At 32.8% G+C, this 139532-nt stretch overlaps 19 protein-coding genes and 1 long non-coding RNA gene across 39 annotated transcripts in view; 10 read left to right on the top strand and 10 right to left on the bottom strand.

Annotated features, from left to right (window-relative positions):
* The first annotated feature begins 2168 nt into the window (after nt 1–2168).
* On the top strand, nt 2169–2753 carry LOC123904662 (putative B3 domain-containing protein At1g78640). Its single transcript, XM_045954297.1, has one exon. The coding sequence runs from the start codon at nt 2169–2171 to the stop codon at nt 2751–2753; it is 585 nt and encodes a 194-aa protein (XP_045810253.1).
* Nucleotides 2754–15887: 13134 nt separating this feature from the next.
* Nucleotides 15888–27087, bottom strand: LOC123909683. 3 transcript variants are annotated; one of them, XM_045960555.1, is made up of 16 exons: nt 26796–27087; nt 25608–25672; nt 24325–24757; nt 23963–24239; nt 23087–23388; nt 22573–22755; nt 21605–22351; nt 21432–21526; nt 21279–21338; nt 21104–21192; nt 19079–19669; nt 18824–18898; nt 18532–18602; nt 18389–18446; nt 17174–17438; nt 15888–16974 (listed from the first exon to the last, which is right to left on the bottom strand). In XM_045960555.1, the coding sequence occupies exons 3-16, from the start codon at nt 24735–24737 to the stop codon at nt 16259–16261; spliced, it is 3942 nt and encodes a 1313-aa protein (XP_045816511.1). In that variant the 5' UTR covers nt 24738–24757; nt 25608–25672; nt 26796–27087; the 3' UTR covers nt 15888–16258. The 3 variants fall into 3 exon arrangements, with proteins under 3 accessions (XP_045816511.1, XP_045816512.1, XP_045816513.1); XM_045960556.1 differs by having other exon boundaries at nt 24325–24741; nt 26796–26999; XM_045960557.1 differs by having other exon boundaries at nt 24325–25672; nt 26796–26996.
* A 2330-nt stretch (nt 27088–29417) lies between these two features.
* Nucleotides 29418–31258, bottom strand: LOC123908801 (protein ANTAGONIST OF LIKE HETEROCHROMATIN PROTEIN 1-like). Its single transcript, XM_045959527.1, has one exon. It carries the CDS (start codon nt 31013–31015, stop codon nt 29555–29557), a length of 1461 nt encoding a protein of 486 aa, XP_045815483.1. The 5' UTR covers nt 31016–31258; the 3' UTR covers nt 29418–29554.
* A 1766-nt stretch (nt 31259–33024) lies between these two features.
* LOC123908802 (glyoxylase I 4) lies at nt 33025–35430 on the top strand. The gene is made up of 5 exons (XM_045959528.1): nt 33025–33203; nt 33321–33489; nt 34188–34271; nt 34347–34550; nt 34948–35430. Exons 1-5 carry the CDS (start codon nt 33153–33155, stop codon nt 35040–35042), a joined length of 603 nt encoding a protein of 200 aa, XP_045815484.1. The 5' UTR covers nt 33025–33152; the 3' UTR covers nt 35043–35430.
* A 734-nt stretch (nt 35431–36164) lies between these two features.
* On the bottom strand, nt 36165–42069 carry LOC123908799 (U-box domain-containing protein 34-like). The gene is made up of 9 exons (XM_045959526.1): nt 41754–42069; nt 40309–40430; nt 40077–40192; nt 39606–39733; nt 39143–39438; nt 38937–39035; nt 38030–38458; nt 36773–37522; nt 36165–36650 (listed from the first exon to the last, which is right to left on the bottom strand). The coding sequence occupies exons 1-9, from the start codon at nt 41914–41916 to the stop codon at nt 36459–36461; spliced, it is 2295 nt and encodes a 764-aa protein (XP_045815482.1). The 5' UTR covers nt 41917–42069; the 3' UTR covers nt 36165–36458.
* Nucleotides 42070–47317: 5248 nt separating this feature from the next.
* LOC123911107 (peroxidase N-like) lies at nt 47318–49519 on the top strand. 2 transcript variants are annotated; one of them, XM_045962455.1, is made up of 5 exons: nt 47327–47409; nt 47502–47650; nt 47915–48100; nt 48277–48442; nt 48896–49519. In XM_045962455.1, the coding sequence occupies exons 2-5, from the start codon at nt 47588–47590 to the stop codon at nt 49315–49317; spliced, it is 837 nt and encodes a 278-aa protein (XP_045818411.1). In that variant the 5' UTR covers nt 47327–47409; nt 47502–47587; the 3' UTR covers nt 49318–49519. The 2 variants fall into 2 exon arrangements, with proteins under 2 accessions (XP_045818412.1, XP_045818411.1); XM_045962456.1 differs by having other exon boundaries at nt 47318–47650.
* A 2258-nt stretch (nt 49520–51777) lies between these two features.
* On the top strand, nt 51778–57950 carry LOC123906104 (THO complex subunit 6). Its single transcript, XM_045955957.1, has 13 exons — nt 51778–52183; nt 52273–52304; nt 52844–52939; nt 53382–53458; nt 54529–54574; nt 54953–55013; nt 55102–55155; nt 55263–55343; nt 55553–55592; nt 55735–55847; nt 56405–56515; nt 57366–57482; nt 57591–57950. Exons 1-13 carry the CDS (start codon nt 51971–51973, stop codon nt 57678–57680), a joined length of 1131 nt encoding a protein of 376 aa, XP_045811913.1. The 5' UTR covers nt 51778–51970; the 3' UTR covers nt 57681–57950.
* A 10436-nt stretch (nt 57951–68386) lies between these two features.
* Nucleotides 68387–72440, top strand: LOC123906103 (eukaryotic initiation factor 4A-6-like). Its single transcript, XM_045955956.1, has 5 exons — nt 68387–68626; nt 68871–68940; nt 69169–69272; nt 70374–70804; nt 71548–72440. The coding sequence occupies exons 2-5, from the start codon at nt 68873–68875 to the stop codon at nt 72181–72183; spliced, it is 1239 nt and encodes a 412-aa protein (XP_045811912.1). The 5' UTR covers nt 68387–68626; nt 68871–68872; the 3' UTR covers nt 72184–72440.
* Nucleotides 72441–74812: 2372 nt separating this feature from the next.
* On the top strand, nt 74813–82641 carry LOC123906101 (diacylglycerol O-acyltransferase 1A). 2 transcript variants are annotated; one of them, XM_045955954.1, is made up of 16 exons: nt 74813–75589; nt 76303–76389; nt 76496–76569; nt 76681–76756; nt 76921–76988; nt 78109–78232; nt 78588–78680; nt 79688–79789; nt 79918–80054; nt 80442–80523; nt 80643–80663; nt 80938–81000; nt 81305–81352; nt 81607–81669; nt 82070–82123; nt 82207–82641. In XM_045955954.1, the coding sequence occupies exons 1-16, from the start codon at nt 75266–75268 to the stop codon at nt 82315–82317; spliced, it is 1527 nt and encodes a 508-aa protein (XP_045811910.1). In that variant the 5' UTR covers nt 74813–75265; the 3' UTR covers nt 82318–82641. The 2 variants fall into 2 exon arrangements, with proteins under 2 accessions (XP_045811910.1, XP_045811911.1); XM_045955955.1 differs by having other exon boundaries at nt 74815–75589; nt 76309–76389.
* A 3019-nt stretch (nt 82642–85660) lies between these two features.
* Nucleotides 85661–86358, top strand: LOC123906100. The gene has a single exon (XM_045955953.1). The coding sequence runs from the start codon at nt 85829–85831 to the stop codon at nt 86189–86191; it is 363 nt and encodes a 120-aa protein (XP_045811909.1). The 5' UTR covers nt 85661–85828; the 3' UTR covers nt 86192–86358.
* A 2673-nt stretch (nt 86359–89031) lies between these two features.
* LOC123906099 (casein kinase 1-like protein 1) lies at nt 89032–95385 on the bottom strand. 2 transcript variants are annotated; one of them, XM_045955951.1, is made up of 14 exons: nt 94757–95385; nt 94623–94663; nt 93535–93604; nt 93246–93394; nt 93066–93161; nt 92901–92971; nt 91458–91519; nt 91295–91358; nt 91133–91217; nt 90921–91047; nt 90693–90775; nt 90555–90606; nt 89977–90056; nt 89032–89767 (listed from the first exon to the last, which is right to left on the bottom strand). In XM_045955951.1, the coding sequence occupies exons 1-14, from the start codon at nt 94830–94832 to the stop codon at nt 89474–89476; spliced, it is 1350 nt and encodes a 449-aa protein (XP_045811907.1). In that variant the 5' UTR covers nt 94833–95385; the 3' UTR covers nt 89032–89473. The 2 variants fall into 2 exon arrangements, with proteins under 2 accessions (XP_045811907.1, XP_045811908.1); XM_045955952.1 differs by having other exon boundaries at nt 89977–90050; nt 94757–95301.
* A 1509-nt stretch (nt 95386–96894) lies between these two features.
* Nucleotides 96895–100478, bottom strand: LOC123906098 (IQ domain-containing protein IQM1-like). The gene is made up of 8 exons (XM_045955950.1): nt 99923–100478; nt 99220–99677; nt 99042–99107; nt 98835–98923; nt 98630–98720; nt 98283–98513; nt 97916–98017; nt 96895–97636 (listed from the first exon to the last, which is right to left on the bottom strand). The coding sequence occupies exons 2-8, from the start codon at nt 99655–99657 to the stop codon at nt 97220–97222; spliced, it is 1434 nt and encodes a 477-aa protein (XP_045811906.1). The 5' UTR covers nt 99658–99677; nt 99923–100478; the 3' UTR covers nt 96895–97219.
* A 3824-nt stretch (nt 100479–104302) lies between these two features.
* LOC123906097 (IQ domain-containing protein IQM4-like) lies at nt 104303–104957 on the bottom strand. The gene has a single exon (XM_045955949.1). It carries the CDS (start codon nt 104895–104897, stop codon nt 104523–104525), a length of 375 nt encoding a protein of 124 aa, XP_045811905.1. The 5' UTR covers nt 104898–104957; the 3' UTR covers nt 104303–104522.
* Nucleotides 104958–107140: 2183 nt separating this feature from the next.
* Nucleotides 107141–108507, bottom strand: LOC123906096 (IQ domain-containing protein IQM1-like). Its single transcript, XM_045955948.1, has 3 exons — nt 108106–108507; nt 107604–107692; nt 107141–107505 (listed from the first exon to the last, which is right to left on the bottom strand). The coding sequence occupies exons 1-3, from the start codon at nt 108316–108318 to the stop codon at nt 107406–107408; spliced, it is 402 nt and encodes a 133-aa protein (XP_045811904.1). The 5' UTR covers nt 108319–108507; the 3' UTR covers nt 107141–107405.
* Nucleotides 108508–108825: 318 nt separating this feature from the next.
* Nucleotides 108826–111359, bottom strand: LOC123906094 (heat shock factor protein HSF30-like). The gene is made up of 2 exons (XM_045955945.1): nt 110789–111359; nt 108826–109970 (listed from the first exon to the last, which is right to left on the bottom strand). Exons 1-2 carry the CDS (start codon nt 111254–111256, stop codon nt 109173–109175), a joined length of 1266 nt encoding a protein of 421 aa, XP_045811901.1. The 5' UTR covers nt 111257–111359; the 3' UTR covers nt 108826–109172.
* Nucleotides 111360–115182: 3823 nt separating this feature from the next.
* LOC123906095 (DNA repair protein recA homolog 3, mitochondrial) lies at nt 115183–120199 on the top strand. Its single transcript, XM_045955946.1, has 7 exons — nt 115183–115497; nt 115695–115749; nt 116659–116964; nt 117352–117524; nt 118017–118163; nt 118762–118896; nt 119534–120199. Exons 1-7 carry the CDS (start codon nt 115441–115443, stop codon nt 119909–119911), a joined length of 1251 nt encoding a protein of 416 aa, XP_045811902.1. The 5' UTR covers nt 115183–115440; the 3' UTR covers nt 119912–120199.
* Nucleotides 120200–120700: 501 nt separating this feature from the next.
* On the top strand, nt 120701–123476 carry LOC123906092 (palmitoyl-protein thioesterase ABHD10, mitochondrial-like). Of its 2 annotated transcripts, XM_045955942.1 has the most exons (8): nt 120701–120829; nt 120960–121056; nt 121145–121263; nt 121362–121444; nt 121844–121965; nt 122302–122463; nt 122929–123022; nt 123105–123476. In XM_045955942.1, the coding sequence occupies exons 2-8, from the start codon at nt 121032–121034 to the stop codon at nt 123316–123318; spliced, it is 819 nt and encodes a 272-aa protein (XP_045811898.1). In that variant the 5' UTR covers nt 120701–120829; nt 120960–121031; the 3' UTR covers nt 123319–123476. The 2 variants fall into 2 exon arrangements, with proteins under 2 accessions (XP_045811898.1, XP_045811897.1); XM_045955941.1 differs by having other exon boundaries at nt 120760–121056.
* Nucleotides 123477–123593: 117 nt separating this feature from the next.
* LOC123906091 (probable xyloglucan galactosyltransferase GT14) lies at nt 123594–125568 on the bottom strand. The gene has a single exon (XM_045955940.1). It carries the CDS (start codon nt 125555–125557, stop codon nt 123920–123922), a length of 1638 nt encoding a protein of 545 aa, XP_045811896.1. The 5' UTR covers nt 125558–125568; the 3' UTR covers nt 123594–123919.
* A 487-nt stretch (nt 125569–126055) lies between these two features.
* Nucleotides 126056–131725, top strand: LOC123906093. The gene is made up of 8 exons (XM_045955944.1): nt 126056–126207; nt 126568–126686; nt 126782–126864; nt 129451–129572; nt 130039–130203; nt 130712–130805; nt 131240–131442; nt 131584–131725. Exons 1-7 carry the CDS (start codon nt 126183–126185, stop codon nt 131430–131432), a joined length of 801 nt encoding a protein of 266 aa, XP_045811900.1. The 5' UTR covers nt 126056–126182; the 3' UTR covers nt 131433–131442; nt 131584–131725.
* A 3699-nt stretch (nt 131726–135424) lies between these two features.
* LOC123906089 overlaps nt 135425–139532 on the bottom strand; it is a 4477-nt gene continuing 369 nt past the window's right edge. The window contains exons 1-8 of one of the 14 annotated variants that reach the window (XR_006808706.1): nt 139100–139532; nt 138956–139008; nt 138441–138527; nt 137806–138088; nt 137387–137503; nt 136020–137287; nt 135799–135940; nt 135425–135691 (exon numbers count right to left, since the gene is read on the bottom strand). The exon at nt 139100–139532 is cut by the window's right edge and continues 362 nt beyond it. This is a non-coding gene — a long non-coding RNA (uncharacterized LOC123906089). Of the gene's footprint in view, nt 135692–135798; nt 138089–138440; nt 138528–138955; nt 139009–139099 lie in introns of all 14 variants that reach the window. The other 13 variants (XR_006808707.1, XR_006808709.1, XR_006808710.1 and 10 more) reach the window with 13 other exon arrangements.

Genomic DNA, 139532 nt, shown 5'->3' with positions numbered 1-139532 from the left:
GCATTATGATGAATCATTTGAATTTGATCGTTTTGGAGACACTTCTTAATGAGCTGTAACAAATCCTCTTTGATAATATTTATGAGGCTTGCATGCCTAGAAATATGAGATTAAGGGCTATTTGAAACAATTTTGATTTTTAGTTTTTAAAACATGTCTTATAAAAGTGTTTTAGAAAATTGTTTTTAAGAAGAGAAAAACAAAACTTCTTAAACCTGTTTTACATTTTTATTTTTAAAAATTGATAAACAAAATATAATTTGTGAAAACACTTTTGTAAAATTGGATTACCAATCAAGTTTTTTAATTTTTAAAAACCAAAAAACTGTTTTTAGAAGGAATCAAACAAGCCATAATTCTGTAGTTTTTTTTTTCTTCCTTTTTTTTTTCTTGGGTTTTGCCCTCAATTGTACCAAAAAAAATATTAAAAGTTCAATATTAACGAAATGATTCATTTGTCTCAAATATAAAAAAGTCTGAAATTAATTTGAGTCATGCATGATGTTAAACTCTTTATTTTTTTAGCTTTCATGTTAAAACTCATTTTACTTTGCCACAAAAAAAAAATCATTTTCTATAGTTTTTTAAAAAATTAATTATAAATTTGATAGTTAGATCCACCAAATATTACATTCTTACGTTTATATTTTCAAAACATTACTAGTTTGCGGAGTGTTGGAAGGTTTGATGCTTGTAAAACGGTTGGGGTTCTCAAGTGTGGAGGTAAGCATTAACTCAAAGGCTATTGTCCAAGTTCTTTTAACGAGGAGAGCTAAAGGTGTGAATGATTATACTATATTTAAGAAGATTTGTCGGCTTTTGATAATTGATTGAAATGTAAAAATTTGACATGAGTATCGAGAAGCTAACAAATGTGCGGATGCATTAGCAAATATTAGATGTAACTTAAATCATGAAATGATTTTTTACGAGGCTTATCCCAGATTAAGGATATATTGTTAGCTGATGAACTAGGAATTAATCGATTGTTATTTAGTTTTGTGTTTGTTGGGCATTAGCCCTCTTTCCTATAAAAAAAATGAAATGAAGAACATAAAAATAAAAAGGATCTTAACTTTAAGTCCAAAAAAAAAAAATCTTAACTTTGCAAGGATGATGCAAGGTTTTGACACATGGCCTTTTGTTTTCACAGAAAATAATATTTTATTGTGGGGTTGAGTTTAGTTACATCGTTTCCTTTCCTAAGGAACTCTTTTATAAACTACCAATACAAGATTAAGACGTGTAAGTAAGTCATTCTAATCTCTCTCTCTCTCATCCATTATGGACTATGGACTTTTGCAAATGTGCTCTTACCTTTAGTCAAAAAATAATACTGTAATTATTCAATTTTCAAAAAAAAAAATACTGTAATTATTCAGCCTCCTTTTCTAACACATAATTTTATTGTTTATTTACGATAATACTAGTAAACTTTTAATTTTATTAAATATTTATTTATTAATTGAAAGATTCATAATAATTTTGTATTTTTTGTGTAAAAAAAAGAATAATTTTGTATTTTTTATACTAAATAAATAGTAATATTATGATAAGAAATAACTTAATTTTCTCTTAAAATAAAGATATATTTTTAAATAAAATAAATATTAAAAAAATAATATCAAAACGATATAAGTTATAAAATACAGTAAGTATTAAAAAATAATATCAACTAATGATAAATTATTTGACTTTTTTTTATTAATAGATAAAATGACAAAGCCATTGAAAACTCACATACACAAAGTGGAGTGATCGGAGTTCAAACTCTGGTCCTAACGTTCGACACTACCAATTTTGATATTTTTATTAGTTGAACTAGAATTTGTGGACAATTATCTGACTGTTTTAATGCTCACAATTTTGTTAATCAAATCTTTTTTTCTATACTATTAATCAAATCTCAACATCATAGTTAATATGTTTATCTATTCGGTTTTTTTTTTTTTTTGCGCTTGTTTGATTTTTGATATATTTGGAATATATGTTTGTCTTTATCTTATTATAGTATCTTTGTTTACTATTTTTAGTTTTTGTTGTATATATCTTTTTAAAATATGTTTTGCATTGCAATTTACATATATATATATAGAGCGTTATAGTTGAGAATAACTTTTCCGCAAATACAAACACAAAAAAACTCTCTAGCTCCGGTCACTCTATTCATGGCTCACAACAACAACAACAACAATGTTTGTTTGTGTTCGATTTGCACTGACATTCCCAATCCCAAGGTTTGTCTCCATTTATCACTCGCTCCTTGTTGTCCATGGTCATGTACAACAATAAACGACGATGATAATAATGAACCATGTACAGCAGCAATAATGGGTTTAAAGAGAAAGCATGTGCAGCAGCAAAAAACCAACGTTGTTTCAAGAAAAAAGACAAAGACATACAATGATGAAGATTGGGAGATAAAAAAGGTGTTGACAGAAAGTGATTCTTTTGGAGTTACATGTAGACTTTTAATAGGAAAAAAATTGGCTGAAGAATTGGTGGTTCCTGTGTTGGTTGGTGATGTTGCAAAGGGAATTGAAGTGAAAATATGGGATTGTGACACTAACACTATGTACTTTCTCACTTTTAAGAAATTTATTTCAGGAAGCTATGGTTTCAATGGTAATTGGACCAAAGATTTTGTAGCTAGAAGGGGTTTAAAGACAGGAGATTTGATTGGTCTTCATTGGGATCAATACAACAAGTGCTTTGATTTCTCCATTCTAGAGGTCAATCACCATTATAGTTAGTTTGTGTTAGAATACAAAAATATTACTAGTATTTATACTTAGATTAGATTAGAGTAGATTAGAGATGTGTCCCTTAGGATTAAATTTTATATTACGCATTATTATTGTTACGTTATATTATGATGATTGAGTCAATGTATCGGTTTCTCTATATATTTATTTAAGGATCCATATTAATCTTTGTTTTACTCATTTATTCATGTAGTATATTCAAACTCTAACCTCTTTATCCTTCCCATGCAATTCATGTACTAGAACAATCCTAGCTTGCCTCTTTAATCTGTAGGATTTTTTTGTTATTCTTGTTGTAAATATTTTCAGACGATTTTACAGTGTACCCAATGAACAAAATTCAATTTCATGTTATTTTTTTATATTAAGTTATATTAAAATAAATTCAAAATTTGAATTAATTTTGCCTATGGGTACCAATATCCAGGGCGGATTTAGGATCAATTTTAGTGTTTTATGCCGATTATATATTTTCGGCCGATTTTAAGGTTTATGTTGGATTTAGGGTCAATTTTTGGATATTTAGCTAATTTTTGATTTTCGCCCGATTTCAGAGTTCAGGGAGGGATTAGGGTTGAATTTAGATTTTTGTCGATTTTAGGGTTCGGGTCGGGTTCGGAATTTTGCCGATTTTAGGGTTCGGGTCGGGTTCGGAATTTTTGCCGATTTAAGGGTTCATGTCGGGTTTAGTGTCGATTTAGAGGTTTTCGGCCAATTTTAGGGTTTACGATGGATTTATGGTTGGTTTTAGATTTTTTGACTGGTACGTTTTAGGGTTTAGGTAGGTCGATTTTAGGATTTTAGGTCGATTTTAGATATTTCTATCGATTTTTGGGTTCTGGTCTAGTTTAGGGTCGATTTTAGAGTTTTCGGCTGATATTAGGGTTTATAGCATATAGGGTTTTTGGTCGGTTGTAGGTATTTTGGCCGGTTTTAGGGTTTAGGGTTTATACTTTTAGGTTTTTCGGTTGATTTTATAGGTCAGGTCTGATGTAGGGTTTGCAGCCTATTTTAGGGTCCGAGTCAGGTTTAGTATCAATTTTAGACTTTTTGACTGGTTTTAGGTTTGTCGATCAATTAGCAAATTTTAAAAGTTTATAGAGAGGATGAAATTTCTAATTTTATATGTGTCAATTTGAAATTCCTTAAATTTAGCTTAGAGTATACTCCACAAATTTTCTCAAAAAATTACACTACCTCAAAACATTCCCTCAACTCTAAAGGTATATCGAAGAATTTACCTTTTCTTTTTGTCATCAATGAATTTACCTAATTTCTAATCAACTCATTTAATATAAGATATCATCAGAAAATAATTTATATTAACATTTGTTTAGAATTCGTTATTTATTTAAGGATATGATTTAAAAATATGTTTTATATTATTATTATGAGATTTTTTATGCACAATGAAAAATATTATTTAAATATCTAGAAATTGACACCCTATAAAAATATATCACTTATGACTATTTTTTGTGACCCATTCTTTTATTATTACCATTATTAATATATTCATTCTCTAATAGAAAAAATTAACAATTTGCGAGGGTTTGGTCTCAATTTATTATTGTCGTCCACTTTTTGAATACACCAATTCCCTAAATTTGTTATTCATAACTCATAGCATAGCACACGTTATTGTCATCCAAAAAATGTTAACAATTGTTCCATGAGTTTAATTTAATTGGGAGAATATTGTATTTCACTTATTTATTTTATGGGTATAATTTTTAGCCACTATAGGCTATTTGATAAAAAAAAAAAGAGTCTATTGTATTATTGTCATCCAAAGAATGTTAACAATTATCTTATGAGTTTAGCTCGATTGTCAGGACATTACATTCTCATTATATATTCTCATTTAAGGATGTAAATTTTAGCCACTAAACTACTTGAAAAAAAGGTTAACAATAATCTGGTCCCAATTTCCAAATACCAGACATGTGATTAACAAACATGAAATATTAATACAAAGGTAACCAAAAAAAAAAAGTTAATACAAACATCTATTACCGCACATGAGAAAACATTAATAGACAATTTTATTATCTTTTATATTATAAGCTTGTATACACAAGCAAACCTTAAACCCTAATTTGTTTTTTCTGTTTTCCCTCCATTTTATCTTGCAATTTTTATTAAAAAATATTACAATTTTGTCTTGACTAGGATTCGAACCCACAACCATTTAATGCAAGGCAATATTTCCAACCACTATGACAAGTATACCAATTGTGATTAAAATTATGTGCAATAATTGATAAGCACCATCAATTTTAAAAGTATATCATATCAAAATTATTGTTGACTATATTATTCATCACGAAATATTTTTATTTCTTTCATGATCCATGATTTTTTTTCTACCGGATCATAAATTTAGAGAATAATTATCATGTGAGATTTGGAAAGTTATTATCACGTGTAATTTGGAAAGTTATTATCAAACTCAATTATGCTAAATCAATTTTTTTTGCAATACAACCAAACACAACCATAGTCATGTCACTAATCACATTCATTATTTTGATTTTAACATTGCAGATTTAATATTAACCGATGATCAATTGATACAATATGCACTAGCAGACCAATTGTGATTTAAATTATGTCCACAAAGTGTTAAGCTCCATCAACTTTCATAGGAAATATTTCATACGACAATTAAGCACCATTAATTTTTATTGCACAATTTAAACAATTAAAAACCGATAATCTCTTATCTCTTATATTTTTTTTTGAACAAGCCAAAATGAGATCTTTATATAAACAAAAGTCTACTCAGCACAAGACGTACCAAGGAAGACTAAGTAAGGTTACAAAAAAGTCAAAATACAAGGACCAAAAGAAACTATACAAAGCCCAAACAAAGCATAGGACTAGACCACCAACTATGACAGTTTAAAGCTAAAGTACTACTCGTCGCTTTCAACCACCTAAAAGAAAAAGTCTTGATCTTGTCCAACATATGATGCACTGTGTTTGCTGAGCCTCTGAATAAACTGTAATTTCTTTCGGTCCACATAACCCACACACAAGCCAGCCATATAAGCTGCATGAAAGAACGTCGTGCTCGAAGACCACCTGCTGAGTATGTAAACTGAACAAAATGATCGGGAATAGTCTGAGCTGTCACCAAAGAAGAGCCAATCCAAGAGCTAACAAGAGACCAACTCTTATCTCTTATATTATAAGCTTGCTAACATAAGCTAACCCTAAACCAAATTTTCCCCCTCTCATTTTCTCTTTCTTTTTATTGCAGTTTTATATTCAAAAAAATACAGATTTGTCTACGATCGGAATCAAACCTGCATCCCTTACTTACAATAAAACATTTCAACCGTTAAAACACATGTGCTTCAATTTTGAAAGAATTTAGGAATCCTAATATGTTAACCCTGTTTTTAATAAATTTGAACGGTGGAATTAATCACAATTTTTATTTATTTATAGATGTCTACTTAAGTTTATGTTCTTGATTGTGTCTTTAATTTTTTTTTAACCTTTAATTATCATCAATTTTTTAACCTTTAGTTATCATCAATTTTTTTTAATAAGTAAACAAAACGATGGAGTTCCAAAATTATTTAAAAAATATATAAAATATAAAATAAGCACATAAACAAATATAGAATAATTAGTCCATGAAATTTCCTATACTACTCTGATTGAAAATGCTCTTAGAATTTTTGTATTTTATTTTTTATTGTTACATATTACAGTTAATTAGACCCATGCACCGCATGGGTCAAAGTTCTAGTTTCAGAAATATACAGTTGCTTGTGACCGATAAAATTTGGTGGGAAAAAAAATCATGAAAAATATAAAATAAGGAGTTAAAATTCATTTTTTTTAAAAAAAAAATAGAGATTAAAATTCAGATTCAATAGCAACAGGAAGCAATAGTAATAGACTACAGCGTATTATTTGGTTGGCGACAACTTTGAGCATTTGGCGATCGCGTAATAATATATTATTTAGAGGGACTTGTATATATATATTTCTTATTTAACCGAACAAATTATTTATATTTCATGGTACTGGTTTATTGGTCATATAGAGTACAATTCAAACTTGGTGTTCTCTAACTAGTGTAACAATTATAAAACTTTTTGTGTCAAAAAAAATTATAAAACTTTTTAAAAAAATCTTGTTCCTAAATATATAATCTTCTACCAATTTCAATGTGCATTTGTTACTATAAGATTATTTTTTTAAAAAAAAATTAGCGACGCAACTTGTTTCCATTTGTCTTTTATTCAAGTGCGTGTAATTATCTTGAATATATATATATATATATATATATATATATATATATATATATATATATATATATATATATACTATAGACTATTTTTTTGTCAAAAAAATTATTAATGTTTTCCTAAATATAATTAATGTTGTATGATAAAGAAATATAATTATGAATTATCGTAGTTTATAAGATTGTTCTTCATTAATGGTATAAGAGAGTTCAGAGTAATAAATAGTTAAGAGTATAATAAAAAAATAGTACAATTGGTTTACATGTCAAAGTGGTTGAAATGTCATATTGTAATAAAGTGGTGCGGGTTCGAATCCTAGTCAATACTAACTTGTATTTCTCAACAAAAAAAATCAAAAAATAGTATTAAATGTTTCAATAGTATACAAGCGACATATAATTTAGAACGATTTTTTTCCTTAAAACCACTTATGATTTTTTTTTTTAAAGAAAAACCACTTATCATTTAGAACAGATGAAGTATTTTTTTTTTTGTTAACTCTCTAGTTCCTAATGAAAGGGTGTTCGATAATCTATAGTTGGATCGCGAGGTAAGTAAAGTTTGACCAAGAATTATGTATCATGAATCACCCAAACAATTCGTCATAGAGAAATTCATTAACCACTTTAGTGAAGTAAAATTAACACAAATATGTTTCTAGGCATTCCTCGTGCCTATCTTTTTTAATATATTTTCTTGGCTTCTCAAAAAAAATATTAACACACATATTTATTACTCCAATAATTTTTTTCCCTCCGACCACAATATAAGTTATTTTGGCCAAATTACACAAATTAAGAAATGTAATTAATGTTGTATGGAAAAGAGAAATTATGAGTTTGTTTACAAAATTGTCCTACATTATAATGGTATATATGAAAAATAAATTGAAGAATTGAAAGAAGAGGGAATAATAAATAATTAAGGGTATAATAGGAAAAATAATATTAAATGTTTCATTGGTAATATAAAGTGACTTATATAATTTGCTACGGAGTGAGTAATACCTATAATTTTTATTAGGGTTTTTCTAATTATTTTGAAACAAGAGGTAATAGAACAAAATTATATTTTTGGGTTTTGATTTGGTTATTTAGATTTTGTTTTTGGGGGGTGTTTAAAAATGGTAAATAAGTGTTTAGAAGAGATTTGAGGTTGATTTGGGTGTTTTTGTGGTTTTTTGTTTTGGGTTTCAGTCGGTTTGTTTTGGGCGGCAACCGTCAGGCTGCATGTTTGTGAGGCCGCCGGAATCTAGTCCAGGTGGTGGTCCGCCGCCGATGTTCTTGCTATTCACGATGAACACATGAATGTGTTCTTGAGAGAAAGAGGAGAAAAGAGCGTGAGATTAGAGAGAGAGAGAGAGGGGGAGTGAGTGAGTGAAGAGATAGGAAGAAAAAAAAAACATTAGTTGCTACTTAATAAATTTGGAAAAAAAAAAATAAGAGAAAAAGAGAGAGCAAATAAGGCATTAATTACTCGTTTCTTGTCCTGTGCAACATTACACAGGTTAGAAAAACTCATATTATTAAAGACTTATATAATGAAAGAGGGAAGAAGTATTATTGTATGATATTTACACTATCAAATATCAATTGATAATTTATGGGTATTTATTCAATAATTAATAAGTACAAACCACCATATACTAACTCCGTCTCTCTAAATATAGGATCCTCTTTATATTTTTCTTTCTTCCGTTTTATAAAAACCCTTTCATATTTTCAACAGCATCAATTAATAAGAACAAACCACCATATACTACCTCCATCCCTAAATATAAGATCATCTTTATATTTTATTTTTCTTTGTCCCTTTTTATAAGAACTCTTTCATATTTTCAAGAGCATTAATTATTTTTTTACCAACATACCCATAATTAAAGTGTATATTTTTCTACATTAAAATTGAAAGATAAAATTGTAAAAACAATACAGATTATATTATCAACAAATTTAATGTCAGAACTCACTTTATTAATCTCTGCAATTTTCTCAATTAGTCTTATAATTAGGGACGGAGGTAGCACATATGAAATAAAAGTTTATTAAAAATTTAGTGTTAAAACTCTTAAGAATAATTTACCGCCAATTTATGTCCTATAAAATTCAAGGAATTAATCTCATTTACGTTACGTGCATAGAATATTCAATTTATATATAAAAATAGTTAATTAAAAAACTTAATTATGAATATTACATGCAAATATGGATTATTGTCATTTATCACTCAAATCATCAAAGGGGATTTAAGGGATGGATAGTGTAGGTTTGGTTTGGCATTGTTTGTTGTATTGATTGTCCAATCGGAAAAAGCAATAAAACAAATGTAAAGGGCCAGTACGAGGAAGCCACGTGGGCGCAAGAATCAAGAAGATGGTCATCATTCGAAAAGTACACAAACAAGCCAAGGGAGATGTATGCACTAAAGTACTAACAACAGAATAGAAATGGAACATTCAATTCATACACGGATACACCACACATAACATTTGTTTGTTGCTTTATATTGAAAGAAATTGTTTGTTTCTGATACAAACAAAGATGCATGAACTGATTCATTGCTCAATTTAATACAATTCATACAGACACATACCAGACACAACAGTTGATGCGTGCAACATGATGAGGATGCTTTTGCCACCTTTTCCTTTTTTTTTTTTTTTTTTTTTTAACTTACTTAAAAGACATTATTTCTGATTTTTTATTTTTTACAAGAGATTATTTCAGATTCTGTCTTTCTAATACCTTTTATTTATTATATATTTCCTTTGCTTTTTTATTATAAAAATTATTTCTTAAAATTTATCGAGTAACAATTCTAGGAGTATTTGATAAATTCTAAAAGTTAATTTTTTAATAATGGAGACTTCTACGGTACATTAGAGCGATAAATTGATAAATTAGTAATTATTTTTATGAATTAAAAAATTATTTACCGATTATTGTATTTTAGAGATAATAATATCACAAGAAAAAACACAATTTCATTGTTTATAAGTATTACATTAATTTTTTAATATCATTGTTTATAAGCATTACATTAATTTTTTAATATTTTTTCATTAAAAAAATTCAATATTGACAATTATTAGGAATAGAATTAAAAAAATGTTAAATTTTATATTTTTGACAGTTTTGACAATAATATTCGGTTATCATAATGTTGTTAATGATAGAAAAATGATTTCTTATAAAAAAAATATTCATTTATCTATCGATTTAAATACATGATCTACCGGTACATTAGAAATTATCAATCATACTCCCAGAATTTTTCTAATTATTTACTCAGCATATCTATACCTATGTATAAAGAGGATATTTGATCAAAAAAGAGAATACAAAAAATTTTGATGTGTACTTTTCATCATAACATAAAACATGTTTTTTTACAGCAAAAATCTTTTATTAAAAAATTCACCATAATATAAAACATACTTTTTTTTAAATAAATTTACATAATAGACACAGATACGGGTGGAATACCCCTCTCTAGCCACTAGTATTTTATAAAATTTATATTATTTTATGCTGAAAGCCATGACATGAGAGAGAACACCTTGATTGAACATCTTCTCTTTGTCTCCACGTGTTCTCCATCATACGTGCTGACCAACCGACCATATCATATTCATCCATTTCTATCTTTTCTTTCTCTTTCTCTACCCGTATCTCTTATTTTCTACGTATTTCAAAAGGTTGAGATAAGAAAAAGAATTATTGCTAATACAGTTATTAATATTTCAAAAATAGTACTCTATGTAATATTTTATAAACAAATTTCATCTTTTTAAATTCATCTATAATGAATGTATCTAAGTTGTCGGGGCTAGGTTGATCCCAATGACTGAATTATATGGTAGAGAAATGAGAATGTTGCTTTAATAAGAATTTGGCCATGTACACGAAAGTGACGACGTTGCTTTGACTACGGAACCATGTTTGTCGGTTAGTGAATTGGATGATCGGGCCTAAGGCTGCCCCCTCTTCCCCTCACTCTCCTCTCCTTAAGATTAACCTTGAGTCATCAAAGCCTTTCTGACTCGGCCTAGCCCAGTTGCCCTACGCTCCTGACACTTCAAAAGATAGTTTACTTGCTTACTCGTTAGAGTATGGATCGCGAGAGAGCAGGGCATACCGCCCTGGCAATTGCGAGTCTGTTTATAATCGCGACTATTGTCATAGTGAGTTCGGTTGCATTAATTGTACCATGAATCTAGAATAGTAAAATTTAGTTATTTTTTACAAAAAATAACTCATAACATATCATTAATTAAAATATATTATATATACAATAAAGTATATTTGTCGGTATTTAGACACTAGAGTTTGTAGTATTATTGATGAGCACCAGTAGTCTTATTTCATTATTAATACGTTGGTATCTATTAAACTTTGATTACATGACACCAAAATTGCTTACGGTAGTGTGTATATATATATATATATATATATAGGGGTTTTCTAACTTAGACCCTAGTTAGGTCTAAGTTAGCAAGGTGCACCTTTTTAATTGGACCAAAATACCCATTCTTTTTAACTAATTAACCAAAATACCCATTAATAGACGCGGATCCAGTGTCGCGCGCGTACCGAAGGACCATGGTTACAGACCGTTGATTCCCATCAGACAGCCAAGATCTGATCTCATCAAGACTGTCTGATCAATCCGACAGCCCAGATCATCCTGATCCATCAGATTCCAGCGCGTGCGCCACACTGGATTACACCCTGGAGAGAGAAAAATTTGCTTTTTAAAAGTAGGACACGTGTCACACAATGGTTGGCTGGACGTGATTTTTGTTCATTTAATACTTTGAACTCAATTATTTCGTTGTAAATTAATTTTTTATTTTTTTATTTTTATACCAAAATTCATAATTTTTTTTTGCCTACAAATAGAGACTTGGTTCGTTTGATTTGGACACCGAAAAAAAAATGCAATTTTTCACTACCTTAATCTCATTTTTTGTCTACTAAATACGTTACTTGTGTGTTGTAATTTAACACGCACCACTCAACCAACTCACTGAAACCATTATACCAAGAAAATAGTAGATAATATTCTGGAACTTTTGGTATATTTTATGAAATTTTTGGAGACCTGAAACTATTTTTAGTTAATTAAATGAGATAAAACGGTAATTAAAAACTAATGTTTGCTTCTGAAACCATTTTACTGGTAGAATCGTTGCACATAGTTGTATTCTGAAACCATTTTACTGGTAGAATGGTTTCAATGAGTAATTTATTAATTGTGTTTGCTTCTGAAACCATTTATCTGGTACAATGGTTTCAGAGAGTTGTAATCTGAAACCATTTTGCTGGTAGAATGGTTTCAGTAAGTTGATTATTAGTTATTTGCTTCTGAAACCATTTAGCTTGTAGAATGGTTGCACATAGTTGTATTCTGAAACCATTTTACTGGTAGAATGGTTTCAGTGAGTAATTTATTAATTGTGTTTGCTTCTGAAACCATTTATCTGGTACAATGGTTTCAGAGAGTTGTAATCTGAAACCATTTTGCTGGTAGAATGGTTTCAGTAAGTTGATTATTAGTTATTTGCTTCTGAAACCATTTAGCTTGTAGAATGGTTGCACATAGTTGTATTCTGAAACCATTTTACTGGTAGAATGATTTCAGTGAGTAATTTATTAATTGTGTTTGCTTCTGAAACCATTTATCTGGTACAATGGTTTCAGAGAGTTGTAATCTGAAACCATTTTCCTGGTAGAATGGTTTCAGTGAGTTGATGTAAGGTAGTGAAAAATGAGATTAAGGTAGTGAAAAATTGGGTTTTTTTTTCTGTGTCCAAATCAAACGAACCAAGTCTCTATTTGTAGAGAAAAAAAAATTATGAATTTTGGTATAAAAATAAAAAATAAAAAATTAATTTACAACGAAATAATTGAGTTCAAAGTATTAAATGGAAAAAAATCACGCCCAGCCAATCAGACAGCGACACGTGTCCTGCTTTTAAAAAGTAGATTCTTCTCTCTCCAGGGTGTAATCCAGTGTGGTGCACGCGCTGGAATCTGATGGATTCGGATGATCTGGGCTGTGTGATTGATCAGACAGTCTTGATGAGATCAGATCTTGGCTGTCTGATGGAAATCAACGGCCTGTAACCATGGTCCTGCGGTACGCGCGCGACACTGTATCCGCGTCCATTGATGGTAATTTGGTTAATTAATTAAAAAGAATGGGTATTTTGGTCCAACTGAAAAGGTGCACTTTGCTAATTTAGACCCAACTGGGTCTAAGTTAGCAGCCCCCATATATATATATATATATATTTTAAAAAAAAATAAACTAACTAACATATAGGACACATGACAGCATATTTCTTAACTGAATGGGCTGAAAAACAAAAACATAAACGCTTGGTACCCAATACCTTTTTCTTCTTCCTCTTTTAATACTACAAATTAATTATCTCTAATAAGGAGATTTGCATAATTAGGAAGTTTAGGGATTCTAATAAATCACAATACAAATTAGACGATTTATATTTGTTGGAGACTTGGAGTATAATATGCTCAAATATCATTTTAAATTTAAATATATTTTTTATTTATATTTAAAACAAGATATTTTTAGAATTTAAAATTTCTATTTTTGTTTACAATGTTTTAGGATTTGCTTTTAATTTAGATATATGATCCAATTTTTTTTTTTGACAATATCCAAAAATATATTTTGTATATTTATATATATGATTTAGAAATATATTTTGTATTATTATAAAAAAGAAAGAAATATATTTTGCATTACAATTGAGCTTTATATATAGAGCTATAAAAAAAAAAGAATAAGAGTATTATCCATGCATGAAATTGTACCAAAAAAAAAGCCATGCATGAATAAAAATAAAAGAATAAGAGTATTATCCATTTACGTCAAAAAAATAAATTATTATCCATATGAAAATAAATATTTTTTAAGGAGAGTTTTCGACATATAAAAATATATCTCATATTACTTCCGCTATACAAATACCAAGCTGGTGCGTATGGAGAAGTATTTGTTGGGAGAGATCAACCGCTTAAATGAATCTCAATTACCTCGAGGGGATTAGTCTCTGCAGTTGCACGCAGATGATACTTTTGGTTTACAAAATTAAATAAATTAATATTTACATTGACTTTAAATCAGATTAATTAATAATCAAGATTTATTGTTGTATGAAGATTTCCATCACTCATGTAGATTGGGGTACAATCTATAAAATATAAGTTGTTCAAAGTTCATCCAATAGTCAAGATCTGCCCATGCATGAATTATGAGTCTATACAAAAAAAAGCTAACAGTAAAGAGGCTTGTGACCAAGAATGTGTTTTCTTTTATTGGTTGGACGGAAAAATATAACTGGTGACACTCCAAAACGGTTTAAAAGTCAAGATCAGATTACATGAACTATAATCTTTTACGCTTTGGATCGATGGAATGCGATGAAATGTAACGGAATGGAGTATAATAATGTTCTATTATTTGGATTTGTAAAATAATAACGGAATGAAATGGAATAGGATGGAATTGATTCCATCTAATACCATCACTTACCTTCAATTTTGTTCCTCTCCTTTTTAAAATATCCAAACAATGAAACAGAAGATTTATTCCATTCCGCTCAATCTCATTCCACCCCACTCTATTCTGCTCCGCTCCATTCCATTATATTCCATCAATCCAAACATTAGTAATTAGTAAAATTGTATTTTAGAATAATTTTTTTTTTGTGCAAAAAAAGTAAGTTTGTTTTTTCTTCTTTCTAAAACCATATCAACCCTTGTGAGATTCAAATGAGCAGTAGATTCTCCATGAGTTTTAAGTCGTTGTATGACCAAACTCGAGATTGAACTCAAGATTTAAATTAAACTAGAAGAGATTCATTACATCACATCTCATCTAAGTTCTCTTAAAACAATTTACATTTTTATGTAAAAAATACGAGTAGTATTTACAATTTTACTGTGCATTGTGTACATGAAATTTATTTAGGTTTCATTGATCGTCAAGTTTAATTCAATTTACCTTTAATAAGATTAATAACTTCACACTCAAGTTTAATTCAAGATTAATTTACCTTTGAGTATGTCTTATACTTAAAAGAAGAGTGTATCAATATATTTGCTGATTAAGAAAAAAGGTAACAACATACTAGTAATAGTCACATGCACACAAAACGAATTATAAATTCACATCAAGTCCCAATATATAGGAAAATCCTGATTACAACATAAAATATGCAACTACAGAGACAAAGTCATGCTAAAGGAAGCTAATCCATGTGAGCCACATGCTATTAATTATCCATGGATAATAGTCTCTTTCACGACAGATATATCAGAATTTAAATAGAACAATGAAAATTGGGAAGGTTTACTTTGAAGTACTTACATCAATAAGATGACCCTTCAACCTTCAAATATTGTAATTCCCTCAACTAAGAATCTCTTCTAAGCATAAATTATTACAAAAATCAGGTCAAATGTGTTGTCTACCCAGAATCTTACAAAAAAAAAAAAAAACAGAAAGAAAAGAGCCAGAACAATGATATAGATACCCAGAATCTGCTTCATACATCCAAATTCCAAAGTAACAAAAGCAGGCAACAACGTATTATCTGATGAAATCATGAAACACAGGCAATAATCAGTTGGCCACACTTACATCAGTCATCAGAATTTTCCCCGAATACCTCTAAGAATAATGTGGATAACACCTTGATGAAGCCACTGCAGCAAACCACTTGCACCACATCACATTGAGGTATGTATCTGCAAAATGCAAAACCCAAAAGACCCAAGGAAGAAGAGGGAAGGAGATCAACAGAGTAGCAAACTCGATGGCATTTCGGCATACAAAAATGCTGATTTTATTATAAAAATTAAATGTATGTACATAAGGCCTTGTTCTCTGATTTGAAAGAGCTACAACCAGAATAATGTTTTCTAACATATAATCACTAGGAATACTAACTTCTACCTCGAACAAAAAGATCTTTACAGCGGAAATCACAAACTTGAACACGAGCAAAATCCGAACAGCTGAAAACATCACTCGACAACAACTTAGGAGAGAATAATTTACCAAAGAATCTATATAACCTAATTGTAGACAGAATTAGCCATAAAACCATCCTATGTAACTGGTTATTTCTTCAGAGTACTTTGTTTCCTTTGTTATTGGTATAATAATGAACTCTATACAAAGAAAGCAGCTTCAAACCATCATATTCAAGTCTGAAAGGTCATCCATGGGAATTTCAAGGCCCATGAAGTCATCATGATCTTGTAATACATCATCATCAATATTCAACCATGAACCAATATCTTGACCTTGGTCAGCAAGGTCACCAGGATCGCCGAGCACATCCATCCCAGGCAGCTGCAGGTTGGACAAATCAATTGGCTCATCAAATCCACCCAAAAACTCATCCTTTTCCTTGGCATTTCTATTACTAGGCTTTTCGACAGGTTTTGAAACAGAAGGCAATGCCGGTTTTGGTTGCTCTGACAACTTGCCAAGGAGGCCATTTACAGAAACAGAATGCTGAGTTGCTTTCTGCTTAGGCTTTGTTTTGGCTTTTCTTTCTCCTTTCGCACTGGATGATGCTTGCCTACCAGCTTTCGTAGTTCCATTTCTGGATAGTACCTCTCTGCCATTCCCCTTTCCATCTCTGTCCCTCTCGCTCCTCTTTCCTTTTGCACTGCTTGTTAAAGAACTTCCTATGCCCGGAGCACTTGAATTACCTTGAGTACCCCCGACATCATCGAGGAACAATTCTCTCTTCTTCACCCTGTTTGACCACAAATCTTCCTTGCCAGTGGTTTGTTCAGATGAATGATTTAAAGCAGGAAGCATATCTGATGAAGTGAGATCAAGATTATCCATATTCTGACAAAATTGTGACGGGCTCTGCTGTGAACCCATGGAAGCTGCAGAAAGAGAAACAAAAATATCAAAATCTAGCTTCTGCTGAAAGGAGCAAATGGAAAAATAAAAAGATTATAGATCAGACAAAAAAGATAGCATGTACAATTATTGTTATCTAAGTATGCAAGTGAGCAAGCTGAGACAGCAGATATATAGAATAAAAACAAAATAAGTTATTTATGCCAGAATGTAATGAAGAACCTGTTGTTGCTTTCAGAGACAGGGAAGAGGTATATGGTTTTCTGGAATCAGCCTCCAATCCATCTGAATGCCGAACAATACTATGCTGGGAAGAAGCAGTAAGGAACATATCCTTGAATAAAGGCTCACTGAAACAGCTCTTGCCTGTATCTTCAAATTGGTGGTATTGTTCCAACGTCCATTTAACAAATGCCGATGCAGCTTGCTTGACCATTTTGTTGTTGCTTGAATTTTTCCCACCCGAGGCACTAGAACCCCGACAAGCCTGTCATTCAGTCAATCATTTATTAAGCCACTGCAATATGACATAATAATTATGAAATACAAGGCATTTTTTAGGGTGAGCCTCGCTACAACTGCAACAGAAATACAAGGTTGCTTGTGACCCGGTTCTCTCAAGTTTAGACTTTAGTAACCGAAACAACCTCCCTCCCTAGACCATAATTGTGGAACTTCGTCAACACACACGGGCCACCCTTTTATTGACTATAATAGAAAATAGAATGTTGGACGGTTTTTCTAAGGTCAATTTTAATCATTTTGAGCAGATAATAGGTCAAAGCATGGACTTTGGTTTTTTGCTTACAAAAACCAAGAATAGGCAAAAAATGTTGCATACAAATTTAAAGAGCAGAAAAAGAACACTTTGAGTTATAACAATTCCGGATGTAAATGGTAGGATTTCATACTTCATAATGTGGTAGGAGGAGCACTATGATGATAACTGACGGTTATATTTTACACTTTACAATACTGCTATGGTCCGTGGTCATGGTTGCTTCCATATCAAATACCTTGCAGCTAATGTAGCAGTAGCATGAATACATTGCACAACATATGGTCCTTTTACACTTTGATATGTCTCTTTATTGGGAAAAAAACCCAAGTCCCACAGAATAAAAATAGAGCCTGATAAAACTTCATAAAGTAGGCTCAATATCAAAACCCAATACTCTTCTTCTACCCCCCCACCCCCACTCAAAGAAAAATACCTGAACAATGACAGAGTCCAAACCAGGTCCTCACTCTGAATCCACTACCCATTATTGTAATATAGAGATCCCCAACCTTTTAGCAACTATTGTAATATAGCTCTAGCTAAATCTTCAGCCCAGAACTTCGAGCCAAAACTAAATTAGCATGCAAAAAACTTGTTCTAAAGCTGACAACCAGATTATACAAACAAACAGTAATATCGAAAGTCAAGAAGATTACCGTGTATTTCTCATAAGCTGTCACAACAAGTTGATCTAGAGCACGTTGATCAAAATCCCTGTTAAACAAGTTTATATTTAGAACAATAAAAACACAGCAAATTAAAATTAGCACATAACGGGTACAAATGGCAGTGCAATTACTTCTCCTGAAGTTCTTTTGCTGCTGACACAGATTTCAACAATCCATCTAGCAAGTTTTTCTTCTTGGAAACCTGTGATACACAAGAAAATAAAAAATCAATAACTAAATCACACAAGATAAAAGATCGACTTCATTAAATATTGAAGAAATTTTGTTAATCAAATCTCTCCAGCTCTACAACCGATCTAAACAATTATACTGTGTGAAATGTTATATAACAAGTATAGTTACAGTGGGGAAAAGATTTTGACAGTTAGCACAGTATAACTTGACTTCAGCATCAATCCATACCTGTTCATGGTGAAGCTCATCTAACCTAGTAATATCCTCCAATATGGCTTCATCATCTTCTTGCACCATTTCAGGCTTTAACAAAAAAAAAAAAAACAGTTATGATCATATTCTAACATACTAAATACTAAACAAAAGTCATAACATTTGTAAGTAATACATTAGTTAAATTAAAGAGATTTCTGGAATAATAAAAATACAGAACAAGCTAGAACAATATAGTTTAAAGTCACTGGACTAGGCGAGTAAGCTTACCACTGGTTCTAGGTCAAGTCCAATACTTTGAAGCTCCAATAGAAGCTTATCATTTATACCCATGCTATTGTATTGCAACTCTGAACAAGCCAAGCCAGACATTAATGCTTTATCATGAAGAAAACCATTTACCGAGTTGCCAAAGCTTGGATTCAACCCAAAATTAGGAATATCAATCATATCACTTTCAGTTTCATCATGTGCCGGCATCCCAATAACCCCATAACCATTATAAGCAGAATGACGAGCAAACTGAAAATTAGTTAGTGAGCGGCAATCTAAATCACTCAATTCTAATTCTCCATCAGGCTCAGATTCAGTATCATATGCATCAAACTTGAAATCTTCATTTCCACCACTACGATCTTCCTCTGATATCAAAGCAGCTATAAGCCGTTGACAGAGAGGTACCATGTTATGACTTCCCTTGGGCAGTGGTAACTTTTCTGAATTAGTACCAGCACTACGTTGAACATCAGACCTGACATTTCTTTCGCAGTCAATCAATCCATATCTATTAACAATGGTTTCACAACCATCTATATTTGAAGGAACTGGAGTTGGCGTCAGAGTGCTTGATTCAAGAGTTACCTAAAAGGGCAAGTGAAGTATTAAAGAAGTTTGGTTCCTATTATATATTTGTCTCAGAAATTCCATTTTTTCAAACCAATTTAATCATACCTTAATCATGGATAAAAAAATTTTTGAAGGTTTTCACATCAAACTAATACTGAACAGATATGGAAAACATGACCACAAAATAAAATCCAATGGCCACTGTTCCATATTGGTTCAGAACATAACAAACAATAGTAGTAAATAATTATAACAAGAATTTACCTCTAAAATAATCAATAACAAGTCATATTATGATTATTATGAAGAAAATTTGCCGGTAGAACTAATAACAGCCAAAAACTTAAAACACCACCACTACTTTACAATTTTCATTAGCTTTTTAAGATTTGGCTTGCCGTGGATGCAGCACAACATTATGCCATCTAGTCAATATAGTTACCAAATGACCTCAGATACTCAGATACATAGAAACTGATGTGTCAATGGCATATCCTACTACAACAGTCAATGGATGGGCAACATTATTCCAAAACAAAAGGCGCCATTGCAAAGTCATATCTTTAACATCAAATATATGACTAAAACAAAAGGCACCATTGCACTATCTTCTACTACCTCTGGTCCTAAATATAAGAAAAAGTTGGGTCAACAAAAGTTAATGTATCTGGTCCAAATTTTAAACCATATTCATCAAATTTTATTGACACAGCTTCTTCTTATGTTTAGGATCGGAGATAGTAATTGACACTCAACAATTCTCAGTAGTCAGTAGTAATACTAGTAAACCCATAGTAACTAAGGTGTATGTCAGGTGAAATAGGAGTGAACAAAGGAGAATAATCCCAGCCAGTTTCTGCTAGTGACAGTTTAGTAGTAAGGGACATCTAACAGATGTAGTTGGGGGCAAGAGGCAAAATTACAGAATAAAAAATTGAGAAGAGTGCAGAGTATGGAAGATTTAAAAAAAGTAGGGAGTGGGACCACGGCTCTACAATCGTGGAATTGAGACTTTAATTGTAATCCTCATCAAAACTATCTCCAGAATTCAGATTTGGATCCTTGAACAATAGAGGACCTGAATAAATGTTTCATCACTTTATTGATCCAATTCATATTGCAGTGCAGCCCCAGAAACATTTTATTGCATCCAACAGAACTGATAAAAGATCTAATAGGACAAAACAGAACCTTCGAGTATCCACATACAATAACACAGACAATGTCCTCTTCATCAACAATTATTTGCACATGATATAGTTAATCTGTTGCTTTATGGGCAATTAAGATATTATGGACAAAATATAAAAAATCTAAAGCATCGCTGCAATGTACTGTTTTCCATCATATCATATGGAACACTGACTAAGTGTCAAATACACAGCATGACTACCGTCACAAACTTAAAAAAAAAGTGACAACTATCATTGGAAAAACAAATATTAGTACCTTCTGCTTCCAGTAAGTAATATCTTCCTCAGATATCAAACTGAAGAAAGGTTCCATCTGCTTCCAAAAGGGGCTGGAGAAGGAATAGGCTGCAGTAATAACATCATTTAAATTACTCCATCAGGGGGAAATTATTTAGGAAGCAAAGATATATAGTATTTAATAAGATTTATACCAGAGTTGATAACACCCTTTACAGCAGCCAATAGCTCTCCGTGTCCATCTTCTGACCCAACTAAACCAACAACACAAAAACTGAATGAACAACGATACTTACACTACACATACATAAGTGTTCATTTGATTTTTCTAAAGTTTTAACTAGTACCAAAATAATCTGCTGCTGCACTGATGGAAGTAGGCTTTTGACGAGCATAGGCCTTACGATCAGAAAGTTTCCTTGTTGGTGGACGACCCACCTTGCTGCAAGGATTCCATAAAACCTTAAGACTTCAATTTATATGCCGAAAAAAATTAAACAGGAGGTAGAAGCATTTTAACCTTTCATTCTTATCACACCCTAGTCTTGCACTTCTTAATTGTTTCGCAGTTCCTATATTTCCAAGCTTTTCAGATGTCATTGGTGTCAGTGACCTTGTGGCATTGAAACTGCGCCCCGTCCTGCCTTGCCTCCGAACACCATCACCAAGTTCTTCCCCAGAAACAAGCTTACTCTTTCTAGTGACAAAGTTAGAGACCTTTGGAACATTTTGTCCAGGTTTCAGATCTATCTCTTCTGGTTTCCTACCCTTTTCTTTAGGTTTAACCTCAGCCAGCCCAGACTCTTCACTTTCAGATAAACCTGCTGAAGGAGACGGTTCACCTTTTAATTTGATTTGCTGAGGAGAACTGCCAGCTGAGCGTCTCACAAATCCTATCCCAATATCATTACCAGCAACATCAGAAACAGCATCCAAGGCAGGGGCCTCATCATTACTCGAAACAACAGGCACGAAACTTGTTCTTCTCGCAGTCCGAGAGCTCTTTTGTGGCCTCTGCCATGGAACAACAGGCGGGGAAGATGACCGTGCCGATGCCGCACGTTTGCGATTGTTAGTACTGTTAACACCAGCTGGGGGCTTTGTGGCGCAATGAGAAAGCTCCCAATCATTAGGAACAGCTGTTCTATGGACAACTGGTGACATCTTGGGGGCAACTCCTGAACTTGACCGTGGAGCCCGAATAGCAGTACTCATTTTAGTACTTGAGGTAGGGCTAGATGAATTGAACTCATCACGAACTGTTGCCCTGGGCATAAAACATAATATAGAAATTTAATCAACTCCAGAATTCTAATCATAAACATGAAGAGAGATTTTGATCACTAATCACAAGGCTCCAAAAGCACATGGAAATAGAACAAGAATACAAGAAAGCAACATGTAAAAAAATGTAGCCAAGGAAATAGCTTTTCCTCAAAGTGAAAAATCAATAAAGGAGAAAATGGGAGCCACAGTTTGTGTGCTTACTTGTTAACAGCTCTGAAGGTCACCCTCTCCTTGTCTGAACTAACAGAACGACCCCGCTTATCGCTGACAAGGGAATTATTATCTTGTCCGTTTCTTTGGATAGGGGTACGTATACCCAACCCAGTCTGTTGAGAGATTCCATCTGATTTGCCAGCTGCAACAGTTCCATTAGAAACTCCCAGCCTATACAAAGATACATGAAAATATTATATCTATAATCTAAACAAAACAATAAATAAGAATTTGATGATAAAAATATTATTAATAATAATAATAATAAATAAAAACTTGTTACATGATATCTTCCATCAGAGTTTAAAGCCATGATCCTAAAAATCAGAAAGAATCTAGCAAAATCCCTCACAATATAATTTTTCTATGAAATAAATCCTTTCACCATTTACTAACATGTTTTAATATCCACAAAAAATTATTAAACTGAAAAACATGATAAAAAGATATCACTAATTACTATATTCATACAACAACAACAATCTACCCAATACTTCCATACCTAAAAGAATTAGAATCGTTACTCAATTTCGACCGAGAATCAGAAGTAAGTCGTTGTTGCATTCCTTGTTTTGTTTCCTGGAAACCATTAACAGGTTTATTCAATGCAGTACTTGGAGAAACGTCTAGTTTGATGCATGAACGCTTCTTCTTCTTCATTTTTGACGTTTCCCAACCATCACCTACAATAGGTAAGCTTCGTTCTTCGCTCTGAACTACACCATTATTGGCAATCCGTAGCTTTTCCTTATCTCTATCAACAGTCCCAGGTGGTCTGACAAGAGAATTGGTACGTACATCCATCTGGAATTTATCAAAAACACTATCAGTTCTGCACACACCATGTTAATCTGAAAGCTGACTCAACATATAAAAGAAATAACACAAGTTTAAAGCCACCGATGCACACCCGTGCCGTGCCTCATTAGAACAAGAAAAAAAATCTACATTTCGGCAATTCGCCACTTTCAGAAAAGAAACAAGAAAAGCATAAACCAACTATAAAGGTAATGAAACAGCTACATACGTAAGGATAGAGTGCAAATTGTATACAACAAGTATAACATAATTTTTTAGGTATAAAATGTTTTATATATGTCCACTAGAACACAAGTAGGGAAATGTTACTAGCATGTATCTTTTGAGAATACAGAATAAAACCAAAGCCAATTCTCGTGTCAGTTGGAGATATGGAGAAGAAATGTTTCAGTTTCAAAATATACTACAAGGTATATATAGTATACTATATATAAATGCAGTATTTACTTAAAAACAGTAAAAATTTAATAAACAACAATAAAAGGAATTAAAAGAAAGAATGAAATTGTGTCAAGGTAACACTAGCAAACAATTATGTGGTAAAATTTCAGACACGTACCTTTAAATCAGCCATAGAAGTTCGAGGGCGCTTGTTTGGACCAAGATTTTTGGTCCTTTCTTCCAATTTTTGCTGATCTAGTTCAAAACCACCAGTGACAGGATGACCTTGAACGCCAACCTTACCCATGCTTGGCCCCGAGACCGAGCGGTCATTTAACAAGACACTAGAACGATCACTGGAAAACCCTTCAACTCGAGATCTCTTCTTCACATTTACAGTTGGGAAAACTTCATTGAATACAGATAAGGCCTCATTGAACATTTTCACACGTTCCCTGTTGAAATGCATAATCATGCAATGTTATTCCTTAATTACACAAATCTATCTTAAATGCAAGTAAAAAACCTACAAAGAATTACCTCGCCTTCACAGTGCTTGAATACAAATTTTCCCTCATACGCTTTACATCTTCTGGTACTGGGGATGGCAGTAGCTTTCCTTTTGCGGAACTAGATGGAGATTCATCAGGTGAAATTCCAAGAGCAGCATTAACATGTCGCTTATAATCCATGTGACGATTAGACTTTTGATCTAGTACTAGCAACTTTTGATCAAAATGCACATAATTGAAGAAGCTCTCCACATCCCCGTGTGTTGCTGGAGAACTACTTCTCAACATGTTGGGCAGAGAAGACAGAATTGGATTTTCCACGCATTCTCGAAAACTACCTGACCTATCTAATGAAGCAGCTATGTTGGATCCACGCTGTGCAGTGTACAGTGGTCTATCTGGGCTACTGGAAGATGGATCAAACTTACTAGATGTCGCCATTGCACTAGTTCCAAAACATCCTTCAATTAAAAAATACAGACCAGAGATTGGTGCATGACAAAATTGCAGAACAGAAGCACATAAAGGATAGATCTAAATAACAAGAGAACAATTGGAAAAAGTATCTGAATGGTCAAAGTAATAATAGAAAAGTCAAACTCAATTAACACACTAAATATATTCGCCATATATACTATTTCCAAAGATTAGAAGACCACATAAATGTCAAAATTTGTATAAGTATCTAACAGTATCAGCACCACTATTCTCGTACAAAGCTACTTAAAATGGACACCTTAAAAAATTATAAATCCTTAACTTCCATCAACATGATAAATCTCAAAAAAGCTGGATTAAATTACATGATATGTATATCTGCTTTATACAGGACTAGATCCTCATTCTTATATCACTAATATATCATTGCTCCATATAGTATAGCACCTCAAACAAAAACAAAAAATATCCACAAAACAAAATCTCATTTTAATAACATACACACAAGACTAATGACAAAAAGTCCAAGCAGCAGACGAACGTTCTCCTAAATGACTTTAACTATCTCAATTTCAACTGAATGAACTATACTAAAGTAAAGTTGGTGCTTGGTACACAAGATACGCCAATATGAAATGAAAAATGTGGGTTCCAGTCTATATCTGGTACATTTTATTATTTTAGAACTAAAACAGGATTCAACATTGGGTGCAAAGTATAAAAAAAATAACTGGACATTTTGATTCAATTAAGAAGGTACAACCAAGGAGAACAGAAGAAATAAACTGTTCCATTCCTTCCTATCCGCATACCAAATATATTCTGAGGGGAAGAATCAGGAATGAAATTATTAAGCTGTAATATACTTCTTACCTCAAGTCTTTATAGCATATGTCTTCCTTTCGCAACACTTTTATAAATGTAAGTATCTTTTGAAGCTGCAAATTATTGAACAGGGAAAACTTAATGTAAGAAGGTGAATTACATAAATGGCAAAAGGTGAATTACATAACCATGTAAAAACTTTTCCAATTCCATATCAGTCAACATTTTGCTCACATTTTAAGCAAGTCACAGTGCAAACTCATGTACATGCAAGTTAGATCAATTGTACATAAATGTGATTTCATAGAAATAAATACTCAATTGACATCAGAGTGAAATCTTTGTCATTTCGAAATTTATATGAAAATTAGCTAACAGTATAAATGTCAAATTTTGTTTCCTACACACAGATCACACCCACCTTCGTTTGCTCGTAAACTTACTTCCTCACCTCAATACATTGGGCCTGTTTGTTTAAGCTTTAAAAAAAATGATTTTTTTGTAGAGATTTTGAAGAAAATCTAAAGCTATTTTCCGTTTGTTTACAATCATAAAAATCTATTTTTTTAGAAAATGATTTACAAAAAAATAGATTTTGAAGAAAGCTATTGAAAATAGCTTTTCATTTTGAAGAAAAAAATGATTTTTTTACTAAAATGAATTTTGAAAAAATCTGAAACAAACACAAGTAAAATAAAAAAAGTGATTTTTTTAAAAAAAAAAATAGATTTTTTTGCTGAAAAATCTGAAACAAACATGGCCATTATCTACTACCACATTAAGCAATGACAACGCATTAGAAACTAATGCACAAACTGAACTCAAATAATTTGCTTTATTCAATTCATAATACACAATATGATAACTTGATAGTAAATAAATATAATTGTGATATACTAAATCTAATATATCATCATTCACAGTATCAACAATATAAATAACTTGTAGTTCCTATGCTGTAGAAAGTTGATGCAGGTACATAAATCTTCTACCCTATTGCTTTCAAGTTCCATTTCAATTTACTCAAAAGGATGATTTTTTAAAAAATAAAATAAAAAAATTAGAGCAAAGAGTAAGAAGAAGAAACCCTAGGGGGAAGAATCAACAGAAAAGGAAAAGAAAGAAATAACAAAGTACCTTAATGAGAGAGTAAAAGCATTACAAATTGGCAAAAACAAAACCCTAGAAATTTAATTTGAAAAGGAAAAAAATAGAGCGAAATTCAAAATTGAAAACCTTGAATGTTGAAATGATGAGAGGGTTTTATCGTGGATTGAGAAAATCGAAGAAACGTTGGAATTGAACGTTATCGTTGAGTTGGCTGACGCAGAGTTTTATAGCTTCAAATTCGTACGAAGAAAAACCATGGACGTCAAGGAGGAGTACGGTGTTTTTGATCAATGATCGGCAGAATTTGGGCTGTCTTTATATTACTATTTTACCCATCTCCTTTCTATTCTTTTGAATCTTAGGATAATATTTCATTGAGGACTTTTTAGTAATAACGTTGTTGGACACCGTATATCTGGCATTGTGTTACATACATGTGCTATGATTTATCATCATATACTGTCTAAATTAATTGGAAAATGTATTCCCAAATTTTTAGATAAATGTTAAATACTAGTGTGCAATAATTAAGGAAATAAAAACGGTACTAATATCATATACTAAAATTTAATGTCTTAAAATTTTTTAAAAATAATTTTTTTTGTAGTAGATATCTAACATAATTACACGTGGATGAAAAGTAAGCGAACAACAAACTGGTCATTGAACCTTTTTGAATAGTATTCTTTTCTCCTTAAAATTTTTGCTTCCATTTTTATTTTCTTAATCATTGTTTTGGGCAGTGTTTAGCATTCTTTTATAGTTAAAACTTTTGTTTTTTTTCGTAACAATTACCTTTGACACTATTTAGCATGATCCCGAAAATAAAAATAAAAATTTAGTTGATATGTTATAGTTATCGTGAATATAGATGGAGGGGTTGGATTTAAATCTTAGATTCTTCATTTTTTTAAAATATGTAAGTTTAAACATTAACATGGTGACAAAAATAGTTGATAGCTTAATATATACATTCTATCGTCTTATTTTCTTAATAAGAATTTTTAGATTCGAATTAGGTTCGAATAATACAACATTGTTAAATCTTTTATAAATATTGGTTATTACTTTTTTATGTTTAAATATGTAGCATTTTTATTATAAGATTAAAATATATATATATATATATATATATATATATATATATATATATATATATATATATATATATATATATATATATATATATATATATATATCTCATCAATTGGACAAGATCAAACTTTTTTCTTATAGGTGGTTGAAGACGACGAGTGTTACTTTAACTTCAAATTACCATAGCTGGTGGTCTAGTCATTTGCTTTGTTTGGACCTTGTATGATTTGTTTATGGTTTTTCTCTGACACTGTGTAATGATGCCTGGATAGACAAAGACCTCTGTAAAAGATGCTGAAGTTGCTGCATTAGTTGATGAGGTTGGGCTATGGAATATGGAGCTGTTAGTTGGATGGTTGCCAGTTGCCACAATACATTATTAATAAAATCACAGCTTTGCCTCCACCTAGTAACAATGTTGGTGTTGATTTGAGATGATGTTTGGAAAATGCAGAAAGAAAAATAGTAGTAGCTGAAATGTATAATAACTTGTGTGGTTTTGCTTATGATGATGACCATGATTTGGAGTGGAAAAGGACCTGGAATTTACAAGTGCCAGAGAGAGTAAGATTTTTAACTTGGTTGATGAACACATGGGAGGCATCTAACAAATTCTCATAAGAGCACGATGGGATTGGGTTCAGCAATGTGTGGTTATTGCGGAGATGTACCGAAAACTATTTTACATGTAATGCGAGACTGTCCGTTAGTGATGCCCTTGTGGTTAAACGTGGTACACGATAAGGCTAGAAGCTGGTTTTTTCCTTGTAATATGCAGCAATGGATAACAATGAATCTATGTACAGATGTGGGATGGAATAGAAGTAGATTGGAAAAATTATTGGGCTATGGCTTGTCACTATATTGTGGAGATATACCAGCTAGTGTGGTGATGAAAAGTATCAAAGCTTACAACTTGGCTGTGCGTGAAACATCACAACATGTTGAACCGTGACAACGGGTGGTGTTTGTGAGTTGAAAGCCACCACCGGTGGGGTGGGTGAGGTTAAATACGGACGGATCTTGTCGAGACAGTGGTCATATCGGTTGCGATGGAATTATAAAAGGAAGCAATGGAGAGACGGTGGGTTATTCTGTTGTAAAATAAAAAGGGTAAAAGTTGACTAAGGTTGCGAATGTAAAAGAAACATATTTGTTCCAACAACTTTACTGTTATTTAACTTTCACCGTCAAGACTCAAGACTATTCCAACCATGTAATTTAACTCATCTTATCTTAAATTAACCACCGATATCATTTAATGTATATAAGTGATTGCTTCTCCTACTATGGTAAATTGCGATCTATCTAACAATGTTGTTTTAATATAACTTCCAAATGCACATACATAACACAAATCTTTGGAACCAAACTCATTGACCACTTTCAAAGAAATGCCCCCTAACTCTTTGCCTTGTCCCAACAAGACTAAGTAGACAAAAGTCAAACATACACGAGTACTAATCTTGATGTGGAGACAGATTGCTAGAGTTTCAACTTTCAAGGGTCAAATACTATGCAACAGAACAAAACATGGATTAATTTTATGTTTGTTATCTCCTACTTCAAACCAAACATACCCTGAGCCATGTCAGCCCCAATACAAGATTAAAAGTCAATTTTACTACTCGTAACAACACATAGAACACAAAATTGTAACAAAATTCAACTGTTTCATTCATTTTATGTTTGAATAAAAAATCTGTCTCACTAATAACACAATCTTGTTCTTCTTCTCAATATATGCCTACTACAATAATTAACAAGACATAATTAACCAAAATAAAAGATTACAAAAAAGTATTGCCAGCACGGCCACGATGTAACAAATCATGAGCAATATTATCTCTAGCTTGAACAGCAGTAACAGATCTAACACTATTTTCAGCCACCATTTCATCATCAAAAAGTTCAAAATTCCATTCAGGATCCATCTTCTCATTCCTCATCTCACAAATATTATGCAAAACACAACAAGCACCAAGAACACCAGGCAAATCTTCAATCTTCACCTCTGTTCTCTTCTGCAAACAAGACCATCTTCCTTTCACTTTTGCAAATGCATCCTTACAAAGCTTCTGAATATCGCCAACTTTCTCGTTAAATGCGTGTTGCGTCCAAGTAAGATTCTGATGATTATAAGGTACCAAAACTCCATCCATTAAAGGAAATCCAGAATTACCAACAACCCAAACATCGTTCAAATTTCCTGTGGTAACTCTCTGATACATAACCGATTTCTCGAAAACTTGATCGTCGGGATAAGAACCAGGCCAGCCAATAGAAACATCAGTGAAAATTCCTTTAGTATCAACCACGCCTTGAACTGTAACAGAGTAAGAAGTTTTCTGATTCCTCTGAGTATGTCTCTTGTTGAAATAAGAATTCACATTGGACTTAGGTGCAATTATTGGAATATGAGTAGTATACATTGAACCACCAACATTTGGAATTCCAGAAACACCCTCAAACTCTTGTTTAATTAAATTCAATTTATTCTCATCAGGCCAAGAAATAAATTTGGGCATAAGAACTTTTTTAATTGCAGAACAAACCTCAAGAACGAGCTTATGACACGTGGATATACCCAAACCAAATCTTTTGGAAACAATTCTAAGAGCATCCCCGGTGGCAAGTCTCCAGATACAAACCGCCACACGCTGCCGTACCGGAATTGCGTCACGGAGCATAGTGTTTTTCTTCATAACAGCTGAATCAAGTTCGTTACAAATAAACTCAAACGTTGCTTTGCTCATACGAAAGAATCTTCTAAACTCTTCTTCCGGACATTCCGGACTGTTACACCATTGCCACCAGTCTTTTGAACGGTCTTTAACCCATAACCGTCTGGATGGACCAGAAGTGGCTGTTGCAGTTGCTGCTGCATCAGTTAGACGCGGTTTCTTCGCCGGTGATGATGAGTCTTCGAGTTCGAAATCGAATTGAAATTCGTTAGAATTTGGATTGGAATTCATAGGTGTTGGTTGTTGTGATTGTATTTCTTGTTTTGGAGTTAGTTGTTGTTTATCGAAATGAATGAGAGAGGTGAGAATATCGTTTAATGCAGAAGTATCGTTGAAGCTGTTGTTATTGTTGTTGTTACTATACCAATGAGTTTGTTGTGAAATTTCTTCAGGGTAATTTCTCTTCTTTGTTGTGTTTATATTTGGTTGTTGTTGTTGTTGTTGTTGATGTTCCATTTCAGGGAATAAGAAGGAATAATCTTCTAAACTGATGGAGCTGATATCCATAAGTGGGAAATTGAAAAAGTGATTATATAGTAAGTAGAAGTGCTTTTTGTTTGTGTGAACGGTGAAGAATTTGGTGAGTTGAGAAAAGTGGAAGAGGAATTTGGTTTATATTTGTGAGGGGAAAGCTGCGGAAGCGTGTGTGTGAACGCGGTAGGTTTGACTAATAATAAATGAAGATACGAGTAAGGGAATAGTGTTATTAGTGAGTGTTTAGGGAAAGAAAAACGTGTTAATTTTCTGGTTTTTGGTTCTCAACGAACGCGTTTTTTGTTTGGAAACGAAAACCGATGGAAATAGAGAGAGGGAAATGTGTCAGAAGCTTCGGTCAACATGGAGAATCAACAATGTGTAGTTTGGATTTCCAAAGGATAAATCCAAAAAGTACTTGCAAACCGAGTGGGCGAACAAGCTTCGATAAATAGTCAATAAATAATGATATGTTTTGTAATAATTTTTTTCCGAAGAAACTTAATGCATTTCATTACTCATATAATTATCAATATAACAATGAATCGACTTAAAAACACAGCAATTAGATATGGAGTAAGCTGCCATTGCTAAAGAATGAGCAACCATATTTGCTTGCCGCTTTACAAACTTGACCTCAAAGTTATTATTCAACAATAGTAAAGACTTAGGATCTGTTTGACAAGTTAAAAAAGCCAACTTTTAGCTTTTGTCTTATAGCTTATAAGCTAAAAGACCTGTTTGGTAACATTCTTTTTAGAAAGAGCTTATAACTTATTTTACTGATTTATAGCTTCCTTTTCATAGCCTATTTTAAGTAGCTTCTGAGCTTATAGCTTCTAGCTTTTCATTTTATCTTCCTCTTTTACCCTTATTATTTTAACTAAAATCCACATTTACCCTTTATAATTTATTATCATTAGAATTTAAAATAAAATAAGTAAATACATGTTTTAACGCTGCTTCTTTTAAAAATCACGTGTATATAGTATGTTTTAACGTTGCCTTATTATCTATTTTCAAATATGAAGACTAAAGCGTATTATTTTTTTTTATCAATTCACAGGTACGTACCTTACTATAGTTTATTTTTTTTGAAACATCGTATCTTACTATAATTAACCATTATACTATATCAACTGAAATGAAAATAATTTTTTTTAAAAAAATTAGCATATAAAAATTGGTAAAAATTAGTTTAATAATAATATTTGAAATATTTATTGAATTAATAAACTTAAAATATTGTAAAAAAATAAAATAAACTTAAAATATTAAATTTTAAGTATCATAAATAATATTAATTTGATAAAAAAAAATATTGAATTAAAGATGTCATTTTATGTCAGTTTACATTTATTAGTCAAGTGAACCGCTAATTTTACCAAACATTTTAATCAGCTTATCAGCTAGAAGCCATCAGCCATAAGCTATCAGCCATAAACTATTTTTGCCAAACAGAGCTTTAATATGAGAAATCAAAATACTAAATTCGGATAATCCATCTTGCCCAGAATGAATAGCATCAACAACTACTTTTGAAAATTTAAGAAATGTCTTATAAAAAAAGTTTTTAATGGGAATTTTTTTTGTCAAATTTTACTTATCTTTTGGTCAAATTTTTGATTACCGAAGTCACTTCCCGAAGAAACAGAAGACTAATATCAGAAAAAATAAATTTTTGGTTGCATAGTTATTTTATGTTGATATTAATGGATTAATAATTTAATTTTTTTTAGACATTATAAATTTATACGTTTTCCTATCATGCGCAACTTTGCACGTGTTAAGAAATTCAAAATAGTAAGTTTGCATTGAAACTTGTGAATTTTATATTAAATATATAACTTTTAATAAATAATTATTATTTTTTAATACTTATTATAAATATTTAGTACTATTTTTGGTTACTTTAATGTGTTAGACAAAACTAATATTAAAGTTAGAACTTAGAAATATACCCTTTACTCTATCGTATTTACACATGAACCTCTATTGTTTTATTTCATTTTATAATATTGCCCCATTCCCAACTGTGTGGTCACTGGTTATTGCTTGTTTACACCCTCAAATTTGCTAGCCAATCAACACTGAGCTTAAGCTTAAGCTAATGCTAATGGTATATCACAAACCCAAATAGATTAATGAATTGTTGCTTGCTTGGTGTGCCATGGCTTCTCTTCTCAAAGTATCTTCCTTTATCTATCCTCTGCACCAAAAGGTAATTTTGTAATTCACCATCTTCCATTATTACTATCCTTCTGGTGTTTTGAGTAATCATCACAAGTTGCTAAATTGTTGATCAATCTATTGTTTTATCATACTTCTTTTGTGGCAGTTGAATTATGTTAGCTTTTCACCCATATCCACAAATGTGCAATCCAAAGTTTATCATGTTAGTGTAAAAAATGGGAGATGGAATGCTCCCAGCATCACAATAAAAGCTCAGACTGCTGTTGAAGGGGATGTAATTAACACTGAATCAGTCTCCTCCGATGAACAAAGCGGTATTAACTGGTTTTTGTTCATTGAGAATTTTAGGATTTGTTTAGATAAACATTTAGTATTTAGGGTCTGTTTGGATTGACTTATGTGAGTTGTTTGAGAAAACTCATGGTCATAATATCTTATCAGCTTATTTTCATAAGTTTTTCAAGATAGTTTATGAAAACGGCTTATAGCTTATGCGGAAATAATTTAGCTTTATTTTATATTTTGCTATAGAAATAGCTTATACATAAGTGTTTATCATGATAAGGGCTTATGCTATAAGCTGCAAATAAGTTGTTTATTTAAATAGGGTCAAAGTGCATCAGCTTTTATCATATAAGTGTTTATGTATAAGCAATTTCTACAAAAATACTAAAAGATAAAATAAAGTCAACTATTTCCATCTAAGTTGTTTTCATAAGTGCTTATAAAACATATCATAAGTTATTTCCATAAGCCCTCCTAAACAGTCTCACAAATAGTTATACGAGTAAGTAAGCTCAAATAAACCAGTTCACAAAGGCCTTATAGTATAAAAATTATTTATAAGCTATCTGAAGAGTAAATATTGCATAAACTAAAAATAGCTTATAAAATTAAGTTAGCTGAGAACCTATGAAAATATTTGAAGGCTCTTATTCACTGTATGAGAGTTGCTCCTTATTTGCCTTATATTTCCAATGCCATTAGTATAATTTTTTGTGGTATATTTCAGATTATGGGGTTGTTAGTGTTCACCATGTTGGAATTTTATGTGAAAATCTAGAAAGATCGCTCGACTTCTATCAAAACGTTCTAGGTATGCCCGCAGCTCTTTGAAACTATATTTTAATGTGTTCTAGCTAGAAGTACTAATCAATTAAATGAAATATAGGTCTGAAGATAAATGAAGCAAGGCCACATGATAAGCTTCCATACAGGGGTGCTTGGTTGTGGGTAGGATCCGAGATGGTCCACTTGATGGAACTTCCCAATCCCGACCCTTTAACCGGACGACCTCAACATGGTGGTCGAGATCGTCACACTTGTATTGCAATCCGAGATGTTTCTAAGCTCAAAGCAATCCTTGATAAAGCTGGTATTCCTTCTTCTTTCTTTTCTTTAAAATAAAATAAATAGTTAGGCTATGTATGAGAAGGCCAAACCACTAGTTACGTTTATAGCGGATAATTTATAGTGTGAAAGTTCATAAGAAAAAAGTAGAGCAATTTTGAATATTAAATCAAAGATATATTTTTTGTGTATTTACACTTATCAATTAGATCAACGTGTAATTTTACTAAATATTTCAGATTCAATCGGATAGTTTATTCGTTATTAGCCAACAGCTAACTTATCTATTGTTATTTGATATTAGTTCATCTACTATCAATTTTACACATGATTTGCAGCATTTTAGTTTTTGGTTTTGTTTTTCCGAAGGAGATTGTCCGTTTTATGTAATTTTATCTGTCCTTTTTCTATTGTGTTTTTAGGAATTTCCTACACACTTAGCCGTTCTGGAAGACCAGCGATTTTTACTCGTGATCCCGATGCCAATGCCCTAGAGTTCACACAAATAGATGACTAGTGTTTTGGAAATTATTACTATACAGATGATTGTATGTATATATGTTAAGGCTGAACAAGGTTGTTGAGATCCTTTATGACAGATAGGAGCCATGGTGATACAACCCCTATCGTAGCAAATGCCCTCGAGGCAATATTGGAACGCCCAGTGAGAATGTTGAAATAGTTAATGTCAGATCAATAACACTGAAAGAAGAATATAGATCCTTGCTGTTGTGGCTGAAGCCTGAATTGCACACCATAGTGCGAGGTTTCATTCCTTCTGTACTTTGCACAAGTTTGCTATACTCCTAGCTTGATGCTTTCTTTGATGTATTTGCATTATATAAGCTCTATTTAAGAACCAATGATTATGATGAATATTAAGAAGGTTATTTTCATCCTTTAAATATCTTCTTTCCATACTAAATAAATTTGTTAAGAAGTCTACAGACTACAGTCACTTGAAGAGTGCGATTACGGAACATCCTGAGCTCAAGGTGTATCATTCATTCATGCTTTCATCATGAACAACCCTGACATTATGAATGCCCTTACATTGGATGCTCAATGTACTGCCCTCAGCGAAATGCTCCATTCATCCTTAGATTTTGCATTATGATTCCATCCATAACACCTTACGCAAGCACCCGCTCACCATAGATATGAAGGTTACCCACCTTTGCGCCAACAGATGCTCACTGTCTTTTGGTTCATAAAGCCCAACGACATGCTCCTTGAACACTGTAGATGACTTCGATTCCTTTCATTGGTTATTTCAGATCGAAGTTTTCATCTATGCCTCCATATCCCGAAATATCTATGCCTCTAGCCAAAATCTTATGTCCACAAAGGAAAGTTTGGTAGTCCTTTTTTAGCCCCTGCACACTTCAACATGTGAACGCGAAAAATTATGGAATTGGGCAAATATACTGTGTAAAAGGAAATGTCAACGCTGTATTTTGACTCTTAACAACAAAAAAAAACGCCGTACTTTGACTGTCATTATGACTAATAATCATTAAGCATAACAATAGTCTCTAATTTCACGGAAAAACTCAAATTAACCAAGTTTCGATTTGGGTTTATCCTTTTTCTGATTTCAGAAAATAGGGGCAGGGTGGGTAACAAGGACAATGATACCTACTCCGAATTTGTTGTATCAAAATTATATTTTTTATCTCATTCATCTGTTTATTTTTATTTTTACACAAATATTGTAACATTATTTCACCTATAATAAGCTCCCATTCTTATCCAACAAATTTCAGTAATTTGAGCTAAATACAATGTCTCAAGATTTTCTTTATACATTAAAACAATTTCAAAAATTATTTACAATCCTTTTGTACACTCCAAATTCTGACAATATTTATGCTGCAAGTGAAAGAGGGTTGAGAATTGGGATGAGAGGTAGAGAATTCGCAGCATGCTATTGTTAATCAAGTAAGGTCATTTCTGACTTCCACTCCTGAATGGCAGAACGTAAAGTATGGTTTGGAATCAACTCTGAATGGTGGAGTTTATGCTTTGTTACTGGTGACACATTGTGCTTGCTGAGCCATGCTTTGATTGCTCTGTACTCGTAAGTGAAACCATCAGCGGCGATATATGGCTCATCCATGATTTCCTGCGGTACTCACACCAGTCAAACAAGAATGAAAAAGTACATCTTAAAGAAAAACATATATGCATCACAAAGATATAAAAACACAATAACCACATTTTCATTAGATAAGTGCAGGTTTATACCTGAAGGATTGGACAATAATACTGGCTTGGGGTGGATATACTATTTCTTCCTTTCTTGACACTAGCATTTGCCACATCGGAAAGTCTTTTGAGCAGTGGAAGAACTTCAGTATCAAGTTCTGGTCTATCTCTGCATCTAAGGGCAGTGCATTTAAGACCAATTTCAGCCAATTCAATTGTCTCATTCAGTGGCCAATCTCCAGCTGATTTATCTAAAATATCACGAAAGGATCCATTTGTAATTGCATCTTCAATAGTCATAATAAGTCCGCGTGCATGGCGAGCAGTTATCAACTGAAGAATTATTACTCCAAAAGCATATACATCTGATTTTGGTCGAACAGTGCCAGTTCTTTGATACTCTGGGTCCATGTAATGAAGTGTACCAGCAAGTACTGATTCTCTGTACTCTGTGATATTGTCAGGTACAGCGTCGGAAATGAGTTTAGCTAATCCAACATCTGAAATTTTGCTAACATAATTTCTGTCTAACAAGATGTTGCCGGGTTTTATATCTCGATGAACAATAGGCTCTGGCTTTGAATTATGCAAGAAAGAGAGACCACAAGCCATTTCAAAAATTATACGAAATCGAAAAAACCAAGGAAGTGGTGGTTTTCCACTTCTGTTGAGAAGATAGTCTTCTAGGCTTCCGTTTTCCAGGTATTCATAAACAAGGCAACCATTCTCAGGACAGGCTCCAAGTAACAAAACCATATTTGGATGGTGTAATTGACTAAGAATCTCGACCTGCAATAAATGGGAGACAACAGGAGGAAAGTTTTCTCAGTTTCTCTTATTATTGCAGCATTCAAATATTATGGTCATTTAAAATATTAGAAAAGTGCATGTCATTAGAAAGCAATGAAAAATGTGACCTAAGGGAGTGCGAGACAAAAACATCATTTAACTTTTAAATCAGCAAGATTTAAAATGAGGGTTATTGCATCACACTAGAGAACAAAGAACAAATTCTAATGAAGCTAGATGAGTCAAGGATTTTCTGATCAGTAACTTAATATCAGTCAACTTCTCCAGTTGGATTAGTGGGGTAATCACTTTTAAAAGTTTCCAAAGTGACTTGGATACTTGAGCTTGCTTTGTAAGTTTTATAAATCAAATCATGCTTTAGAAGTTAGAACTTTAAAATATGTTCTGAAGAACTCCAACGGTGACACAAGAGTTCTGTAAGTTTCAAAAACTCACTCCATACAAACAATTTCAAATGGAAAAAAAAGACCAAAGCTCAAGGAAAACCTCTTTCAGAAACTCTGATTTCTTGTTGATTGTGTCATGATGCAAAACCTTTACAGCTACTGGTGTGTGATCAAGATTGCACTTATAAACTTTCCCATATCCTCCTTCACCAATTACCAAGGCCTCAGATAAGTTGTTTGTCGCGATCTTGATTTCATCCATGGTATACTTTCTGTATCTCCTGTCATTTGAGAGTAACGTGTCGACAATTCTCTGTTTTTCGATGGATTCTCTAAGGACATTAAGTTCGGCCATTTGCCTTTCATATGATTCTTTGGCAAATATACTTTTCGACTCCTCAAGTTCCTTCATGACTTTTAAATACTTTGCTTTCTCTTCTGCAGCAATCTTTCTCAAAGTCTCCTCTCTTTTCAAGGAAGCATTTATTATTTTGGCTTCTTCAAGAGATTCAGAAGAAAGTAAAAGGGCCTGAAAGAGAAGAAGCTATACATGTAAACAGAGCTATGTTGTATCGTTAAACCATAAATTGCTCTGAATGAGCACAAACAAATAATGTGGAGTGCCGAGCTCTAAATTATAGTGCTCCAATTTAGCAACACAGTGAAGTAGAGATGACCGTGTCTTTCAATGAACTAATTTTGAATTAAAAATATATTGAAAATCAAAGAGGACACATATGTTATGTTTGAATATGACTGAACCAATTTTTCTTTTTATTTGTTAAATTTTGATGCCAATGCGAAGGCTCTGGATCAAGTTTTAGTTATTCAAAATCTAAACATGAAATACTTAATAAGCAGTATTATATGTTATTACCGACAAACATTTCCATTTTTGAACAAATTATTTGATGTGATTCAGGGGGGATAGTTTAGCTGAATTAGAGACCCGCACATGTATTTCCTTCAACAAACAAAAGAGAAACCAAATATTATCAAACTCTCACCTTGCTTTGAGCATGAACCAGTTCTTCACAAACTTGTCTGTACATGGCAATCGTACTCTGCAACTCCAGTTGCAACCGTTCTACTTCTTGCACGACTAACTGCATAAGTAAACGTCGTATGAAAACCATGCCATGTTGAAGAATCACATAATATATAGCACTGTGACTGCAAGCTATTACGATCTAACCAAGAAAAGTAAAGTTACCGGTTCATGATGTGCAGAAGCAATAGAATCAAATGAGTGGAGACTGATGGAATCAACATAGTCTCCATAGTTTTCTGGATTTGCTTCTTCACTTATAGTAGAATTTTCAAAAGAATTCCTACGACTAGAGGTTTGAAGACCAATGTAACTACGCTCTGATATTGATAGAAATCTGAAATTTTTTAGCATTTTAAGTTCTGCTGAGGATGCACTGATTCCAGATATTTGTCCACCAACGCCAGCACCATTGTCTGATTTATTTACGTGATTAGACACGATGTACCTTGGGCCTTCCTCTGTTGGAGGAAAAATAAGAAAATAAGAAATTCAACAACTTATTCCAAAAAGATTTTATTCAAGACCCTAGTTTGATAAAAAGGATTATCTAAACTATATATAAGATGGCAATACCATTAGGTGATGCAGGAACTAAGATCTTATAATGCAAGAAATTAAATCATACCATGAGAATGTGAAGATGAAGAATCAGCTAACTTTGATACAATTCTATCTCTATCTACAACATATATGTCACAGCTTTCAGGAGCACATCTTAGAATGGTAGTCGGTATGCCAGGTCCTTTTAGCTTCCTAGAGGAAGAAAACCAGAACTTTAGAAGAACTTCGTAAAAGGGTTAATATATTGGATTGATTATGATCCATCCTATTTTTTTAATGAAACTGTTTCTGAAAATCAATTCCACTATACTTCCAACAGAAGTTTTTTGTTGCAGTAACAGACTTAGCATGCAAGTTCACAATCCCTGATTGCAAAAATCTAATTAGGTAGTAGATACCTGCAGGGAGTGAAAGTCAAGTCAATTTATTACATAAAAGCTCCTAGACATTTATAATTTCAGGCAGGGACTAAAAACAAAAAACTTCAAAAAAGAATATGCTTGCTTTAATGTTTTGAATATTTGGAAACACGTACCTTGTAATAAAATTTGAGTCATCGGAACCCAGCACTAATATTTGAACCCCAGACTCCGAGATAAAGCTAAGAAGTGCATTTGCCGGATTGTCATCTTCTAGCAGAAAGGTTTCTATCTACAAAATTTTCAGATAAATTTTATTAAAGAGACCATAATTTTTTTAAAGTCGAAGTATTTTGCATAGCATACCAATTACTTATATGTATCTGTACATTGTAGAAAGAAACACACCGTGTTTGATTCACATAATTTTTTGAATGAAACAAAGATTTCTTCAGACTTCTGTTTCACATCCTGCACATAAGCTGCAAAGGCATGGGCATCTGCTTCCGAAATGGGAATATACCCTCCAGCTGTGTAGAAATCCCAAAACACCATCAGTTCATTTCAGTCATCAAAACCAGTTTCTAATCATATAAAAGTAACAAAACACTTGCACCAAAAGGGTGCTTGTATTTACAACCATGCGATTGCCTAATATCAGTCTCCAACCCAGTCAATTCTCAAGGTTCATTGCCCTTCAATGAAACAAAAACTTAACAAAAGAGGACAATTAGGCAATCGCATGGTTGTAAATACGAGGGTTATTGATGGCTTACTTATATATATGAGACAAAAGACGAGGAAAAATGATTTCTTGACTCAAGATGTAGCAATCACATCACATAGTGTGGAAGAAAATAAAACTAAGATTTTGATGCAAATTTTAGAGTTTTTTGCCAAGTTGAGCAACTAGTAAATGGAACATTATAAAACAATATAGGAGTATTATATGTAGTGGAGCTGAAGAACAAACTGTTGAGCATTGGCAAATTACAGGAATAAGAGCTTTCGGTTTTGTTTCAATATGAAAAATGCAAGGTGTTCTGTCCTGATAGAGGTTTCAGTATGGAAACTAAGATGTCTTCACATAGAATGTTAGCATTGCACGAAACATTAACCAAGTTGCATATGTGTTTTACCACGACTAAAGAAACTGTGCAGCTTAGCAATACATATATGAGCATTTGAGTTTTAAAGGCTTGAAGACACTTTGTCAAAAGCAAAAAGATTAGTGGCTTATTATCACAGATTTAGTCCCCTTGAAGCTGTGTGAAGATTGTTTGGTTACATATATCAATTGCAAAGAATAGAACTTGGATAGCTAAACAAGCACTTCGGTTAGTACTTCCATTTTTTATATTTTGAAGGGATAAGTATATCTTTTGGAGCTCTGCAGTAATAGATATAATTTTTTTTTGTCAAGTAGTCTAGTGACCAAAATTTAACTTTTAAGGTGAATAAGTGGGTTGTCCAGAGTTCGAATTTGAACCCCGTTCCTGCATGTTACATGTAATTTCCCTAACAACCGAGTTATGCTCACGGGAATGGCCAAGTATATATTTTGGTCTATATTTGAGATATTAAAAAAATTGAAATAATAATAATGATAGATGATTGTATAACATTTTGATAAAGCTTAATTCATTTTTAGAAACATTTCATAATCTAGCTAGAATAGAAAAATAAGTCCTCCCATCCAAACGTACCCTAAATGAATTCAAGCTTAACGAGTTCAAGAGCAAATAAAAAAACCAGCAGTTAACCTATCTATAACAGATGCAGAATTCATAGCTGCAGCTTGTTGTGCATATGATTTGTGAAAGTGATATAAAAAGTAAGATTGAGATACATACCTGGGGATGGAATTGAAGTGATTCTAGGGATGACGTGAACTAAGATGAGTCTATCTGCTTGAGGAACAACATTCTCCATCGCCCATTGTAAAGCTCTTCGGCTACCTTTGGCGGCACCGGAGCCACCACTGACGGCAACTGCAACCGATCTCGGTGTAGACATTTTGTATCTGATTGAGAAGAAGACAAAGATAAAGATAAAAGTGGTTGTTAGTATTTGTTTATGAATGAATGTTCGGTCAACGCGGTGAGTTACTTGTTTGGACTCATCCTTCGCCTGCTACTTGCTATTTCTATCTGAAATTTTTACCGTTTTCTGTTATCTTCACACGGATTGCATTTCCTCTACTAAATTAGGAAAAAACATCAATTTAGTTTTTTTATTTTTAAAACCAATAGTATTATTCGCGCGCAACTGTAGAGACTAGAGATTAATTCCCTCGAGATCCATTTAAGGGGTTGAATTCTCCTAACAAATGTTTCTTTATACGCACCGGCCGAGGATCAAACTCAGGATCAAATGGTTAAGAGACTCAAGTATCTACCACTGTGTCACACTATGTTGGTATCAATTTTAGTTTTTAAAATGAATCGATAAAAACATAGCAATAAATTAAATGGTGAACTTTTAATCACTAGTCTATTTGATTAAAAAAATAGTAGTTTTAAAATAAATTAAATGCAAATTTAGTACCTTATTTTGGTAAAATTGTATTTTTGATCTCCAGTGGTAAAAATACAGATCTTAAATTTGGAATGTCCCGAGTTTGAGCTTAGTTAATATTTTTTTTTTTTGAAGAATAGCCCCGCTAATACTTTTAAAAGAAGATAAATATAATTAGTGAGGTGAGGGAAGGAAAGTGAGATAATATGAACTCAATTTTATCAACGTTCTAGTGTGTGTTTGGTTTCACGTTTGGAAGTCTAGACGCGCGTTTGATTTGCCTCCACCGTGAAAAGTGAAAAAAAATTATGTTTGGCTTTGTCATTCAGAATCAATTCAAGGGATCCAAAATCAATTCTCATGGAAGCAACAATTCGTAGCTTCTACGTTGAAGAGAATCGATTTTGGAATTTAATGGCGTGTGGGGCATATTTATTTTTCTTCATCTTCCTCTTTTACCCTCCACTGGTTTTTTCATCTACCTCTCTGTGTTATGTTGCGGCCGCTACAGTGCAAGTCGTTTTCGTTCTAGGTTGAAGAAGGAAACCAAGCGGTAGTGGCCCATTTTGCTTTTTATCTTAGGTTTTTTTTTTATATTTATTGCTGGTCAAAAAAGCAAAGAAGAGATGGGCTACACAACCCGTTTGTTTTCTTATTATTTTTATAAAAAAACTAAAAAAAAATAGTTTTATAAAAAAAATTAAAAAAGATGATAGTTTTATTAAAATATTTTAATTTTAATTTTTTAAACTAAAAAAAATGTATCATGTTAATTTTTTTTTTTTTTTTGAAACAAACTATGTTAGTTCCGGTAAATAAAGTACACATATTAAAACTCATTTTGGTAATTATACATCTAAAAGTCATTTCGATTCAATTTATCCAAACAACATCAAATGTTAAAAATCACTTTAACTTAATGTATCCAAACATAAATCAATTCACACCCAATACACTTTTAACCAAAATCAATTCTATCAAACTCAATTCTATCAGAATCAATTTTTTTTGACGCCAAACCAAACACACACCTAACCTATAGGATGTGAAACATGTTTTAGCCATATATGGGAGATGTGATTTTTGTTTTGTTGCAAATTCTGCACAGGGCAATATATTGGAGGCACATTGTCAGACAACTATGTTTTTTTTTTTGAAAAAGCTAAAATGAGATATATTACCACAACAGTCTTCCCAGCACAAGACGTACCAGGATAGACTACAAGAGTTTACAAAGAGTCAAATAAGCAAAAACATATACAAATCATACAAAGCCCAAACAAATCAAAGGACTAGACCACCAGCTATGGTAGTTATAAGCTAACGTAACACTCGTCGCCTTCAACCACCTAAAAGAATATAGCTTGATCTTGTCCAACAACATATGGGGCGTAGCTGCTGATCCTGTGAACAATCGATGGTTTTGCTCCGTCCATACAACCCATACACAAGCAAGCCAAATGAGCTGTAAAAAAGATCGACGCGCACGAGAGCCACCTGCTAAAGATGCCAGACAACTATGTACATAGATAGATTCAAGCTTTGACTCACCCAACCTTGAATAGACTTGTTCCGGGCTGGACTAAAGCTCAAGACATATTAAAAGTTCATTTAAATCATGAAGCTCATCAATCCCAATACATGTTACCAAGCATGGGATCACTTCCCTCAATATAGACACTTACGTTCTCTATGGCACATGACCTCAACCAATAGGAATCCATTACGGATTTGGATCCTCTCAGTAATATTTTTAGCCTCATTAACGTAGTGGAATTGTCGCTCTCCATGCATATTCATACAAGGTTGGACCTATAAATACACATGTATCTCAAACACCTAAGATACGCATTATTCACCCAATTTCCTTAGCATTTCCCTTCGGAGTTAGAGTGCTAACGTTTCAGCCACTTACCTTGCCATTGGAGCTACCCCGTTCTGCCCGTTCAGAGCAGGTCTCACCCTATATTATTTGTATATTTTGTTTTTCTGGTATATAGACAAAATGACAAAGTCATAAACTCACACACACAATTGCAGGAGTCGGGGTTCAAACTCCGGTCATGGCGTCTGGCCTAACAATTTCGTTATTTTTTTTTTTGCATTAGGACTTGTGGACAAAAATTTGTATTTCTTTCTGATGTATACTTCCCACGTCATATTGAAATGTGTAAAATTCTTCATTTTAAAAATTGTAGTCAAGCCACCATCCACGTGGATATGGCAATGGCATTGCAAATTAGTGCTGGCGGCTGTAATATTTGTATTTCAGACTAAAACTTTATCTCAAAAAAGTACGATTGATTAATATTGCAGAACTAGTCTAATTCTGAGAAAATTAATGTGATGAACTACTTATTTGCTAATAACAAAATATATGTAGTGGGAAGCGGTGCACACCAATAAGTTAGTACACACGATTCATGTACAATGGATTGGATAAATTTCAATTTGGCAGACGAAGTAAAATTAAAATATACTATATTATATGTAGCCTTTGAAAAGAATTAAAGCCAAAAATAGTGGATCTTGTATTCCAATATGAATCCGGGCTTGTAGTGTGGTCTGGCTCGGGACTGGATCCTCTCCAGTGAAGTGAGAGGTCCAGTCGAATCATGACCTTCCAAATTAAAACAATTAATATTAAAGTTAAAAAGATAAAGATTGAAGGGTGTGGATTAAAAACTTGAGAAAACTTCACCGGAGGTAATCCACTCCCGGTCTGGCTCAGATCATACTCTGACAGTATAGCATCTTAAACAGTCTAGTGGTCCAGTAATAAAAATATTCTGTTGCACTTGTATGAGGTGAAAATATTATGGAAATCCTATATCAGCCAACAGGTCTAGAGTACTCTTATTTAAAGGAAAATATCAATGAACCCTTTAATTTGCTAAGTCAATGTCTATTACTAATGACTAATGAGTAATGTCTATTACTGAATTTATTTTGAAGTACCTAGTAGAAGATAAAATATTAGGCTATAAATAAGGTTGGAGAATGTGTTGGTTCATGAGGGGAGTTTAAATGTGCAAGATCGCTACATTAAACTTTAAACAACCACATTTTCACCTAAAATTAGAAGACATTATATGAATCATCTCATTTGGCTCAACATCCATTTTTCATCTACATATATATACACTTGATTGCCAGACAACATCAAGAGGACACAGACACGCCGTCTAACCACTATTGTCAGGAATAGGAGCCAATTACCTTTAGTAAAACAATTGACTATCATACCACATGTTGGAGAGTTCGAGTAGTGGCGGAAGCAACAACAATTAATGATTCATACCTCGTATTTCCATCCGAAATCTTAAGACATTGAAAATGAGTTACCACTATTATATATATAATATTTAATTAATTCATAATCGATATGAGACTAATCACTCAGGCTTAAAACTATCAGAATGCCACTCAATGGGAATGGATTCTCTCAAGTGTGATTTACACTTGAGAGAATAAAGTGTAATCTAACACCATCTAAATTCATTTTCTCTAAATTTTTATATATTTCTCTCTCTTGATCAATGGTAACAAACCACACTTTATTCTCTCAAGTGTAAATTACACTTGAGAGAATCCATTCCCGCCACTCAATGGTTGGCATATATCCCTAAAGATGAACTCTACAAGTATTTCCTTCACTTTTTGCAATTTTAATGGATTTCCTACCTGTCTTCAATCTGTAATAAATTAACTTCAATTGCTGGAAGAGGTAGTCGTAGAAAACTGATATTCTGTAAGTGGATCAGCCATACAGGGAGGGAATGTCCAACATGAACAAAATTTTCATTGAATATTGATAGTAAAGACAAAATTCCAGCATAATGCACTATGATGTATTGAGGAGTGCATCAAATTAGCCATCCACTTTAGGCCAACATGGAATAACTCTGATTGGACTAAGACATAGTTATAATCGTAAACTAATTAAAGGAAGAAGCTAACATGCATCAGTACATATATTATAAGCAAACTTGGGGTGAATTTAATATACAAGATTATTTAATTATGGATTTTAATTGAGGCGTGCGCAAATTGAAAAGTTATATTATATGCTTAGTGTGTTGATTCATGAACTTGAAGAGCAAATTAAGTTGTTCATTACATAGCATTTGGTAACTAAATAATGGCAATCAAATTTGAAGTAATTTTTATCGTGGAGAAAACTCTGATACCATCTTAGAATTGAGAGTTTGACCTAACTCAACCATACAAAACCGGATTGGAAGGAGATGATATCTCTACTTTATAAACACATATTGACATCTCACAAGTGATGTGAGACTTCTTAACATTAGTAAAATGAGATAATCAAATGTTGATATTTTGATATGATTTGCTGTACATTTTTGGTAATAAGGAGAGCACAAAACATCTTAGAGCAACCATAAAAGTGAATTGAGTATTACATCCTAACCAATATTTTTAACACATTAGGTATATGAGCCTTCCCACTTATATGGTATCCAATGTCAACAGACTTGATATATCAACAATCACCCCTTCAATCGTTAAGTCTTTTTCGCCTGATCACCATTGTTAGCAAGACTTTCGATACTACAATTTAGTCACATTTAGTCAAACTATTTTAGTTAATCTATCAACTCTAATACCACTATTCAGCCATTTAAGATTATTTATATAATAAGGTACTGAATTCAGTCGTCCCGTGACTTTAGTTGAGTTGGCAGGGACATTGCATTATGTATGCAGCCTGCAAGGAACCGGGTTCCAACCCCGGTCATCCCACTTATCCACCTTAAGGGTGAAATTTCTAACCACTAAGCTACTTGACAAAAAAAAATGTACTGATAAGCACCGAGATGAAGCAAATTAAGTCAAGTGGTAATTTTATAAATGTGATACTCTAATATAGGATCAAAATGTGGTCTATAAATTAAGCCTTGGCCCTTGAGGTTTCCACATTCATCGTGGCCTACCCTCTTGAATAATCTGCATCCCTTCCTTTTATCTTAGGCTAGTAATTAAGTAATTAACAATGAATAAGTCATTTAGATGGAGCTGTTATTACTTCTTGCTACTAAATATGTTTTTGTTGCATTTGACAGTAAGGTCCCAACTGACAACAGATTTCTATAAGTCATCATGTCCTAACCTTACCAAAATTGTAAGGAAAGAGGTTATAAAAGCTATAATGAATGAACAGCGAATGGCTGCTTCTTTGATTCGTCTTCACTTTCATGACTGTTTTGTCAATGTAAGTTTAATACATGCATGCATGAATTTTGATCTATTATATGCATACATATAAGTATATTGCTATTTGTCACGAAATTATTACTCACGAACATCATGCATAACCATACATCAAAATGCGTGAGTTGAAAAGTCAAACCAATCACGTTAAGACATATGGTTTTCATGAGTTTCGTGATAACAATCTTTTGTGACATTTAGCACGTTAATTAAAACATTATTTTTCTAACATGGATTCACATTCAAATTGTTCTTTGATGAGCAGGGTTGTGATGGATCAATATTATTAGATGGTGGTGATGATTTTGAAAAATCTGCTTTTCCTAATATAAACTCTGTTAGAGGATTTGATGTTATTGATACAATCAAAAGTTCAGTGGAAAGTGCCTGTAGTGGAGTTGTCTCATGTGCTGATTTAGTAGCCATAGCTGCCAGAGATTCTGTTCTCCTTGTAATCACTTTCTTAATTCTTTACTTATAGATTTAATCAATGAACATGCATATATAAGAACTAATATGAAATCTAATTTCATTTAGTTACTTATAGACTATAAATTAATAACTTTCTTTTATACTTTTTTTTGTGTATGAAATATCTATATGACCCTTATATATAATAATTGGCAGAGTGGTGGTCCTTCATGGAGTGTTCTGCTAGGAAGAAGAGATGGAACAATCTCAAATGGATCACTGGCAAATGTGGCACTTCCTTCTCCATTTGATCCACTAGATACTATTGTTTCAAAGTTTACTAATGCAGGCCTCAATCTCACAGATGTTGTTTCTTTATCAGGTACTAATAGTGAACTTCATTCTTTCTTTGAGATCCATACTGATATATAGGCCTAAATTAATTATTATAAGTGGGGGACAATCTTCACATCTAAAGGTCGTATCAAAGTCTATCTTAGATATATTATACAATATTTGTGCTCTAGATGTCGCTAGCTTTTGAGATTGAGTAAAATTATAACTCAAATTTTAAGAGTCGGAATCTCTTCCAAAATGCAATCTTTACACACGTTAAATTTTGATCTTTAACGTTTTTGGCCGTAAGCCTCTAATTCTTGGTGCAAAATGAAAATGAATCATATAAATGTGAAACTTGATCGTTAAGTAAAGTAAAATCTAGTTAAGGGATCAAATTTGCCACTTCCGATCAATATTTTTTGTTTTTAAAATAACTTCTTATCGATTTGACCTTATCTGAAGCTCATTAACTAGTAGTTAGTTTGATCTTTTGAAGGTGCGCATACGATCGGGAGAGCAAGGTGTGCACTATTTAGCAACAGATTGTTCAATTTTTCTGGAACAGGTTCACCAGACAGTACACTAGACACGACCATGCTGACCGACCTACAAAATTTATGTCCTCAAACTGCAGATGGAAACACAACTGCTGTTCTTGATAGAAACTCATCTGATTTATTTGACAATCATTACTATAAGAACTTGCTCAATGGAAAGGGTCTTCTTAGTTCTGATCAGATTCTGTTTTCTACTGATGAAGCCAATTCTACTTCTAAACCTATAGTCCAAAGCTATATTGATAATAGTACACTTTTCTTTGGTGATTTTGTCAAGTCTATGATCAAGATGGGGAATATAAATCCAAAGACTGGATCTGATGGTGAGATTAGGAAGAGCTGCAGAGTGATAAATTCTTAGTAATATGTATTAGGATTTGTAAAATATGAAATAAGTGGAAGCTTAGGAGTGTGTCTTCCTTGTGATAGTGCAGTTATGATGGTGTTGCTAACTTGTAATGTTGTTGTTTGTAAGAAAATTTGTATGTGGGGGGTGTGCTTATGAAACAAAATAGAATCATATATAAAATAAATAAAAAATCTAAAGAGAATATTGTTGTTGACTTGGTTCTACTTTCTAGCTAGTTTTCTTGTTTAGGTTTATAAAATGTAAGAAATTTTCTCCCCAGCTAAAATTGGGATTTATTTTTCTAGTTTCATAGTTTTTTCATCACTAATCTGACTTATGTGTTTTTTATGTGGTTCATCCGGTTATATGCGGTTCAAATTATACTGTCAATAAATTAATTATAAATATTAAAAGCCACTGATTTTGAAACCAAATGATCTAAATTTTGTAACCAAAAAAAAAAATGATCCAAATTTATAGCTGTGTCTTATATGCAAAGAATCTAAATCAATTTTTTTTGTTGGTGAGCCAAATAAGATTTTACTCTAAAATATATGAATTTTGTCTGCTCTAAAGTAAACTATTCACTTTACACTTTAGATAATAAAGTAAATAATATTAACCATTATTTAGTAAATTAAACATAAATGGTGTAGGTACATGTACTAAATTATGAATTTTTTTTTTGGGTTTTTACCGCCAGTTTAATCTGGTTCGGGGTCAATTCTGACATTAAGTAGTTTTAGCCTCTCCTAATCGCAGTTGTGACACACTTTGAATTTGTTAACGGTGAAAATTGTTTCTTCTATAAAAATAAGATGAAACAATTTTCAACATAGATATGGCTACAAAACGACTTATAGTCGATTATATCTACTTTGCACGTTCTTTAAAATACGAGTGTTTCTCATTAAGTCTAAGTCTAATAAAAATAGAATTATATTAAATAAATAATTTAAGAGTTTAAATTAGTTTAGAAATTCCACCACTAGAGTTTAAACTCCGGCCTCATATATATATAATGTAATATTCTATCAATTGAACTAAACTCATGAGATAATTTAGTTAGACTTTTTAATTATTTGGTTCCCGTAGATTATTATCCATTACAAGTATTATATATGCAAATGGTCGGGGTTCGAACCTCGGTCATCCCACTTATCCATTTTATGAGTGAAATATATAGTCACTAGGCCACTTGGCAAAAAAAAATAGTACTCCATCCGTCCCAATATATAAGAGCTACTTTGACTAAATGTATTATTCATTCATCTTGTTTTGACCGTATTTTTTCTAATAACATATAAATGTAAATATTAGCATATAAGATCTTGTTTGATTTGTTTTGATGAGTATTTTCAAAATATCAAGTTTTTATAATTTTTACAAAGAATAATGCTAGCAACACACTCTTTAACAAATACACTCCAACACACTCTCTTTTATTGGTTGAAATTCACATGGGTCCCATAAAAAAATGTGCACCCATATAACTTTTATGGGACCCATATAAATTTTAACCAATAGAAGAGAGTGTGTTAGAATATGTTTGTTAAAGAGTGTGTTGCTAGCACTCCTCTTTTTACAAATAGACAATTAAATATATTAGTGATCAAAGTTGTGCATTGGCATACGTGTTGTGGTCAACTATGTCTTATATTTTGGGACGGAGGGAGTATTATATAATGTCTTTGAGACACTTTGTAAGGCATCCAAATGAATGGAAATGTTTTTATTTCTTTATGATCTGTTTGGATGGAAAGAATGAAGGAAAATACCGAAATTGATTAATGAATTTAAATTAAGGGACCGATTCTTATAGATTTTTTTAAAATTGATTCTTGTAGTGTTACATAATTTTGTATAAAAAAAATTACAAAGAAACTTTTTAAAATAGTTTTTTTTTTATGCATATAAAAAAAAACAAAGAATTTTTTTAGAAAAGCTTCAAATGAAAATTTGGTTTGAATAGTTATTCTTAAAATGTGATTTTAGGTATTTGATCATTTTATTGAACCTTTTTATGGATATCAAAATTTCGAAAAATCACTTAATTTCGAAAAATCACTTAATTTCGAAGCTATTTCAAATAGATTTTCATAAAAATCATTTTTGAAATGCAACTTTTTGAAAAATTGTGATTTTGACTATGTTTTGATCTTCAACAATGTGTGTTTATATTATATTGTGTCAAAATTAGTGTTTCAATTTAGAAAAAACGAATATATAAAAACTTGTAATATTTTAAAAATCAATTTTAGAAAATTTATTTTCAAAAATACAAAAAAAATCTATTTTTTAAAGCTGAAACAAACGGAACTTAAATCTTGGTCTAAACTCTAGACCAAAAGGACTCTTAGTTGAACGTCTTTCATAAAGTGTCCATTTATTATAAATTAAATTAAAAGTAATTTTTATATAAATTAGTTTTGAGATTATTTATTACATGATTTTTAAGAAAATATAGAAGTCATTTTGTGTTTGATTATGATTACTATTATAAAAAGCGATTATCATCCCAAAAAAAAAACAAAAAAAAATCATAAAAAGTGTATGATTTAATCACGCTATATGAAACGTCATCGTTAAATGCATAGCTTGAACCAAAAAACACAAAGGTTGAAGAAAGAAAAGAAACTTTTTATACGAGTGAGAGTGAGGTACAATGTTGGGTGACGCCACAAACTGGGACGAAGATGCATACAGAGAAACCCTATTGAAGGAAAGAGAGATTCAAACACAAACCGTTTTCAGAACAGCTTGGGCTCCATCTCAATCTCAAACCCCTAATCTCAACTCTCTCATCGTTGCTTCCAGTGACGGTTCCATCGCCTCTTACTCCATCCCTTCTACCATCTCTGCTTCCAAGCTCAAAAATGTATGCACACTGCTATTTTTTTGTTTATGATTTGTTTTTTTAAGCTGAAACTATAATTTCTTATTTCATTGTATTTGTATTTGTTGCAGCCATTTGGTTTTATCAATACTGATGAGGATAAGTAAGTTTGCATTTAGAATTTTTTTTTTCTTCTTGATTTATTGTTATTTATCGGTCAAACCACCGTTTTGGTCCTCGAAAGGGTAACTGACCGTCACATTAGCTATGAAACACAGACACTCCTTGGAATAGGTGTGTCCTGTGTCGGACACTGACACTTGTGATTACATTGAATTAATTCATTTTCTCAAATTATTGTCGGTGTCGACGTGTCTGGTGCCGTGCTTCATAGCACATTAGTCTTTAATGTATCGAAATTGCAAACACATCCATAAATGTCTCTTTTATTAGTCATTGAATTTGTTTCTAGGTAGCCAATTTAATCCCCAAATGTGTTTTTTTGTTGGTTAATTTAGTCCATATTATTACTATCGCAAAAGACACTAGGGATGTATTTGCAATTTCGATACATTTTCTGGGGACCAAACTGGTGGTTTGCCCATATCTATTAGTAGTTTAGTTTCTGAGTATTATTGTATTATTATTATCATTAGGGTTTAACTGTGTTTTCACTTTTCACTTGGAATGTGATTGGTGTAGTTTATTGGCTGAGCCAGATTGCTTCTTTCAAGGGCATCATGGACCTGCATATGATGTCAAATTCTATGGTGATGATGAAAATGCATTGTTGCTGAGGTTCAAACTAGTACTATATTACTCATCCCTATGTTTTTCTCCTTGTGCGTTCTTATGATGAACTAGTTCTACAATAGGATACCTGTCCACATTCATATAGTTTTTACATTTTATTGGAGTGGTTATATGTGTTTGCGTGATTGCTTCTATCATTTCCTATGATTAACTAGTTCTACACTAGGCTACCTATCTACATTCATATAGTTTTTATATGTAGATGCAGACTAAAATAATGGAACATGGTATTTGTGTTTTCGCATTACCATTCTGATTTTAGAAATTTGAAGTTAGTATATTTGAAGTTCTTTTTTTTGTTCATCATGCTCTTCAGTGTTTTGCGTTTAGTATTATGGTTTTGAAGGAATTATTTGCGTGATGGACTAGTTTGTGAGTGTTTAGTTTACCATTTGGCATAACATCTGACAGTAGTTTCACTTCACAGTTGTGGTGATGATGGGCGGATTCGAGGATGGAGATGGAACGAACTTACAAGCTCAAAATATAATATTTCTTCAGAAGGTCATAATATGTTACATTTGTGGTTGAAATCCAAATTAGCTAGCTCATCCAATTTAATCTCTTTTATATCTCTGAAGCAACTTACATCTATTCTTTTTTCTCTCCTTAATTGTTGCATGAAGAGTATATGTTTATGCTACACCTAAAATTTTTAGCTCAAGACAAATCAGTATTTTATTTTAACTTGCAAGCTTTTCTTTTTTATATCGAGACTGGCCTTGGGTTTATTCATTTTCATAGTCCGACTAAATCTGGTAATTGCATATTTAAATATTCAACATCAAATTGCAAAGGGTTAATAAGAATTGATATATGATGTTCCTTTAGAATTTAGAGTAAAGATGGAAAAGGTGGAAGAGAGAAATTCAGCTCGAGTAATATCATGAAAAAGCAATCATGTGAGATAAAGCACCAACCTGTTACTCCTATTTATACCAATATTTCAGGTCAACTACTTATGTAATACAACACGTACAGATTACAAACCAATAACACCGTACATTATGGCTTTGTTTTTAGAGGAATGTTTCAGCTTGTTTGAAAGGGGGATATTAAAGAGGAGGGGGGGGGGGGGGGGGGGGGAGAATATTTATGATTGGTATTTTTATTTTTGTTGAGAGTATTATAAATAGAGTAGAATGATTCGGAGAGCTTTCCAAAATCCTCCCGCAATACATTTTTTGAGGTCCTCCATATAGGATAGTTTTAGTTTTGTGTAGAAAAAGCCACCCGTGCAAGGTGGGGCATGGGGGCTATCAACCCAACCACTTCCTCTATCCTTCCCTTTCCCTCCCATCTCCCAGAAAAAGGCTATAAGTCTCATAAAAGGATAAGTCAATAAGAATCCCATCATCTTACAGTTTAATTACATCTCATTTTCTTAAAGAATTTATAAGTATAAGTTGATATCAACATAATTAATGTGACACAGCAGGGGTTTTAACTTGTGCATTTGATTTGATTAAGGAGTTGTGGTGTTCACCTTCGCTTTTTCAATGTCCATACATGTTTCTTATTTTTACTTTTGGATTGGTGATTTGTTCAACATATGCTATCCCTTCATATTTCAGGAAATGATATCAAGCCTATCCTTGATGTGGTAAATCCTCAACATAAGTGAGTGTTTAGAGAATTAATGCATACTTTTAGCTTTATTGGGTAGTTATTTTCTTTAACTACTACAGAAGTAGGGGATGACGTTTCCTTCTTGACTTTTCAGTTATTTGTTCACTTTTCCTGTATATTATCTGATCTGAGTATACTCCTCTATTTATCTGATCATAGTATACTCCTCTATTGCATCCAACAAAATAATTATTATTTATTGCATCCAACAAAATAATTTATTGATTTGCTGATAAACTTGGATGTTGGAAATTTATTGTTTATCTTATATGATGTTACACTTTGTTATATAGTATCTGCATTTCCTTTGATTCTCTATTTTGGGTTTTCTGATTATCCTCAATATGCCCACATAATGTTGTCTTTCAGAGGTCCTTGGGGTTCACTTTCACCTCTCCCTGAGAATAATGCTATTGCCATTAATACTCAGGTTTGTCACATTTTGGCTTTGTCACAATGTTTTTTTTCCTCGTTATTTTGTGATTGAGTTGGTGCCTTTATTTTTTATTTAACTGTAGGTGGGATCTGTTTTTGCTGCGTCTGGCGATTCTTGTGCATATTGCTGGGATGTGGTATGTATTTAGGGTGAATTTAATTTAAGTGTGTTAAGTTTCCCATGATAACTTGATTTATAATTAAATCTCTGTTGATGCTGGTTTAACAAGTTTAATGTTTCTAGGAAACTGGTAAATTAAAAATGGTATTCAAGGGTCATTCTGATTACTTGCATTGTATTGATGCCCGCAACTCATCCAATCAGGTCTTGATTCTTAACCTTATACTTTCTGTCCTTTTGACTTCATGGTGGTTATTGTTAAGAGATATATGGGATGAAATTTTTAAACCCTGACTTCTAAAGCATCTTTACTGTTTCTATTTCTCTTTTTCATGGTAATCATACTTCTTATCTTCCCACACACAATGTGTTGACCTGAGATTTTAACTTGGTTCCTTTTGAACGATGTTCAGATCATAACAGGTTCGGAGGACGGGACAACACGAATTTGGGGTATTATTACTAACTTTTTTGCACCAGTTATTAGACAAGAACAAACTACATAAAGCATATTATTATTTTTAAGTAAATAAATTGGTTACATATATTATTGTGTTATATATATTATTGTGACTTATTTTATTATATTTACTAGATTGCAAAAGTGGAAAGTGTGTCCAAGTGATTGATCCAGCAAAACATTTGAAGTTAAAAGGACCTGTTTCATGGGTTGGCTCTGTTGCTTTAGATGCAAGTGAGAGCTGGTTGGTAAGGGATATCTATTATTATTTTGTAATCCTTACCCCTTCCCTAATATTTATGATTTACTTGTGCCACTCTAGTAAAAGGAACATGAATGTTCAGACAATATGTTGATCACTACTGGGTGTACCTACGGATGCAGATCATATGAAGTTATGAGAATGGATATCAGATAATGATTGTGCTTTTAATTTATTTTCCTTTTGGAATCTACTATCTCAAATAGTTATGCTACGCTATACTGCTATAATGCTGTTATAACTGCCATTTGACAACACTAATAAGTAAGACTGGGAAAACACTTTGGTAGTTATGATACAAATTTCTTTGGTCTATGCAGTTACTATTGTTATTATATGCACAAGCTAGTTTTGCTATTGTTTTTTCTTTCTATTCCATCAATAATAATCACATATTTCTGGTCAGAATAATCTTCACGTGTTAAGACTGTTCTTTATCTATATCCAATCTAGTGAAATGCATACAATGGTTGGGAATATAGTGTGTTTGTTATTCTTCCTAGTTCTGTGATTAGTTATGGCACCATTGTCACCATTCTACAGGCATGCAGTAGTGGACGTAATATATCACTTTGGAACCTTCCTGCTTCAGAGTGCACATTAAATTTCTCCACACAAGCCTCTGTACAAGACATGTTATTTGACAATAATCAGGTTAGTTGGCTATAGCTCTTGTTTCAGTTGTTTTGAACATTGTCATAGTCTCTGATCATGGTAGCCTTAGGACTCGGGAGAAAGACATAAAGATAAGTTGCCAAAATCAGATGCATAAAAAAGTTATCAATATCCTCTCACAAAGATCTGCACTATCATTAACCTTAAAATAAGGCCTTTTATATACATTAGCGGGGCAGCTCTTTCTCCCTCCTTTTATCTCTTCTTTTTCTAGGTTCATAATGTAATGTCTCTATAGACTAGTAATTCTTTGAATTTCAGAAAATCTTCAACGATTTGATTGAGTGTCTTCTCCCAGATTGATTAAAATTGACTATATTTTGTGCATATAAGGTGTCAATTTGTTGCATGCTCTTTTTGTTTTTGTTTTTTGTGGGGAAGGGAGGCTGTGAGGGGAGTGAATTTGCATTTCGTTCTTATTTGTAATATTAATTTAATACATCTGTGATGGACTGGTATGCTTGATAATGGTGTCAATTTATTGGGTCAAAATTTAATATTAACTTCAAAAAGCAAGGATAGGGGATCTAGAAAAAGACCAAGTTTTGGATGATGGTTATGTAGATTCATGTTTCAGCACCCTTGATCTATCTCTTTATATCTTTTTATCGTTGGCTTTTATGTTTTTCTGATGCAATTGGCTCGTGCATTTTCCTCCTCTGTCTACCATAAATATTTTAAAATTTCATTTATCATCCCTGTCTGTCATGTAAGAATTGTTGGCCTCTTTTGAATATTGACACATTAGATGTTCTTATAATGTCCATGGTGTGTGTGTGTCACTGTTATTGTAGCTATCTCATTATCGTTGTTAATTTTTGCATTTCAGATTCTGACAGTTGGTGCAGATCCTATACTCAATCGCTTTGACATGAACGGTGTGATCCTTTCACAAATACCATGTGCTCCTCCGTCAGCTTTTTCTATCTCCTTACATCCAGCAGGGGTATTTTTAGAACCTTTGTTTAGAATACCAACTATTCAGCTCAAGCTTACTGCATGGCTCCTACTGCCTGATTTATTTTAATTATTTGGTCGATGCTGTTTGTTTCAGGTTATTGCTGTTGGAGGTTACGGATGTCTTGTGGATGTTATCTCGCAATTTGGCAGCCACATGTGTACATTTCATTGCCAATGTCTTTAGCATAGTTCGCAATATAGTCTGAAAATTCTGACGTGCGGAGTCAAGAGCCAAAAGCCCAAGTTTTCCCACTCAATGTATAACAAGATCATATGGATTTATAATGATTTTGTGGGTTGCTGGTAGATAGTATATAGTTATTTATTTTCCTAAGGTTGTATTTAAGGCATGCATGCAGTTAAAAAACAGTGTATCCAATATGCAGATTTCTATTTATTTTTTAAAATTATAAAAATTTACATGACAATGGCCCGGCCAACCATTTCACTCTGATTCCTCCATTGTTCATTGCATTCAAGATCAGTTCAGATTTGCTTTGAAAATGAGTTGCTTTACTTGTTGATAAAAGGCAATCAATATGTTGATGCCTTAGCTAAGAAAGGAACCGAGAACGGTTTCTCCTGGAATCCCCTTCTTTATCACTTCTCCTGATGCTACTGGAGTGGGGTTTGAGCAGGGCGGGTCATGTTTTGTTTTCCATGTTTTTCCACTATCAAAAAAGTAATTTTGATATAATCTATAACAATATATAAAGAGATACAAGTTCTTGAGCTGGCTTTTTATTATTTCGATATTACCCTTAAGGACAGTTCTACATGAGAGTTATTATGTTCGCCGGTTTATATTTGATTGGCGTAACCACCACGCCAAAGAGAAATACACCAGCTACATGTGGTTTCCTTTCCTTTCCAAATTTCAATTATCATTTGCCAATCATACAAATCAGGACAGGACAAAACCGCCTTTTTTGTAATAAGATGGAGTCCGTTTGGTATTATAAACACGTAATGTTCGGTCCATTGTCATATTGTAGGTAAGCATCTATTTCAACCACGGCCTTTCGTATAAAGAAACGAGTCAAAAGACTGTGGTTGAAATAGAAGCGATGCTCGTAAAAATTCATGATGAAATTTTTTCTATGTTGCAATATGAAAAGATTTTTTTTTTAATCTATTTTGTTTGATATTCATTGTTTTCGTTTTACAGACAATAGGCAAGAAGACCCTAAACAAAAAAGGAAGGAGCAAAAGCAAGAAGCAATTGTTTTCTTGTTTTACGGACAATTGTTTTCTTGTTTGATGTTCATTGTTCATTGGTCTTCCCCTTTCTTCTACTTCACTTCCTTGACTAAATTTGATAACCGTCTGTGTGTCTTGACAGAAGAACCGGTTAAATCTTTTGTTGACTGAAGTGCAGAAAATTAATACTAAGTTACTTGCGTACGTTTGGTTTCGCGTTGGAATTGGAAAACGCATGTCCAAAAGTGTCAAACGTTAGTTTGTCATCTTTTAATGTGTTTGGATGGTTAATGTGAAATCGATTCTAAACATAAATTGACAAAAATCACTTCTATTTAAATGCATACAAACATAAATCATTTTTAGCTCAACTTACTTTTAACCAAAACCAATTATATCAAAATCAATTATTGCATAATCAATTTTGGTCACCGCCGAACCAATCAATGAATTAGTTAATGTGTTGAAGACAACAAAGTAAGAATATATATGTTACAAGAAAACAAAAAAAATTACCCAAAAATAAAAATATATATATATATATATATTTCAATTGCTAAAACAACTATAAATTTAAACCAACTATTCATTATTATTTGTTGAAGAAGCTAAATTAAACTTTTCATTAATGTAGAATATTTTTAAAATTATTAGCATATTTTTCCGGCATTGTCTTGGTTTGATTTACAAAAGTTGTACTTAATATATACTCCCTCCGGTCCTTATTATAAGGAACACTTTGAAAAAATCACACAGACCAATGAAACACATTTAACATAGTTATTTTCATTTAATGCTCTTATAAATTTTAATTTATTCCATGTATACCCTTATTTAATTACTCTTTATTCAACTAACTTACTTATTTTTAAATTTTCTCTCATAATAAATAAGGGCATAAGTGAAATTGAACATTTAAAACATTTGAAAATTGGTCAAAGTTTCTTATAAAAAGGACCAAACTTTTTCCCCTAAGTGTTCCTTATAAAAAGGACCGGAGGGAGTATATATATATATATATATATATATATATATATATATATATATATATATATATATATATATATGGGGAGGATCAAATTACACCGGTGTAATATTTGAGTAATGTTACACCGCTCAATAACGCTTTAACGATACAAATTTTACAAAATCCACCGTTGGATTGAAAGCTTATATCGTATAGATCATCTATGTTGAATTGTATAAAAGTCTAAAATTGTTTGATATGTTTTTGAGATAGATCAAGATTAACGGTATTCAATAAAAACACATAAACCATTAATCTTCATCGGTCTCAATAACATATCAAACGATTTTAGATTTTTGTAAAATTTAACATGGATGATCTATACGATATAAGCTTTCAATCCAACGGTGAATTTTGTAAAATTTGTATTCGTCTTACTCCGCTTAATAACTCGATATCGGCATTATATTTCTTCAATCCAACCGTTGAATTCAAATATCTCATTGAGTAGATCAACTCCACTAATTTTTATAAAAATTCAAAATCGTTTGATACTTTTTCTGATAACTTCAATTGAACATAGGACAAATTTTTAAAAAAACCGTTGAATTTCAATAGTCTGAATACATAACTACATTTTTTGAATTTTAATAAAAATTTGTGGAGTTTATCTACTCAATATATGTTTTAAATGAGTACATATATAACTGTAACAAAAAAAAATAATAATAAATGAGTACACATAAGCATAGAAATGATTTCATTATACAGGTATAAAATTGCCAGAAATGTTATTCAGACATTTAAAGTCCAACAAAAATACAACATTTAGGGGTAAAGTTGTAATTTTCGTATGTGAACAAGGACAACTTAGTAATTCTAACCCCTTCTTCTTCCTTGTGTTTTTTTTTTATATTTCCTTACTGTTTTTTTTCCCTGAACATCTTCTTGTTTACCCACTAATCTTTCTCATCTTCTCCGATCTTCCTCTCACCGGAGACACACGCTGGCCACACCATCTTCTCCGATCTTTCTCATCTCTCTCAACACCCTTTAGGTCTCTCCGTCTCTCTCATTTCTCCCCCGACCGATCTCCGACATCAACCGCCGCCGCCACACCATCTTCACCACGGTCTTCTTCCCCGTGTATCTATTTTTTTTCCTCGTTGAGAACCTTCTTTCGATGTTGTTGGTGGCCGCCAGATGAAGAACGAGGAAGAAAGCAAGAATGGAGGAGAGAGAAAACTCTGCTTTTTTTTTCTTTTTTTTTTTTAATAAAAGAAAAAGTAGGTATTTATGAACAGTAATGTTGTATTTTTGTTAGAGGATTGTGTCCAGATATCATTTCTGTAAAATTGCTATGCTCTCTGCTCTGTGTTACTCTTGCGGAACCCTTTTGTGTTCATCGCACACTGTTAACGTAATTGCCTCACTTTAACAAACACACACGCACCTCGCGTACACACTTGTCACGTGGGCACATGGGCTAAAGCCCAACACAAAGACAAATATGTTTTTTTTTTCTTTTATTTGTTGAATCCATGTTTTCACAAAGACAAATATGTTTTTTTTTCTTTTATTTGTTGAATCCATGTTTTCGCACCTCCTGGGTTTCCTCAGTCACCTCTTAAAATGACCAAATTAACCTTCTCTCTTTCTAGGAGTAGGATGCGAGCACTTTTTTGCACTCTAAGTAGCGAGTGACAATATTTTTAACGCAAAACTAACGTATGCGCCTGCCTAAAATGAAAAAATATGATAAAATAAATAATTTATGGATGACATAAAATTCATAGACATAGTAGCCATGGTTGTGAATAAAATCACGGTAGACACAAACAAATAGTTTAACATGTATATGAAAATAAAATAAACTTGTATAATAAATACCCATAAGAAGTGGCGACCTTAAGCACAGTTTAAGATGGAAGACTGTCTGAGGCCTCATATTTAAAGGGGTGCCAAATATTTTTTAGCAACATATACAAAATATGTATAAATATTAGATGAACATAAATTTATTTTAATAGTATTATATATATTTATGTGTGTGTTTGTATTCATAGTAGCAATGTATTTCGTTGGTGTGCAAAAAAATGAAAGAAAGGAGAAAAAATACAAAAGAAAATATGAACAGAAATAAAAGATCGAATAAATATCCTTCAAAAAAAAAAAGATCGAATAAATAATTATGCAAGTAGTGTTACATGAAAATTAAGAAGAATAAACTATTTTTCAAAAAAAAAAAAGAATAAATTAATGTATCGACCAATTGACGGTCTTAGGCATGAGAGTTAACTCTTTTTGTTTCTTCTATAATATGCACAAGAGTATATATTGACGGTGTTATGCATATAATAATTGTTTGTGGGTGTTTTTGGTGATTATGCATGACTTTAAAAATCATATTTAACACATGAGAATTAAGGGATTATGTATGATTTATTAATATTAATATTTTAATTTTTTTAATTTAAACTTCATAATTGGTTGGTGATGTTTTTAGTGATTGATATGTATGACTTCAAGAGTCATATTTAACACATGAAAATTAAAGAATTGCGTATTATTTATCTAATATTTAAAAATAAAAATTCTCAATAAAATTGGTTCGTCATTTTTTTAATTAAAATTTTAAATTAAAAATAAAATTCTCAATTTTAGAGTGAGTTTAAAATTAAATTCTCAATAAAAATATTCAAGTTTGATCTCTAACCTGAACAATACTTAAGTTTTTTTTTGTTATTTTTTGGAATATGACGTTAAAAGATGAAGATTAACAAATAATTAAGTAATATTAAAAATTTGGTTTTAAACATATGACATAAGCAAAAATTGGTAAAAGAAAGTTGATGTATTTGATGCATCAAGTTTCTTTGACCCATTTTTACTTGTAATTTGGGATGGAGGGAGTATGCTATAAGCTGCAAAATAAGTTGTTTTTCTAAATAGGGACTATGTTGTATGTTGTAGTTGGTTGAACTTGGTAATATTTATTGGCTATGCCTTATGCTTAAAGTTGAGAATATTTTCTTTCCCCATTTTTTTACTTATGGCCACCTTTGTTTCATGATTTTAGTAAAGTTAAACTTAAATCTAACATGATATTTTTGTTACTTTCCTTAGCTAATACTCCTATGTTGTTTTGTCAAATAGGTCTATAATTGGTGAAGGTTTTGCCAGGCTCCACTTTTTTCTTACGAAACTTAAAATGGGAAAGTTTTGAAATCCCATTTCATAATCCAGAGATGCCAAAAAGTTGCAGCAGTCACGCCGGCTTTGTATTACTTTGACTAAAAAGGTAGTAGCAGATTTATCTAAACTCATCGTTCATGCTCCTACTTCACCCTCAACATCCTCCACTTCTGCACCCTTAGCCATCTCCCCTCCGTCTCCCTCTGCCCGACCCTCAGCCTCCTCCACTTCCCCACCCTCAGCCACCTTCCCTCCATCTCCCTCAGTCTCCTCCCCTCTGCGGCTCTGCCTCCCACTTCCCCACCCTCAGCCACCTCCTTTCCACCTCTCTTTGCTACCTCTATGAGGTGGCCACCTACCTCCACCAACTCAATGAGGGGAATGCCGCCTACTATAAATTCTCTCCGCCTCCTCCCAAATCCTCCTAGAAAACAATTCTCTCAGCATATGTTTTCCTACCAACCCGTGTATAGTAGTCGTACATGAGAATCTGAATGGTATAGCTAATGGAACTATAAATTAGACAGATTTGTGACTAGAGCGTAGCTGGACTTAGGGAAACTCTCGCGTTTGGCTTTGGGTTGTTAGTTACATATATCTGCAAAGTTTTTCTTTATCTCTCGTCCAGATCATGAGGGGTCCATATAGTGTTCGAGAGGAGCAACCACACATGACACCAATTTTTTTTACTTAGTGTGTGTATGTGCGTGCATGCGTGCACTCCCGCGTGCGTGCGTGCATGCGTTATTTTAATTACAATATCTATAGATAAAGAATGAAGAAAACTAATAATCCGAAGCATTTTTGGCCCCAATGTAAATAAATTTAACAATTCTAATATATATATAATATTTTGAATTTATCAATTTAATATTTAGAAAATAAAATAAAATTCTTTCCTGTAAATATATATTGCAGACTGACATTTATCAGAATACATAGAAGAAGGAGCACAGAAAACTTTTAGTCACTACCATATATGGTAGCACTGTTTTCATGTATGCTTTGGCTATACTATGGTTTTCTACTGACATACGACATTTTTATTATCTCTATAAACGCTGATGTATGTGTAATTGAGGCCATTTATATCATTTTATACATCGTTCATGCTCCTACTTCACCCTCAACATCCTCCACTTCTGCACCCTTAGCCATCTCCACTCCGTCTCCCTCTGCCCGACCCTCAGCCTCCTCCACTTCCCCACCCTCAGCCACCTCCCTTTGCTACCTCTATGAGGTGGCCACCTACCTCCACCAACTCAATGACGGGAATGTCGCCTACTATAAATTCTCCCCGCCTCCTCCCAAATCCTCCTAGACAACAGTTTTCTCAGCATATGTTTTTCTACCAGCCCGTGAATAGTAGTCGTACAGGAGAACCTGAATGGTATAGCTAATGGAACTATAAATTAGACATATTTGGGACTAGAGCGTAGCTGGACTTAGGGAAACTCTTGCATTTGGCTTTGGGTTGTTAGTTACATATATCTGCAAAGTTTTTCTTTATCTCTCGTCCAGATCATGAGGGGTCCAGATAGTCTTCGAGAGGAGCGACCACACATGACATCAATTTTTTTTACTTAGTGTGTGTATGTGCGTGCATGCGTGCACTCCCGCGTGCGTGCGTGCTTTATTTTAAATATAATATCTATAGATAAACAATGAAGAAAACTAATAATCTGAAGCATTTTTGGCCCCAATGTAAGTAAATTTATCAATTCTAATATATATATATATATATATATATATATATATATATATATATAATATTTTGAATTTATCAATTTAATATTTAGAAAATAAAATAAAACTCTTTCCTGTAAATATATATTGCAGACTAACATTTATCAGAATACATAGAAGAAGGAGCACAGAAAACTTTCAGTCATTACCATATATGGTAGCACTGTTTTCATGTATGCTTTGGCTATACTATGGTTTTCTACTGGCACACGGCATTTTTATTATCTCTATAAACTCTGATGTATGTGTAATTGAGGCCATTTATATCATTTTATACATCGTTTATACTCCTACTTCACCGACAACATCCTCCACTTCTGCACCCTTAGCCATCTCCCCTCCGTCTCCCTCTGCCCGACCCTCAGCCTCCTCCACTTCCCCACCCTCAGCCACCTTCCCTCCATCTCTCTCAGTCTCCTCCCCTCTGCGGCTCCGCCTCCCACTTCCCCACCCTCAGCCACCTCCTTTCCACCTCCCTTTGCTACCTCTATGAGGTGGCCACCTACCTCCACCAACTCAATGACGGGAATGCCGCCAACTATAAATTCTCCCGGCCTCCGCCCAAATCCTCTTAGACAACCGTTCTCTCAGCATATGTTTTTCTACCATCCCGTGAATAGTAGTCGTACAGGAGAACCTGAATGGTATAGCTAATGGAACTATAAATTAGACATATTTGGGACTAGAGCGTAGCTGGACTTAGGGAAACTCTAGCATTTTGGCTTTGGGTTGTTAGTTACATATATCTGCAAAGTTTTTCTTTATCTCTCGTCCAGATCATGAGGGGTCCAGATAGTCTTCGAGAGGAGCGACCACACATGACACCAATTTTTTTTTACTTAGTGTGTATATGTGCGTGCATGCGTGCACTCCCGCGTGCGTGCGTGCTTTATTTTAAATACAATATCTATAGATAAACAATGAAGAAAACTAATAATCCAAAGCATTTTTGGCCCCAATGTAAGTAAATTTATCAATTCTAATATATATATATATATAAATATATATATATATATATATATAATATTTTGAATTTATCAATTTAATATTTAGAAAATAAAATAAAATTCTTTCCTGTAAATATATATTGCAGACTTACATTTATCAGAATACATAGAAGAAGGAGCACAGAAAACTTTTAGTCATTACCATATATGGCAGCACTGTTTTCATGTATGCTTTGGTTATACTATGGTTTTCTACTGGCACACGACATTTTTATTATCTCTATAAACGCTGATGTATGTGTAATTGAGGCCATTTATATCATTTTATACATCGTTTATGCTCCTACTTCACCGTCAACATCCTCCACTTCTGCACCCTTAGCCATCTCCCCTCCGTCTCCCTCTGCCCGACCCTCAGCCTCCTCCACTTCCCCACCTTCGGCCACCTTCCCTCCATCTCTCTCAGTCTCCTCCCCTCTGTGGATCCGCCTCCCACTTCCCCACCCTCAACCACCTCCTTCCCACCTCCCTTTGCTACCTCTATGAGGTGGCCACCTACCTCCACCAACTCAATGACGGGAATGCCGCCTACTATAAATTCTCCCCGCCTCCTCCCAAATCCTCCTAGACAATAGTTCTCTCAGCATATGTTTTCCTACCAGCCCGTGAATAGTAGTTGTACACGAGAACCTGAATGGTATAGCTAATGGAACTATAAATTAGACAGATTTGTGACTAGAGCGTAGCTGGGCTTAGGGAAACTCTCGCGTTTGGCTTTGGGTTGTTAGTTACATATATCTGCAAAGTTTTTCTTCATCTCTCGTCCAGATCATGAGGGGTCCATATAGTGTTCGAGAGGAGCGACCACACATGACACCAATTATTTTTTACTTAGTGTGTGTATGTGCGTGCATGCGTGCACTCCCGCGTGCGTGCGTTATTTTAAATACAATATCTATAGATAAACAATGAAGAAAACTAATAATCCGAAGCATTTTTGGCCCCGATGTAAACAATTCTAATATATATATATATATATATATATATATATATATATATATATATGTAATATATTTTGAATTTATCAATTTAATATTTAGAAAATAAAATAAAACTCTTTCCTGTAAATATATATTGCAGACTGACATTTATCAGAATACATAGAAGAAGGAGCACATAAAACTTTAGTCACTACCATATATGGTAGCACTGTTTTCATGTATGCTTTGGCTATACTATAGTTTTCTACTGGCACACGACGTTTTTATTATCTCTATAAACGCTGATGTATGTGTAATTGAGGCCATTTATTTCATTTTATACATCGTCCATGCTCCTACTTCACCCTCAACATCCTCCACTTTTGCACCCTTAGCCATCTCCCCTCCGTCTTCCTCTGCCCGACCCTCAACCTCCTCCACTTCCCCACCCTCGGCCACCTTCCCTCCATCTCCCTCAGTTTCTTCCCCTCCGCGGCTCCGCCTCCCACTTCCCCACCCTCAGCCACCTCCTTTCCACCTCCCTTTGCTACCTTTTTATCGAAATTAGGGTTCATATTACATAATCTACTTGATACATGATCTTGTATATATATATATATATATATATATATATATATATATATATATATATATATCAATTATCGAATGAATCTAAAAAATGAAAAGTTGCTTATATATATATATATATATATATATATATATATATATATATATATATATATATATATATATATATATATATATATATATATATATATATGTGGAGTACTTCAAGTGAGAGCATGTCTTATAATGAGAGATGAGAGGGATAATTAATATCCATTGGATGATAATACATGGCTAAGATTTAATTACTCCCCTCTATTCCTTTTGCAGCAAAACATCTTCTCCTCTACCACTCTTGTTCAATCTCCTCCATTATTTTCTGGAAATCGTTAAATAAGGATTTACTTCCAATCTCATCGAAGTTTTATGGAAACCTTTACGATCAAGGATTTACTCCCAATCTCATCGAAATAAAGAAAGAAAAAAGGAAAAGGAAATGAGTCTCCCTGCATCTAATTAACCCAGCCTTTTTAATTTTTTCCAATTTCCACTTTTGCATCTAATAAGTAATAAACCTAAATGACACCAAGTCAAAATTCTCATACAATTGGATTAACACTAATAAATGGAAGAAAAAAAAAGTCCTGTTGAAGAAAATCGCTTCAAATGGTTTCAACTTGCAGAAAACTTTGTCCAAAACATTGCCATCAATTTTTACCACTTTGTTTTCAGTTGGGAAAGTGGTTTCAACACGTTACAAGATCTGATCGTGTCATTAGTTTCAAGATGCCACATGAACAATAGCATAATTTCAAAATCGAAGAAAAAAAAAGGAAATCGCAAGTTCGCAACGATAACACGGGCGAGAGAATCAACAACCCTCGAGGGGATGAGGGATGAAGAAAGTATTACCTGCGGTTATAAAAACTGGAGACCATGATAAGGATTGATCTAAGGGTTATGATTTATCTCTCTCATCTCTCATTATAAGACATGCTCTCACTTGAAGTACTATATATATATATATATATATATAGGGTCATGCTAACCGGTGCCCCCGGGGCATTGGTTAAGGAAACCAAAAAAGGAAATTTTAAAATTGAAAATAACACTTTTTAGACTTTCGAGGCGTTGACCGCACAAACTTCAATATGATATTACTATATTTGGTTCCTTAAACAATGCCCCGGGGGCATTGTTTAACATTTTCCTTCCATATATATATATATATATATATATATATATATATATATATATATATATATATATATATATGAGACGAGTATTTAGCTTTGAGTAAGCGTAAAGGGCAAATCAGGAATTACAAAAAATTGTATTCGCATCATCTATTGAACCCTTAACCTTACCCTGTTTTTCGTTTTATCTTCTCACTTTACACACTCTCACTGTTTCTCTCTTTCTCTTTCGCTCTCTCCCTTCAACTCCGCGGCGTAGATCCGGGGAGTTTTTGGGAAACCCTAACTCCGTTCACTAACGCCGTCACTTTTCGCTTTTCTCCACTTTCAAGGTACTATCTCTCTCTCTTTCCTTCTAATCCTCTTTATCGGCGACAATAGAAAAGTTTGTTGTTGTTGTTGTTGTTGTCTGATTCATTACTTTATCACTGTTTTTTTTTCCTAAGTAGTTATTTATTCTATTCGTAGATTATAATGTTTTTGTTTTGTTTTGTTTTATGTTTATAAGTTCTGTTAGGTTATGTTAGGTTTACTGATATTGTTATTAAACTGTATCCGTTACTGTTTATGTTGCAGCTATGGCTGGACTTGCACCCGAGGGGTCACAGTATGATGCTGGCAAATATGACAAAAGAATGATTGATGTGTAAGGACCTTTGTTTTTGTTCATACTAGTTTGTTTAAATGTATGCATTATGGTTTTGTGTTAAATGTTTATTATTGCTAATTGCTAATGCTGCTATTGTTACTGTGATTGTTGTTGTCATTGATTTTGTTACTGAGATTGTTAAATGTTTATTATCGCTAATTGCTAATGCTGCTAATGCTTAAATGTTTTTTGTTTGATTTTTACGTATTTTTCTTCTTCTTTCAGAATTGGCACGGATGAGGATTTTTGGACTGTTTCTGATGAGGCTTATGATAGTTTTGATGCTATGGGACTGCAAGAGAATCTCCTCAGGGGAATTTATGCATATGGTGAATTTAATCTTCTTTTTAACATCTTTTATTTTTTGCCCTGTTTTTAAACCCGGAAAGTTCTGTTATTGGCTGTCATGGCTGTTGGAGTTTATTGTTCTACATTGGAACTCTTAATACTTCAAAATGTATTGTGGGCTGGTGACTGCTTAGAACTAGACATAGTGTTTAGTGTTTACTCATTCGGTCCCTATTATAAGCCCATTTGTTTCACATATATATTAAGAAAAGTTAGTAGTATAATTAATGTTTATGTTTTGTGTAAAACTATTACTCAATTGCCCTCTGTGTATAGACGTACTCCCTCCATTCTTAATTATAAGCAAAAGTTTGTTTTTTAGATTCATTGAATAATTAATGAATCTAATCATTATAGACCAGATTCATCAGTTATTGAATGAATGTGAAAAGTTGACTTTTGCTTATAATTAAGAATGGAGTGACTTTTTCTTTGAGACAAACTAGTAGCATTATATTTAGGGACAAATTAGGTGGCTTTGGCTAACATGGAAGACTTCAACAAGTCTTCCATGGTGCACAAGTTATCACAATTATTATAACGAATACAAATTTTACAAAATCCACCGTTGGATTGAAAGTTTATATGATATAGATCTTAAATTTGAAAATCATTTGATATGTTATTGAGACCCAACAAAACTAACGGTATTCAATTAAAACCCATAAACCATTAATTTTGATGGGTCTTAACTCTCAATAACATATCAAATGATTTTTAAATTTTTTTTAAAAAAATTATGGATGATCTATATCATATAAACTTCGTATTCGTCGTAGGGTTATTGACAAGTGGTGCACCATGCATCACTTGATGAACTTGTTCATGATAGAAGTGGCCCAAATTAGGTTTATGTTTGAAAAAAATAACAAATGCGTCTGCTGTCTAGTAATTTGAAAGAGGACTTATACTTAGGGACAATTTCCCCCCAATGGGGATTTTATAATTAGGGGAAGAGGGAGTATCATATATCCACCTGTGATATTAATGTGTAATACATGGGGTGTTTCTGTTGTGTTTGCTACTGTTTTTTCTCATTGTCAAGTTCAAACTATTTAACTAGTATATGATCTGTGCATTAGGTTTTGAAAAGCCATCAGCCATTCAGCAAAGGGGAATAGTCCCCTTCTGCAAGGGACTTGATGTTATTCAACAGGCTCAGTCTGGAACTGGAAAGACAGCAACTTTCTGCTCTGGTGTTCTGCAGCAACTTGACTACAGTTTGACTCAGTGCCAAGCCTTGGTTTTAGCTCCAACTCGGGAGCTTGCTCAGCAGATTGAGAAGGTTATGCGTGCACTTGGAGATTATCTAGGTGTTAAGGTGCATGCTTGTGTGGGAGGTACTAGTGTTCGTGAAGACCAACGTATTCTATCAAGTGGAGTTCATGTTGTGGTTGGTACTCCTGGTCGTGTGTTTGATATGCTGCGTAGACAGTCTCTTCACCCGGATAACATCAAGATGTTTGTGTTGGATGAGGCTGATGAGATGCTTTCTCGAGGGTTCAAAGATCAGGTACTATTTATTTCATAACAGTTGTAGTAGACCTTTTTCAATTTTATTAAGATTTTTTTTTTGTGTGATGACCACACTTTGTCTATTTATTTTTGGATATTGGTGTTTAAATTCGTTCAGTTCTAATCTTTTTTCCCCTCACTTTATCTTATATTTTTGTTTAATTTAATCTGTTTCATTTTCTTATTTCTGCTTCATCTGTTTGAAGAATTTATATTTTCAATTCTGTTTGTTTCTTTTTGGGAATTAAGAGGGGAAGAGAGGACAGGGCTTTGAGGGTGTGTGGAGAAAGGGAGGGGAAACTTACCTTTTTTGGGAGTGTTTTTGGAGGAGAGGGATTGTAAGAGTTCTGACTATGTTTTCCTTGTTGAGAGTATTATAAAGTGACAGGATTTAGGGGATTTTTTGAAATCATTCTAAGTCCTCTCCCGTTTCATATTTGAGTTTCCCTATTTCTTGGGACGTTTCAGTCCTGTTGAGAAGAAAATAAACCCCCATGCTAGGTAGGGTCGGGAGCCATCCTGCATTCCTGTTATCTTCCCTCTTCTCTTGCTCTTCAAACCTATCTTTGGGATTTCTTATATTATTATTGTAATAATGTGTAATAAAATGTGGAAGTAATTGCCTTTCCATCAACTTAAGAATTTGACCTTTTTTTTAGCCTTGTTGGATTTGATGTCCTATTTTTATAAGGTTTGACTTATTTGCAACTGCCTTAATCCCCTTGTCTTTATTGTTACCAGATCTACGATATATTTCAACTGCTGCCAAATAAGATTCAGGTGGGAGTTTTCTCTGCTACAATGCCTCCTGAGGCACTTGAGATCACAAGAAAGTTTATGAACAAACCTGTGAGGATCCTTGTGAAGCGTGATGAGCTGACCTTGGAGGGTATTAAGCAGTTTTATGTCAATGTTGACAAAGAGGAATGGAAGCTGGACACACTCTGTGATCTTTACGAGACACTAGCCATCACTCAGAGTGTCATTTTTGTTAACACCAGAAGAAAAGTTGATTGGTTGACTGACAAGATGCGAAGCCGAGACCATACTGTCTCAGCTACTCATGGAGACATGGATCAGAATACCAGAGACATTATTATGCGTGAATTCCGTTCTGGGTCTTCTCGTGTTTTAATAACTACCGATCTCTTGGCACGTGGAATTGATGTCCAACAAGTGTCTTTGGTTATTAATTTTGATCTCCCTACACAGCCTGAGAACTATCTCCATCGTATTGGTCGTAGTGGACGGTTTGGTAGAAAAGGTGTTGCCATTAACTTCGTCACAAAGGATGATGAAACAATGCTGCATGATATCCAGAAGTTTTACAATGTGATAGTTGAGGAGCTGCCATCAAATGTTGCTGAGCTTCTCTGATGAGATTTTGTCCTCCATATATTAGACAAAAATTAGTACCTATGGTAAGTGTTATGTAGTATTTGGCCCTGCCCCTTCTTTTTGGTTTTATTTCCGCTTTTGAACTTTCTTTGATAGTCTTGGTAATTTATGTTTCATTGTCAAGTTGTCTAAGTTATTCAAGGGGATAGGTGCTTTGCATTGTGGATTTCCATTATTGGCCAATTGGTGTTTGACACTCGTTGCACATTTCTAGAAGGCAATTTTTCTAGTGTGCATTTTAACTTTACTTGAACTTTTAAACACATTGTTTTGGTTTTTTTTTTCCTTTTCTTTCTATTGTGCATTTTAAGTATTTGGGATGATATGTGATGTGTGGTATACTAGCATTAGCCTCGTTTAGATTTATATGCTTGTTTTGTTTGAAACAATTTTAGTTTTAGTTTTTAAAATGGGGTTTTATAAAGGTGTTTTAGAAAACTGTTTTTAAGAAGAGAAAAACAAAACTCTTTGAACCTGTTATACCTTTTTAGTTTTAAAAACTAATGCACAGAAAATAATTTTTGATAACACTTTTGTAAAATTGAATTACTAATCAAGTTTTTTAGTTTTAAAATTTTAAAAACTAAAAAAGTGTTTTTGAGAAGGGAATCAAACAGACCCTTATTCTCTTGATTTGTGTTTTGAAATTAAATTTATAGTATTAAGAATAAAATGCAGGTATTGTTTGAAAAGGATTCATCAACCAAAAAGGTCATACTGCATGCATTTTAAATTGAATTTTTTTACAACTAAAAACATTCACAAATCCCATTTTATGTCTCAAAATAATTGACCTAGAGTGAAGGTATGTTAAATGAACTATAGACGACTCACCTCTCAATTCCATTTCAAGTTCTTAACAAGGAAATCATCCCATCAATTATATTTGCAAAAAGTATGGACCAACTAACAATTCCAATCTGATGGTTTTTCTCCCCCCAAATTTCTCTTTTAGAAAATTTCGAAAAATGTTTTTTAAAGTTTTTTTCTTCAGTGTAAATTTTAGTAAATAAACTTATACTAATTTTTTTTAGAGTCCCTACGTGGATGAAATCTAATTATTAGCAAGCAGATGATGAACATGTAGAGGATATTAAACAAACTTTATAGTTTTTTAATGGAATTTAAAAAACCACCTTTTTAAACCCCAAATCTCAACAAAGTTTGATACATGAAAGATGATCGTAATCTGTTCATGCATGACATTAACAATCCCACACTATCATAAAAGAACCGACCACAAAAAAGAAAAATAAAAGAAAAAACTAACCAACAAAAGAAGAAATCCCACACTATCATAAAAACAATGTAAGAATTAATCCCAGTAACACCACACTTTGCTTTACCTGGATCATGCTAGCAACCACACGCAAAAGGAAAAAAAAAAAAAAAAAAATCTTTTTAGGCTCTTCAATATGTTCTAAGGTTTTTCAAATTTTCAAAGTTCGGTGAGGGACTTTATAGCATGTTGAATGATCTAAAGAGAATTTTTTTTGTTAAAAGTCACAAAGTTAGAGTTGGACCTCTAAGGTGGAATAACCAGAAGGAGATGAAATTTTCTCATCCCACCTACTCACTTTCTCACCCACCCCCTGTTTTTCCATTTTTGTCCTTGGTCAAAAAATTCGGAACGCGTTTTACGAATTTTTTTTGCCTTTAAAAATAACTTTGGAATGTGTTTTCCGAATTTTTTCCAAATTTGAACTAAAAAAATTCGGAAAACGCGTTCCGAATTTTTTGACCAAGGGCAAAAATGGAAAAACAAGGGGTGGGTGAGAAAATGAGTAGGTGAGATGAGAAATTTTCGAAGGAGATTGTCTCGACACCAAGAGTCTTACAGGCAATTTTAAAAAGAACAACCAAATACATAAAGATGAGTGTTTCATTTCGCGCCCCTTGTCTTTCTTGTGTCTCCTGAATTTTCAGAAATACCCCTTTCACATGATAATCAGCGAGCATTAAAGGGGACACAAAATTTGGAAAAATATATTTTGCTATTTTTTTAAAGCAAAATGTGGATAAATATGAAGGAATTCAGAAGAATATGACAATGATCGGCAAGGACATATTTCGCTACTTAAAGTGCAGCACTTTAATAAGCAAACCTAATGAAATCTAATATTTGTACTTTAAGTAGCGAACTATATTTTTTTTTTCTATTCAGATGTTGCATCACTTCAACATTTGTTGGAAATTGGAAAGAAATATGAGTTTTTTTCTCTAAAAATTTAGGGTTGACTGATGGCATGTGACGTAAAAGTTGGTTAAAAGTTAGTTGCAAATCAAACATGCAATCTACTTATGTCGTTTGTTCTCATGCAGTGTTGGTATAAGCGAAATGACAAACATTAAAAATTCATACACAAAATAGAGATCAAAGTTCGAATCTCAGCATTCAATGGAGCAAATTCAACATTTCTACCGAATTAGTTAAAATTTGTCCTACCTTAATGTAATAAAAAAAGTACAAGATAAACCGACATTAGTCAGCTTAAGATCGAAAACGTGTCCACGAACTCAGTTGTTAAGAAGAAGCAAAATGGCCGTGTTACGATTAAACGTGTCAACTTTAAGTTGAAGTAAAGTTTGCTGCTGCTGCATATCTCATCCACCTACCTTCCTTCTTTGCATGTGCTGAACAAAAAAGTGATTATAATCGTAATCACAATCTGCTTGCTGAGGCTCCTTTGATTTTCACTCATTCCAACAACTTCTAAAATATCTCCCCAAACAGTGCCCAACCTTTTTCTATCCCCACCACCCTTATATTTACTTTTCGAATCGAATAAATTCAGATTCCTATTCTCTCTCTCTCTCTCTCTCTCTCTCGCGTTTTTTTCTTCTGCATGAATGAATATTAATTAATTAAATCTTTTCTACCTATTTTCAACTCTCAATTTTTAATCTATAATAAGACACGATCTGTTATATAGTTTATATATTTCTATATAAAATCAAATCAAATATACAATATAAAATAATAAAATAATATAAATATAACAGATCGTTTTTGGAGTAGACTGAGTAAAGAAACGTCGTTACTTTTTCTTCTTCCTCTCCGATGGCGATTTCCGACGAGCCTCAACCTGTACGCAACAGCTCAATTCTCAACCAGACTTCTGTTTTGCGCCGCAGACCGAGTGCCACCTCAGTCAACGGCTTGTTCGATTCCTCTGCTACGGTCGACGGTGAGAGTTCCGGTGAAGAGTTAGTGAAGGATTCTAGCTCCGATGAATCTGTCAGTGGTGACCAAAACATCGCCGCCAATACAGAACAGAACAGAGTGAATGATATTTCAACAATCAAATTCGCTTACCGTCCTTCTGTTCCTGCTCATCGCAGAATCAAGGAAAGTCCACTCAGCTCCGATAACATTTTCCGTCAGGTTATCGCCGTTAACTTTAAGTTCGTATTGTAAATTGCAATGTTTAATTCACTTTACTAAATATTTTGAAATATGTTACGTCAATTGGTGGTAGTGGTTGGTAGTTTTTTTTTTTTTTTTTTTAAGTAGATTATAGTTTGACATGAAATTAAAAACCGTAATGTAAAGAGGTTAGTTGAATGAATTCAATTTTGTTCTTGTGATTGGCATTCATTTTTCGTTTATTTTTTTGTCAATCACCTTATGTGCCGGCCGAGAAGAATCTCGGGTTCGAATTCAGACCCTGCATAATGTCCATGCAGCTATCAATTGAGCTGAGTTTACGGGACCTCATCTTTCATTTAGCTGGAATAGAAAGTGTTAAGTGTATGTACAATGTACTAGATGGTGGTACTAGTTGTTAGTAACTTAGTATATCAATTAATGTTTTGAATTTAGTAGAATGGCAGAGTCTGGGTCTCTGTGAGCATAGCTCAGTTGCTAGGTAGGGACATCACATTATATATGCAGGGAGGGACTGATGTTCGAACTCAGAATTTCCCAGTTATTCACTTTTAAGGGGTGAATTTCTAGATACTAGGTTACTTGACCATAAAAAAAGAATGGCAGAGAGTGTGTTTTTTTGTAGCGGTTTCAGTGTTGTTGACTTGTTGTTATTCATGAATATGTATGCTGACCAGGTAGTTGTATTTCTGTACTAATTTTTCAATCAGTTGCAGAGTCATGCTGGTCTGTTCAACCTCTGCATAGTTGTCCTTGTTGCAGTCAATAGCAGACTTATCATTGAGAATTTAATGAAGGTTTTTCTCTTTCCTCTTTAATATGATGAACAAGGTTTCATTATTATGGCATTAAGTTCGACTGTTTTTTGTTTTTTTCAACGTGTGCTTTTTATTTGTTCTGCAGTATGGTTGGTTGATTAAGACTGGTTTTTGGTTTAGTTCAAAATCATTAAGAGATTGGCCCCTCTTCATGTGTTGGTAATGATTGTGTCGAATTCTATTAACTTAATTATTAATTTGTTGATTGAATTTGGATTGTTTCTTTACACTTAATTTGACAGTAAGTGATTTATGCTTGTTTTATTGCAGTCTTAGTCTTGCAATATTTCCTTTGGCGGCTTTCGTAGTGGAAAAGTTGGCACAACAAAAGCGTATTTCTGAACCAGTAAGCTAACAGACCAACTGCACTTTTATTAGATTTTGAGGGTCTGGGGGGGACCACATGAGATCCTCGATTGCATAGCTAAAATAATTTTGAAATATTGTACACTGTGCTTTGGTGTTCTTCTATTTTAAACCATATAATGAATATTCACTTCAATTTTGCAGATTGTTGTTCTACTTCATATAATCATTACAACAACTGCTATTCTCTATCCCATTTTTGTAATCCTCAGGTCAGTTTTGTACTTTTCTGTATTCTTCAGAATAGATTTTGGAGCTTTGATCTAGACTAGTTGCCGTTTTCTAGGTTTTAATATTTTTTATTCAACCATCAGTCGATTTTGATAGAATTTGCTAATGGAATATGAATTTAAAGAAGTGTACAAGGAAAGGAAATGCTATTTAATTGAACCCTCGGTTCCTAGTTCTGTATCAATAGGATACTCTGACAAAGTCGAAGCTGAAGAATACACAATTAGTATAGCTACCCAGGTGTTACAGAAATCCTGTACCTCTTCTCGCAATTGTTTCCAAAATACAACCCCAATTCTTATTTTCCCACTTTTTTTTTATAACCATTGTATGTTATTTTGTTACAGTCACTATTACCCTGAAAACTCTAATCCCCTATTGTCCTGTTTATTTTTTCTAATGCGAACCTTCTCTATTGGAGGTCTACTATCACTATGTTACCGGCTTCCACTGGAAGTTTGTCCATAAGTCCTTTAGCTAGTTAGTTAGTTAGTTAGTTAGTTAAGCTAGTTAGTAGGTTGGGATGAGATGTAATAAATAGGAAAAATTGGGAAGCAGAAGAGTGTGATAGAAGTCGGTGAGTTTTGGAACTGTTTGGGCGTTCACGAAACAGCCATAGATGTACAGAATTATTTCCCTCTGATCACATTGATCCAGGACAATGCCTTATACAAGTCTCTCTTATACTGTTGATTCTTTTTGTTTCTCCTCCCAATACCAGTTTGGTCTATCAGAAGTTTAAAAGCACTATTTTAAATTATTCATTGAGGAGAGATATGAAGCTCTTGGGTGAACCACGGTTCACTATTTTGTACTTAATTCGTATAATATTGGAATTGAATGTCTTGCAAATTATTATTGGAAAGTTGAAATGAAGTAAATAAGGAAAATTGGAAAAGGAAGAGAAAAAAAACTGAAAGCAAGAGCATGACTTTCTTATTTTCCTAATATGATATGGGTAGCCTGTTTGTAGACATGCAAGTTGCTTTATGAGGGATAAAGTAAAGATGACTACTCAAGGGATAACTAATTATATACTCTTGCATTCTTGGTCATTTCAATAGATAAGGCTATAGCAAAGATGCTTGTGTTTATCTGCAGGTCTGATTCTGCTTTTGTGTCAGGCGTCACATTGATGCTACTTGCTTGCATTGTATGGTTAAAACTGATTTCTTATGCACATACGAACTATGATTTGAGAGCACTTACCAATTCAATTGAAAAGGTAATTTGTGTTCCATTTTTAAGTTGGTAGATAATTATTGCAAACTATCTTTCCAACTTTTTGTAGAATAACTACTTCCAGAAGAGGATATGCGGCACAATCTATGTGCTGATCAGTTTTAAAACAGGAACATCCTGATTTACTATGATGTAGCTTTCGGATTTCATGTTCTCTTAACACATCATCAGAGGCTAAAAGCACAGTTTTATTTCATCTTCATAAGAATTACTTCCATAATGCTTATCCCCTTCATCCCTTACTTTTTTTTCTTAATGATTATCTCTTTAGATGTGTGAATGTGCGGTACACTGGCTTTCTGTTTTCACCCCATTCAATCTTGTTTCCTGTGTTATAGGGAGAAGTGCTTCCCAATAATATGGACTATCCATACGATGTGAGCTTCAAAAGCATGACTTACTTTATGGTTGCGCCTACATTATGTTACCAGGTAGCAGCATTGTCGAGTGATTTATTTTAATTTTAGGATGCAATTTATTTTGACCTGTCATTGCTTCCTCATTTAGTTTCACCAAATTTACTATTAGCGATAATTGCATGCATTTTTATCTCAGTAGATTGCTTATAAGCGCAATCATATGAACTTGCTTATATATCTTCAGTATGGAATGTTTTTTAAATTTTTTATTGAAGAGTGTAGTCAAAATATGCCATGTAGTACACAGATAATTGTTATGCTGCTACAAATTGAATTATCTTCTTACATGCATAATTAGTCAGAATGTTTGATTTTTTCGTGGGGTCACTTGATTAGTAGGAAATGAGTCCAATTCTTAATCTGTCTTTCCCTTTTGTTTTCAAATGTTGGCCATTTGACCTCATCCATATCACACTTTATGCTTCTTTTCTCTTGGCATGCCATTAGACAACCAAACACTTTGCAGGATCAAATGAAAACTCAATTGCAGGACTCCCTAAATTCTTTCTCTAGGTTCCCTTGTACTCTCCACTTTTACAAAATTCCCAACATTCCCTTGTATTCAAAAGTTACGTTACCAGATCAAATTCTGCCAGTCTATCTAACCTTTATCTCTCTATCACATTTTGATCTGGTTGAGTTTTATCCCGTTGCTTCTCGTTGTTATTTATTTAGGGGATGAAGTTCTTTTGGGGGATTGGCTATTACATACTAACTAGCATCAAAATATAAAATATAGCATACTGGATGAAGTTTTTTTAGGGGATTGGCTATTACATACTACTAACTAGCATCAACATATAAAATGTAGCATATTTTCTTCTGATTTGGAGAATGTATTGGCTCTGTCGTCTTTTATTTCAGTGTTGTATCCTAGGTTGTAGTTTGTTTGTTTTTTGCATTATCCCACATAATTGCACTGCACTTCTTTCTTTTTCTCTAGGAGCAAGATTTCTCCCAATCTTTCTCACATGTACCTTGTTCTCATTTATCGTGTGTGCTATGAACTATTGTTTTAGCCAAGATATCCTCGCACCCCTTTTATACGAAAGGGTTGGGTGTTTCGTCAACTTGTCAAGCTGATAATATTTACTGGAGTTATGGGATTTATAATAGAACAAGTAAGCAGTCCCTGTTAATAAACTGTGTATTTTCTACCTTTCCGTTCCTTCTTTTCTTACTTTGTTGTATTTTAACTTTACCAACACTTCAGGTATTCTGACAATGTTTTGATCATATAATTTTGCAGTATATTAATCCTATTGTACAAAATTCCCAGCATCCTTTTAAGGGAGACCTCCTATATGCCATCGAAAGAGTTTTGAAGCTGTCTGTTCCAAATCTATATGTGTGGCTCTGCATGTTCTACTGCTTTTTCCACCTTTGGTATTCCATCTCTAATTCAGTTAAACATGTTTGATGTATGATTTTCCTATAAAATGTTGGTAGAAATTTTCTTCACATACCGTAAATTGAAAGAAGAAAAAAAATGAAGTTCTAGTTTCTCGCATTTAATGTTTTGACTTCTGCACCCTGCCAATTTTCTAGTTCTGATGCTGTTGTGTAAATATATTTTATTGATGAATTTTGTATATTTTTCCTTCTTCCTGTGGGAATATCTTATTTATTTAATAAAATAATTCTTTTTAAAAAAACAGTCTATGTTGATCTGTATGTCTTAGTTGTGGATATTGGAAGTATAGTTCAACTTTGTATTTTCAGAATTGATTAGTATTTGAGGCAGTTTATCCTTTGGCCACGGTTTGAATGTAGGTTGAATATACTGGCAGAGCTTCTTCGATTTGGTGATCGTGAATTTTACAAGGATTGGTGGAATGCCAGAACTGTTGAAGAGGTAGGTTCTCTACCTTGATACATTGTTATTGTTTATTTACAATACTTTCAATCTTTTATGAAGTTTATTTGTGACTTATTTATCTTTGTTGGATGTATATGTGCTACTGCTGCCACCAGTATTGGAGGATGTGGAATATGGTATGTCTTTCTCAGACTTAAATTTTGATGATCGTGTATAAGCCTTTCATTTTGTTATCTCCAAATAATTTGCTAGCCTTGTGAATTCCTCTAAACATGTATACGAGAAAGAGAAGTTACAGCTTGTCTTCATCTGTTACTTGTGTAGTTTCCTATTTGTTACTCGATAAATGATTCTAAAATTGCATCTCAGAACACATCAGTGGTTTTTATTTCTTTCAAGTGGAGTTCCAAATCATTAGTGTACATCTGATTTGTTTCTTTCACCTTGCAGCCTGTTCACACATGGATGATCCGTCACCTGTATTTTCCATGTTTAAGGAGTGGTATACCCAAGGTAATCAAGCATCTTCTTGTGTTATTGAACAAACCCTGACCTTATCTAAACACTTCTTCAGTGTGGGTGGAAATTTACTTTTATTGTCGGTCTGCGTTTACCATCTCAATTTATTGTTGTCGAATTGAAATTAACATCTTACTTTTGTCCTAATAAACATCTTATTTAACCCATTTTGTCCTAACACATTTTTTTATTTTCATATGTTTTCTTCCTTGGTCTTTGTTATCAAACATTTCTTACCATGATAATTGTTTGTCATTGGTTGATATTTTGTTGAATTTCTTATCATCTTGTTGTACAGGGCGCTGCTGTTTTAATTGCCTTCCTGGTTTCTGCTTTGTTCCATGAGGTGTGTTATTCGTCTCCTTTTGTTATTATTACCATAATTCCCCTAGATACGGTGGATGCTGCCTATGATTAGCTCTGAATCATTTTGTGTGCATGGTGTAATTATTTTGTTTTTAATGAATCTGTCAAAAGTATGCATGTAAATATGAATAACTTAATTTTATTGCTTGTGTCAAAAAAAAAAAACTTAATTTTATTGCCAATTATAACCAGAGTTACACAATTTTCTCACGGTTTTATTCTGTCTGAGTGCAGTTGTGCATCGCCGTTCCTTGCCACATATTCAAGTTGTGGGCTTTTAGTGGAATTATGTTTCAGGTAAAATCAAATTACCACCATATTGTTCTTCTGTTAGCTCACCTGCTATTGTTGAACTTGAGTTTTACTTTATTGTCAAATTAATACAAATTTTCCAACAAATCAACCGCCCCTCACTTTCTCACGAAGGCGAGGGATGGCCAGAAAATGGAAAGACGATATTTCTGTTCTTTGATGTTTGAATGAAACAAAATGTTCCGTAGAGTAAGAAATTCCTGTTATCTTTGGAATAGTTTTTTTTTTTTTTTAGTTTTTCATAGGTTCCTTCCCACCACACGAGTAATCTTATTCGAGGCACTATTAGACACTATATGCGGACACATCTCTTGGTTGAGATTTAACCCTTTGAACCTTGGCTCCTAACATGATAATGAATATCTTTTTTTCTTCTCTTTTCTAGGTTCCTTTGGTTTTGATAACTAATTATCTACAGAATAAATTCAGCAACTTAATGGTAAGTGTGCTATTTACGCATATTGACATCTCTTATTGTTCATGGGTTTGTTTTTTCTTAATTTGTTATTTTCTTCATGCCAGGTTGGAAATATGTTTTTTTGGTTCACATTCTGTATTCTTGGTCAACCTATGTGCGTACTACTATACTACCACGATTTGATGAATAGGGAAAACAAACTCGACCAAAGCTAACAAACATTACATCATTATCTGTGCAATACATCTTGATCCATATATTATAGTATTCAAAAAAAATCTTGATCCATATACTTAATAACTCAACTCCTCTGGCAATTCTGTCGTCAATATGTAAATTTTGAAAATTTTGAGGCAATGGACTGGCATTGATAACTGCCAAGGAACAGTAGAACTAGTCTCAGTTAGATGTTGATTAGAAGGATCGATGTAAATGGTTTGTGTACAAAATATTTATTCCTTAATTTTGAAGTTCCACGAATGATGTTTCTTAACATGTGAAATATTTAATGTCAAGTATTTTTTTTTCTCCTTGAGGTAGATATATATATTCATTAATTCTTTGTTATATGTTTAAAATAACATCGAGTCTTCAATTCTAAAATGTCTTTTAGAACAAATTTAAAATGCTAAAATATCAAAAGAAGTAACACACTATCTCTAATTCCAACATCTATCATAGGTAGGAGTACTATAATTTAGTGCCGGTGGACTTTTTGCGTGATTTCATGAGTAAGTTTAATAATTCTAGTTCTTTTTAGTTTAATTATTTATGATTTCATTGAAAAACTTGGGAGAGTAGTATGTTTTAATTTAATGGATATTTTTAAAGTGGGGTTGGATCTAAAATCTAATGTTATTAATGTTTACAGAAGAAAAACAGACTACACTAAAGAACTAAAAAAAAACTAATTATTACCGAATGTCATCACCCTAAAACATGTTGGGTTTTAGAGGAGAATGTTCTGTGATTGTATCATATTTTTCACTCTCCTCTCCATCCCTCTTCATCCTCTCTATCTCTCTCGTCAATAAAAAAATTTAAAATAATAATGAGAGAGAGTGAGATTATGAGAGAGATAGAGAGGATGAAGAGGGATAGAGAGGATCTAAATCCGAATGTTCTTGCTAGTGAAACTGATAAAATTAAAAGTTGGAATCATATCATGGAGAACATCCATAACATTGTCAAAGTCAAAGTTCCTATCACATATTTCACTGTCTCTCAATATATGAGCTCCGGAAGCCACAAAAGCATACATGCTGCCTCTACTGATGAGTACAACTCCAACCCCCCAATCTTAATAAGCAAGGAAGTCATCTTCCATTGAAGGTCTATAAAGAAAGGACCTCCACCAACCACAGTGTCTTCAACTATAACATGTAACCCTTTATCAGACAAAATAGTTGCATCTTCCATGCGAATTGGTTGTCACATTCTTAGGGCGAAAAAAAGTTTGGCGATATCCATGCATGATCGAAGTAGAAGAAGCTCACTTTGTGACTCCCATAATTGAGGAAGAAAATGCATCAACTCAACGGCCTTGCCAGCTCTCTTCATGACCACCACCAACGCCGGCCTCTAATGTCTGAAGGGAATAATCGGTCATTAAGTTTATTTTCATCACATGAAGGCCAAAAGGTCTCAATCTTACGAATATTTAAATCAAGACCCAATCATGGGCCTATCTCCCAAATAATATCAAGTGATTTAGCAACTTCCCTTGAATTTCCTAATGGAAGTTCTTGTGTTTGAAACCTCTTGGTGCCACTTTATGTATTGGACCATGCCTTTAAATGGACACAAGCCACAAGTGGACAGTGAAATCCACATTTCCTAAATTAGTGGATCTTTAGACCAAATACAATCGTCAAAATAATAATGATGGAATTTGCATAAAAAAAACACCCTTATTATAAGATTTTCTTAAAACTTTTTTTATAAATATACGACCATCTATAAATTTAAATATACATTTATTATTCTAAGGGCCCGTTTGGTGCGCAGGATAACATAGTGACAGGATAAGATATAAAAAAGGATAAGGATAGGATAACAGCAGGATAACAGTTATACTCAGTTATCATATCCTGTGTTTGGTGCACACAGGATAACAAACATGATAACTATTATATTTTGTTTTTAATACATACTTGCTCATAATAATATGATAAAATATATAACATATTTAATTGACAAAATTACTTTTGTAAAACAATTGTTATTTTTTTAAAATTATTTTGTAATACTTTGAATTTTATAAATAAAAAATATAAATAAGTAATCAAATAACTTTATATAATTTAAAATAAAAATCATGAGAAAATAATCAAGTTTAATTTTTTATATGAATCATGATCAAATAAATAACTCAATAATATATACATGTTAGATAAGCCAAATAAATATATGATATATCTCATACATAAATAATAAAACTACTATTGCAAAAGAATTATATTTAATTTTTTATAAAATTTAAATTAATATCCCTATTTGTCAATTTTTTAATAATAATTTTACTTTAAAATATTGTAATTTTAGTAAAATTTTGATTTTTTAGAATATATGAATTACAAAATTACCCCTGTGAAAAAATCACATATATATTTAAAAATTAATTATTTAATTATTTATATTTTATTAATTTTATTTTATGTATTTTAAAATATATTTTATAAAATAAACCAGTAATTTTTTTTCTTATCCTATCCTGCTGCTAACCCAGCTCAAATTCAGGATAAGAATTATAACTAGAGAGACATGATAGGATAAGCTTCATGATTAACTTATCATATCCTACTATATCACCAAACACTGGATTGCGGCAGGATATGATACAGTTATCCTATCCTATCCTGTTTCTTATCCTGTGCACCAAACAGGCCCTAAATATTTTTTATTAATAATACTGATTTATTTTGGCTTTCTGAGTCAGTTCTAGCATTAAATGGTTCCTGTCCCCTCTCGATCGTATTTGTGGAGATTGAACCGTGATCATCCTTACCAAATTCACTGTGAATCATCACTGAATCAACTAACAATTGATATTAATAATACTAATTTTGTTAACAATTAATACTTCATATGGTCTTTATTATAAAAAAGATTTTTTTTTTTAAATTCAAAGAATGTTAGATGTATTTAAACTATAGGAGAATGTTAACTTGTGCCCTTAAGGGCACATGTTAAGAAGATAAATGTGGAAAATATTTATTGAACTTGTGGTTTATTCAATTATCTAAACATTAAATTATTTATATCATTAAATGCTATATTTCTATTTTTAGGTAGCTTAACATGTGCCCTTAGGACACAAGTTAACATGACCCTAAACTATATTATGAATTAGATACTTCGAACAATTTATTATCCTTAAAAACAAAATCTCGCTTGGTCAAAAAAACAAAATCTCCCAAAAAAAAAACGAAGGCAAGGAGAATTTATGCACAATTTTTTATTTTTTTTTGTACAAAATGCAAAAAAAATAATTTAATAATAGTCAAACATCACAAATTAATACTCGTCAACTTTTCTTAATAAACCGAAGTAGTAATAAATAATGGAATTAAAGGGAAGTATATAATCATAAATTCAGCACCGACGGGAAAAGCATTGTAGTCAGCGCCTCTCTCTGCAACTGCAATCCAATCCAGGCAGACTCACTCTGTCATTTCTACAAACAGCTTCAGCTCACAAATTCAAGATTCTCCAAACAAACCAACAATGGAAGATTTCAGATCCAAATCGTACGGTGATGGAAGGAATCAAATTGAAACTTATTCTGCACCTGGAAATGGAGCTAGTAGCGTCTATGGTATGCAAGATCTACGTTGTTACAGTGCATCTTATGCTTCATCTGTTCATCCAACACAAACCCAGATGAATAACGATGCTAAGTTCAAGAAAGGAAAATCAACAAATGGTTCTGTCTCAAAAAGTTGGAGCTTTAGTGATCCTGAATTGCAGAGGAAAAAAAGAGTTGCTAGTTACAAAGTTTATTCTGTTGAAGGTAAACTCAAAGGTTCTTTTAGAAAAAGTTTTAAATGGATTAAGGATAGGTGTAGCAGAGTTGTTCATGGATGGTAGTATCAAGAAGATGCTTTGAATTTGTATTTGAAATTGAAAAATTAAACCCTTAATTTGTAATTTGGGGGAATATAATTTAGGTGGTGAGTCACCATCTGAATTGAAATTTCAACATGGGTTGTCTCATAATTATATATATATATATATGAATAATTATTATTTGTTTTTGGCTTGTTTATTTATTGGTTAGTGTTTATGTCCATGGCTACAATGCAAAGTAGTAGTAGTAGTTTAACCATCATAAGGATCATTTGGATTGTAGTAATTTGTAATATTGGATGAAAAATTGTGATTCATGTCTTCAATGCAGTTGATTTATGTAAAGAGTATAAGTAATCATCTTTGGTTGTTGAGTTATGGAATGGAAAGTAATCATCTTTGCATGTTTGGATTAATCACTATTTTATTCCTTCTTGTGAAAATTGATTACTAACTTTTTAGGCTTCTTAGGTGTAGCCTTTATATCTAGAATGGCTCTAGTTTTGAGGTATATAAGGACATACTACATCTTTTTACTTTTCTCCATGATTATAATGATATGTCTCAGCTCATGGAGAAAGTAGAAACATTTGGATGCTCATAGTTACTCCCTCTCCCTCTAGTTCTGGTTATAAGAAAGAGTTTGTTTTCCAGATTTATTGAATGTTTGATGTATTTAGTTTGTATCATAGACCAAAATACATCAATCATTGAATGAACCTAAAAAGTCAGGACTAGAGGGAGTAACATTTTCTAGACACTTTTCCTAGAAGTTTTACTTTAGTACATGAAAGCAATGCCACTCATGCCAGTCAGTTTTGTTGATTATGAGAACTTTATTGGATTTTGAATGGCGTTTTGGTCATTACCCAGAAGATCACTAAGAATTATTAGGACATGACAGATTCAAACTGGTTCATTAACTGTACTTACTGGAATTATAGGAGCTAACTTTATTCTAGAATGTAGATTGTCTTAGGTTGTAAGGATGTGACACGGAGCCAAGTCACAAAAAGAAAAATCAATAGCTTATTTTACTACCAATGCATAAAACGGATATGCTGCCCTCAACTTTTTTGACACATCAGGTAGAATATCAACATGTTCCTTTGGCAGACAATATTAACGAGAGAAATGTTAAGGTCACATTCTCAAACAGTCTTTTTAAACACGTATTTGAAGCCACTGTCACCCCCTTGTTAATGATTTTAACCATTCATCTTCTACACTTACACTCACAATGAAAACAGTGTCCTCTCACTCTCTTCCCTGGGTACTTCCAATGCGCCTTATTCTCCAGTCAAAAGAAAATGTTGTCATCCAATTCGGATCTATCAGCAGTATCTTTTTGCGATTTTTATCCACCCACCACCGGGAAAATAGTATCTGCTCGTCGACTCTTTGGCCTCTTACATACCTGTTTCTGTGCCTTATTCTTGAGTCAAAAGTTGTTGCTGCAAACGATGATGTACCAACTTCACTAAGAGTTTTCTAAAATCAATTTCATCACTGAGTTACTGTCTATTAATACTGGAAACAAGAGGCAATTTGTTGGTTATGTTGCTTGTTTGTGTTTAATGGATATCTTTGTAGACTTTCACTGACGACACTTCTAACCATTGGTATCTTTACCGTCCCTTCACGCCAAAAAAAATGAAGAGAAGCAAGGATCATTAAGTCATAAGAGTTACAATTTTGCATGTCATGCACTCCAGAGTTACTAAAATGTTAAAATCTGAAACTAAAATGTTGGTAAAGTATTTTACATGATAAACCACTACTTGTAAATGGCTTTGAAATTCTTATTTTTATTGCGGATTCAACTTTATCAAGATTTTATCTGTGTTCTAATTTAGCGTGTTCATTGTTATGCATTAGATGTGACTTCATTATATAGGGACTTTTGTTTTTCATTTATGCACCAAATATTTTAACAGATGCTCTTTTATTTAGACATGTTGGGATCTAAATTATGTGAATAAGTGGAGTGTCCGGGGTTCGAACCCCGACTCTACATAATATATGCGATGTCCCTACTGAGCTCCAAGGACAATTATTTTTCTGTTATGAACATATATTATTTATCCTACTTCATAGATTCATTCCTATAGAAACTATGATGATTTGACGCTTGTGTTTGGAGTAACTCTACAATGCACAATTGCTAGTACTGCATAAAACCACACAGATAATCCAATGTCTAAAACCTAACAAAGCAGAACATACCAACAGGAAGATGCAAAACAACAAACAGCCAAAACAATATTGCCACATAATTGTCTAGAAGATTATAGTACTAGAGAAATGCTTTATTAAGGAGTGTGACATAATGGACTGTGACATTAACATTTCTCTATTAACAGAAGTATAAAATGTATCCATGGTCTTTAGACATGCACGCACCGTTTCTACGGAATTTTTCTCTTCCTCCCCTATGGTTCTTTTACCCCCTCTGAGAATAAAGTTCAAAAGTAAGGAAGACAAACATTCTTCTACAATGGATCACATTCAAGAAGACAATATAATACTTAAGAATTTTGTCCCTTTTTATAGGACCCTGTCAAATTTCATTTGCATGTTTTCTTTCTCACAATACTCATAATTATTGTACATTTTTAATTTAACAATAAATAGTACAAACTATAATTAGAAAAATATATTAATTCTCCAACTTAAAAGGCAAGCAAAAAAAAAATGCACAATTTTATAACAAGTTTAATACACTTTCTTAATTCTTGGTCTCATATTTAGAGACAGACATGGTGAAATACATTTCCATTCGTGATTAACACATCTATTTAGTTTAATTAATTGTCAGACAAGTTCATTATCAAAGATAGCAACTAGAAGAAAGCTAGAGAGGTAGTAATATGATTTCAGCTTGATAGGAACCACACAAGGTAAAACATTCCAAGTTCCTAATTCCAGAATAATTTCCAGAAACTTGCATCGTGGAAACTGGAGGAATCTTATCCAACAAGAGTACAATATCAATGGCTAATTACATTTGATAATTTTGACATTTGTGGTCCACTTGACCCCGTAAACATCTGGTAACTCAATACAATAACTCACAGGAAAATATGTTAAAAACTTTGGTGTTCCGGCCAGAAGTGAAGTGCCAATTAAATCTGAACTTTACAGCAAAGCACGACCCCTCCTTTGAGGGGTCGAGCTAACAATACAAACCTGAATTATCATGTTCAGATCTAAATTTACTCACAGCTCAACTTCACAACATAAGGCAACTTTTGCTTTTGTGGTGGCTATAAACTCATAGTCACTAGATGAGAAAGTGAGATATTAATAATGGGTCCTCTCATCATTCTCTAACTGCAAACCCTCCATGCCCCTAAGGGCACTTTCATAATTATTGGCTTGAGAAGCATTTCTCCCAGCCCGTGATAGTCTTTGGGGATCAGAAGATCCAATTGGTGAACTCCTTTGCCCACCCAAAATTCTGTGTGCTGCCCCAGGGCTAGCCTCAGCAGTGCGTGTACGAATATCTGACTCAGCACCAGTAAATGCATCACGACTACTAGAAACAGCAACTCGCCTAGATCCACTTGACTGACCCAAGGCATTGGAACTTGATAGCTGCATGATCACAGATGAGGCAATTAATGCATTTGCAAAAACATAGCTAATGTAGTTGCACATGAAATCAGGCATAAAATTAAACACCAGAAAATTAGGAGAATAAAACAAATAAATACCAAAAAATAAGAAAAAATACCCAAAAATGGACCGGTTAAAATCCTCAATACCAGCAGAATATGACTGAATTTCTGTTATGAGAGACTTACAGTATTCAAAATGGGTCCTGACATTCTACGCCTCGAGGAATCCCCCGAAACCAAACCGGGGGGTTGCCCTTCTTCTGCTCCTGAAAGAGACAACATTAAAATTGTCCAGCTAAAAAGCTAAGTAGATATCATTTAAACTTGGGTGAAGAAGTTGAAGAGACGTGTCATTGCAAAACCTACTTAAGTGGGTAGTTGAAGAATACTTGATAAAATAACAGGAGTAAGCTATAAAGCTAATAATTTCTGTAGAATGATCACATCTGACAGTAAGCTACAAAGGCAGAATTTTTTTGGGTCTTAATTTTAGGGCAAGGAGATAGTGCCCTAGTTCAGTGCACAAAAAGCTTCTGGGCTCAAAAACCACATACATGGATCACATTTACCTCACCCCAAAGACATGAGAGGAGGCTCAAACCTGCAACTTATTAGGTACAAGACCTTGTCTCACTACACTTGACCAACCCCTTTAAGGTTCCACTTCAAAATTAAATTCACCGAACTACAATGTGGTAAATGAACATACAAATGAAAATAACGAAGACCTAGTACACACTTATGGGAGATCTTAAATAAAGTACCTGCGTGTCTATCAGCAGGTGGCATTGCAGAACTGGTTCCAGCACCAGGTACCTAAACAAAGGTGAGCATCTATGAGTTCCATCCATCGCAGATGACATGATAATCACAAATGGGGGAAGAAAATGAATAACACTTACAATGGCCCGTGTTGGAGGTGTTGCAAGCTGTGATTGCTGATACTTCAAGATGGTCCAGTCAAACACGTAATCAAACTGGAATCCTGTTGAAATGCCAATTTAATAATATATGCATATTTAAACAAAGATCATACAGACTCAAATGCAAAATGGAAGAGAAAGTATAGAAATGACAAACGTGAGAAATGAGGAAGAAGTTATCCTTTCTATATGATAGCAATTTCAAACCTTCACGAATAAACAGGTCGCGAAATATCCTTTTGAGATAAGCGTAATCTGGCTTATCATCAAACCTTAATGAGCGGCAGTAATGGAAGTATGATGCAAATTCTGTTGGATAACCCCGACATAAAGCCTGGAATTAGCAGTAAATTCTTAGTATAGGTCATGAAGGAGTATACAGCATAAGCACTAAAAAGAGTGATTACAATCTAACTTACTTCAATCGATGTATTGACCTTTTTTTCACTGATTCTATCATACTTCTGTTTCTTAGTTCCTGCTTTAAGTCCCTGCCAGGGAAGACTACAAAAGAAAACACTAATCAGATAAAGCACACAGTGCTGGAAGACACCAAAGTACAGGTAGACAGTAATAATCACCTTCCTCTCAGGAAGTACATCAAAACATAACCAAGAGACTCTAAATCATCTCTTCGACTTTGTTCTGTGCATCAATCACCAGAGAAGTAGAAGCAAATATTAGATAACAAAAATTAACCATTCAGAACATAAGTTCAATGAAGGATCATGAACTAACACATACCAATGCCAAGGTGAGTATTCATGCTAGCATATCTTGCGGTGCCGGTTAAATTTTTATTTTCCCTGCAGTGTTGATGATTGAATAGATTAGAAAAATCACCCTAAAACATGATTTTCAAATAGTAGCAGCCAGGTACACTTTCAAAAAGCATTGCCGAACTGATGATATCGCTGACAAGAATCATAACCTGACCATAGTTCTAGAAACCAGAAACTAAAGTGAAAGGAAGTGTTCAACAGTATGCATATTACGATTCCCACCACCAAGGCACCACCAACCCATCAGTTTAATTAATTATATCTTAACAAAATCAAACCATGGTATCAGTGCAAAATAAAAAGTTGATCACAAATATGAATGGTGTTGGGAAGAATAGGGTCACAATAGATGCATAAAATTCAAGTCTTCCTTATAACTGGGAGGATTTGCTAGCAGATGCAGGCATAGGAGAAGAATAACAGTTTCAGGAAACGTCATGCATTAAAATTCTATGATCATGAATATTTAGGATATTCTATGATTCGAAGTCAACAGAGAATTCTTTTGTGCAACACTAATATAATGAAGTGTTGTCTCCTTACTCTCAAATTATGAGTTGGGAGTCTTGGGAGTCCTGGCCTAAGCAGACGGAATGGCATTAATATCACATGCCAGGGATATGATTGTATTGTAGGAGTCATGTTTTTTGAGGCGGGTTAGCAAGAATTTATGATCAAGTTAACAATCATATTTGGAGTCATGTTTTTTGAGGTGGGTTAGCAAATATTTGTGTGAGAAAACTTGCAAGTAAATATATGTCTCTATCTCACCACATCCTTCAGTTTTCCTCCCGTTATTATTGTTTAGTTACTGTTTACAGTCATATAGTAATTGTATCTCGATCTGAAGCATCAAAATATATTATCCTAACAGGCTAACATTGCCTGGAGTTAAGCAAGTTAAGTTCTATTATTGGCAAGACTATAAACCATTGAAATTAATTCAAATTTAGATAGACTGGCATTCAGATCCATGTCAAAATCCCAGTTTAGCAGCTGCCCAGAAATCACAAATTCCATATAGAATACAGTGTATGGAAGTGGAATCATTGACTAGCATTCAGATTTTTGATATACTAGAGTGAATGACCCGACATAGAAAGAGGCAACAACAAGATCACTGGTATGCATATACTTGGTTCTATGATTGCCACTAAAAGGTCTGATGATGCATATTTATTTGATATTACATTCTCAACAAAACTATTGTAGCATATCCTCCCTAATCTTTATTCTTTCCACATGACAGCTGTGCGATATATGATATGATAACTTGTAAAGTTACAACTTCGATTAGAAAAATGTGGTTCCTACTAGGCTATGATACTTTTACTGTGCTACCAAGGCTTTACTATAGGAATAACCAAGATAAGTTCCGCATTTAATGTACACCAACTGAATCTACCTGTAAGGAATGTGTTGATGGGTTGAACTATCTCTGTATTTCTTAGCCAAACCGAAATCAATAGCATAAACCTACATGCAACGATGTGCATTAAATTTTCATGTATAGAAAATTAGAAGTACCATACAATATATCCAAAATCCGCATTTTAACAAGATTAATCACCTGGTTCGCACGCCTTCCTAATCCCATTAGAAAATTATCTGGCTTGATATCTCGATGTAGCATTGATTTTGAATGAATGAACTCAACACGGTTGATCTGAAAGGAAAAAAATAGAGGAGTTCCTAAAAATTACTAAAAGGGTAGGCAAAAAATATAGTTTGCAGAGTCAACCAGGCCTACCATCTGATCAGCAAGCATAAGAACTGTCTTGAGTGATAACTTTCTACTACAAAAGTTAAATAGATCTTCAAGACTAGGTCCAAGCAGATCCATCACTAAAACATTGTAGTCTCCCTCCACTCCAAACCATCTAACATTTGGAATTCCAGCTGACAAAATCAAACTTTAGTTAGAATTGACCATAAATTAAAAACAATATTTTGAGGGGATGTCCCTATGCTCCTTGTAGAAAGCAAACACACGCAAACACACAAAAAGATAAAATAATGAATATGAAGATAGTCATTACTTCCTCCCTGGAGAATTCTGTACAACTTGGACTCGTATAGCAACTGAGGATGCTTAGTCTTGACATTTTCCTATTCAAATGCATAGCAAAGAACCAAAATAATAAAAAATAAGCTCCAGTGCACGTAAAAATATCAATAATCTTGTGCTTAATTAAGAATAAATTCACAAAAAACCAATACACTTATGTTAAGTCAACAGTATGTCATTTCTTCCAATTCCAATTAAATCCCCAACCAAAGATATTTATCAGAATCTTGAATCGAGGCAAATGTCGGTAATTTACTGAAGAGTGAGTGGAATGAATTCAATTGAACAAATACGGCGGGTTTCACGCTTATACCCCCTTCCACTAATCTTTTGAGCAAATTTCTTCACTCCTGCTTATTTTTGCACTACATTCACGAAACAGTGTAGCAGTGCAGCTCTTCCAACATTGCACTTGATCTACAATATATTTACTTATGGGTAACAACCTATCCTTTGCACAGTTAATTGCATCTATGTGATACAGAATGACAAATTTTTAAATTGGCCAACAATTCCCTTCCCTCTAACACAACCCTATAATTTCATTGCAATTACAATTTTGCTTCCTGCCTAGGAAGCTTTTGAATGCAAAGCATGTTTTTTTTTTGTAGACTCGCTATCTGGCCAAGGACCAACTAATCCGAGAGACACTGATCCCACCGTCCACTAGCAGGGACCATTTAAAGCCAGAACTTTTGCTCTGTATTGACTGACCCAACACTGAAAATGGCACTGGAAGGATTCTAAGTTTGAACCTGGGAGATTGAGAGGAGCACACTCCAAACCACCAAAGCATGGTTTCTAAACAGTCATAATGTTCTCCACAGTTGCCCTCTTAAAAAACATTTGAGTCGAGCACCCTCCAAAGAATTAGGAAGCATGTATAAGCTCAATAAAGATACTTGAAATCTAGTATACAGTGTAATTAAGAATGCCACATAAAACAACTCAAACCCAAATTTCATATGATAAATTATTTTATACACAATCATCTCCCCTAAAACCCATTTCAAAGAAATTCGCAATCTTTGAAGCAATGAGTGAAGAAACAAAACTTACAAGCTTAATTGCAACCTCTTCGTTAGTTTGAATATTAGTACCTGCAACAAAAAGAAACAAAATAATAATAAAAGAAAAAGAAATAAAAATATGAAATTTATGGAGAAAAAATGATGAAAAAACAAAGAAAGAACCTAAGTAGATCTCCCCAAATGAGCCGCTACCGATCTTCCTACCCAAACGAAACTTATTCCCAACACGAGGTTCCATTCAAATTGAAATTCAAATAAGGAAAAATCAATAAAAATTGGGAACCCTAAGTTAAGTAGAGTAATCACAAGCCTTAATTCAAAATGGGAAATATTAAATGTTGTTGTAATAATAACTGGAATTGATGATTATGATTAGAATTAGAAAAGAAAGTGTAACGGAAGAATAAGAAAAGGAAATGAAGAAATTGTTGGTAGATCTATCTAAGATAAGGAGGAATTAAAAGAGTAATTGTGTTTAATTAATTGGTAAAAAAAAAATCAGGGTTAGGTTAAGAAAAGTATAATATTGATTAATTGATTGATTAAGGAGTAATAATAAAGAAAAGGAAAAGGAATTGGGTGAAAAAGAAAGAGAATGGATTTGGATAATGGTGGCGATGATGGTGTTTTGTGTTTCTCTGTCTTGTGATTAGGAATGAATTATTGTAGTTTTGGAACCGGTCGAATCGAACCGCTAAATGAAACTATTCACGTCGGTTCTTTTGATTTTTTCCCATTGTCAGGGTTCGAAACAAACTAAGATTGTCCACGCGTGTTGTTTACGCGTGCGTGTGTGGGAACTCAACTTAACTAACATATAGCTTTTCGCTCTCTGTAGCGGGACCGAGTCACGTGACTATGAGTTTGCGCGTAATTTTTCAGGGAAACAGATCCGTGCAAAAACAACTGCAGTGAGTGATCCACCAATTGATTTAATTATTTTATTATATAAGTCATTGTTCATAAATTAACTGGATGGTCATGATTCTACTACCAGAAGAAAATGTTATTAGAGAGGATCCCCTCTCATTTTTCAGAGGGCGTGGAGAATTTTGAGTACAGTAGTACTATACAGATTTTCAGTTTCATTTCTCAACTTCTAAAACTATACTCTTTCCGTAAGTAAAAATAAATAAAAAAATTCACACTTATTAATAAAGAAAAAATAAAATAGTAGTTTTTTTTTTTATGGAGCACACTTAATGCATTTCGCTTATAAGAAATATTAAAGAGATCTATTATCAAGTTGTCACGAATTATAAAATCTTATTTTACACTAGCAGACTTAATTTTTCTGACGTATAGATTTTTTGACGTAGAAAAAGCTGGTGTAAAGTAATGTTTTATGATTTGTGACAACTTGATAATAGGTTATAGTATGTAATAACTTCATAATTCCTAAGGGTAAAAAGGGAAAATGACAGCTAAAGTAAATACTCCACTTTACTTTAACTCTCACAAACTTAAGGCAGAAGAAACTACTCACTTCTCTTCTATCACAGCTCATTTTACAAACTCAAAAGCAAGAAAAAGTCACACACACTGAGCTTGAGCAAGGAGAAAGAAGAGTTGTGCAAAGAAAAATCTAAGCTGCTGGTTTTTGAAATAATCATCATATCTTATCCTTAAGTTTGGCGAGTATACTCATTCACATATAATGATGTTGCAAGTTTAGCTTATTATGTGTTAATAGCTTTTTTTTCTATGTATCTCTGCATTTTTCCATTTTGTTTTTACACACAAGTTAATAGCTTTTTTATGTGGTAATAGTTTTTTTCTATGTATCTCTGCATGTTTCCCTTAAGATGCAAATAAGTTCACATGCACTCCGAGTTCTAAATAAGTATGGAGCACACACATCACTTCAAGTTCTAAAAAAAGCTAAGCTATACATCAGAAAAAGCTAGTGAAAAAGAATGTTTTATAATTTGTGACAACTTGATAATAGAGTATAGTATGTAATAACCTCATAATTCCTAAGGGTAAAAGGGAAAATGACAGCTAAAATAAATAAACTCTCACAAACTTAAGAAACTACTCACTTCTCTTCTATCACAGCTCATTTTACAAGCTCAAAAGCGAGAAAAAGACACACAGTGACACACATTGAGCTTGTGCAAGGAGAAAGAAGAGTTGTGCAAAGAGAAATCTAAGCTGTTGGTTTTTGAAATCACCATCACCTCTAAATTGAGCAAATACACCGATTTAGAATGTCGCTTTTTTAATATATCTAGTTCTTTGATTGATTAAAAAAAATGCAGCTCTAACAAAAAAAAAAACGCAACTGATACTAGTTGAAATTCGATAGAAATATACAAAGATAATCTCAATTGTATAAAGAATTAATTGAATTTTCCTGCCTTCCCATAAAAGAAAGAAGCAAAAATGGGCCAAGGACCTAATAGGTCCAACCGAAACATACACAGAATTAAATTCCTAAAATAATTAAGTAATAAACGAATTTTGAATTAATAACAAAAAAATGAATTTCAGTTAGTGTTGTTTGGTTCTGCGGTGAAAAAAGAAATCACTTAGTTCACAGATGTTATTGTTCACTGGTCGCCGCCACACGATTGCCATGACCATGGTCTAAAAAAAGGCTCACAGATTCCTCCAAAGCTTCCTCTAACTTGCAGTTGAAATAGGGTTTCTTGGACTAGGTAATCCCATGTACACAAGCCTAGGTGACATCCTAACTTTTGGGCTGGGCCTAGGAGATGGAATTGGGCCAAATTTGTTGAGTCTTGAAGAAGTGGGCCTTGGAGACAAATTAACTTGTTCCAATGCTTTTGATTGCAAGTGTTCAGGATAGTCACGAACACAACCAATACGTGGACCAGCACCAGTTGACCACTTGCAAGACAATCTTCTTGTTGCATTAAATGCTGCAATTTGATCCTTTTTATGAATTGTTGTTACATTGTTATTATCAGTCACATTGACCTTAGGAGTTAGAGGAACCTTTGGTTGTTGTGTTTCATTCATTGCACTAAATGAATTGCTTCCAATAATTGAATGAGTATCATCATCTATAGCACATCTCTGAAAGAAGAAAAAAAATGGAAAACACTCATTAGTAATCTTAATTTCATAATTTTCTTAGGTAACATTTACAAGTAATAACATTGATTCAATGGTGATTGACGTTCGATTTGGTAGGGAAGACCATGATTCGATCCCCGCAACTGCGATTGAGAGGGGGTTGAAATCACTTGATACCAAAAATGATCCCCAAATCAGATTAGGCGGCCAGTGAGCCGGATACCGATGGTGAAAGAAAAGAAAAATACAAGTAGTAATATTTTCAGACCAAATATTTACCTTAACATTTGTGAGATCTACATTGTGCTCTTCAAGAAAGCTTATAAACTCTTTGAAGTTCTCTTCAGTTGGATGGTAGTGTCCACTGTATGGCCAAATAGCCTGCATTTTGTATAATGGATAATAACAAAACTTAGTCAACAAAATCAAACACTAAATAATAATTAGTGATTATAATTATGATGATGATGTTAGGAGTCTCACATCGAGTATATTAAAGTGCTCAATGTGGTACTTAAATCATGAGACTCTCCCAGCTATTAGACTAATCTTTTAGGCTGAGCTCTTCTCGTGTGCTTAAGTCGTAACAGATTATATGATTGAATATATGTCTATAAAAATATGGAGTGCAATTTGAAATTAGTACCTCAAGAACACCTTGATGTGCTACTAATCTACCAGCTGCTGTGGTTGCACCACCAGCAAGAAAACTTGAATGTTGAAATTTACCCTTTTGTTTTTTTCCAACATACAAGGCTCTTGTAGTGCTGAGAACAAATATCCATTTTGATTTCTCATCAGTATTCACAAGCCTTCCATCTTGTCTAAATACCAGTCTTCCCTTTTCGACAATTACTTCGTATTTTTCTCTATCTTTCTGCAATGATAAACAAGTATAAACAATTAACATTAGATACTACTTTAAGCCAGGCTTAAAAATAAAATGTTGCTGTGAATCATCAAAAAGTGAGATTGTTCATATAGATAACTTACTGGTCCAAGATATTGAATGCATTGGCGTTGTAGAACAGTGTTCCTTGGACATTTCTCAAGATTTATTTCTTTTCCATCTCCAACATCCAACCTATAAATTATTGATCATAAAACACAAAGTTAATTAATCGCCATATACAACAATTTAGACTCTGTTTACTTTCTGAAAACATTTTCAAATATGGTAAAACAAGAGTTTAATTACCAGTAGAAAAATGGTTGTGTACTTTGGCTATCAAACCAGATATCATAATACATGTGAAGATTGTGTCCATATCGATGACGCGGGTCAATCTACAACAAAAAATTAAAGAAATTCACTCTGTTAATACAAAAATCACACACTAAAAAGTATAATTCAATTTCAAAGTAAATTGAACTTGTATTAAATAATGTAAGAAAAGTTACTTACAGCTTCAAGCCAATGTTGTAATGCTAATTTTTGCGCCTTTTCATCTTTAGATAAACCTTTTCCAACCTTTACAAAAAAAGTCATAATCAGCACTTAGCACTAAGTAATAAACATTATTCAAAACAAAATAACATGAATCATTTATCATATAATAAAGTTACTTTAGAAATTTAAATACCTTAGCTGCTCTAGTTCTTGCTCTAGCCCAACGTGACACGGCAGTTTCCGGTTTCTGAACATCGTAAAACAAAACAGAACTTCTTTTAAGAGCAGCAGCATCCAATGCCTTCCACCATAACTCTTCAACTACAACTGCACAATCTGCAAGGGTTCTTCTTGTACGGTAACTCTTGTAAACCTTTTGAAGTTTAGTTGCAGCAGCATCAAGTTCAATAACTGGTCTTGGAGAACAGAAAATCATTGCTTCAGGCAGAGAAATAACAGGAACTTGTTTATGTTTCAATTCACATTTACTTGAATCCATTTTTTGTTCTTTGTCTTGAACAAATGAATGGTTTCTTTCAAGAATCATGTGTTGTGGTCTGCAATCACTTAATTTGCTTGAATTGCTCATCTTATTAGACCCATTTGACAAATCAGTTACAGACACCCCCATAAATATAATACCCTACAAATCTGCACAAATTTTTATAATTTATTAGTCATGCCATAAAGTTTAATATTTATTATATTGTAAAGTTCCATAATTAGCCTCCAATAATTGTACTTGATTTAACTTTCAAACTACTGTTATGATATAAAAACTCGTTGTACATAGTTAGTTACATTGGTCGGTCAGATAACCGATCAATATAACTATTTACTAATTACTCATTCCAGACCAAAATATAAGTAAAAAGTGCATTAGAAAAATGAGTTACCTTTGTTGTTGTATGATGTATGAGTACTTTGAATGAAGATATGAGATATTGTTTAGATGTTGTTGTTGAAAATAATTGAAGTGCGTGAGAGTTGAACAAATAAATGAATTAAGATATGTTTATGACAGTGGTTCTTGTTAGCTTTTATATAAGCTTTCAAATACGTGTGGAGACTGGAAAATGAGAGAATTAAGGAGCAGTCTTTGAATTCCAATTTAGAATCAACGAGCTTATTTGAATAGGGAAAACAAATTAAATAAAGGTATGTGAATATAATGTTCAAATTCCAAGGTTAGTAGCTTAAAGTTTTCCAAGGTTGATGGCCACGACACGAACGAAATATTTGATGAATTCAAAGATATAGTATTGGTATATGAAGTATAGTTTTGAATTATATATATATATCCTATAGTATTGTAGGAATTGAAAGTCTCTTATAGTAGTAATTGTGTTTAAAGAGAGAGAGAGAGAGCGTGTAAGTAAGGTAAGGGGTAGAGGTGGCAGTCAAAGAAAGTTAGCTTTTGTGAGGTTCCATGAAGAAACGCGATTTAATTTTAAGCTATTATCTGTGTACTCAAATTATTTATTGGGGTTGAATGCTGTAGCTTAGCTTCCATGTTTTTCATATTATAAAATTCAATAATAGCAGTTGCAAGTGGTCAATTAATAATACATTTAATCATCTCAATTCTCAAGTCAACTTTCAATATTTCAATTCATGCATGTTCAATTATTAGGAGAAAAAATACATTGCAATTTTTAAAACTATACTGCACACGAGGATAGAGAGTTGTTTTCTTTTGTTTGTTTGTATAGAACATTGCAGAGAAATTTTTTTACTACACGAGGGGGAGAGGTATCCTCTCCGGTGCAATTGATGTTGACCGAAAAGGATAATTAAGATAAACGGTTGAGATTTCACTTTAGAGAAAATATCACTGTAAAGGATCTCAGTCCACATGAGGAATGCTATCCGTCCCAAAAACAATTGTCCTCAGAAACGGAATGAGAAAATAGGACTAACGAATGCTATGACCTCACACCGTCACACATGACTAAAAAATAGTAGGGAATTGCACGTTTGAATATATAACCAAACATATCAAATACTAATATATTTGTAACATTTTATTACATAAGTCGTACCTATGTAACATCTCATGTCTAGAGTTTATTTCATTCTTAATACAATCATGTCATTGTTTTCTTCATTAGAACAATGAATTGAAGACCATAAACTTTTTTTTTGAAAGACCATGAACTTTTTACTTTCGATAGATCTTGAAAATTGTCTTTAAAATTTAATTTGGGTTAATTTATAAGGGTTGATCTTGTTTGAATCACCTCTTCTCTTATATTAAGTCAACCGTAAATTTTATCATGGTTGATCCCGTTTGATATATTGTTGAAGTCAATGCCTCAAATTTTGAAGGAAAGATAAAATCATTATTCATTGATTGGTATACATATCCGTGCATGTACAACAGCAGCCTGAAGAATTAATAGGGTCATGCATGTATGTAGGAAATGGATCTTTCTATCATTCTCTGTGTTTAATTGCTCCATTATTATATATAGTTGACACATAAATATGATTTTGAAGTACTACTATTATACTCTAAAAAATCTTCTAGATTTAATTAATTCTTTAATGACTAAACTTTTGGGTTGCGTCAAGTTTGATGCTACGTCCACCAGTTTAATATTACTATATTTTTTGGCTTATATAAACACTGCGCAGTTATGTTTCACTTTAATCTAATTAACTTTCACCTCAAGTTTATAATGACTTGGTTGTTAGAGTGGTTTTTACAGGTATACACCCTTTTTCCACCATAATCTTCGGATTCCAGCTTTAACTTCCACATCAGAATGAATGTTTCTTCCACCGATTTACTACTGTGAGTTCTTCGGCCTATATATCCTTTATCCTCTTCGGATAAATTTTGAAGTTTCTGATTAAACAAACTTCAAATTCAAAATTATAGCAAAATAGAGCAAAAGTACTAGAGAATATGGATTTGTGGTAATTAAAACTGTCGGCAGTACGGACACATGATTAGTTAGCTGCTGATTTGGAACAGAGCAGTTTTCCCTCATATTGTGTCCTGGCCTCCTTCTGTCAACGCTTTAATTAAAATGCAAGTTGAGAGACAATGAGACATTAACTAATAATAATACTAGTACTCCACATCCACAATTAGTTTTTCTCAATACATTAGCCTAAAAACGACGGAAAATTACGTTAATGGGCATATATAATTGCACATCAATGAAGAAAATGAGATGGAAGGGTAGCAATCATTGCAGTTCAATGCTATTACTAGTTGTTTTGTTTCATAAACATTTCTAGGGTACAAATTATGCGATAATTCAAATGTACAAACTAAGTTTAATTTAATGGTAAAAAATTTGAATAGTATATTAAGGTTATGAGTTCAATCATCAACTACATTATTAAAAAAAAAAAATAGAGAGAGATCTAGCTAACAGTATTATAGGCTGGCAAGAGGACCATATGTTATATGAGTAATTTTTATTTGGGCCCAAATAAAATACATTTAGAACTTGCCAGTTGCCACTTAACATGTACCCTCGTACTATATTTGATAATGATCGGGAAGAAATGATATAGGGCCAATTATTAGAATACGAGTAAAATCAAACTAAAATAAATAATTTAGCATCAATATTTCACAAGTTTTTGTAAAGTTAATTATAAACAAAAACAGACATAGAGAACCATGAGTCACTATACATGCAAGAAAGAAAATGAAGAAAAAGCAAGTATACGTTATTATTTCGGATTCTAGGATACAAACAAACTTTTCATTATTTCCGAACGCATATTCCAAACGTGCATAAATTTGGAATCTGGCTTCCGAAATTAGTAATAAATACAATATATAATAGTATATATCTTTTTTAAAATATATACAATATAATATTAGGTTCCAAATGTTTATTCTAAACGTTCAATTTTATCATATGTCTAAGTATTTAGAGAGATGTAAAAAAAAAAGCATGTAGAGAGACACATTTTTTTTAAATAACAGTAAGTGTTATTAATTAAAGGATAAGAATCTTTAACACTATGAATATTTTAATAATGTTTTAATTATTTGGTATATATTATTGATCAATTTTCCATTTTCAAAGCCCAAGATTAATATTGAAGGTTGCCATTATATTCCTTTCAGTCTAAGGATTGATTTCGAACGGATTGACTCGAGAGAGTCAGATATTGCTTGTTGCTGTGTGGATGGTACGTGGATGTTTCCGTGTTGGTGGTCGGTTCATTCACCAGCTTTATCCGAGATGTATTTATTGTTGTGAATAGTTTTAGGTTACTTTTTAAGATTTAGAGTTTATTTTGTTTTCCTTTTCTATTTTTTTTGTTCTTGAGGGTTAATTAGGTTCGCCCCCGTATTTGTTTTTTTTTTTTCTTTCTATATAATGTATGAGCACTTGACATGGGATTAGGGCTTATAAGGTGTGTCTTCATTGACATGTCTTCTATTTTCTTTAATGTCATTATGCCCTTAATTCACCTAAAAAAATCATATTATTGATCAATACATCAATTATTTAATTTTTTTGACAAAAAGTACGTCAAATATTTGATTATCCTAAAAGTGAAATTTTGCTTATAGCAACCCAGCAAGGAACAATATCTCTTATTTTATGCGGCACATGTGCATAAATAAGAAAGGAAAGATAAAAATATACAAAAGAATATCGAAAATACGTGAGATACGAAACATATAAGTAATTATATTTTGATAAAATAAAAAATATTACATAATTTTACGTAATTATTTAAATATCAAATTTTATTTAATAAATAATACAATAGATACATAAATGTAATATAAGTTTTGTAAAAATAAAATATCAGAGGTTAAAATTTACAATACAATCCCTTTAATTTATATTTCAATTATATATAATATTTTCTGTCAAAAAAAATTTATATATAATATTTATTCTAACATGACATGCATGATTTAAAGATGCATATTTAATACATGAAAAAAAAAATGAGAGTAATATTATTCTTTACGGGATATATTGTGGATATATCGTTGTTGGTGCTATTGTTGGAGTATATATTTTCAACTAACTCCAAAAATATTTTTATTGAAATGTATGACTATAGTCATATTTAATTCATGAGAATGAGAGAAAATTAATTGGATATGAATTATCTAATATTTAAAATTAATTTTTGAATCAAAAATTAATAATATATTAATATTTTTATATTTTCTTTAATTAATATTCATCACTTAAATTTCTAGATTCAAAATAAAATTATTATTTTCAGATTAAGTTAAAATTATTATATTATTAAAGAACTCGATTCAATTCATCTAAACTAAATAAATTGACCTAAAAACTCAATTCTGACAACCTTGGTACTATTATATAAAAGTTTCAATTATAATTAACTGAAATTATCTAATTCTCAAACTTTCACATCACATTTCAATCTTTTATTTACAAGGATAAACATGCCCGTTATTACAATTGAACATTAGAGCTTTTTAAATTTGAGTTCATTTTATATCTGAGGTAGAACTCGTAATAGTGTAACACTCTAGAAAGAAGAGGAAAAACCCTTTCTAGTCATGTGACCATGTAAGAATAACTCCCTTACTCTTTTCCAACGTGAGACATAAGCAGTATCTGGTTTCTGATCATCAAAGAATGAAATAGAACTCCTTTTAAGAGCAGCAAAATCCAATGCCTTCCACCATAGTTCTTCCACTAGAACTGCACATTCTGCAAGGTGTTTTCTAGTAAGATAACTCTTGTAAACCTTTTGAATTTTAGTTGCAGCAGCATCAAGTTCAGAGATTGGTCTTGGAGGATAACAGAAAACCACTTCTTCATGAAGCTGAGAAAGCACATAAGCTTGTTTCTGTTTCAATTCATCATCACTTTTGGTTTCAAGAAGAGTATCTGAATCCATGTTTAATTTTTTTTTATCTTATATGATGTAATTGAAGTATGATCGTAGATACAAATAAAGGAATAGGTTTATCACATCACAGTGGTTCTTCTTTTGCTTATATATAAGCTTTATTTACTCTTTCATTGCCTTCAAAATCAAATACGTGTGAAAGAATGGAAAATCAGAGAATTAATTAATTAATAAGCAGTCTTTGAATTCCAAAGTAAAACAATTTCAACGAGAGCACACTATTGAATAGGATAAATAAATCAAGGTATTAGGTATGTGGAGTATAATAGTATGTTCCAATTCCACCTTAGATAATGAGTTGTTTAATGTATTCAAAGCTTGGTTGTTTGAATTATTACATATAAAAAAAGGCTAAACAATTAATGTGTGCTGCATTGTCACTATAATCTCTAAATGTATCTATTAATTATAAACACATCAACAAATATCTATTTTCTTAGTAATTTCGGTCGTGGAAGATATTCATTTGTTGGTAAATTTGGTTCGTAAAATTACTAACAAAGAGTCTCGTGGACGTGTTTGCAATATAAATACATTTATGGATCGGACTACGGTAAGAGTGTGTCACATATTCAAAGATCAAAATAACTAATTACTTCATAAATAAAAGTTGTGTCCGCATTTTTTTTTTTTTTCTGGAAGTGGTAAAACACCACAGTCCGCTCCGTTCTGGCCAGCTCCGTCGTAAAATGAGGCCGGCCAATTTAGTGAGATTCAGCCTAATATAAAGAAGACTAGACTTTCAAAATACGGAGAATTAAAACTCAAATTTGTTTAGGGGGATTACATTGTTAAGTGAATTCTTAGGGCATCTCCAATGGGGGGAACTTAGATGGGTGGCTTAAGTTACTTTTTGTGGACCCAAATTGCCATGTAGGATTTAAGAATTTGATAAGCAACTTTCACCAATTTTACTCCAATGGCATTAAAATAAGCAACTCATATTTGACCCCACCAATTTATATATATTTTTTATTTTCATTTAATTTTGATTTAAATTTTTGTATATCAATTATTTTATTAATATATATGGTTAAATCCAATAAATGTTTAAAAAACATTAAAAATATATAATAAATACATAAAAATATAATAAATTTATTTTAAACGATGAGAAATACATAGCGACAATAACTAGCAAGTGACGAAAAATACGCAACAATAAGAAATACATAATAAAATAAAATACATAACAATAATATATATGGTTAATTTCCAATTCCTACCGTTGGAAAGCTTTAAATTGTTTTTAAAAAGTAAAACAATGTTTTTGGTTTGACACATAAATTCCAATCCTCCAATTTTTCAATAAAAATAATAACTATGGGACCCACTAATACCTATTAAAATAATGATTTTTATTGTTAAGCCACCCAAGTTAAGAGTTGCAATATGAAGTTCCATTCCCTATTTCTAAGCAACTTCCAATGCCATGTCATCCAACTCCAATGGTAAAAAAAAATAAGACATGGTTGCTTAGCCTTAAGAACTCAATAAGATACTTGCATTGGAGATGCCCTTAGTGTTTTTGGCTTCGCAAGTTCTTCTTTCTCATTATTTAACCTAAATGCACACATCAAGCTTTAAGATGCAATTATCAAGCTTTCACAAGATATTAGTATCAAACTAAATACCAGGCAGATATTAGTATCAAACTATTTATAGTTTCGGGTCAAATAAACAAATGTTTATCAAATAAAGTTTATAAGTACCTTAATATGTAGCTTTTTCAATTAAAAAAGGTACTTATTAGTAAGAAATAGTATGACAAAGATTATGTGTGTTTTAAAGGCTCTGTTTGGGAAGACATATAAGCTTATAGCTTATAAGCTAAAAACTCTGTTTGGTAACAGTTTTTCAGAAAGGGGTTTAGTTTATTTGATTAGCTTATAGCTTATTTTTATAACGCTATTTCAATTAGTTTATGAGCTCATAGCTTATCATTTTTTTTTCAATACTACCCCTATCATCTTACTTAAAAAAAATATTAATTAAACATATATTTTTATGTCATTTCATACTTATAAGTTAGTTCAATGAGCTTGCTTATAAACTATCCGCTATAAACTCATTCGCTATAAGCTAACTTATCAATAAGAACAATTATTCTGTTATGTTTTTCAACCTCTTGGACCTAATTCTGTAAAGTTTCTCGAGTTGGAAATATGTAAAATGTAATATATTAATAATTAATAACATTGTTCCCGTGAGTATAATTTAATAGGAATCTCACATTTTATTTACAGGGATATCAGATTCTAGGAACACATATGCTTTTAATAACAGGAGTCCATGCACTAATCTGTTGGATGTCTTGCTTCAGCAAAGTGAGAACACAGAAATTAAAAGCATCAGTTATTCATATGCATTATTATAATGTCCATGCACTACTACTATGTAATTTTATTTTTTAAATTTATTGAATCACCTAATAGAATAATACAAAATCAACTGGATTAAAAAACAATAATTCTAATTTGCATAGAACATTTTTAATCAAAATGTTGAAATCTTGTTTGGCTTGCCCGTAAGTTGTTGCAGAATGTTCCTTGGACATTTCTCAAGATTTATATCTTTTCCATCGCCCTCATCCAACCTACAAATTATTTATCATACACACAAAGTTAATCACCATATATAATATACCCTTGCTTTATAATCTTCTTAATTTAGATTTATTTGTTGTTATTTTACCAGTAGAAAAATGGTTCTGTACTTTGGCTTTCAAACCAGAAATCGTAATACATGCGAAGATTGTGTCCATATCGTTGATGCGGGTCATACTATATATAATAAACAACAAACGATTAATTCTCTTTGTTGATAGTAAATCAAAAACTATAAAAATTGTAATTCAATTTCAAAGAATACCTCTTCAAGGGAATGTTGCAATATTGCTATTTGTTGCATCTTTTCATATGTTATCTCAAAAACTTATAGAAATACATTAAACACAGTTTATAAACTTGTATGCTATAAAAAAATTCTATAGACATTTTTGAATAGTCTCACAAGTTTATAGTGATTAATAAACTCAAAAATAAACCAGTCGTTAGTTGGTTTAGTGGTGACTGACGCTGAACTTGGTAGGGAAGATCACAGTTCGATCCCTCGCAACTACGATCAGGAGAGGGCTGGAACCACTTGACTTGTGTGAAAGCAAAAAAAAAAAAAAACTCAAAAATAAGTTAAATACCTGAGGTGCTCTTGTCCTTCTTGCTGTATCCCAACTGTACACATCAGCAGGATCAGGATTTTGATCATCAAAGAATGAAACATAACTCTTTCTAAGAACAACATAATCCAATGCCTTCCACCATAGTTGTTCCACTACAACTGCACAATATGCAAGGTTTTTTCTAGTACGGTAACTCTTGTAAACCTTTTTGAAGTTTAATTGCAGCAGCATCAAGTTCAGAGACTGGTCTTGGAGCTGGCAACTGAGAAATCACAGAAACTTGTTTATGTTTCAATTCATCATCACTTTCAGTTTTAAGAAGAGTATCTGAATCCATGTTTTCTTCTTCAATTATCTTGTACTTGATCTAAATTTAGTACAACAAAGAATGAAATTAAGATGAGTTTATCACAGTGGCTCTTTGTGCTTATATATATACTGTGCATTTGTGCCTTCAAATACGCGTCAAAGATTGGAAAAATGAGAGAATTGAGATGCAATTTGAATTCCAATTAAGAATCAACGCACACTTTTTGAATTTGAATAGGAAAAATAAATAAATAAAGGATTCAATTCCAAGGTTATTCCTTTTACTACAAGTCAAGGACTAACGAGATGTTAGATGAATTCAAAGCTTGGTTGTTTGAATTCTATTTTTCAGTATTGTTGGAAAGTCACCCCTATATAAATAAAGAAATAGGGTGTTATTGTATTGTAAATGTACATTTTGTTTAGTAACCACTACTCATTGAATATACAAACAATATTAGAAACACATAACAGAAAACAAAAACTACAAGTATTTTTATATATTACATTATTACATTTACAACTTACACACTATTTACTTTATATTAGTACTGTACATTATAAGAGGTTTGTTTAGCTACAAACATGCTAATATAAGACTCATGCAAACAAACTAGCTAAGTATACCAACTTCTTTTTAGTTGGTCTGTAAACAAACTAAACTATAAAATTAAAGATAACAAGAAAACACAAAAGTAAGGCCCAACCCAAGTTCACCATTTGAAGGCATTGAATCAATCAAAGTTTTCATTGATTCAATGCCATTGATGACAGATTTAACTAGTTTGTCCCACCAATCCACTTGCAGACCCACCCCAATCTGTTGGCTTAGTTATCAAATCCTCTAATTCAAGATAGATATTAGAGTCATTCACATCCATTCCTTCATCAACAACAGAATTTTCACCTAATAGGTTCTCTGACATAACATGATAAGCAGAAGATACATCTTGCACATTTTGTCTAGAACTAGAACCACCACAAGCCTTCAATTCATGCAAAGAGTCACACAATCCATTTTCCATTCGAGTTGGAACTGGTGGTGGTTCCATTTTACCAGTGTTCATATTTTCAGGAAAAAGTCCATTCAATTCAGATTGCATAGTAGCAAATTGTTGACAACCCTGAGATCTATAGTCTACACTAGTACCTTGTGTTCCAAGCAATTTAGGTCTTTTAACCATGTCAATGTTACCATCAACCTCCCTATTCCGCTTAATCTTTTGGATTAACTGCTCCATAAACAATGGCCTTTTGGCCATTTTGGTGAGGAAATACATCATCTGGTATTGCTTCAATTCCGCACGCCGAGCTCGCTCTTGAACATTTGTGAGTTGAATATTTGAATTCTCTTGTTGCTGCCTTAGCTTCAGAATTTCCAATTTTAACATGTTCTGATCCTTCTTCAGTTTCTCCACTTCAGATTCAACAGGAGGCTTCATCAAATTGAATCCTCCTTGATGTTGTTTGTTATACTTACTTTTCCTTCTTATGGTCTTCAGCAAATGTTTTTTCCCTCCCTGAAACCCTTCATTTGCAAACTCCCAACGGTCTGAATCAACCTTCCTAAACCCCTGCATGTGAGGATTCAATTTTATGAGACAAAATAATTCAAGCTATGTAGAAATGATTTTGAGTTGTTTGAGCATATATGTTTGGTTTTACGGTAGAAAAAAAAAAAATTTTCAGTAAATTAATTGTGTAAAATAGATTCTAGCTAAAATTGAGTTGAAGATAAATTGATTTATGTTTAAATAAAAAGTTTAATGGATATGCTTTCTCGGCATAAATTAATTTTAGGCTGACACATCCAATAGGAATCAAGCATTCCTCCATGTCATACAAGTGGACCAAACCCTCACCACTAGACCACACCACTAGACCAAACCAAGTGTAAACTAGTTTACACTGTATCTTTCTCTTGAATAAAAGATGTAAAAGTGAGCTAAATATTAAATTTTAAAGCGAGTTAGATATTAAATTTGAATCAGAAACTAGAATTCTAGTTTCAAATAGAATCAATTCTAGCGGCAAAATCAATTCTACTCTTGAGAAACAAAGACACTAGGTTTGGTTTAGTGGTGAAAAGTTTGGGTAGTACGCTAAAGATCTGGGTTCGATCACCAGCTCATTCTAAATAATAAAAAAAAAAACTCTTGAGAAACCAAAGATGTCAAAATCAATTCTACACCAATTGATCTTGACAACCCAGTCAAGAGTCCAACCAAAATCTCCAATTAGTTTTGATGATTAATTTTGTAAATTTGATTTTAATTAAATTGATTTTGTAAAAGTGATTGGAACAACATTTGGAGGTAAAATCTGTGAATTCTAAAGTTAGAATTAATTGGAGAAATTCATAATCAGTTTTGCCTGAGAATATTTTACTTACATAGGTGTTGAGCTGACGAATAAAGCTGGAGAAATTATTGTGCTTAAAGTACTTTGGAAGAAGGATTTTGGAGAATTCATGAGAGTCCCAAACAATGAAACTATCACGAGAAGCACTCCATGAAACAATCGGGTCGGTTTCCGGATCCTCCACCATTTCATAAGTCTTCTTGAGAAACGGTGGTGGACCAGCATCATGTAACCCTTCCATTGGTTTTGGAAACTTGATTGAAGATGAATTGTTAGAACCGTCGTCTTCAACAACTTCTTCTTTGATGTGAATAGCGTGAGAAGGTGTAGCACCTTCTTCTACGGTTAGTTCTGAGTCTTTTCTTTCGCTTAAAACGTCGTCGTATTGACAAGGATTTGAACCTGCACTATCATCGAATAACTCTGGTTTAACTGATGGGATTAGATAAGATTTGGAGCCACCGATTTCAGCGTCGTATCCACCGTGAGACACCGCCATTTTATTTCTTTATTTTTTGAGTGTTCGGTTTTACTCTGCTTTGCCGCTTGAGTGTCACTGTGTCTGTGTGTGTAGAGATGTGAATGTGAGTGAGAATGTCTTTGTGGGAAAGTGTTACACGTTCTCGTTCGTTTCTATTTATAGATCACAAATTCTACTATCCTTGCCAAATTAATTCGCTTTTTTTTTTTTTAATTCAAATAATCCAGTGTTAAAATTTCACTATCCTTTCCAAATTAATTCACTTTTTTTTTAATTCAAATAATCTAGTGTTAAAATTTCAATTTTTAAAGTGAAAAAGTGGTTAGAATTTTCTTTTGTCAAGTAGTGTTAAAATTTTACTTATAGTGGAAGTACCAGGATTTGAACCCAAATTCCTGCATTTTACATGCAATGTCTCAACTAAATGAAAAATGGTTAGACTACTACCAAATACATATATATGTATTTGTTTCTACTATGCTTACAGAGATTTAATCGACCTAATTTAGTAGTAGTATTATTATTTTACACATTAAAAATATATATAAACGGATAATATCATTTTTATTAAACTAAAAAGACTCATTTTTCTCTTACCATTGTATTTTTAAAATTATCTTTTTTCGAAAGGTTCATTCTACAATGAGTTTATTAGTCACTTGAGTTTGAATGATTCTTTCTCATGATTTTTCGACGATACAATTTAGTCATGGCAAAAATAAAATTCAAAGTGAAAGGTGAAATTTATTATTATACTCTAGATACATTAATTATACAATGTAAAACTTACTTTTTTTTTTACAAAAGGAGTGCCCTTTATTATGCATTTGGAGTACTATATTTATCGATATCATAAATACAAAGTGAAAAAATATTGAATTGAAATTAATGCAAATAATATTGTTTTGAAGTTAGAATTGGATAAACAAAATTCTCTCGTTTGATATTTATTAAGAAATTTGTTAGATTTAATGTAAAAAAAAACATTAAATTTACTTTGAGATTATACTTTGAGATTATATAATCATCTTTACAAACGGAGAATTGATGGGGGTATTTTTGAAACGATGACATTTATTAGAGATGAATTTGATGACTTTTGTTTATATTTAAAGTCAACAAAATTTAACCAAGATATTTGACTCAAGTTGTTAATGAACTCCTGCTAGAAGGAATATTGTTCTACATAATCCGAGTTCGATTCCTGATAAAAATAATTCTTGATCAGACTTTACTTATCTCGTAATCAAACTATGAATAACCGGGATTCCCTTTCCTTAAAAACTAGATGGTTAATATCAAAAGTAAAAAAATCTGTTAATTTTTGCTTATAAATAAGACGTATGAGTAGTAATTAACATTGTATTGAAAATTTTGATTGCAACTAATTTTTTTCTTAGCAATTTACTAACTAGACTTATTAATTATAGAATGAAATAATTAAATAAAAATCCAGAAAACGAATGTGACTCATGTGAGAATGAAAGTAGAAAGACAAAGTAGCAGGGGTGAACACCGTATCTTTGCACCGGTCTATTTTTTGGTAAAATCAACCAATTAGCCACGTTTCATATTTTTATTTTGTCGACACTTGTAATTTTGTATGGATGTAGTTCTCTGCTTATAACCATTTTGTGAAGCACGTTAGTACGTGTAACATTGAAGATGAGGTTATGACACGTGAATTATTTTTCTCTGGGCAAATGGCTTAAATCCACGTGCAAAGGAAGGAAGTGTACAAAGTTTCATTCTTCTGCAGAAGAAAGGAAAATTGTAAAATTGAGATTATTGCATATATTACATCATCTTAAGATGTTTGCTGTGAAAAATATTTGTCTTTTTAATCACGTCACATCCGTGATATCAATTCTAATAAGTTATTCGGTAATTTTCTTTGGTTATAACTTTGTTTTATCAGATTTCAATATCGGTATTTTTTTATGGATTGTTGTTTCGAGTATTGTTCCCATTGGACTTCTATGTCGGGATATGGGTCAAATAATAAATATTCCTTTTTGGATGGTCTACGAGCTGCTGCTCAATCGATTAGTTACGAAATACCATTAACTCTATGTGTCTTATCAATATCTCTACGTGCGATTTGTTGAAACAGAAAAATCTAATCGACTCATTTCCTATATGGTACTATATTCTATATAGTACGATAAAGAGAGGAGCATAGCAATAGCATCGATAAGTTAATTATTAATCTATTTTACCATTAGATTTAACTTAAAAATGATAATTAAGTTGAAAAAAAATAATAAATATCAAACAACTTTAACTTTAAGTTTAAAGCTTTTATTTTCAACTTTATTCTTAAAGTAATTTTAAGGCTAAATTAAGAAGGATAAACGGGCACCTAAAGGAGTAGAAGGAGTAATTTTTTTTTTAAAATGGGTCTATTGGTCAAAGGAGCTTCATGTTGTTATTGACGTCACTTTTAATTTGTCGGTAGCAATATGCATGGCTGCCAAGTGTTACACGTGTCACCCAATTAGGTTTTAGTTATTTTCTATCAACAATAAATCTAAAACTAGACACTTACCCATGCGATGCACGAGTGTTGTGCGCTATTTTATACTATAACGTCAAAAAAATATTTATATAAATAGTAAATTTAAAATTGAAACAATAGGAGCAAAGATATTAATTTGAAACTTATTGGAATCTTCATTATCCCTTACCAAAAAATTACTGCATTATCGAATTTGACATTTATATTAATTTGAAACTTATTGGAGCAAAAATAAACCAACTTAACTCATACTCAAATATCAAATATGATAAAAATCATACAGGGCATAACAACCATTAGTAAATTTTATTTATCTAATTTTTTTACTAACATTAAAAAAGTAGTCCTGGCAATCGACCAACTCCTTATATTTACAAAGATTGGACAAAAGATTATTAATGAAAACATTAACTATTTTGAAAAAAAAATAAAATACACAAAATAATAAAATGAACACAAAAAATTAAAATGAATAATAACCCAAAACAATAATAATAATAATAATAATAATAATAATTACAATTAGTACCTCACATTAAATGGATGTAAGTGAATGATGTGGCAAAATGAAATGTTTTCATTGGTTTATGAATTAGGGTTTAGATAGACAATTCAATAACTATCTAGAATTTATATATATAGACGTGCGTTGGTATGCTTAATGTTGAAACATACATTAATCAAATTTTATTTTAATGAGATAAAAGGGCTAAATCTCCAACAACTTATAAAGAAAAAAACTAAAAATCTAAAAGACAACATAAGGTAGCATGAGCTATAAGGTCTATAGGACCGTCTATAGGTCTAGAGTACCAAGGGATGAAGGATAAGATAGCTACCTCATGCTTGATCATGGATCAACGTGGCACATATACAAATGAAAGAGTTTTGAGTCATTCCACATTTTGCATTCATAACAGGATATAGATATAGATTAAAATGTGGCTCTAAAGTTAGCCTTTAATCCTTGCGGTTGAATCTACCGTTAAATGCTAGTTGGAACCGAATTGCCGAACTGAGTATAAATTAAGATTTAGGAATTAAGATTCTTTCTATTTTTTATCCTCCGTTTTTATTATTAATTATTATTAATATTTTTAGAACATAATAATAAATACAATAATTATGATTTTGAAAGAACAATTTACAGGCATAAAAAAAAATTTGACTTGGAAGAAATTTTTTTTTGAATTTTTTTCATATTTGAACTAAAAAAACTTCAGAAAACACATTCCAAAGTTTTTAACGAGGCCGAAAATGGAAAAATGAGGTAGAAAAGAAACACACGGGTGGGAAGAGAAAAATTCAGTGGAGAACCTACTTGGCCCATTAGTGAAACTGACAAGTCCAGCCCAATAATAACACACTCTTCTTCAACACCTGACAACACACAGTCGCGACTGGAGCGATGGGAAATAAAAAGGAATTGAAAAAGGAGGGAAATCAAACGCCCCCATAAAATAAAATAAAATAAAAACCCTAAAAAATAAAAATAAAGAAAATAAAAAGAAGAAAGAAAACCCAGTAACTGTAAGTGCAGTGCACTTGAACTTGTTGATATGCATCAACGGAAAATCCATTCCATTTTCATTCTTCACACTTCATTGTTCAATCGATTTTCTTCATTTTCCCTTCTCTGTCTGTGTAACAATCTCTAAACTCGCATAACTATAGAACTTCTTCTATGGCGAGCTTGCTTCGGAACACTTCATTACTCACACGCTCTCTATTCACCTCTCAGGTTCGCACACTGTTACTCTTTCTTTCTCTATTGATCGTGTTTTTGACTTTGTACAGTGATCATGAATATCATGAATTCATTCATGATCATGTACTATTTTGCGTTACACAGGGATCGTGTTATTGTCTTTATTCTCATTTCATGGATTTTATAATTCATAGATAATCACCAATTCATTTATTTTGTTCTTATCGTAGGGTTTGAAATTAGGAGTATCTAGCACTTTTCAGATATTGCCATTTTCATCTAAAGGTTCGTTGAAACTCTCTATTTTCTATTCACCATTTTTTGTTGGATTAGTGTTTGTGGTTCAGCATTTGATAAATGGAATTTTGCATGAGCTTAATTTTGTACAATGGATTTGATTAAAATTGATTTATATATGGATGTTTTTGCTCTTAAACCAAGTTTAATATAAAGCTCACTGTGCATTTTTTAACCTAAAGAATGGGATAAATAGAAGGATTGGTTTGGTTAGGACGGGGATTGTGAGGGAAGTAACTAGCCAGGATAGAAAACAAGCTTGGGAAGCTGTTTGAAACTTGAGCCCATGTGGCAGGGTGAGGTTTGGTTAGATTAGATGGTTAGGGTAACAAAAAGAAGGAAGAAGAGAAATAGAGAAGGAGGAAAAGTAAATTTGGAAAATCTGGGCAAGAACTAGAACCTATTCAAGCCAGTTGTTTGCGAGAAAATCATGAAAAAATTGAAGCAAAATGAAAGTAAATGTTGGTTTAGAGAATTTGAGACATCTATATTGCTGTAAATGACTGAAAGAATCAGTTAATTGTACAATACAGATCAGGGATACATTTATACTTTGACAATTTGGAGACTGTTTAACTACATAATAGCTTTATTAACTGCTTAGCTTACTCGGGAAAAGTCTAGTATAACAGACTTCGGCACCAAACAAGTAATTACTCTAGTAAGGATTCTTAAATTGCCTATGGCATTTGTATTTTCTTTTACAGAAAGAGTTTAATTTTTAAATCAGTTTGTTTCTCTACCGCTGTTATTAAAATCAGTAGTAGATATATTAGATATTGCAGTGTTTCAGATCATTATGCTCCACAGTTTTCTATGACCTATCGGTTTTTCTTGGCGCTTGTACTGATTTGAAGTTAACATGTTGACAACATTTTTGTTTATACATATCTTAAGGTAGAAGGCGCTCTAAATCTGATGGAAGTGACTCAGGTGAAGATACCATGTCTAAGAAAGATTTGGCCCTTAAGCAAGCTCTTGATCAGATCACTTCTGCATTTGGAAAAGGATCTATCATGTGGCTTGGTCGCTCTGACACACCAAAAGATGTACCAGTAGTGTCTACCGGTTCTTTTGCTCTAGATATAGCACTCGGATGTGGCGGACTTCCAAAGGGACGTGTTGTGGAAATATATGGTCCAGAGGCTTCTGGGAAAACAACTCTTGCTTTACACGTGATTGCAGAGGCACAGAAGCAAGGAGGTTATCTTTATACAATACTTTTGCGATCGATAATTATGCCGTCTATTGTTTTTTGGTTTTGATATAGAATTTTAACTTTTATAGATGTTAGGCATGTGACAACATGAGTAATTATCATTCTTATGGTAGTCATGGATTCACGGTTGATTGAATCCCCACCTCTCTTCTTGCTTGGTTGTGATAACACTGGATGAACTTAAATGATTGTCTCACTCAGTTTCTAAGAATGCACTTTTGACCAATGTTATTCGGAAGTCGAAAATTGTGATTTAATTCTATACGGTTTCTCATTTTTCACATCTCCATTTCAATGATGTTCCAATAATTTGAGCTGCTAGACTACTGGCTAATTTCCAATTGTAAGTATGGATGTGTTCTGTTTTCCAGGCTACTGTGTCTTTGTGGATGCTGAACATGCCCTTGATAAGACACTTGCGGAGTCTATTGGTGTGAATACTCAGAACTTGCTTCTGTCACAACCAGATTGTGGTGAACAAGCACTTAGTCTCGTCGACACGTTAATCCGTAGTGGTTCAATTGATGTAATTGTTGTCGACAGTGTAAGTAATAATATCTTTATTATAATAACTTCATCTCCTGTCGTTGTAACTTGTTAATGATGACATTTCCGCCGTATTAATATCCTAACATGTAGGATTCAATAAACCAGGGTATGAATTGACAGACTTTCACCAACTCAAGTTATTTTAGCCGATCACCAATTCACCATTGAATCATAATTAGTTATTTAAAATACTCATACAAACAAAAGTTATGTATTTAAGTAATATGTTGATTTAAGCATGTATATATCTAATTCTTGTTTGTATACACTCATAATCTGGAGGTATAAGTACAAGGAGAATAAGATCTCTGATATGGAAACTGAAATACTTTTCTTGTCTAGAAGTTCTTAAATAAAATGGTTTTAAAATTTTAATCCCCGTGGTTTGTATTTTTTTTGTTCGATCTTCTATCATAGGTGCGATGATCTTATACGTTTTACTGTTTTAGGTATATCTGCTAAATTTTTGCAGTCTTTTCATTGATAGGTGGCTGCTCTAGTTCCTAAGGGTGAGCTTGATGGTGAAATGGGTGATGCTCACATGGCAATGCAGGCTAGGTTGATGAGCCAGGCACTTCGAAAATTGAGCCACTCCTTGTCACTTTCTCAAAGTATATTGATTTTTATAAACCAGGTATCAGCTAAAATTGTTGATTACGCAGTTGTCCACCTTCCTCTTGAAATTGTGCTGCTTATCTACTTTCTTTAATATTATTGTTTAGCTTCAATTTGTCCTCTTTCATTTTGTATTAAGGTAAATGCAAAATCTAGGGCACGGTGTTATGTGTAACCCTTTATTTAGATACCAAAAGATATAAGGGACAACATCTTCTTTAGTATTTCTTCTTTTAAATTCTGAAAAATGATTTTAGAATACAATAAAGCAAAAAAACAGTTGGGGGTTCTTTGCTGGTTTGAATATCAGAGTCATAAACTCTAAAACTGATATGGCAGAATTTGTTTTATGTACTTTGTTTTCTAGATTATCTGAATTGATTCGATATAGTATTTCTCTGATGTCCAAGCATTGATTGGTCATGTAGCAGCAAACCTATTTTTTGAACACATGTTGAGTTGTGCTTGCTGTGCAATGCCTAAATTTGATTAGGCATTTTTTTGAATTGTTGTTTGATGCCAAGGAATGTAAATGACTTGCATGATATTATAATTAACTGTTGCTTGTATACATATCTATCTCTTAATAATGAAAATTCCTTTGTATGTTTTTTCAGGTGAGGTCAAAGATTTCTACTTTTGGGGGATTTGGTGGGCCCACTGAAGTTACTTGTGGTGGTAATGCCTTGAAATTTTATGCTTCTGTGCGGCTTAATATTAAGAGGATAGGTTTTGTCAAGAAAGGTGAAGAGGTAGTCATCTATTAGCTCTCCTGCTTTCATGCTTTCTGGTTTAGTATTGGCATTGCCTGTTTAATTTAAACATTATTATTTCAGACAACATAAATACTTAAACAGTCTGCTAGAACTAAGTGATGTACTGTTCTGAACTCAGCTTTATTTAATCTCATATACCAAGTTGCTTCAGCCTTCATCTCGTGTATGTATTTTGGACAAATGAGTGGTGTTGAATATCATGTTAAGTTTTTCAACAAGGTGATATCCTCTTTTTTGCATAATAGGGTTCAGAGTTTGTGTGAATAGGCAACTATTATAACCTCAGAAACTTACTGCAATCTTAATAATTTAACTGTTCTGACTTCTGATATCTGATCCATGCATTGCAAAACAGATGAATATAAATCAATTAAAGTCGTTTGCTTGCTTATTGTTCAAATCTTTCATGATTGATTAATGTATTCCATATTCCACAGTAAGTAGTTGTCTGTGTTTAGGATGGTGCCTAGATAGAGTATAAAAAGAAAGAATGTATCAGAGTTAATAATTTGAGACCAATCTTATCAATTCTTGTTGCAAAACTGGTTGCTTAACAGATACTGGTTTGAAGAATTGTTCTTTTAATCTCGTAATTGGTTTTCTGTTGACACAGGTTGTAGGAAGCCAGGTTCTTGTCAAGGTTGTGAAGAACAAGCTTGCCCCTCCATTTAAAACTGCTGAGTTTGAGCTTCAATTTGGCAAGGGTATATGTCGAGAAGCAGAGATTATAAAGTTGAGCTTAAAATACAAATTCATCACAAAAGCTGGTTCTATGTATTACTATAATGAACATAATTTCCGCGGTGTGGATGCTCTCAAGAGTTTCCTGGCTGAGAATTATAGTGCTTTAGAAGAACTGGAAATGAAGATAAGGGAGAAGCTTTTAAAACCCGAGACAGACAAGGTAGCAGAGTCAGATGGAGATGTTACGGAAGAAATTGCTACCCTTGATTCTACCGACGAAGAAACCACAGCTGTTGTAGAAGCATGAATTTTAGTGAACTTTAAGTATGATGACTGACACTCAAGTCAGGAATTTATTTTTGGGTCATTTTATGTAGGCCTGTGGCACATAAGGTGACAAGGTATATTACTAATTGGCAATGAAGCAAGGTCGTTAAACCAGATTTTGGTCGTCACTAATTATTTGTAAAAATTTTGCTGTGCAATTTGTATAGTGATGTATATCTCGTCTGGTACCAGAATTACAGAAATATGATGATTAATTTTGTTTGTGAAAGTGATTTCAATAGTTTGAAATAAGATTAGTGTCTGACAATGTTTTGAATAAAATTACTTTTGATCACGAAAACTATAGAAAACTAAAAAAGAAGAAAAAAAGTAAAGGTGAAAAAGATATACATATTTTATAATGGATTTCATTATGTTCACTTTTCAAACAATGAATTTATCATTTTATTTTGTTCCATAATAAGCTATCCAAATAATGGAATGAATTAGGCCTTGGAATAACTTATTTTTGAGCTTATGCAAATAACTTATGCAATTTTTATGTATTATTATAAGTTTGTCAAGGTAGTTTATGATAAAATAGCTTATAAAAAATACAATTTTCACTAGTGTGAACTTATAAAATAGCATAAAACATAATTTATATTGCATAAGCTGTTTGTATAAGCTCAAAAATAAGCTAATTCAAACGGGACCTTAGTTATTTAATTTCATTTTATTCCTTATTTTTAAAATATTCAATTAAATCCTAAAAAAAAATAGAAATTTGTATCCAATTTCTCCCTATTTTAGATCCTTTTTTTTTTATGGAAAATTCATTAATCCTTTTTAATTCGACCTTAACTGAAATAAATTGAATTCATAATCACTTTGGTTAGTCATTTCATTTGCAAAGATAACACAAGACAAAATTGTGTGTTCTCTATACTGTTTGCAAGTAAGTGAATAATTGGCTAGCAATTCGTTTTTCAATGGGTACCTTTGTTATTCAAAATGCTCACTCACTTTCACTATTATCAAATTCTTCATCACTTTCTATAACTCCCTCATTGTTTAATCATCACCAGGTTCGTTTTTCTTTCATTCCCAATCACAAACCAATAACCAGAACAACCAGAAGAAACATCCTCAACTTGAACATGTCTCTGTCTTCACAAACCCCAGGTGAAGTATATTTGTGTTTTTATTTCATAGACACACACATAAGTTCATTGTTCATTGTTCTGTTAATAATAATAACTACCTTTTTCAGGTTTTGAGCAAAAGAGAGTCATAATACCAAACAAGCACGGTGAAAAACTTGTGGGCATATTACATGATTCTGGAACTAACGAGATTGTAATCTTGTGCCACGGTTTTCGCTCCTCAAAAGTTTGTTTCTTTCATATATTAATCTTTATACATTAATTTTAGTAATATCTTTGTACTCAATTGTTTTCAATTTCATGCTTTGGTTTTCTCATCTCCAGGAATCCAAAACCTTAGTGAACCTTGCTGCTGCATTGGAAAAAGCTGGAATCAGTTCTTTCCGCTTCGACTTTTCTGGAAATGGGTAATTAATGTGTACATTTTGTGTATGACTACTAAATCCTAAATTATCGCTTGTGTATAGATGTGTCAAATATTGACTTTTCATCTTCGAATACAAATTAGTAGTACTGCATCATAAGTAATATAGATCAGATACATTAGTTATTCAATGAATCTGAAAAATGGTTTTTTTTGCTTATAATTAACGGTGGAAGGTGTATTAATTAGGGTCAAATTTTTTGTTCTTAAAATTGTGCTAATAAATAGTGACAAGGGTAGTATAACATATAAGTTGGATGGTAGTTTCTCCATTTCTACAAAGTGTTAATTGTTTGTACTAAAATTTGTGTCATTTGGTCTTGATCATCTTTTCTACTTCGCGCTATTTTTCCTTAATTTAACTGTTGGGTTTCTATTCTAGGGAAAGTGATGGTTCGTTTCAGTATGGTTACTACTGGAGAGAGGCTGAAGATTTACGAGCCGTAACTCAACATTTCCACGAATCAAACCGTCTGGTGACTGCAATTGTTGGGCACAGTAAAGGTATATTGGCTTGTTCTCCTTATCTACAAGTATTCCTGCTGCCAGCAAGAAAAGTTTTAGAGAAATGTTTAAAGATTGCATTTTGGATATAGTTGCTGATTTTGTAATCGTTCATCAAATATGCTCCATTATATAGTATTATAGGAATTGTCAAAAAACCCTATGCTCCAACTCTATGTGGGTGACTGCATGGTCATTTTCTTTTCATTTCTACTTGGTGAAACCTGACTTATTAATGCAGCTTTGATACATCTTCTCAAATTGCCTTCGCATTATGTTTTTCAATTCTGAATGCATAATGAAACTATTATTTGGTGCATCTGTATCTTGATGCAGGAGGTGGAGTGGTGCTTCTTTATGCTTCAAAATATCATGACGTCAAAGCAGTCGTCAATCTCTCTGGACGCTATGATCTGAAGGCAGGAATTGAAGAACGCCTTGGAAATGATTATATGAAAAGGATTAAGGAGGATGGTTTCATTGATGTGAAGAGTTCAGGTAACCGGTCTTTTAATCAGATATAAGTTTCAATTCCTCTTGGCGTGGGAACACGTTGTAGGTAGTAAACAAATTCAGTTTCTTGTCATTAATTGATTACCTGTTTCCCTGCTTTGAATTTATTGTTGAAGTGTATTTGCTCCGGGACCATGGCTTGTTTTTCTTTCACATATTCTAAAATTTGAAATTTGGGATTATTCTATCCTATTAGCTAAAGTTTTTACTGCAATACTCTAATTTTGTCAAATTTCATTCTCTTTAATGTCTGATAACAAAACAAAGAAAAGACAAAACAAGGGAAAATGAAAAATATAGGCAATGGTTATGAACAATTGGATTCGAAACTGGTAGGCAGCCACCGTAGATGATCATTGTGGGCTTCTGGCACATGACATGACATTCTCAGATTCTGTCTGTCAACATAAGCACACTTATTTTATTATTATATGATCATTACTGTTGCAGGAAATTCTGAGTACCGCGTGACTCTGGAAAGTTTGTTGGATCGCTTAAATACAGATATGCTTGAAGCATGCCTTCAGATTGATAATGAATGCAGGTGAGAGAAAAATATTGCCTAGAAGTGTATGATAATTTCAATTATGCATAGTGTTAATCTCAAATCATGTAATATATAACAGGGTCCTTACAGTTCACGGCTCTTCAGACACAGTTATATCTGTGGGGGATGCATTTCACTTTGCCCAGGCTATACCAAACCACACATTACATATCATAGAAGGAGCTGATCATCCCTACAATAATCACCAAAATGAGCTAGCTTCGTTAGTTGTGAACTTCATAGAAGAAACATTGCACCAGGATAGGGATACTAGCACTAGCAGCAGTGAATAGACTAATTTTTGTTTGACAGATATCATTGTGATTGGTCTTGCAGTTAATTGAAGTTGCTACCAAGAATAGACTCTCTCGCGGGATATGGTGTTGTTTTACAATTTTGAACTCCTTAATTTTGCTCATTAAATTAGTGAATGTTGCTTTATAGGCAAAAATATGCTGTTGGTAACTGGTAACTATTAAGAGCAACTCAGCCACACTGTCTACCAAAACCAGAATCTCAATATAAGCCAGCCCCTTGACCTATACAGGAACACCTGAGGCAGAAACCAGAATTTCACTGCAGTTCCCAAAGTTAAAACACAAAGCAACCCAATTTATTATTTTTGTTAAAAATATATCTTCTCTTTCCTGTCCAAAAAAAATTCCTCTCTCACAAAAAGCATTAGTAAATCCATGCGCAAAAATGACAGCAAAAAAATAAGAAACGTGAGATTATATATATATCATTCATAATCGATGTGAACTAATCACTCGGTGAAATTTCAACAAAGTAAATCATAAGGTCAAAACCCAAATAAAAATCAAAGAGATATAAATCTTAATTAAAGAATGTGCCTAATCTCAAGATAAAATTACCGAAAAGAAAATGCAATTGTTAAACAGCAACAACTTTTGCATGATAAGAATTTGTAATCTTTCTTCTCATTGCTTCAATTCTTCCAAGAATTCCTTTAACAGCTACATCAAATGCATCTTCAAGTGTCTCTAATCTAGAATTTGGATATCGATACAAAATTCTTGGAATAATTCTTATAATCTCCTCTCTCATAGCCAACACCTCACTTTTTGACACATTGAGCAATGTCTTGTTAATCATTACCTTCTTCCTCTTGACATCTATTTCAGGTATGAAAACTGAGTAGCTAGAACCTTTTTTAGGTAAATGCCACAAATATTGTTTGTATGCTGATTGTGGATGAAAGAAAACTGGTATACAACCCGCCAAAATTGAATCAAAAATTGATCTCCTAGTAAAAGAATCTCCCGGAGGTTGTAAACAAAAAACCGAATTCTGAAAAATATCCATAACATGAACAGGATCGCCGCAATGTTTTTTATTTTGACCAAAATAACATCCAACAAGTTTGCAACTCTTAGAAGATTCACATTGTTTGATTAACTCATTTCTAATAGAAGATGTTGAATTAGGTCTTGGTGCACCAGCAAATGAAAACAAATAATCCCTTTTCTTGTTTCTCATTTTCCTTTGCCACTTAATAATCTCATCATCTTTTTTAGGATGAAAATAAGTTGGATATGGAATTGGAAATTCATTCTCATAACCACTTGATTCAATTAACAAAATTGACATGTTACTAGCTTCTGGCAAAAACATTAACTTTGTTCCCCAATCTTCAATATCATCACTTCTTCTTCTAAAATCATAACTAATTCTTCCACCAACCATAAAATGATCTTTACCAGACATTTTTCTCCATTGAGGTTGTTGTGATAACCATTTCATTAATTCTTTTGGTGATTCATCTCTTATTGAAATATTGAAACCTCCCCAAAGATATTTGCCAACATCAAGACCAGCATAGTATGGTACATAAATTGCTGAAGCTAATGATGAATCATTGGTTAAGCACTTGTAATTTTTCATTGTGTTGTGGAAAATTAGTTCAAGTGAAAATTGATTTGTTGCATACCAATTTTTCTTTGATAGCACTTTTTTATTTGATTTTTCAACAATCTTAGTACCTAAACCTAAGTTTGATAAGTGAGGACACATATTTTCCCACTTCATGAGAGTGTCACACCCTTTCAACAAATCCTTATTAAATCTAGCGGGAAGATCATAAACATAGATATATTGGCCTAAACAAGGATCTAATTTTTTTGGTGCCAACATTGTAAATACTTTATCAACATTGACTTGAATCAAAGGAGGAGGGGAATTAATAATATATTTTCTCCTATTCCCTTCATCATGGATTGTAGAAACATTTTTGGCTTCATCGGTTACACTACTATTTTGGTTATAAGTAGTGTTACAACAAATAATTTCATTGAAATTGGTAGAAAAATTTGAGGGTGTATTGTCTATCTCTATCTCTACTTGCTTTGGATTATTATTCCTGACAGCGGGAACTAAATATGTGATTCTAGTAGTATTGGTAGTCAAAAAAGAATAATCTAGACAAAGTAGGAACACAGAAAAAATAAAGAGTGTGATTAGTAACACAAACCGGAATCTAACCAACTGCTTCCTCAACATTGATATGTCCATCTTCACTGTTTGGCCTTTTTTCAAGATGAACATGTAACAAGTTTTTTTTTTTTTTTTTCTCTTGATTTTGGAAGGTAAGAAAAATGATTGTATTGTATAAGAATAAAAAGAACAAAATTTTAGTAGGATTTCATTAAAGGAAATTAAAAGTATAAAAGTAGAATAAGAAAGATATTTTCCATTTAAAAATATTAATGAATATTCTATTCTGTTTAAAAGAGAAAGAATCGAAATTGATTATTGAGAAAATCAATATATGATTAGATTTAGAAAATCACACAAAAAAGTAAAAACCGTATACCATTATGTTTTACTTTTACCATAGTTATTCTTATTTATTTTTTGGTCAAGATTTTACCATTCTTTTTTTTTTTGGTTACAAGATTTTACCGTTCTTATTAGATGTATAATATGAGTAAATCAAAGCAAAATATATTTTCAAAATAAAAATGAGTGGTTTAGGGTAGTTTAGGAATTTCATAGGTGTCTTCTTTTAATATATATATATAAGATTCATCCCGTTTATCCTCTTTTAAGATTCATTCAACTTTTCAAAACAAACCTTTTCCAAGTATTTGTTTTGATCCAGTTTGCATTTCCATCTCTGGAAAACCAATAATTGAAGATGGCCCAATCTGCACAAAACCCTTGTGAGTTATTTCTTTTGGAATTTGATTTACTATGTAATTTGCAAATCATGAGACCATTTAATTACTTTACTACCCTTTATCATTTGGCAGTAAAGGCTTCACTTTGAAGCTACTGGTTTAATTGTTGGTTGTATATATGTTTGAATTGACTTATTTGAGCTTATCTAGTAGCGTAAATACTTGTAAGAATGTATGAGAGAACTTTTATATAAACAACTTATGACATGTCTTTAAGTTGTTTTCAGCTTATTATCATGAAAACAAAGTTGCTTAAACTGTTGAATTATTAACCTAAGTAGCATATTGAATGATGAATCAATTTCAAACAAACTGACTTGAACTGTTGAATGATTTTGTCAGCCTCACAGCAGCAGAGAGTTATAATAACCAACAAGCATGGCAATAAACTAGTAGGCATATTACATGAAGCTGGAACCAAACAGATTGTTATACTATGCCATGGTCTTCGAGCCTCCAAGGTTAGTTTCCCTATTTATTATATTTGTTATAATTATAGTAATTATTATGCAAATTCAATATTTATCATTGTTTAATTATGTTTTTCAATCTCCAGGAAGACATTATCATGACACAACTCGCGGCTGCTCTAGAGAATGCAGGAATCAGTTCTTTCCGCTTTGACTTCACTGGAAACGGGTAAGTTTCTTGTAATACAGAACAAAATCATGAATTTCCGTTTATTTTATTTTATTTTATTTTAAGCTACCTAATTTCAACCTGTTGTGAATTCGTCTTAAAATCACACCAATGAATAACTTGATGTGTGGAGCAATAGAACGGCAACCAAATAATTAAGCGGAATAAGCAATAATAATAACAACCGATAAACTAGATAAAGGAGAAGAAAGAACACGATATTTGTTTACCCAGTTCGGTCCAATAATGACCTAGTCTGGGGGAGAGAGCAGCCCCTCCGTTCCACTATATCAAACGAGTAACTTTACAAAGAGTTCCAATTGAGTTACAAGAATTAATCCTAATTCTACCCAAATCCCGAATCTCTTCCCGTGGCCAAGAGACTCAATTTGATAAGTGTTTCACAAGGTGTACCACAAAGATAGTTCTCCCACCCTAGAGTTGTACCAAGAGAAAACCTTATTCCTCTCTAAAACCCTAGCCCTTGTGTGGTGGCAAACCCTAATCCTTGCCTCTACATCTCTACTCTCTTATTTTTCTATGAATAAAGTGATCCCTATTTATAGAAAAATATATGCCAAAAAACTAGTAACAAATCTGTTTTAAAATAAAACAAATCCAAGTCAGAATACCCTCCAAGAAAAGATTTTTTCCAAAAATACAGCAAAACAACACATGCTGTCAAAACACGCTGCGCCTGGGCGTGAGCTCCCACGCCTGGGCGTGAGAAGGCAGAATTGATCCCAGTTCTGCACGCCTGGGCGCCAGCTTCCACGCCTGGGCGTGAGCAGGCAGAATCTCTCAAAAACATGATTTTCTAACTTCTTGTTACCGAGATTTCAAGGCATATCCAACAATTCTCCACCTTGCCTTTAAATCGATGGTGATCCGATCAACCACCGTGCTGCTCTCTCCATCTTGAACCTCTATTCAAGATCACCGGATCGTACCTCCTTCTTCATCCTCGGAATGCCTTCCGCTCTCATGAAGATCTTGCATCCCACTACCATAGGATTTTAGGTAGCTCCACAAGATTCACCGTACCCTCTTCAGACTCCGAAGTGGTCAACTTCGTACCTCCCTGAAGAAACGCTTGCTCCCAACTATCATCGGAATTTTAGATAGCTCAACAAGCTCCACCATCCCTCTTCAGCCCCCGGATTGTGCCTTTTCCGTCCTCCTGAAGAATCGCTTGCCTCCGACTATCCATGGATTTTTTTGCGATAGCCCTACAAGCCTTCACCACTCTTCGACCCCGGAATGCCTTCCGTACTCTCGAAGTTTTGCTTGGCTCCAAACCAACCTTGGAATTTTAGGCGGTTCCACAAGCTGCAACATCAAACTCTCCTTGTATCCAACTACCTCCAGCAGTCTCACAAGTTACCAAGTCTGATCACATGTTGCTTTCACACAAGGTCTCCATAGCCATACCACTTTGGTGTACCTCCACCTCAAACCGAGATTCCTCCACCAAAGCCTTAAACCGGTATATCCACTATGTCCTCCACCTTGTAACCGAGTATTATTCCACCGCCTCTCCAGGCCGACCGTCTTCGTCATCTCCATTAACTTGTTATCTTCGAGACACCGGATAACAACACTCCATGTTTTACCCGTCATCCCGAACATTAAAATTGCTTCCATCTTCACTTTCCACAATTCCAAATTGTTTTCGGAAAGTCCCTCGATATCCGACTTAGAACCCATGGTGCTCACTTCAAATTGTTCCAATTGCCCCACGGTGGGCGCCAATTGTTGTGAATTCGTCTTAAAATCACACCAATGAATAACTTGATGTGTGGAGCAATAGAACGGCAACCAAATAATTAAGCGGAATAAGCAATAATAATAACAACCGATAAACTAGATAAAGGAGAAGAAAGAACACGATATTTGTTTACCCAGTTCGGTCCAATAATGACCTAGTCTGGGGGAGAGAGCAGCCCCTCCGTTCCACTATATCAAACGAGTAACTTTACAAAGAGTTCCAATTGAGTTACAAGAATTAATCCTAATTCTACCCAAATCCCGAATCTCTTCCCGTGGCCAAGAGACTCAATTTGATAAGTGTTTCACAAGGTGTACCACAAAGATAGTTCTCCCACCCTAGAGTTGTACCAAGAGAAAACCTTATTCCTCTCTAAAACCCTAGCCCTTGTGTGGTGGCAAACCCTAATCCTTGCCTCTACATCTCTACTCTCTTATTTTTCTATGAATAAAGTGATCCCTATTTATAGAAAAATATATGCCAAAAAACTAGTAACAAATCTGTTTTAAAATAAAACAAATCCAAGTCAGAATACCCTCCAAGAAAAGATTTTTTCCAAAAATACAGCAAAACAACACATGCTGTCAAAACACGCTGCGCCTGGGCGTGAGCTCCCACGCCTGGGCGTGAGAAGGCAGAATTGATCCCAGTTCTGCACGCCTGGGCGCCAGCTTCCACGCCTGGGCGTGAGCAGGCAGAATCTCTCAAAAACATGATTTTCTAACTTCTTGTTACCGAGATTTCAAGGCATATCCAACACAACCACTAGAATTATTTAATTGCTCCGTTTTGATTTAGCTTTCGAGTTTTCCTTATAGGGAAAGTGAAGGTTCGTTTGAATTTGGCAACTACTGGAGGGAGGTTGATGATATACATTCTGTAGCTCAACATTTTCATGAAGGAAACCGTAGAGTTATCTCAATTGTTGGGCACAGTAAAGGTTTGTTGTGTTACAATGGTTTTTCATATTATCATTTATCAGACACTATCCGATTCTTCAACCATACATTTTAGTCCATAGTCATACTTATGAATAAAAAGACTTTTGCTTAATCTAATAAGCTACTCAGGAAAATTAAGCATGGTAATATAGAGGATTAATTTGAAATTTTATCGCTTGTTGTAAAATGAAGTTTGTTTGAAGTCTGTGTGAGCCTATATCTAGTAGAGAAAAATAATTACTTGTTAAGTTGCTGAATATTAATATTAGGGCTTAAAACTTAATTTCATCCCTTCATAAAACATGAGAAGATCTTCTATTGATGTATGCTTTTCGGGATTCACTGTAAAATGGGAATCATGATTCAAACATATAAAGGACAATTCAAATAACTCTGTCCCTATATTTCTTAGAAAGTATGTATGTATGTTGAAATTGTTCTGAATAGTTTCTGTATCTGGGGCAGGTGCTAATGTGGTGCTTCTTTATGCTTCAAAGTATAATGATATTAAAACCGTTGCCAACCTCTCTGGTCGCTATGATATGAAGGCAGGCCTTGAAGATCGTCTTGGAAAAGATTTCATCGAAAGAATCAGGAAGGAAGGTTTCATCGAGCTGAAGACTAAGTCAGGTAACCGTCCATTTAATCAGCCTTGTGTTTTTTTTTGAACATCAAAAAATTTATTAATAAACCTCATACATGGCATAAGAAATACCAAGAGAGGAAGCAAGGATACAAAAGAAGAGAGTTACAACAAGCAACAAGGGAGACATTGGTGTTGAAATACCTAAATTGTCATTGGTGTTGAAATACCTAAATTCAGGATCCATATAACTTGTTTGTTTCTCTGCTTTGAACTTGTTATCCATCTCATGCATTTACTAAAATGAGCAAGTCCAGAACCTTGCCTTGATTTGTTTCACTCTACACCCTTGTTCTAAGGCTACTAAACTATTTTCTTAAAAACTTTGGAGCTGTTTTATTGTTTAATCTTTGATGCAATGCTCCAACAGTATCGTTTTTAGCACCTTTGCCGCGCCTCTTTTTTTGAAAGTGAAACAACACATACACAAAAAGATGTAATTAATATTACTTGTTTCAAATTCTTGAGGACATCACATCATACCTTCTTTTGTAGGAAGTGTTGATTATCGCGTTACTGAGGAAAGTTTAAAGGATCGGTTAAACATAAATATGCATGAAGAATGCCAGCAGATTGACAAAGAATGCAGGTGAGGCAAAAAATTCTTATAGTTTGCGTCTCCTTTTCAGTGAAACCCTCTCATCTTTATTGCATCAGTTTCATTGCAATAATCTGTACAGTGGAATCAGTGAATGGTGAAGGACTGAAGATGTTTTGGCTACAACCTATATAGCAGATGGCATTTTACCTCTATAAATCTATATTTAAATCAAAAGACTTTCAAATTTGAAATGATCTCCTTCAAGAACATGCTTCTGCAAAGTTTTGAAATAACAGAAAATCCTTATCAATTGATCATTTCAGAAATTTAAATTTTGGAATAAGAACTTCAAAAGGGTTTGCGAGACTGATCAAGATTTTATAATGTTGATAATTGTAGTATGTCTTTTTTTTTTTTTTTTTTAATTATCTTATTATTTAGTGAAGGAGATAATGTAGAGTCTCATAATATATACATGACAGGTTCCTTACTGTTCACGGTGACGCGGACATAATAATTCCTGTTGGAGATGCATTTGAGTTTGCCAAGATCCTACCTAATCACAAGTTACATATTGTAAAAGGAGCTGACCATGTATATACTGATCATTTAACCGAGCTAGCTTCAATTGTGGCGAATTTTTTGAAGGAAACTTTTGCAAAGGAACAAGGTTAATGCTAGTTAGGTAGGTATTTGGCCTGAAAAGTTTTTCTAAACTTTTCTAAATTATTACCATTTCCTAAAATATAATGGCGATTGTCCATCTTGCTGTCTTGAGCCAACGAACATTTGAAAGAGTTGCCGGTGACAAACTTGGTTTTTGCAGGTCTCTAATGAACCTGTCCATGCATTATGCTATATATTGCACATTACATGGTGGTACATTTCAGAACACTGCTAATGTGTTGGAGTCCTTGACTACTTTCCAATTTATTGAATGGGAGAATCATGGTGCGTTGTTACAGTAATGTTTATGGTTGTGAACTTGGAGACTATTTAGTCTCCTAAACACAAGAATCCAAAGTAATCAAAATAAACTCCCCCAGAGTATATATGAAATGTAAAACTGTTGATTATCAAAGTAAGTTTTCAGTGCCTATAACTCGCTTTGATAAAATTTTGAAGGATGCACATGTGAAGTCAAACTATTAAAAGGGTAAAATTGAAAGAAAAAAATATGTTTGTAGGAGTAAAGGTATAATTGTTGGGGTAGAATTTTTTTCCCCCTATTTACCAAATCATTTGGGTCCAAAACTTGTTGAAATATTTTATATATTCCAAGTACAAAATTTGAAATATTTATAGGAACAAAAACTTATTGGACCCCGAAAAATAATGAATTTTAATGATTATGGCCCTGTTTGGATTAGCTTATTTTCGAGTTTATGCAAACAGCTTATGTAATATACGTTTTATGCTATTTTATAAGTTCACACTAGTGAAAATTGTATTTTTATAAGCTATTTTATCATAAACTACATTGACAAACTTATAATAATACATAAAAATTACATAAAATATTTGTATAAGCTCAAAAATAAGTTAATCCAAACGTTCCTATATATTTTTTATGTTAGCCCTTCACTAACTGTGTTAAAGGGACAAACTTAAAACATTGATATACCGAAGAGATATTTATTAATTAAGCATTCTAAATGGTCAAATGGAACTCATTTGATCACCTCAAAATGCTACTCCCTCCCTCCCAATTTTATTGACACAGTTGACTGTTTCATATATGCCGATGCATAACTTTGACGATTAATATTTTTAATTGTATAATAGTAAAAATTATAAAAATTTGATAAATACTCATCGTGATGAATCAAACATCTTATATGTTAATATTTATTTTTGTTTATTAGTAGAAAAATAAGGTCAAAACAATATGTGTAAATAGTACATAACAGTCAACTGTGTCAATCAAATTAGGACGGAGAGAGTAAAAAAATCAAAATATTGTTTTTTTTAATATATATATTTTTTAAATTGCTTAACCTTCATACACTATAAATTGATCAAATCATATTCTATTTGTTACATACGATAAGAGAGAATATGGCTAAAAATCTCAAGTTAATTCCTATTATAATTTTATTTCTTTTCCTATTCCTTATTACGAAGGAGGATGCCAATTATCCAAAAATCATTTCAACATCTAAAACATGTGCATCTACTGAAGATTGTCCTAAAATTTCTGCAGGTAGCAAATATGTCGCTTTTTTTATCGTTAATGTATGCATGAATGGCTTTTGTCATAAGATTATTTCCAAGCCATAGAAAGTAAACGAACGCCATAGGAAGAATAAGTTCTAGTAGCAATCTATAATTATATTTTTAATTTTTTGTTTTTTAATTTCATGCACCTTGCAACTTTGCCTTTGTACTCTAAAATATTAGTAATGAAATTAAATGAAATGAAATTGTCTGCTTATCTCTTGTTTTGGATGTCTCGCAAATATTTCACCCACCTTGCAACTTTGACTTTGTACTCTCAAATTTTTTGAATTCAAAGGCGAGCAGATATGTTTTTTTGGCCTCTTACTTTTTCTAAACTTTTCTAAATTATTACAATTTCCTAAAATATAACGGTGTTTGTCCATCTTGCTGTCTTGATCCAACGAACTCATTTGAAAGAGTTGCTGGTGATAAACTTGCTTTTTGCAGGTCTCTTATGAACCTGTCCATTACATGGTGGTACATTTTAGAACACTGCTAATGTGATGGAGAGTCCTTTCCAATTTATTGAATGGGAGAATCATGGTGTGTTGTTAAAGTAATGTTTATAGAATTACTTTTGCCACTCTACCGATTTTTCAATTTTATCCTTCCGTTACTTAAGTAGCAGACGTTATAAAAATTAGAAATTTTGGAAAATAACGTCCACTACTTAAGTAGCGGAAAGTTATAAAGGTAGGGTGTTTTGAGGGGTGTCCACTACCTAAATAGCGGACAAATGTATTTTGATAATTTCGTAGAGTGCGCCCCAAAATTAGTAGGGTGGCAAAAAGAGATCTCTAATGTTTACGAGAACAAAAAATATTTATAGGAACAAAAAATAATGAATTTTAATGATTATATATTTTTTATGTTACCCATTCACTAAGTGTGTTTAAGGGGCAAACTTAAAACATTTGATCTACCGAAGAAATATTTATTAATTAAGCGTTCTAAATGGTCAAATCAAATGCAACCCATTGATCACCTTGAATGCTAAAAATAAAAATATTAATTTTTTATTTTAAAATTGCATAACCTTCATACACTATAAATTGATCAAACCATATTCTATTTGTTACATACACGAAGAGAGAGAACATGGCTAAAAATCTCAAGTTAATTCTTGCTATAATTTTATTTCTTTTCCTATTTCGTATTACGAAGGAGGATGTCAGTGGTCCAAAAATCATCGTACCATCTATCACATGTACATCTACTAAAGATTGTCCTAAAGTATCCGCACGTAGCAAATATGTCGTTAATGTATGCATGGATGGCTATTGTCATAGAATGATTTTCAAGCCAAAACGCCACATGTAGGGATGAATTAGTTCTTCCGGTAGCAACCAATAATTATATTTTTTATTTTTTAATTTCACGCACCTTGCAACTTTACCTTTGTACTCTAAAATAGTGGTAATGAAATGAAATTAAATTGCTGCTTATCTCTTGTTTTTTATGTCTCGCAAATATTTCATCCATCTTGCAACTTTGACATTGTACTCTCGGCTATAATTTTAATTTTTTTTTCCTAGTTACTCTCAACTTTGACGTTGTACTCTTAAACTAGTTATTACTTATATTAATAGTGAGTATATAAGACACAAATTTACAATGATAATGATATAATAATTTGAACTAGTTACTTTTATATATATATATATATATATATATATATATATATATATATATATATATATATATATATCTTTCTTTGGTATAAACTAGTTACTTATATTAACCCTATACAACAAGTTACTGAAGATGGTACAATTTAAATGAACTAGTCACCGCCCCGTGCGATGCACGGGTTTGAAAGAACGTCATATACATAACAATCATGGTTGTTGTCAATCATGGATGCTATGAGTCAAATGAAGTTAGTCATAAGCATATACAAATTAAACAAATTGGTTCATTTGGCGGAACACCAAATTTATTTCAATCATGGATGCTGTCAATTAAGTAGATTAAGCATAATATATCATTGCAAATATAGGATGTTTTAAATTAAAGGCATCATATAATTTAATCTTAGTTAAGTGGGTTAAACATAATTGATCATTGCAAACATAAATGCAGACCATATGCACACTTCAAGTGAATCATCACACCGAATTTTATAATGGAACTTTCTATGACCCATGACATTTATAGAAAGATTACTACTATTTGAGATTTGAGAATAGATAGAAGTGGTATGGGACATAAGAGTGCTATTCAAAATATAGGTAGGAGAAATTTTAGTGATGATAGAAGAATTTTGTGAAGGACATGATAGCAAGTTCCAAAATAGTATTCTTCAACATATGAGAATTATTTCTACCTTCCTTTCCTCTCATCAACCTTCAATGTATAAGACTTTTCTAGGTCAATCTCATTATATCATATGAAGCCAAATTCAATTTACAAAAACAACCACATAAATTATCATTATCATGACAATATGAAGAAAAAAAAGTTTTAATGCACAATAAGGATGCAAGAGTACATTAGGATATACTTTAAAGAAAAACATCAATACATAGACTCAATCTATTTCTCTCTTCCTCTAAACAATAATTCAAAAATAATCACAACTCCTTTTTTCCATTAATTTGGTTGATAACTTCAAACTCCAGGTCCCTCCCTCTTTAGGAAGTCATGTCGCATATAGATCGAAGGCCCAAAACCAAATTGATAATCTTCTATCATATCCTACAATCTAAAGTTCCCTGCATAAAATTTGGAAATTCATCATATCTGAGATAAAAAGATAACCAAATTGATGTTCAAATGTTACAAATAGAACCACGTTGCTGCTATGTGGCAAAAAATTTACCTCATTAGTATTGCTTGTATTTTTCACCTCATTAGTTTAAATGAGAACATGCATGGTGTATATAGAAGTTTTTCATCTATGTTTCAATCCCCACCACTTAAGCCATGCTCAATAAAAATCTCATTCCACCGACCAAACAAAACTAAAGAAATTCAATTAATTGAAATATCACAAAGAGACATAATCAGAGAAAATTAATGCAGAAGTTAGAATCTTTTTACCTCTAGCATTTCAAAAGGAAAAAAGGCATAACCAGGTAACCTATATCAAACACCACCAATATTTCCCCATACTATAATACTCTGCAATTCAAGTGCAAAAAAAAAACCATAAGAAGATAAAATATAATCAAATACCAATCAATTTTCCGTTAAGAAAAAGTCAATTACTTCAACACTCAACATCTCAAAATTATCTTCTTCTAACCCTTTATTTATTTAAGAGGAGATGAATAGAAAAGAAAATTAGAAGAGTGGTGTATTTGATCAATGAGAAAATATGTGTGTATTAGTGAAGGAGTTATTCAAAAATATAGGATTGGATGCTCAAGACTTCCTAAAAAGTATCAATGATGATGTAGTCATCCCTATAAAATAGTAGTAACCATACATACCTATCCCTCCTCCCCTAAAAAGTAGCAATTATGATTCGCCAACATGAGTTCCAAATTTATATGCACAAGTAAAAAAGGAATAAAAAGTTGCTTACAAAAAAAAATTAAGGGGTTTAGTTGCTTAATTAGTGTGTTTTAATTAGTGTGTTTCTAATTGGAATATCCCTAATCTCCCAAACCAACAAAACAAACCCCCAATAGCTACATCATGAAAAAACCACTTTTAACTTTCATCGTTAACACATGGAATTAAGGATCATAATGTTTAAATTAGGAAGGCTTTGTTGATAATCAGCTCATAAATTTTCATACAACTCGCCTGTGAAGTGTATGTCCTGAACATCATGTAAAGCCCAAGAGAACCAACTTTAGGCATGTTTTTTTTTCATATTCTCATATCTTCCCTGCATGTGCTACTTTAAACTTACATAGAAACAAATCAATAATTATTTGGTATGCACCTAATTAGTGATAGTTATGGTTATAACAATAACAAACATGTTATAAGCAAACATAAGATAATAGAGCATAATATACATGACATTAAGTGATGACAGGTCAAAGAGGCAAATAGGAAACATAATAGAGCTGGAACATGACATATAAGAGCCTTACCTCAAATGATATCAATATAGACCATGTAATCTATTATAGGGAAGTTAAATAATAATAGTTGTAACACTTCATTGCTTCTAAAAATTCTAAAATTTGCATGCACTTGAAATATATCACTTAACAGAATCAGAGAATTAATTACTCATAATTCTCTCTTCAACAGTGAATCCTAAAATAGTTTTGATATGCATAAATGGATATAAAAGAGTATTAATGTTATCGCACTTACCATGATGGATTCAAGAAATCACATATCAAAACCTACACACAAAAACTACAAAATCAGAAATTGTCAAAACCCCAATGTAAAAATAACCATATAAGTACACTACAAAAAATGATTGAATAAAGTGCACTAACCGGGTTAGATAAACAAACTTACTGCAAATCTTCAAGGGTGGCATCCATGACCTTACTTATCTTGCCATTTTTCTCAGTTTCTTTCATATGATTTTTTTAAACGACATGACCAAACATCTATGACAGAGATGAAATTAAAATTATAAGATATAATCAATTTAGAGTTAAAAATGAGTCATCCGTGTATAACCATATCTAACTATACATCATTATACACAAATGAATGGCATGCATGATGGCTGTATAAAAAATGCAAGATTTCACTCAAATGAGAACCTTGCATTTGCTATTGACATATTATATGCATTGCTGCTTCCTAACTCATCAATGTGAGTGGAAAATTTATTCTTGTTCTATAATTATGCAACAAAAAAATGACACATGAAACATATAGAATGATCTGTCATTGGTTGAAGCACCTGGAAATATATTTATATGGTACTATATATATAATCATATCTTAGAAGAATCAGCAGTGACTCGGCTAAGGGCAATGGCGGTCTTTGAGTCAGAGGGGCGCCCCAAATGCTTGCCGATGAAGTCGCCGGCTGACATGAGCTTTTCAATATCGACGTTGGTTTTCACACCAAGACCATTAAGCATGTACACAACATCTTCGGTAGCTACATTTCCCGAAGCCCCCTTAGCATATGGACAGCCACCAAGACCAGCAACTGAAGAATCAACTGCGCTTATTCCCATCTGTTTATATGAATACAAACCAATGATGTCAATTAATAACTGTGACTACCAAATCATAAAAAGCAGACCCAATTTAAACCTATATTCTTGAAAAAATATGCTTCTGATTTGTTACAGCTGGAAAATCCTGAATTTGCCAGTCATGTATCTCAGGCTGTCCGATCTAAAGATAGGATTGCTCATGTTTCAACTCAGTCAAGCACATTCAAAGTATGCAGTTGCAACATGATCTGTTTGATCTTAATAAGGCAGCCCTGAGAAAAATGGCTGCGGCAAATTCAAAATTTTCCAACTGTCAAAAATCCAAGTGAATTTCCATTAATTATAGTCGTTTGAAGGTTGGTTAACTTACTTGGAGGGATACAAGAATGTTTGAAAGGGATTGCCCATATGTGTCATAGAAGTGAACAGCAAACCAAAAGCACTGGAACTATTGTGCCTGATCACGAAAGAAACAGAAAATTCTCAGAAAAAAGAATGTATATTCCAGATTAAGAGAAAAAAACACAGTTTGACATTAATCTCACAATTCTTCCCAGTCTCAATTCAATATTTGACAGATGTATACTCTTTTCACTGTTTTCAATTATTTGTAGAGAAATGGTGAGAACCTAAGGTTTTTCCACAAACAGAAAATTGGCAACTAAAAACCTAAGGTTTTTCCACAATCAGAAAATTGGCAACTAAAAACCTATGCTTTATTCAATTCTATATTTGATAACCCTAGTTTTGAGAGGTGAAAGGTGAAACAACAATCTATCAAAGCCAAATACTTATACCAAATTAAAAATCCAGAATATTCACAATTCACAATCACAAAGTCAATTATGAGTATTTAATTTATGCAATTGAAACCTATATTCTTACCGGCGGTGCGATCATAAATACCGACTTGATTGCAACCTTAATGCCCAACCCTACTGCAAAAATCAACAAACAAAGTTAAAAAAAAAAAAAAAAGTAATTGAAATAGAGGAAGGAAAATCGAAGAATGATAAGAGAGAAAGAGACCACAAACCGCCACAAGAACTCTCTCGGCCGGAACTCCTCCTCCTCGCCGGAACTTCTCTCCCGCCGGCAAATATTTTCTCACTCGGCCATATTTCCCTTTCCTTCCTTTCTTTTCTTCCCAAACTCTTTCTTCCCAATTTCCCTCAGATCTTCATCTTCTTCGTGAATGGTAGAAACCCTTTTCCTCTTCGATTTCATGCGCTCCCTTTCACCTTCAACAACAGCGAGCGCTCTTCTTTTCTCCTTCGCTTCTTGCATGCAAGGTTGGCACTATCGCTGCCTTGGTCTTGATCCCTAAATCAACCAAACCCTAATCCATCAATTTTCAACATTTTTTCATAAAAATTCAAAATTGTTTACCGATTTCATCATTTCATTGCCTCAATTTCATAGATGGTGGTGGAGGTTGTTGTGTGGATGTTATGGTGAAGGA

The sequence above is a fragment of the Trifolium pratense genome, linkage group LG2 (genome assembly GCF_020283565.1).
Source record: "Trifolium pratense cultivar HEN17-A07 linkage group LG2, ARS_RC_1.1, whole genome shotgun sequence".
In the NCBI taxonomy this organism is placed as follows: Eukaryota; Viridiplantae; Streptophyta; class Magnoliopsida; order Fabales; family Fabaceae; genus Trifolium; species Trifolium pratense.
Note: the sequence above shows the minus strand (reverse complement) of the source record. Positions and strands in the feature narration are given on the sequence as shown.

Coding starts and splice junctions, on each gene's coding strand:
- LOC123908801 (XM_045959527.1), bottom strand. CDS start 31,015: ATGGATATCAGCTCCATCAGTTTAGAAGATTATTCCTTCTTATTCCCT.
- LOC123908802 (XM_045959528.1), top strand. CDS start 33,153: ATGGCTTCTCTTCTCAAAGTATCTTCCTTTATCTATCCTCTGCACCAA. Junction 33,204..33,320: donor TCTATCCTCTGCACCAAAAG/GTAATTTTGTAA, acceptor CTTTTGTGGCAG/TTGAATTATGTTAGCTTTTC. Junction 34,551..34,947: donor AGCAATCCTTGATAAAGCTG/GTATTCCTTCTT, acceptor TTGTGTTTTTAG/GAATTTCCTACACACTTAGC.
- LOC123908799 (XM_045959526.1), bottom strand. CDS start 41,916: ATGTCTACACCGAGATCGGTTGCAGTTGCCGTCAGTGGTGGCTCCGGT. Junction 39,036..39,142: donor CTTCTGCACATCATGAACCG/GTAACTTTACTT, acceptor TTACTTATGCAG/TTAGTCGTGCAAGAAGTAGA. Junction 38,459..38,936: donor TGGTTCATGCTCAAAGCAAG/GTGAGAGTTTGA, acceptor CTTCTCTTTCAG/GCCCTTTTACTTTCTTCTGA.
- LOC123906104 (XM_045955957.1), top strand. CDS start 51,971: ATGTTGGGTGACGCCACAAACTGGGACGAAGATGCATACAGAGAAACC. Junction 52,184..52,272: donor CTGCTTCCAAGCTCAAAAAT/GTATGCACACTG, acceptor TATTTGTTGCAG/CCATTTGGTTTTATCAATAC. Junction 53,459..54,528: donor ATATAATATTTCTTCAGAAG/GTCATAATATGT, acceptor TTCATATTTCAG/GAAATGATATCAAGCCTATC.
- LOC123906091 (XM_045955940.1), bottom strand. CDS start 125,557: ATGGACATATCAATGTTGAGGAAGCAGTTGGTTAGATTCCGGTTTGTG.
- LOC123906101 (XM_045955954.1), top strand. CDS start 75,266: ATGGCGATTTCCGACGAGCCTCAACCTGTACGCAACAGCTCAATTCTC. Junction 76,757..76,920: donor AAAAGCGTATTTCTGAACCA/GTAAGCTAACAG, acceptor TCAATTTTGCAG/ATTGTTGTTCTACTTCATAT. Junction 79,790..79,917: donor TGGGATTTATAATAGAACAA/GTAAGCAGTCCC, acceptor ATAATTTTGCAG/TATATTAATCCTATTGTACA.
- LOC123906099 (XM_045955951.1), bottom strand. CDS start 94,832: ATGGAACCTCGTGTTGGGAATAAGTTTCGTTTGGGTAGGAAGATCGGT. Junction 90,776..90,920: donor CGACCTGTTTATTCGTGAAG/GTTTGAAATTGC, acceptor GCATTTCAACAG/GATTCCAGTTTGATTACGTG. Junction 90,057..90,554: donor ACCTGCTGATAGACACGCAG/GTACTTTATTTA, acceptor TGTCTCTTTCAG/GAGCAGAAGAAGGGCAACCC.
- LOC123904662 (XM_045954297.1), top strand. CDS start 2,169: ATGGCTCACAACAACAACAACAACAATGTTTGTTTGTGTTCGATTTGC.
- LOC123906095 (XM_045955946.1), top strand. CDS start 115,441: ATGGCGAGCTTGCTTCGGAACACTTCATTACTCACACGCTCTCTATTC. Junction 115,498..115,694: donor GCTCTCTATTCACCTCTCAG/GTTCGCACACTG, acceptor TTCTTATCGTAG/GGTTTGAAATTAGGAGTATC. Junction 116,965..117,351: donor AGAGGCACAGAAGCAAGGAG/GTTATCTTTATA, acceptor TCTGTTTTCCAG/GCTACTGTGTCTTTGTGGAT.
- LOC123906094 (XM_045955945.1), bottom strand. CDS start 111,256: ATGGCGGTGTCTCACGGTGGATACGACGCTGAAATCGGTGGCTCCAAA. Junction 109,971..110,788: donor TTCGTCAGCTCAACACCTAT/GTAAGTAAAATA, acceptor CCTCACATGCAG/GGGTTTAGGAAGGTTGATTC.
- LOC123906100 (XM_045955953.1), top strand. CDS start 85,829: ATGGAAGATTTCAGATCCAAATCGTACGGTGATGGAAGGAATCAAATT.
- LOC123906098 (XM_045955950.1), bottom strand. CDS start 99,657: ATGGGGGTGTCTGTAACTGATTTGTCAAATGGGTCTAATAAGATGAGC. Junction 99,108..99,219: donor CAAGAACTAGAGCAGCTAAG/GTATTTAAATTT, acceptor TTTTTTGTAAAG/GTTGGAAAAGGTTTATCTAA. Junction 98,924..99,041: donor TACAACATTGGCTTGAAGCT/GTAAGTAACTTT, acceptor TTTTTGTTGTAG/ATTGACCCGCGTCATCGATA.
- LOC123906097 (XM_045955949.1), bottom strand. CDS start 104,897: ATGGATTCAGATACTCTTCTTGAAACCAAAAGTGATGATGAATTGAAA.
- LOC123906096 (XM_045955948.1), bottom strand. CDS start 108,318: ATGCTGCTGCAATTAAACTTCAAAAAGGTTTACAAGAGTTACCGTACT. Junction 107,693..108,105: donor GAAGGACAAGAGCACCTCAG/GTATTTAACTTA, acceptor TATTATATATAG/TATGACCCGCATCAACGATA. Junction 107,506..107,603: donor ACAGAACCATTTTTCTACTG/GTAAAATAACAA, acceptor AATAATTTGTAG/GTTGGATGAGGGCGATGGAA.
- LOC123906092 (XM_045955941.1), top strand. CDS start 120,864: ATGGGTACCTTTGTTATTCAAAATGCTCACTCACTTTCACTATTATCA. Junction 121,966..122,301: donor AATTGTTGGGCACAGTAAAG/GTATATTGGCTT, acceptor ATCTTGATGCAG/GAGGTGGAGTGGTGCTTCTT. Junction 122,464..122,928: donor CATTGATGTGAAGAGTTCAG/GTAACCGGTCTT, acceptor TTACTGTTGCAG/GAAATTCTGAGTACCGCGTG.
- LOC123909683 (XM_045960555.1), bottom strand. CDS start 24,737: ATGGCGACATCTAGTAAGTTTGATCCATCTTCCAGTAGCCCAGATAGA. Junction 22,352..22,572: donor ACCTTCAGAGCTGTTAACAA/GTAAGCACACAA, acceptor TTTTATGCCCAG/GGCAACAGTTCGTGATGAGT. Junction 16,975..17,173: donor GTCTCTGAAAGCAACAACAG/GTTCTTCATTAC, acceptor CTCTTTCTGCAG/CTTCCATGGGTTCACAGCAG.
- LOC123906103 (XM_045955956.1), top strand. CDS start 68,873: ATGGCTGGACTTGCACCCGAGGGGTCACAGTATGATGCTGGCAAATAT. Junction 68,941..69,168: donor GACAAAAGAATGATTGATGT/GTAAGGACCTTT, acceptor TTCTTCTTTCAG/AATTGGCACGGATGAGGATT. Junction 70,805..71,547: donor CTCGAGGGTTCAAAGATCAG/GTACTATTTATT, acceptor TATTGTTACCAG/ATCTACGATATATTTCAACT.
- LOC123911107 (XM_045962456.1), top strand. CDS start 47,432: ATGAATAAGTCATTTAGATGGAGCTGTTATTACTTCTTGCTACTAAAT. Junction 47,651..47,914: donor TTCATGACTGTTTTGTCAAT/GTAAGTTTAATA, acceptor TTTGATGAGCAG/GGTTGTGATGGATCAATATT. Junction 48,443..48,895: donor AGATGTTGTTTCTTTATCAG/GTACTAATAGTG, acceptor GATCTTTTGAAG/GTGCGCATACGATCGGGAGA.
- LOC123906093 (XM_045955944.1), top strand. CDS start 126,183: ATGGCCCAATCTGCACAAAACCCTT. Junction 126,865..129,450: donor TTTGACTTCACTGGAAACGG/GTAAGTTTCTTG, acceptor TTTTCCTTATAG/GGAAAGTGAAGGTTCGTTTG. Junction 130,806..131,239: donor CAGATTGACAAAGAATGCAG/GTGAGGCAAAAA, acceptor TATACATGACAG/GTTCCTTACTGTTCACGGTG.